The 144,179-nt window shown below is 44.2% G+C and overlaps 2 long non-coding RNA genes and 1 other non-coding gene across 3 annotated transcripts; 1 reads left to right on the top strand and 2 right to left on the bottom strand.

Moving 5' to 3' along the window:
• Positions 1-3,372: 3,372 nt before the first annotated feature.
• Positions 3,373-3,468, top strand: trnai-uau (transfer RNA isoleucine (anticodon UAU)). Its single transcript has 2 exons — positions 3,373-3,410; positions 3,433-3,468. It is a non-coding gene; the product is annotated as a tRNA-Ile (tRNA).
• A 69,050-nt stretch (positions 3,469-72,518) lies between these two features.
• Positions 72,519-77,143, bottom strand: LOC137315157 (uncharacterized). The gene is made up of 3 exons (XR_010961330.1): positions 77,065-77,143; positions 76,603-76,688; positions 72,519-72,760 (listed from the first exon to the last, which is right to left on the bottom strand). It is a non-coding gene; the product is annotated as an uncharacterized lncRNA (long non-coding RNA).
• A 5,816-nt stretch (positions 77,144-82,959) lies between these two features.
• On the bottom strand, positions 82,960-142,065 carry LOC137315163 (uncharacterized). Its single transcript, XR_010961340.1, has 3 exons — positions 141,873-142,065; positions 133,275-133,370; positions 82,960-84,005 (listed from the first exon to the last, which is right to left on the bottom strand). It is a non-coding gene; the product is annotated as an uncharacterized lncRNA (long non-coding RNA).
• Positions 142,066-144,179: the final 2,114 nt, after the last annotated feature.

Genomic DNA, 144,179 nt, shown 5'->3' with positions numbered 1-144,179 from the left:
GACATTCAGCCACCGATCTTCGGGTAAACATTCTCCAAGGCGGCCTTGGAGACACACGACAACGCAAAATCGTCGAGCAGAAATTGATAGCCAAGTTCCGCACCCATGAGGACGGCCTCAACCGGGATCTTGGGTTCATGTCACGCTACACGTAACCCCACCAGCGGGAAAAAAAGTTATCTGTTTTTAATACAACTGGACATTCTCTCTTCTCTCTCTCTGCCTTTCGGGTCTCATTCTCTTCTTGTCTGTGTAATTTGACCCTTGTGTATTCAGTACACTGGGACATACTGTTTTCCGTGGCTAACCTGCCTGAACACCAACGACACCTTTGAATCCCAGCTTAATATAAGATATGCGATTTGAGAACCTCTCATTCACTCACTCCCCTGACGAAAGAGATAATCTCCGACAGCTTGTGATTTTCAAATAAAACTGTTGGACGATAACCTGGTGTTGTAAGATTCCTTTCATTTTTCCACCCCAGTCCATCACCGGCATCTCCACATCATCATTCAACTAGTTCCTCGCTGATCTGTACCTCAGCTCCATTTTCCCGTCTTTTCTCCACACCCTCTGATAACCTGAACCAACAAAAATCTCTCGATCTCAGTCCTGATATTTTCATTTCATGGAGTCACCACAGCCTTTTCGGGGAGAGAGTTCTAGATTTCACGGAAAAGCAGTGCCCGTGACAAAAGCTGCTCTCGATCTACAAACCGCCTCCTCGATGTACCCGGTTTACTGGACGGGCAGAGAAATTGAGGAGCAGCAGATCCTTACAATTGTTGCGCTCAGCTCTAACACTAAACAGCAACTCCCCAATGTTAGAGAAAGAGATTTCATTCGACATTCTAAGTCCCTTGTATTTGAAATGTGCTGTTGAGAATACAGCACGTGCAGACAAAGGGACAGGCAGAAATGCAGATTTGGCAAATAACAACGCAAAATAGATCCTCACAAATTAAACACATCGTGAAATGAAATGGGGAAAATGATAAACAGTAACGATAATAATGAAAATAACGATAATAATCCTCATCATCATCATATTGGAATTAATCCAGAAGGAGAATTAATTATGGGGAATGTCCGTGGAACGAGTTATATCATAGGTCAGAGCGCAGTAGATCAGCATCACCTCAAGATTTCGGCCACCTCGATGCACCGATAGCTTCCAAAAGCCGTTTTATTTCCTTCTTTCTGAATCCAAACAGTGTGAATTAAGTGACCGGTACAAAATGTCCTGCCCGTGCACCCAGATCGACAATGTTGAAATCGCACAGTCAGGAAGACAAGGAATGTATGTATTTACCTCAAGTCTTTTCTGGGACAGTTAGAAATGGTCGGATGTAAAACAGTTCCGACCCATGTAGAACACGTTATCAACCAGTGTGAAAACCGACCAGAGCAGGACTGGAACCTGCAATCTTGTGATGACATCACGATAAAGAGCGAAATCAGGTGCTTTTTTTATTAGACCACGATCACCAAATGATCCAAAACCCGGAACAGTGTTCATTAAAGCCTTTACTTCATTCTGTCTCTTGCTTTCACTTTGTGGATGTTGGTCATTTAATTGATTATCTGTTCTTTTACCAAGTTGGCCCTTCAGCTTCAGAAATCGAAATAAATCTTTCAGAAAACTGACAACTGAACTCCCGCTCGGTCTCCGAGAAATTTACAATCAAAATAAATTATGTTCAAATAATTGATCGAAATGATTAGCCGCCAAACCGAACCTCTTCCACACTCATTCCGTAAAATAGAGAGAGGAAAAGACAAATTGGTGAACTGAAAATCTATACTGAGAGCAACACAGAGCAGAGAGAGCGAACATAATTTACTGCGGGCCCCGACGGGCCGAATGGTCTCTTCCTGTTCTGTAAAATACGAACATTCTCCAATTCCACTGGGCGTGATTACTATTTTCTGATTTTCATTTGGTATTAAATATGAACGCAGTGTATTTGTGAGAGTGTGTGAGTGTGGTGGGGGTGCCGGAACCTCGGGGTAATGGGTTCGATTCAGATCTGGCGCTCAGTGTTAATATGTGTATTCTCACTGTTTATTAGTTAAATCGCGGGTTTCTTGCTATGCACTCAACACATGCCCTGTAAAGTGTGTTTAATTTCTGCAGGGAATATTTTGCAAAATTGGTAATATTCAACTCGCGGGAATTTAATAAAATGGGAAATAATTATTTTTGCCAAAATGAGAGGGCACGGAATTGGAGCGAGCCATTTGACTTGGGTTGAACATTAGTTGGGATGTAGGAGGCAGAGAGTGGGGATAAAGTTTAGGTATTCTGATTGGCGGGATGTGACAGTGATGTTCCCCAGAGTTCTGTTCTGGGGCTTCAACTCTCCACCATATTTATTAATGACTGCGATGAAGGAATACAGGGTTGGATATCCAAGTTTGCAGATGTGACTAAGTGAGAACGGACAGTAAGTGAAAAGGGGAGCAGGAAGTTGCAAAGGCGCATAGACAGATTAAGAGAATGGACAAAACTATGGCAAATAGAGTTCAAAGTGGGCAAGTGTGAGGTCATCAACTTTGGACACGTAAATCGGCGAATTTTCTGAATGGTTAGATGCGAGGGATTGTAGAGGAGCACAGAGATTTGGGAGTGCAAGCACATAAATCATTGAAAGGCAGGTAGAGAAAGCAATTGAAAAGTCTCAACTCTTGTAACCAGAGGCTTCCTCTCACTCTTCCACATTATCACTGTTGCAAGCCGCCCACCCACAACTCATAGGTCACACACACTGGCAGCTATTTAACCATGACAGGCACATCACTCAGCCACACATCCCGCTTTCTTGCAGGTGAAGGTGGTGCATATCAGGAGGCAGCAAGTAGCAGTGATACTTAGCCCGTCGATCTTGTTGCACCATTAAATGAGATCATGGCGGAGCTGTGACCTCACTCCATGTACCCGGCTTCGCCCCATATCCCTTAATACCCTTGTTTCACAGAAATCTTTCAATCTCAGAATTAGCATTCACAAGTGTGCTACCATCAACTTCCATCTGCAGAAGAGCGTTCCAAAACGTCTCCCACCCTTTGCGAATAGAAGCCGAGGTGAAGTGAAAACAACACACATGGAGAAAAGATGTTGTGCAGATCGAAGCTGAATATGAATTTATCGCAATTCACGCGATGTCATGAATGCAGAATGAAAATGCTGCTACATTGGGCGTTAATCGAACACTTGCTTCGTGTGTGGCAGGAAAGAATTCGATTTCCAAAACACCAATGCCCAAGTGGCAGGTGGCGGCATGTGTCCACTTGGAAACCTGCCTGAAAGAATATGCAGTCTTACAGGCCGAAAATGAGTGTGTTTGATGAGACTACTAAACCAACGCGGCTCCAGTGGCGCAATCGGTTAGCGCGCGGTACTTATATAACAGTATTCAGGCTCAAGAAATGCCGAGGTTGTGAGTTCGAGCCTCACCTGGAGCAGTTTAACCTTTTGCTTCTAACATTTCCACCGGAGTTCAAGGGACAGCTGGTCTGTTCCCTGAAGCATCTCCTTCTTCGTGTTCTCATGTGGGCACTGGAACATCAGGGTGAACTCTATGACATATCACAAGTGTTGTCAGCAGCTAAATGTGTTTACAACGCGCAAGACGCCTCATGCCACCAGCTGTTTGACCTGGCCGTCCTAACAAATGCACTTGTTTATGCCCCAGTATAACTATCGGGGACTTTCCAGACTCTGAGGACTTCACCGAGGACTGCGAGTGCATACGGTGCCTTGGAGAACCACAGGCTCAATTACCAGCCGTCGACTTCAGGGGTCCCCGACGGGCAGACGCACGTGAGCTTGTGATTGATTGTTTGTCTGTTACAGTACTTGTATGTTATAAGTGTTACAATAAAGTAGTACCTTTTACTTTCGCCTGTGTACTATATTGTTTCAGATCCAGAACCTGTATTTAAAACAAAACACTACACAATACGACAGTGTAACCCTGCGATAAAACAATACACAGATTCGAGATAGAATTTACAGAAACGGGCCATTCGCCCCAACTGGTCTCTGCTGGTGTTTATGCTCCACACAATATTCCTCCAACTCCATCTCATCTAAAACTATCAGCATATCTTTCTGTTCCTTTCTCTCTCGTGTACTTATCTAGCGTCCCCTTACATATTTCTAAGATATTCTCCTCAACTACTCCATGTAGCAGTAAGTTCCACATTCTCACTACTGTCTGAGTAAAGATGTTTCTCCTGAATTCCTTATTGAAGGTATGAGTGATTATTTTCTACTGATCACCCGAAAATTTCGGCTCCCCGTAAGTTGAATCATCTTCTCTATCCCCACCTATCAAACCACGACATAATTGTAAAGACCTCGACCAGGTCACCTCTTAGTCTTCTCTCTTCTAGAGTAAAATGTCCCACACTGTTCAGTCTTTCCTGATATGTATAACCTCTTAGAATTGTTATGATCCTCGTGAATATTTTATTTTCGTTCTCCAGTGCTTCTATATCCGTTTCCGTAATATGGACACCAGAACAGTGCAGGCCTAAAACGTCATCATTAAGAGCGGTTCGTCAATCCAGATCAAAGGGAATTCAGGATTGAGAAAGTCGGGGTGGACCGGCGCCACTCGCTTAACAGGAAGTGTCGGGGCGGCAGTTGCCTTTCATGGACATCAGCTTGGATTTTTGTTTCACCCACAGCGTCATTATTATGGAGCCCTCATCTGAAATATAAATCGGGGGAACACAGCATCATTATTATGGAGCCATGATATGAAGTATAAATCTGGGGGAACACAGCATCATTATTATGGGGCCGTGATCTGAAATATAACTCTGGGGGAACCCAGCATCATTATTATTGAGCCCTGATCTGAAATATAACTCTGGGGGAACACAGCATCATGATTATGGAGACCTGATCTGATATATAACTCCTGGGGAACACAGCATCATTATTATGGAGCCCTGATCTGAAATATAACTCCTGGGGAACACAGCATCATTCTTATGGAGCCCTGATCCGAAATATATCTCTGGGGGAACACAGCATCATTATTATGGAGCCCTGATCTGAAATATAACTCTGGAGGAACACAGCATCATTATTTGGAGCCCTGATCTGAAATATTACTCTAGGGGAACACAGCATCATTATTATGGAGGCCTGATCTGAAATCTAACTGTGGGGGAACACAGCATCATTATTATGGAGGCCTGATCTGAAATATAACTCCAGTGGAACACAGCATCATTATTATGGAGTCGTGATCTGAAATAGAACTCTAGTGGAACACAGCATCATTATTATAGAGTCGTGATCTGAAATATAACTCTTAGAGAACTCAAGCCCAGAACCTTTCAAATGTCGTTACAGTCTTGAACTAAAAGTCCAATGTGCTGTCCGTCGCGCCACAGAGCCCAATATATTTTACCTCTTCTTTCACTCTGTTCTTGTGAATCTGATGTTGGGCAAACTTTTGGAAATATCTAAATTCTCCCTATTCCATTTTATTAAACACTTTCGTTCATATATTTCACACCAAGCTTGTTGTTGTAGTTAGGAGCAGGAGTAATATGTCAGGAGAAATCAGCTTTTGCTGGAGGTAAATATAAATCACCACTGAGCAGGAAATGCTCATTTGGTAAATATCATTCACAAATCATCCTAAAAAATGGAGCACAATGTGGAAAGAAATTCGGGAAATAATTATAGTCGTCAAAATAATATTCGAGCTACACTCGCCTTGCATTAAACAAGAGAGGAATTAATTGCGGGGAATATTTGTGCAATGAGTTACTTCACCAGACGGTTGCTTTTATTACTCGTAGAGAAACACCAACAATTATGAGGAGATGCACAGACTGAATATCTGGGGCTCAATTCCATTGGATTCTCAACAGTCAGTATAATAATTTACAATTATTGATAAGGAAACCCGCAATCTTATTATTTAGCAGTGAGGACACAGATATTAAAAACGAGTGGCCCGACTGCTTCGGACTCATTCCCAAGAAATGACCGGACCAGAGGGGTTTAGAATTTCGCAAAACGGAGACTGGACATAGCAGAGTGTCCCAGACTCTGATCTGAGAATTGGACCTTCACTTGGTGTAAAATGGGTCACTCACTGAAAGAAATAAACCAGCATCAGCCCCGAAAAATCAACGAGTTCCGATATTAAGTGACGGCCCCGATAACCATTCAATTCTCAGACAGAGGCTGTTTTGGGTTTGACAAACTGTGAAACAGAGAAGGGTGGGATGATATAAAGTATTGTAAATTATCTATTTTAGTTTCAGATTTACAGTTTCTCTTCAATTGTTACTGACAGGAGCGGCTGTAACGGAGCTGACTGGCTGAGTAACAAGCTGCGATCAGTCATTGGCCTGTGCTCCAAACCAACTCGTTGGACCTGCTCATTTCAGCTCACTTCATTCTCAGCTACCGGGAAAATTACTGAAAGAGAAGTTGTGAATAACAGCTGGAAAAAACAATGGTCTCCACATTGGTGGTCTGAGCTCTCCAACGTACAGCAGTTAAGGGACTCGGTGAGTTTGATGTTCAGAGACAACACAGCACAGTTTCAGTCGTGCAAGCTCCATCCACTTATATTCATAGAATCACAGAAAGGTAACAGCACGGAAGGAGGCCATTCGGCCCATCGAGTCTGCGCCAGCTCTATTCAAGAGCAATCAAGCTCGTCTCACTCCTCCGCCCTATCCCCGTAACCCTGCAAATTCTTTCCCTTCAAGTACGTATCCAGTTCCCTTTTGAAGGCCATGATTGAATCTGCCTCCCACACTCCCTCGGGCAGTGCATTCCAGATCCGAACCACTCTCTGTGCAAAAAAGATTTTCCTCATGTCACCATTGGTTCTTTTGCCAATCACCTTGAACCTATCTCCTCTGGTCCTTGACCCTTCCGCCAATGGGAACAGCTTCTCTCAATCTGCTCTGTCTGGACCCGTCATGATTTTGAAGAAGGTGGATGATTTTGAAGAATGACTTGTTAGAAGGATTATAGGGGAGAGTAGAATGTTTTTCAGTGGGTGGTGGGGATCTGGAATCACTGCCTGGAAGGTTGGAAGAGGCAGAAATCCTCATCGCGTTTAAAAATTACGTGGATATCCACTTGAACTGCCTTAACTTATAAGGCGAGAAACCAAATGCTGGAAAGTGTGATAAGGCTGGACAGCCCTTATTTCGGCCGGCACAGACACGATGGGCCGAATGGCCTCCTTTTGTGCGTTAAATTTCTATCATTTCTATGATTCTATTTTGTTTCTTTTTCATGTGTTCCCGACACCAACTGTGTTAACTGATCGTTTACTTGAACGACAGAGTTTTCTGTCGCACTCACAGCTCAGCGAAGGGCGGTTTTCAAAATTAAAGCCGCAACTATAATGTTAAATATAGATAATGCCAAGAAATTAGTTTTATTTCTGTTCTTCCCCAGATAAATGTGTTATTTAGCGAGTGATCAGAAGACCGTTGATTTGTCTTTCTCACACCCTGCAATCTTGTGTTTGTGCAGAGTGTGATATTTGATGTCCCCTCTTCCCATTATATTGTGGGCAGAGTTTGTTATTCAGACTCAGAGGGTGATATTTGAAGTCCGCTCTTCCCATTATATTGTGCGCAGATTTTGTTCTTCAGACTCAGAGGGTGATATTTGAAGTCCGCTCTTCCCATTATATTGCGGGCAGGGTATTTTCTAAATGGTAAAAAGTTAAAAGCAGTGGCTGTCCAAAGGGACTTCGAGGTTGAGGGACAGAGATCATTGAAGTGTCATGAACAGGTGCAGAAAATAATCAAGAAGGCAAATGGAATTCTGGCCTTTATATCTCGAGGACTGGAGTACAAGGGGGCAGACGTTATGCTGCAGCTATTCAAAACCCTGGTTAGACCGCACCAGGAGTGCTGTGAGCAGTTCTGGGCACCGGACCTTCAGAAGGACATATTGGCCTTGGAGGGAGTGCAGCGTAGGTTTACTAGAATGATACCCGGACTTCAAGGATCAATTTACGAGGAGAGATTACACAAATTGGGGTTGTATTCTCTGGAGTTTCGAAGGTTGAGTGGTGGTCTGATCGAACTTTATAAGATTTTAATGGGAACAGATAGGGTGGATAGAGAGAAACTATTTCAGCTGGCTGGGGATTTTACGAGTCGGGGACACAGTGTAAAAATCAGAGGCAGACCTTTCAGGAGCGAGATGAGAAAAACATTCTACACAAAAGGGTAGTAAGAGTTTGGAACTCTCTTCCGCAAACGGCAATTGATATTAGCTGAATTGCTAAATTTAAATCTGAGACAGATAGATTTTTGGCAACCAAAGGTATTAAGGGATTTTTTTTAAATTCATTGATGAGATGTGGGCGTCGCTGGTGAGGCCAGCATTTATTGCCCATCCCTAATTGCCCATGAGAAGGTGGTGGTGAGCCGCCGTCTTGAACCGCTGCAGTCCGTGTGGTGACGGTTCTCCCACAGTGTTGTTCGGAAGGGAGTACCAGGATTTTGACCCAGTGACGATGAAGGAATGAAGATATATTTCCAAGTCGGGATGGTATGTGACTTGATGTGGAACGTGCAGGTGGTGTTGTTCCCATGTGCCTGCTGCTCTTGTCCTTCTAGGTGGTAGAGGTCGCGGGTTTGGGAGGTGCTGTCGAAGAAGCCTTGGCGAGTTGCTGCAGTGCATCCTGTGGATGGTACACACTGCAGCCACAGTGCGCCGGTGGTGATGGGAGTGAATGTTTAGGGTGGTGGATGGGGTGCCAATCAAGCGGGCTGCTTTGTCTTGGATGGTGTCGAGCTTCTTGAGTGTTGTTGGAGCTGCACTCATCCAAGCAAGTGGAAAGTATTCCATCACACTCCTGACTTGTGCCTTGTAGATGGTGGAAAGGCTTTGGGGTGTCAGGAGGTGAGTCACTCGCCGCAGAATACCCAGCCTCTGACCTGCTCTCGCAGCCATAATATGTATAAGGCTGGTCCAGTTAAGTTTCCGGTCAATGGTGATCCCCAGGATGTTGATGGTGGGGGATTAGGCGATGGTAATGCCGTTGAATGTCAAGCGGAGGTGGTTAGACTCTCTCTTGTTGGAGATGGTCATTGCCTGGCACTTACCTGGCGCGAATGTTACTTGCCACTTCAGAGCCGAAGCCTGGATGTTGTCCAGGTCTTGCTGCATGCTGGCTCGGACTGCTTCATTATTTGAGGGGTTGCGAATGGAACTGAAAACTGTGCAATCATCAGCGAACATCCCCATTTCTGACCTTATGATGGAGGGAAAGTCATTGATGAAGCAACTAAAGATGGTTGGGCCGAGGACACTGCCCTGAGGAACTCCTGCAGCAATGTCCTGGGGCTGAGATGATTGGCCTCCAACAACCACTACCATCTTCCTTTGTGCTTGGTATGACTCCAGCCACTGGAGAGTTTTCCCCCTGATTCCCATTGACCTCAATTTTACTCGGGCTCCTTGGTCCCACACTCGGTCAACTGCTGCCTTGATGTCAAGGGCAGTGACTCTCACCTCACATCTGGAATTCAGCTCTTTTGTCCATGTTTGGACCAAGGATGTAATGAGGTCTGTAATGGCATCATTACCCTGTTTACAGGTATTGTCTCATCATCAGCATCATGACACTGTTAAAAGAGAATCTCACCATCAGCATCATGACCCTATTTTTTTAAAAAGTCTGACCATTAGCATCATTGCCCACTTTAAAAAGCATCATGACCATGTTTAAAGAGAGATTCTCTCCATCTTCATTATGACACTGTTTAAAAGGAGCCTCACCATGAACATCACGACCCTTTTTAAAGAGTGTCTCACCATCAACATCATGGCAGTGTTTATAGAGAGTCTCACTATCTGCCTCATCGCCCTGTTCAGATTGAGTCTCACTATTAGCATGATGGACTGTTTCAAGAGCGTGTTTCACCATCAACATCATGACCCTGCTTAATGAGCGTATCTCTCCATCAACATCACGGACAGGTATAAAGAGAAAGTGGTACATATCGGTACCTACGACATAGGTAAAAAGAGGAACCAGGTCTTGCAAGCACAATATAAGGAAATAGGAAATAAGTTAAAAAGCAGGACCTCACGGGTAATTATCTCAGGATTACTCCCAGTGACACGTGCTCGTGTGTATCGGAGTGGGAGAATGGGCCAGATGAATGCGTGGCTGCAGGGTTGGTGCAGGAGGGAGGAATTTAAATTCCTGAGGAATTGAGACCGATTCTTGGGAAGGTGGGACCTGTACAAGCCGGATAGATTGCTTTTCAACAGATCCGGGGCTCATATCCTCGCAGGGTATTGCTACTGCTGTTGGCGAGGGTTTTAACTGGAGTGGCAGGGAGATGGGAACTTGAGCGGGGAATCATAATAGAGTAAAGTTGAAAGCAACAAGGGAGAGGAGGATCAAGAGAAATTTACAACACAATCAGTACAAATGGTTGTTCAAGAACAAGTGAAAGGGAAAAGCGTAGAGCAGCAGAAAGAAAATGTACTTTTGGCACTACAGATCAAGTAAAAACTAGAAGGTGTAAAGCGATTAATCCAGCATCATAGCTAAAGGTCAGGCTGGGGTGTGTGGCCCAACTAAGAGTTCGATATACAAATACACGGAGTAGAAGGAATAAATTAAATGAACTACAGGTACAAATTCAAATTGGAGGTATGATATGATATGATAGCTATTACGGAGACATGGTTGCAGGAGGTGACGAAAGTAGTGGTCAGGGGAATGTCAGTGGATGTTATTTATATGGACTTCCAGAAGGCATTTGATACGGTCCCACATAAGAGACTGTTAGATAAGATACAAGCCCATGGAATCGAGGGGAAAGTACGGATTGGTTAGGAAGTTGGCTGAGCGAAAGGAGACAGAGAGTGGGGATAATGGGAAGGTACTCACATTGGCAGGATATAACTAGTGGAGTCCCGCAGGGATCTGTCCTGTGGCCTCAATTATTCACAATATTTCTTAACGACTTAGATGAAGGCATAGAAAGTCTCATATCGAAGTTTGCCGATGACACAAAGATTGGTGGCATTGTAAGCAGTATAGAAGAAAACATAAAATTACAAAGCGATATTGATAGATTAGGTGAATGGGCAAAATTGTGGCAAATGGAATTCAATGTAGACAAATGTGAGGTTATCCACTTTGGATCAAAAAAGGATAGAACAGGCTACTTTATAAATGTTAAAAGTTAAAAACAGTGGATGTCCAAAGGGAGTTCGGGGTTCAGGAACATAGATCATTGAAGTGTCATGAACAGGTGCAGAAAATAATCAAGAAGGCAAATTGAATGTTTGCCTTTATATCTAGAGGACTAGAGTACAAGGGGGCAGAAGTTATGCTGCAGCTATACAAAACCCTGGTTAAACCGCACCTGGAGTATTGTGATCAGTTCTGGCCACCGCACCTTCGGAAGGACATATTGGCCTTGGAGGGAGTACAGCGTAGGTTTACTAGAATGATACCCGGACTTCAAGGGTTAAGTTACGAGGAGAGATTACACAAATTGGGGTTGTATTCTCTAGAGTTTCGAAGGTTAAGTGGTGATCTGATCGAAGTTTATAAGATATTAAGGGTACAGATAGGGTGGATAGAGAGAAACTATTCCCGCTGGTTGGGGATTTTAGGAGTAGGGGGCACAGTCTAAAAATCAGAGGCATACCTTTCAGGAGCGAGATTAGAAAACATTTCTACACACAAAGGGTTGTAGAAGTTTGGACTCCCTTCTGCAAACGGCAATTGATACTCGCTCAATTGCTAAATTTAAATCTGAGATCGATAGTTTTTTGGCAACCAAAGTTATTAAGGCATATGGGCCAAAGGCAGGTATATGGAGTTAGATCACAGATCAGCCATGATCTTATCAAATGGTGGAGCAGGCACGATGGGCTGAATGGCCTACTCCTGTTCCTATGTTCCTATGAATGGTCAGGATTGGGAACTAAATGTACCGGGTTATAAGTTTTACTGGAGAGACAGGGAAAATGGAAGAGGTTTAGGAGTATCCTTATTAATCAGAGATGAAATCACTTCAATGATAAAGGATGATATAACGAGAGGTAAGCACCAAATAGGGACCTTATGGGTTGAATTGAGAAATAGGAAATGATCTCAGGCTATGGTGCGAGTTGTGTATACGACTGCTGGCAGTAGCTCTGAAGTGCTAGATTGTATAAATCCAGAGATCAGAAATGCGTGTAACAAAGGCATAGTGGTCTTAATGGTAAAAGCAGACAAGCAACTATCAGAAAGGTAGTGAATTTCTTGATTGTGTCCAGGATAGTTTTCTACAGCAGTATGTCCGAGAGGCAACAAGGGGGCAAACCATCCTGGATTTAATAATGACGAATGAACCAGATTTAGTTAACAGCTTAACTGTGCTTGAACATCGATCCAATAGCGATCATAACATGATCGAGTTCAAGTTGTGTTTGAAAGAGAAATAAATGAATCAGCTGCTAAGATTCTAGACTGGGTAAGGCAGACTTCAATGGGATGAGACAGAGACTGTCCACAGTAAACTGGGCAAATCTGTTAATGGGTAAAACGACTGACGATCAGTGGGAAATGTTTAAAGAAACATTTAATGTGATACAGAACCGGTTTCTACCTCTGAGGGGCAAGAACTGCACTTGCCAAAAAAACAGCCATGGACAACTGAAGAGGAAAGGGACAGTATAAGACATAAGGAAAGGACATAAAAAAGCAAAAAATGGTACAGATCCTGGCGAATGGGAAAGATATAAAGTTCAACAAAGGGTCACAAAACAGATAGTAAGAGGTGCAACAAGGGCGTATGAAAATATACTTGCAAGGGATATCAAAACCAATACGAAGAACGTTTATAGTTACATTAGGCAAAAGAGGGTGGTCAGGAGCAGTGTTGGCCACCTAAAAACTGAACGTGGTGGATATTGTCATTGACAATGGGGAAACGGCGGAAATGTTGAATAATTACTTTGCGTCAGTATTTACAGTTGAAAAATAGATGCCAGAAATCCCAAGAAAACTAATATTGAATCAATACAATTAACACAAGTAAAACTACAGTAATGTAAAAAATAATAACATAAAAGAGTGACAAATCCCGAGGACGAGATGATTTTCATCCCAGGGTTTTAAAGTGAGCACATTGCAGATGCCCCAAATATAATCTTTCAAAGTTCACTAGTTTCAGGAAACGTCTCCGCAGATTCGAAAATTGCATCTGTTACTCCGCCTTTTAAGAAAGGAGAGAGAGGGAAACCAACGAATTATAGATCAGTTAGCCTAACATCTGTTTTGGGGAAATTTCTTGAGTCTATAATTAAGGATAGGGTGACTGAACACCTCGAGAATTTTCAGTTAATCAGGGAGAGCCAGCATGGATTTGTGAAAGGTAGGTCGTGCCTGACATACTTGATTGTTTTTTTTTGAAGAGGTGACTGAAGTCGTGGACAGGGGAATGTCAATGGATGTTATTTATATGGACTTCCAGACGTCATTTGATAAAGTCCCACGTAAGAGACTGTTAGCTCAGATAGAAGCGGATGGAATCGAGGGAAAAGTACGGGCTTGGTTAGGAAGTTGGCCGAGCGAAAGGCGACAGAGAGTCGGGATAATGGGTAGTTTCTCACATTGGCAGGATGTGACTCGTGGAGTCCCGCAGGGATCTGTCTTGGGGCCTCAATTATTCACAATATTTATTAACGACTTAGATGAAGGCATCGAAAGTCTTATATCTAAGTTTGCTGATGACACAAAGATTGGTGGCATTGAAAGCAGTGTAGATGAAAACATAAAATTACAAAGGGATATTGATAGATTAGGTGAATGGGCAAAACTGTGGCAAATGGAATTCAATGTCGGCAAATGTGAGGTCATCCACTTTAGACCAAAATAGGATAGGACAGGTACTTTCTGAATGGTAAAAAAGTTAAAAACAGTGGATGTCCGAAGGGACTTAGGGGTTCAGGTAAATATATCATTGAAGTGTCATGAACAGGTGCAGAAAATAATCAATAAGGCGAGTGGAATGCTGGCCTTAATATCGAGAGGACTAAAATACAAGGGTGCAGAAGTTCTGCTGCACCTATCCAAAACCTTGTTTCGATCGAACCTGGAGTACTGTGAGCAGTTCTGGGCACCGCCCCTTGGGAAGACATATTGGCCTTGGAGGGAGTGCAGCGTTGGTTTACTGGAATGATCGCCTGAATTCAAGAGTTAAGTTACGAGGAGAGATTACACACATTGGGGTTGTATTCTCTCGAGTTTGGAAAGATAAGGGTTGATCTGATCGAAGTTTATAAGATATGAAGGGGAACAGAAAGGGTGGAGAGAGACAAATTATTTCCGGTGTTAGGCGATTCTCGGACAAGGGGGCATCGTCTACTAATTAGAGCCAGACCTTTCAGGAGTGAGATTGGGAAACACTTCTACACAAAAAGGGTGGTAGAAGTTTGGAATTCTCTTCTGCAAACGGCAATTGGTGCTAGCTCAATTGCTAATTTGAAATTTGAGATAGATAGCTTTTTGCCAACCAACGGCATTAAAGGATATGGGCCAAAGGCAGGTATATGGAGTTGGATCACAGATCATCCATGATTTTATCAAATAGCGGAGCGGGCTTGAGGGGCTGAATGGCCTACTCCTGTACCTATGTTCCTATGTTGCTATGTTCACAATAAGCATCGTAGCTCTGTTAAAAGAGAAAATCTTACCATCAGCATTATTACCCTGTTTAAAGAGAGTGTCGCACCATTAGCATCTTAGTCCTGTTTAAAGATAGTCTCGCCATCAGCATCCTAACACTGTTTAAAGAGCGTTTCTCACCATCAACATCATGCCCAGCTATAAAGAGAGAGTCTCACCATCAGCATCATGACCCTGTTTATAGAGAGTTTCACCATCAGCATCAGGATCCTGTTTCTCGAGAGTCTCACCATTAGCATCATGGCCCTGTTTATCGAGAGTCCCACCATTTACATCAGGACCCTGTTTAAAGGGAGTGTCTCACCATCAGCATCAGGGCCCTGTTTAAAGAGGGTGTCTCATCATCAACATCATGGCCAGGGAAAAAAGAGCGAGTCTCACCATTAGCACCGTGAACCCCTTTAAAGAGCGAGTCTCACCATTCGCATCATGACCTTGTTTAAAGAGAGTCGAACCATCAACATCGTGAACCTGTTTAAAGAGGGTGTCTCATCATCAGCAATCTGACGCTGTTTATGGAGATTATCACCATCAGCATCATGACCCTGTTTAAAAAGAGTCTCAAAATCAACATAATAACCCTGTTTAAAGAGAGTATCACCATCAACATCGTAACCCTGTTTATAGAAAGTATCACCATCAGCATCATGGCCCTGTTTATAGAGAGTCTGACCATTAGCATCATGACCCTGTTTAAAGACAGTCTCACCATCAGCACATGAACCTCTTTATAGAGAGTTTCACCATGAGCATCATGACTCTATTGAAAGTGAGAATCTCACCACCAGAATCATGACCATGTTTCAGGAGAGAGTCTCACCACCAGAAACATGACCATATTTAAGGAGAGAGTCTCACCATCAGCATCACGACCCTTTTTAAAGAGAGAGTCTCAGCAGAAACATCATGGTTTTGCTTAGAGAGAGAGTCTCAACATCAGAATCATGACCCGGTTTAAAGAGAGTCTCACCATCAGCATCATGACCCGGTTTAAAGAGAGTCTCACCATCAACATCGTGACCCGGTTTAAAGAGAGTCTCATCATCAGCATCTTGACCCGGTTTAAAGAGAGAGTCTCACCATCAGCATCATGACCCTGTTTAAAGAGTGTCTCGCCATCAGCATCATGGCCCTGTTTATAGAGAGTCTCACCATCAGCATCATGGCCATGTATAAAGAGCGTTTCAGCATCAGCATCATGTCCCTGTTTATAGAGAGTCTCACCGTAAGCATCATGACCCTGTTTATAGAGAGTCTCACCATCTGCATCATGTCCCTGTTTATGGAGAGTCTCACCATCACTATCATGACCCTGTTTATAGAGAGTCTCACCGTAAGCATCATGACCCTGTTTATAGAGAGTCTCACCATCAGCATCATGACCCTGTTTATAGAGAGTCTCACCATCAGCACCATGACACTGTTTAAAGACAGTCTCACCATCAGCACGTGAACCGCTTTATAGAGAGTATCACCATGAGCATCATGACTCTGTTTGAAGTGAGAATCTCATCACCAGAATCATGACCATGTTTAAAGAGAGAGATTCACCACCAGAAACATGACAATATTTAAGGAGAGATTCTCACCATCAGCATCACGACCCTTTTTAAAAAGAGAGTCTCAGCAGCAACATAATGGCTTTGCTTAAAGAGAGAGTCTCAACATCAGAATCATGACCCTATTTAAAGAGAAAATCTCACCACCAGAATCATGACCCTGATTAAAGAAAGAATCTCACCATTGGAATCATGGCCGTGTTTTAAGAGAGAGTCTCAGCAGCAACATCATGACCCTGTTTAAAGAGAGTGTCTCAACATCAGCATCATTGCCCTGTTTAAAGAACGTGTGTCACGATCAACATCATGGTCAGGCATAAAGAGAGATTCTCACCATTTGCACCGTGACCCATTTTAAAGAGCGAGTCTCACCGTCAGCATCATGGCCAGATGTAATGAGAGAGATTCTCACCACCAGAGTCATGACCCTGTTTAAAGAACGTGTCTCCCCATCAGCACATGACACTGTTTATAGAGAGCCTCACCATCTACATCATGACCTTGATGGAAGAGAATCTCACCATCAGCATCATGACATTGTTTATAGAGAGTCTCACCATCAGCATAATGTCCCTGTTTATAGAGCGTTTCTCACCATCAACATCATGGCCAGCTATAAGGAGAGAGTCTCACCACCAGTATCATGACCCTGTTTAAAGAGAGAGTCTCATCATCAGCATCATGACCCTGTTGAAAGACAGTCTCAACAGCAACATCATGACCCTGTTTCTCGAGATTCTCACCATCAGCATCACGACACTGTTCAAAGAGAGAGTTTCACTATCTGCATCATAACCTTGTTTAAAGAGCGTGCCTCACCATCAACATCATGGCCAGGTATAAAGAGAGAGTCTCACCATCAGTCTCATGAACCTGCTTAAAGAGAGAGGATCAACATCAGCATCATAATCCTGTTTAAAGAGAATCTCACCATTAGCACCGTGACCAGGTTTAAAGAGCGAGTCACACCATTAACATTAAGACCATGTTTAAAGAGAGAGTCCCACCATCAGCATCATGACCCTATTTGTACAGAGTCTCACCATCAAGAACATGACTCTGCTTATAGAGAGTCTCACCATTAGCATCATGGCCTTGTTTAAAGAGAGAGTCTCACCATTAGCATCATGGCCCTGTTTAAAGAGCGATTCTCACCATTTGCATCATGGCCCTTTTTAAGGAGAGAGTCTCACCAGCAACATCACGACCCTATTTATAGAGAGTCTCACCATGAGCAACATGGCCCGCTTTAAAGAGCGAGCCACACCATCAATATCATGACCATATTTAAATAGAGAATCTCACCACCAGAATCATGACCCTGTTGAAAGGGAGAGTCTCACCATCAACATCATGACCCTGTTTAAATAGATTCTCACCATCGCCATCATGACCCTGTTGAAAGATAGAGTTTCACCATCAGCATCATGATTATATTTGAAGAGAGAGTCTCACCACCAGAATCATGACCCTCTTTAAAGAACGTGTCTCACCATCAACACCATGACCCTGTTTATAGAGAGTCTCACAATCAGCATCATGAACCTGTTTGAAGAGATTCTCACCATTAGCACAGTGACCCTGTTTAAAGAGCGAATCACAACGCCAGATCCCATTTCCCAAAGGTCTTATAATTGAGGGTCCAATGCAAGTGTGAGCCTTTAACTATTCAAAACATCTTTTAAAATATAGTCGCATCATCAGAACATATTTGTAAAAAGGGAGTTTCATGGCTGTTTCAAAATAATTACAAACAAAGTAATGTTTGAGAATTCCCTTTCACCATTGGCCCTGGGTTCAGTGCAGCCCAGAGAGCGAGTCGATGTGAAAGTGTGTTAGATTCTGGGCTTTGTACCCTGAAAGACAGATTGAAATCTAATCCAGGATATGGGCAGGTGTTCCGTGTATTGTGCGTGACTTTTCACCTTTTCACGTCTGTTCTTTGTGTTCAAATCTTGCCGCAAGGCGGGCTAATTGCTCTGAATAATGTCAGCAATCACCGAAAGGAGGATAAATGGAGAATTTAACACAACCCAGCTACCGAAACCATCACCAACTCAACCTATCAACAACCCGAACATCCATCACCCCAAACAACTCCTCCCACCATCACCTCCAATAACCCCTCACACCAACACCTCCAACCACCCCTCACACCATCACCTCCAACCACCCCTCACACCATCACCTCCAACCACCCCTCACACCATCACCTCCAACCACCCCTCACACCATCACCTCCAACCACCCCTCCCACCATCACCTCCAACCACCCCTCACACCATCACCTCCAACCACCCCTCACACCATCACCTCCAACCACCCCTCACACCATCACCTCCAACCACCCCTCACACCATCACCTCCAACCACCCCTCACACCATCACCTCCAACCACCCCTCCCACCATCACCTCCAACCACCCCTCCCACCATCACCTCCAACCACCCCTCACACCATCACCTCCAACCACCCCTCACACCATCACCTCCAACCACCCCTCACACCATCACCTCCAACCACCCCTCACACCATCACCTCCAACCACCCCTCACACCATCACCTCCAACCACCCCTCACACCATCACCTCCAACCACCCCTCCCACCATCACCTCCAACCACCCCTCACACCATCACCTCCAACCACCCCTCACACCATCACCTCCAACCACCCCTCCCACCATCACCGCCAACCACCACTCCCATCAAAAACCCCCACCCCCACCATCACCCCTTCCACCATCACACCCAACCACCCCTCCCACCATCACACCCTCCCACCATCACCCCAAACCACCCATCCCACAATCACCACCTCCCACCATTAACCCAACCACCCCTCTCACCTTCAACCCCAACGACCCATCCCACCATCAACCACTCCCACCATCAGCCCCAACCACCTCTCCCACCATCACCCACTCCCACCATCACCCCCAACCACCCCTCCCAACATCACTCCCTCTCACCATCACCCCCAACCACCCCACCCACCATCACTCCCTCCCACCAACACCTCCACCCCCACCAACATCCCCACTCACCACCACTCCCACCACAATCCAACCCACCTCCCCTCATACCATGACACGCTCCATCCCCACACTCCCCAACACACATACACAGACATGCACACGGAAAGCCCTGTCTGTAACATTAAAACCTGATCGGCCATGAACAGGGCTCGTGAGGCCAGCAGAATTTCCAGTGATCCTCGTATCCAAACATATTGGGACGTTTCCAGCGCCTCATACTTTCAAAAGGGCGCTTTATTTCGCACTCAATGTCTTCTGTCCCTGACCTGGGTGCACAGAATGGGACAGTATCGAGCGAGTCTTATACTCAAATTCAGTTAGCATATGCCTGACTTACAAATGCTTAACATGAGAGTGTGGAGCTTTGCTCTGCATGTGAAGTGTGTGGTGCAAACATTTATTAATACATTTTGTCACAGCAGAATTATAATAGTGACTGAGGAGTGTGTGACGAACTGGTTATGTGTTCATACTGCAATACCCGAACACTGATTTCTACTTTATCAACAGACGCATTGTAAGTGAATAGAGTGAGGAGGAGAGATAAACAGGAGAGATCTCTGTAAAAAAAACAACGCCCTTGGTAACTTAAATCAATAAATTCCCTTGTTTGTGGGTACACTTCATCACTAGAACGTGGATTAAAACCTCTTTGAAATGGTAAGATGATATCAGACTCTTACGTCACATCAGTGCTGGACAAATTTCTGTTTCACGGTTAGTCGCCATCCCAATAGTTCCTAAAAATGAGATTAGGAGTTATTGGTGGTTTCAGTTTTTTGGTCAGAAGAAAGAAAAGCAGAAAACAAAGGTTGGGCTGAAATGAGCAAACAGAACCTGTTTGTTCAAGGAGTGTGATTAATGGAGCTCTCCATGGCCCCAGCTTGTCTCTGCGGAGGGATTCCCTCCCTTATGAATCAGGGTTGCATTCAATATGTAACCTCACAGTATAAATTGGAGCACCGTTTCTATCACAAACAAGAATCATTGATGAACAACAAAATTAGGTGTCGCGATTGAGGAGCAGATATGGAGGTTCTATTCGCACTTTGGGATATAGAGATGATTTACTATCCCATTCTCGCTGCTATTGGTGTTCCTGGGAACTCATTCTATCCAACTATTTATTCTGTAAACTTGTTAACTGTATTATTCTCGTGATTTTATCCAGCTATTATTTATAATTCATGTATTCCTATTGTGTGTTTGAGAATCCACCGTGATCCCTTGATGCTATTGGTGCACAGTCGGCCATTCACAGGTCTCTGTTGAATGAATAATAGATTCTCAGTCCTCCCTATCAGCTCTGTATGATCCGGTTTTATTAAGTGTCCGTTTAGTCCCCACCACGAGCAATGTTACTGATGAATCTTTGAACAGGACAGCGTGCAATCTGCTGGCTGCACTGAACACGGGTGGAACACTGGTCACGTGGTCTATGTGTTCACCTGATTTATTTTCGTTTCCACAGGAGGGTAAATTCTGTCGAATTGCAGAGACCAGTCCTGACAGACAGATCACAGTTTACTCAGAAAGTTTGGACATTTTTCACTGTCAATTAGGTTTCCAGTCAGCTATTTCCCTCTCACACCCCCGCTCTGTGCAACTCTCTGCTTATTGATGGCGGGGCGATGATTGCAAGTGTAATTTATGTTCTAATGAAATGTATATTCAGTTATCTTTCAAAGGATTTATTTTTAATCACAGTTTTGAGAAAACAACACGAGCCCACTTCGTTCTGACCAATGGTTCTGTCAGCAAGCCCGAGCCCGACTTTCTACAATCTCCAGCTGTCCCTCGTTGGATATTATCCAGTTGACGAGCTGCAATAATTCTTGTGTCCAGTGGAAACATTTATGGTTTCCAGTAAGATGTGAAAGGCGCCACATTAGCAGTTTAAGAATCGTGTGAAACTCCTTATGATACAATCATCTTTCCGCCCTGAAGTTCTCAGCTCGGTTCCTGACCCCTGGGTCCCCTCCAGTACATTCTGGGGAATCACAGCCAAGGATGTTCCAGTCCACAATGGAACATCTGACATCGCTGTCGCTGTGGAGGACTCTGCTCACATTCTGCTGCTCATGTCCCTCTCCTTCCCCATTGTGCACTTCCAGTGGCCTGTTGGGACGAAGAGCCCATTTCAGCTGTTCAAATAATTGTTTCCAGTGTTATGAATATTAATTTTATTGTTCTATTAGTATGTTTAATGTTATTATTATTATTATTATTATTATTATTATTATTGCTATGATGTTTCAGTTTCTTTCCTCTCCTGAAAGCGCTGCCTCTTCCCACGGTCACATTCTAAAGCCATGACTGACCTCTGGTAACTTCGGCAAAACCTCTTTCTGGTGTGAGCCTGGCAGTGTAAGTCTGAAGACCATCGGACTGTGGAGACTGACAGCCGCGTCCAATCCTGTCCGTAACTCGCCTCCAGGCACTGGAGCCTTTCAGCTTGTACCTCTGTACAGTGATCACAAGAACAAACAGAGACACCTCTTCCCGAAATCTGTGGGCAAGGGAAGTGGATATTTCGGCCAAACCTGCTGCCATAGCCGCACTACCTGAGTTAGACTAACTCACCAAACGTTTCTGGTCTTTATAGATCGATGAAACAGTGATCAGTCAGTCCAGTCAGAGTGGTGGAGGGAAGCTCCCGTTCATTATCCTTCATTCCATTATTTACTCTTAACATCTATTTATTTCTTTGCGAATTAATCAATGATTATTTCTATTTTAATCGCTGACTCTGACCAAAACAAAGCGCCCCCGGTCCAGTGATAGAAGAAGAAAAAAACCATTACCTGTAGAGTGAGGAGAAGAAGTTTCTGAATGATCCAGTGATCAGAGGAAAACCCCCATCACCTGCAGACTGAGGAGAAGGAGCTTCTCACTGACCCAATGATCAGAGGAAACCCCCCATCACCTGTAGAGTGATGAGAAGGAGCTTCTCACTGACCCAATGATCAGAGGAAACCCCCATCACCATTCTTCTTTTTCATTTAGTTAACTTCGTGACGATTGTGATCCTATCTCGGGGAAAGTACGGTCTCTCCAAATGTGTCACTCGCTACCTGGTGGCCATGGCAGCGGCGGATCTACTGGTCATTATCACCGATCTTATATTGAGGCAGATTCCAATTTCTTATTGGTCCCAGTTTCGATTCGTGCGGTCCATCCCCGTGTGTAATATCCACGCCGTCCTGCTTTATGCAGCTACAGACTGTTCTGTCTGGTTCACCGTCACTTTTACCTTTGATCGATTTGTGGCCATTTGTTGCCAGAAGCTGAAAATTACGTATTGCACCGAGAAAACGGCGGCTGTGGTTATAGGAACTGTGACTGTGCTGAGCTGTTTAAAGGATACGTTCTGGTACTTTATGTATTCGAGTGGCTGCATGCTTGGCAATGAACCCTGGTTCTGTGCTGTCACACCCAGTGTTATGGCTTCACGGATTTGGGCTGTTGTTGAAGCCCTTCATTATATTTTAACCCCGGGGGTCCCATTTGTTCTTATTCTGTTGCTCAATGCTTTAACCGTCCGACACATTTTAGTGGTCAGCAAAGCTCGCAGGAGACTTCGTGTTCACAGCGGTTGGGAGAGTCCAAGTGACCCAGAGATGAAGAGCAGAAGGAAATCCATTATTTTACTGTTTGTTATCTCGGGGAATTTCATACTGTTATGGGGATTTTTCATGGTGTATTCTATATGGAACCGAATGCATTATTTGGGCTTTTATTCAGTATATTTACATGAATTTATACAAGAATTGGGATTCATGTTCCAGCTCCTGAGTTGCTGCACGAACACCTGTATTTATGCTGTGACCCAGACTAAATTCAGAGAGCAGTTGAAGAATGCGGTGAAATTTCCCTTTGTTCTAATTGTTAAATTCATTAAATGATATGGAGATCTGAAATCTTTCCAACAGTCCTGTTCGCAAAAGGTTATCAATAAGGTTCTTCAACATTAAGGGTTCCACAACATTCAAACATTAAACATGTGAACATTATCACATTCAATGTGACATGAAAGGATTCACTGAATTATTACACATACAATGGATGGAGTATATTTGGATTTTCAAAACGCATTCGGTAAGAAGCCACAGAAGAGGTTGTTACACAAGATATAGACTCATGGGCTTGAGGTAATATATTAGCATGGATCGAGATTTGGTGAACGAACAGAAAACAGAGAGTAGGAATAAACGGGTCATTTTCAGGTTGGCAGACTGTTACTATTATCGGTGCTTGGGCTTCTGCTGTCTACAATATATATCAATGACTTAGATGAAGGGATCGAGTGCAATGTATCCATGTTTGCTGACGATCCAAAGCTGGGTGGTTAAGTAAGCTGTGAGGCGGATGCAAAAGGGCTGGGAAGAGATATGGACAGGTTAAGATGGGGCAAGAAGGTGGCAGATGAAGTAAAATGTGGTGAAATGAGAAATTATCCACTTTGGTACGAAGAATAGAAAAACAGAACATTGTTTTAAAAGGTGAGAGACTGAGAAATGTTGGTAGTCAAAGGGATTTTTGAGTGTCCTTGTATACGAATCACAGAAAGTTAACATGCAGGTACAGCAAGCAATTAGGAAGGCAAATAATGTGTTAGCCTGTATTGCAACGTGGTTGGAGTACAAGAGTAATGAGGTCTTGCTTCATTTTTATCGGGTTCTGGTGAGACCTCACCTGGACTACTGTGTACAGTTTAGGTCTGCTAACCTAAGGATGGATACATTTGCTTAGAGGGGGTGCAACGAAGGTCCACCAGATTGATTCCTGGGAAGAGAGGGTTGTCCTTTGAGGAGAGATTGAATAGAAATGGCCTATACTCTCTGGAATGTGGAAGAATGAGAGGTGATCTCAATGAAATGTATAACATTCTTAGAGGGCTTGCCAGGGTAAATGCTTAGAGGCCGTTCCCCCTGGCTGAAGAGTTTAGAACTCGGGGACATAGATTCAAGATAACGGGTCGGCCATTTTGGGACAAAATGAAGAAACATTTCTTCACTCATAGGGTTGTGAATCTTTGGAATTATTTACTTCCATAGGGGTACGGATGCCCAGTCGTTGAGTATATTCGAGGCTTAGATAGATAGATCTTGGACACTAAGGGAATCAAGGGATATGGGGATCTGTCGGGAAAGTGGAGTTGAGGTCGAAGATCAGCCAGGATCTAATTGAATTGTGGAGCAGGCTTGAGAGAGGCCATATGACCTACTCCTGCTCCTACTTCTGATGTTCTTATGTTCTCATGTCACACCACGTAAACATACACTTAAAAGGCAATACATACAACCACACCTGATGATGGTTGTTTGGGGATCCAAACGTATTACCGTTCTGGGCTCAGTATCTTGGGCCTTTACGAATGAAAACAATCATTACAAACTGGCAACTTTTATATATTTCTCTCTCTATATGTATATGAAATCCACACCATTCTGCATTATAAAATTATATAAAAGTTCAAATACCATTGACAATACCGGATTCTTTACTCTTAGTCTGGTTCAGCAAAAACTGAAAGCGAATACACTTGAAAGTTTTAACACAATTTATTAGCTGCAGCTGACCCTATCTATAGAATTGATTTCAACTCTTGACAGAGTCTGGTCAATCTCATAGAACAGGCAATTTACACAGTCAAAGTTCACACAATTATACATTTTCAGAGTGGGGAGGGACATGAGTAGCAAGGGGTTAAAACCAATCATAAGCTGAGTCTGGGCAAGCCATACTAACTGACATAATGACCGACCACTCACAGGTGATACCTGTTCATACGTAGGTCACAGGAAAGGGAGTCTCACTTGTCTCAGGCCTGGGATGTTTTTCGACCTTGTCCGAAATAAGGATCCATTCATTAGGTAGCTGCAAAACAACACTCCCTGCACCTGCTTACCCCAGAATTCAGCTTATCATATCGCTTTGCTTGATTCATAATAAAGCATACATTTTCATACAGGAAATTAATAACATAAACGAATGATCAAGGATAAACTCATTTGAAAAGCTCATTGTTCTAATTCTAGCTAGCAAAATGGGACACTTATATTAACCCTTGGTTTACCATACTGCCATTTTGTTATGGAGGCATCTTATTGAGCTAGTGAAAGCTTACTACATATGCATTTCATTATAGGGGCACCTCGTGGGTATTCTCATTCCCCCCTTTTATCATTTATGATAACTAATCTTTGCTCAATCAACAGTTCTGATTGGTCAAGGCTCTATACTCGGATTTGGTTGATGGCTATCTTGCAGACAATGTTGATGCTAAGAACGGTTATGGCAAAAATGAGTATTGCTGCAATTAGGATAACCAATCCATGCACGAGATACGCTCCCCATGAGGTACCGAAAAGCCAGTCTAACCAACCCTCCCTTGGGGTTTGGCGTAATTTCTTTACTTCGTCCCGTATGTGCTTAGACAGATTAGTTATGTTTTCTGAGTTATCTGGTATGTAGGTGCAGCACTCTGATCCAATCAGCGCACATGTTCCCCCTTTTTCGGCCAACAGATAGTCTAGAGCCATGCGATTTTGCAAGGCCACTGTACGCATGGCTATCATTTCGGCGTTAATGTCCTGCAGTGCGTCTGCTGTTTCATTAGCTACCTGTTCTAAGACGGAAGCGATAAGCCGAATTTCCTTGATTGTCCTGCCAACCCCATACCCAGGGAACAAAATAGCGAAGTATCGTTCTGTCTCTGTGATTTCCCTTTTGAGTCGATAATGGCGATGATCTGCTAGGGAGCGCAAGTGATGGATGTATGGGACCACATATCCCAAAAAGCAGGACCCAGTCCATTTCTGAGGCAACCATGGGTATGCCTTATGGCCGCATATGAAATACGTACCATTATAGGCTGTCAGATTGGAGGGCAATTCCGTGAATGGGGGCACCCCGTCTGGTCGCAGAGGTTGTTCCCCCCCCCCCCCCCCCGGAGTCTGTGCTGCAATACTGACCCATTTCCGCAGCCGGTCCATTGGATGGTACTGGGGCTGGCACATTGATGTATTGAGTACATCTGCTCCATCCCATTACCTGTCCACCCGTGGTGTTTTTAGAGAGGCATATTACCCCCTGAGGCCTTGACGTGTTGGCGAGCATCAGGAATGGGGGCTTATAGGTACGATTGTAATTGGGTTGGTACCACCCCTTAAATTTGATCCCAACTTGGTGTGGTTGGTGTATTTTCTCCATTGCTCCCCCACTGGAACTGGCACTGTTAAATCGTATGCTCGTACACAGCCATTATCTCTAATGCCGTTCCCGTCAGTTTCATTCCGATTTATCACCCATTCTGCCATTTCTGGGGAAGTTAGGGGAATCGGCCTTAGAGGGATACCTCCCTTGGAATGGGTAGGGATATGGGCGCACACCCAGCAGGAGGACATGTTTAAGCTTTGGGCATAGAGATGAGACATACAGAGAAAAGTATTTAAATACAGTCCCCGAGACACCCGAGTCACAGAGCGCCTGATCCCTCCTTTAGAGCATGGATCTGGGGCTGGGAATTCACTTTCGTTTTGGCGGCAAACAAAATCAAATTTGCATTTAGTCCGGTAACATGGTAAGTGACTGTTCCTTTGTTGTGCTCCCAATATCAGCGTGCGGTAGGGCTGCCGCAAGAGCCCGGTAGAGGCGTCCACCTGAGTGACGTTCCATATTCCGAATCCATCTGGGTCGTTGCATCGAAGTACGTCTCCTGAGCATAGGTGGTATATGCGTTCAGGCTGGTCGCGCTGACAGGTATCCTGTTTGTTCACTCCCAGGGTGAAGCAGAGTAGAATAGAGGAGATCCGTAGTAAGGCTTTCATGGCTGGTCACGGCACCTGTATAGGAAAGATTTCTTGAAAGAAAAGAGAAGTTAGCATTTTAAATTTAAAACGTGGGACTGATAGTTTTACAGTGGTGGAGGTGAACCCAAGCTCTCTCCCCTCCACTTTCACAGCGGTAGGGGTGGTGAGTAAGACTTGATAGGGCCCCTCCCAACGAGGTTCCAGTCCTTTCCTTGTCCAATTCCTGATTAACACATACATTCCAGGTTCGATTTTAGATGGACTGGCTATAGGAGGAAGTTCGATGTAGGCAGCTCGTACCCGAGAGTGAAGTCTTCTCAATGCCTTAGTTAATGACAAAATATAGTTAGTCATTTCTGTTGTCATGTGGTGAAAATGGACAGTCTTCGTAACGTTTTGATTCCACGGTGTCTTGAGGGGTCTACCGTATATAATTTCAGCAGGACTTAACCGCATTGCCCCAGCCGGGGTAGTACGTATCTGAAATAAGGCTATAGGAAGAAGTTTGAGCCAAGTAGTACCAGTCTCAGCCTACAGCTTGGCCAGTTTATTTTTCAAAGTCTGGTTAGCACGCTCAACCAACCCAGCGGCCTGTGGCCTGTAGGCACAATGTAGCTGTTGTTTGATGCCCATCTGTGTGCAGAATTCTTTATTCACCTGGCCTACAAAATGAGGGCCGTTATCTGAACTCAATTGATTTGGGATTCCGTATCTAGGAATGATCTCTTTCATCAGAACTTTTACAACAGTTGAGGCTTTATTATCCGTTGTCGGATAGGCCTCTATCCATTTACTAAATACATCAACAATAACTAGAACATATTTATAAACCTGACATCTTTGCAGCTCAATGTAGTCCATTTGGAGGGTCTCAAAGGGACCTTCAGGTAAAGGGGTTTTTCCCTTTTCGCAAGACACTGCCTTTCCAGGGTTGTGTTTCTGACAAATAAGGCAACGACTGCTGATGCCCTGGGCTAGGGCTTGCAAGCTAGGATGCCACCAAGTGGCCAGCAGTGTATCGCTAGCAGCTTTGGCCCCACAATGAGTTGCAAAATGTACACATTCAATAACCCATACTGCTAATTCATCCGACATACAAGTCTGCCCCGCAGGGGTAAGCCACAATTTAGACACACAGTCATAAGTACAACCAAGTTGTTCCCACAATTTCTTGTCACAGCCAGGAGCGTCCTCCTGTAATTTAATGACGTCTTGGATGGTTGGCATTGGTTTTTCAGAGGGAGACTTGCTCTTGTTTGAGCTTTTAGTCTGACTCATCATTCTAGGGACAACCACCCTCTGTGTCTGGGACGCTTCCTTTGCTTCCCGATCAGCATATCTATTCCCTAAATCTACTGAGGTCTGTCCTGTCGTGTGGGCGGAGCATTTCATAACCGAGATCTGTCTTGGTAGCATAAGGGCTTGTAATAAATCTGAGACTAACTTCTGATGGGAAATCTGCGTACCTGCAGAAGTCAGAAATCCCCTGTTTTTCCATAACTGTCCAAAATCGTGAACTACCCCGAAAACGTATCTCGAATCTGTACAGATGTTCACTCTCAAGTTTTTTCCTAAAATGCAGGCTCTTATTAATGCAAACAGTTCCGCTTGTTGGGCAGAATATGGAAATTCAAAAGCAGCAGATTCAATAGTTTCACGGTATTGATTCACGATTGCATATCCCGAAAGTTTCTCCCCAAAGGAACCAATAGAGGCACTCCCATCTGCACACATAGTTAGGTCTGGATCCTTTATTGGGACATCAGTCAGATCGTCCCTGACAGAGGTGTCTTCCTTAATTAAAGATAAACAATCGTGTCCTGGGTCAGTTTGTTCAAAGGGTGGTTCTGTGAGAAAACATGCTGGGTTGATGGTAGTACAATGTTTAAATTGCAGCTTAGGATTATTCAGCAGATATATCTCATAATTATTTTGTCGGGCCATGGTAAGATGTTGAGTCTGCAGCTGTCCTAATAATGCAGTTACCGAGTGTGAACTGTATACAGTGATGTCCTGTTGTAACGTCAGATTAGCAGCCGACTGCAGGCTATTGTAAATGGCCGTTAAAATCTGAGTACAAACTGGATGTCCCAGTGCTACCGGGTCTAACTTTGAAGAGTAGTACGCTACCGGTCTATGTTTGTCTCCATGTTTTTGAGTCAGAACAGCAGTCGAGCAATCAGTGAGGATAGTACAGTACAACTGAAAGGGTCTGTCGTACAGGGGTCTCCCCAATGCGGGTGCTTGTGACAAAGCTTCCTTTAATCTCTTGAATGCCTCTAAAGCTTAGGAATCTAGTTGAAATTCGCCCTCTTTGTTGGTATATGGCGTTAATAATTTAGTGTCCAAGGCAATATTAGGGATCCACTGTCTGCAATAGTTTACCATTCCCATCCACTGCCGTACCTCCTTTGCAGTGTGAGGTACAGGGAATTGACAGATTGGTTCAATCCTGCTTCTTTCTAAGCCTCGCTCAGTTGCTGAGAGCAAGACGCCAAGAAACTTAACCCTCTGTTGGGCCACCAGTACTTTCGACTGCGATACTATGTACCCTAGCGAGGATAAGTGATTTAGCAGTTGGGCAGTGTCTTCCCGGTTACTCTGCTCATCAGGGCTGGCTATCAACAGATCGTCCACATACTGGACTAGTGCAGACCCTTGTTTTAAAGTCAATGTCTGTAATTGCTCCTGTAGGCATCTAGAAAACAACGTTGGGGAGTTAACGAAGCCTTGTGGCAGTCGGGTCCACGTATATTGCTGTCCCTTGTAAGTGAAGGCAAAAAGATACTGGCTAGATGGGTCTAGCGGCAAGGCGAAAAAGGCATGTTGGAGATCAACTACTGCAAAGATTTTAGCTGCTGCCGGGACTTGAGCCAGAATATGGGCCGGATTGGGTACAAGTGCGTGTAGCGATTGTACAATAGCATTAATAGATCGTAAGTCCTGTACTAATCTGTACTGGTCTGGTTTCCCTGGCTTCGGAACTGCAAGAATGGGCGTGTTACACGGGGACTGACATTTAATCAAAATCCCTTGCTTTAACAACCCAGCGATCAGTTTGTCAATGCTTGGTATTGCCTGTTGCTTTCGTGGATATTGTCGAATAGAGGGTAATGCAACATTGTCCTGCAGGGCCACATGAATAGGAGTCATCTTAACGCATCCTACTTGTGTGGGGTCCTCTGCCCACACTTGCGGATTGATATATTCTGGTTTTTCTTTGCCCACATGGTGGTGCAATTGTGCCCTGTTAATCTTTGGTGTCTGATAAAACAGAATAGTCCGGCCATTTGACAGGATCTGCTTCTGCCGGTTATTTGGATCAGCTTGTTCGACTGCCCGATTTACCATGGGTCCTAGATTCCTCGCATGGTGCGGGTAATTCACCTCCCGGGTGATATGTGGGGCTCCTTTTATTTCAAAGTATCCTGGATCCCATCCCATTGTTTTTGCAGCACGTCGAGCGATGTAACCTATAATAGGTGCTTCCTTCCACAACTCTGAGGGGATCTCAACATACTCTGCTCTCCCTTCTGGTCCTGTAACCATAGCTCGACGGATAACTTCCCATTCCGTTCCTACAGAGCTTCGGTAAAAGTCCTCCAATTCCTTATTCTTCCCACTCATATCGTAAGCCAAGGTTACATGAAGGGGACCCTCATCCTTAAAATCTAGAGACCACCATTGTGGGGTGATAGAAACATAACACTGCCTTTTGGGGGCCCATGGTTTCACAGTCAGTCCTTTGTCCCCGCACTCAATGCTCAGGCGAAATGTACAGAGCAAGTCTCTAGCCATGAGGTTACAGTCCAGTCCATTTGTGATTATAAATTGGTGTTTTATTGAGTCATTTTGCAAAATATACTTCCACTGGTTTAGATATCGGGTATTGGTTTACTTGTCCCTGGAAATCAGACAGACTCTGTCTTTGCCCGGACTCAGGGAGATTGAGCTCCGATCGGACAGATGACATAGTTGCTCCGGTGTCTACTAAGAATGTATGTGGGTTTCCTTCGATCATTAATGACAGAACGGGCTCCTGTTCTGACTGGATCCCGTTCACCACAAGGTTAGCTAGTCAATACTGGGGAAAGGGATTATTTTGGGAAAAGTCCGTATATCTTCCTCGTCCTTGACTCCCTTGCCAACCTCCTCTTCGCTGCCCCTGCATCTGTTCCCCTCTTTGTTGTCTACGGGAGGGACATTCCTTGCTCCAGTGGCCCCGCTGACCACAATTGAAACAGCCATCTGACCCTGTCTGTCTCCCTCCTCCTCTTCTCGGTTCAGAATTACGTCTCGGGGGAACATAGGGTGGGCCATAATTAGGGGCGGTTGGTCCGTTAGGATGTGTAACATATCCATTCCCTTCCCTGTCCACCCATCCTGGGGCACAAGACTGAGGCTCCATCTGATATCCTGTTATGAGTTTTGGCTCTTCCTTTTTCATCACATACTCAGTCTTGACCCTAACTTGGGCTTGACCTTCCTGGTGCTTATTATTCGTCCAGTAGTATTTTACTGCCCTATTCATCTGGGTGGGAGTATTCTCTGACCAGTTCATATTATTAGTCTTAATTGCTTGAGCAACCTGACTCGGTAGGCAGTTCAATAGCATAGCGCAGTACTGTGGTGAGTCCTTTTTGTCACGGTATGCTACATCCCCTGACTGATTCTGGTATATTTCAGAGAATCTTTCCAAATATTCTTCTGCTCCCTCTCCCTTTTTAGGCTTGGTGTCTAAGATCTTGGTTATGTCAACTGTTTTTTGTAGAATAGCACTAAGGGCAGCAAAAAGACGCTGCTGGCGGTGTTCATCATTTGCTACCTGTTCCACCAGTGCGGCATGATTCTGATAGGTGAACTTTGCTAGGAATTTAGTATGTTCAGCAGGGGTTAAAACTTGCTGTATTAGCGACCATAAGTCCCTTGATTCGGCATTATAGACGGAAATGGTAGTCCGAAGAAAGTCCACGAATGAGGTAGGTGCTTGTTTTCTATCCGGTATCCCGGTTAGAATGGCCATTATTTCGTGGGGTCTCCATGGACAGTACACATTTATCGTTTGGGGGTTGTCAGCGTCTCCGGCGTTAGCCGCGACATAGGCGAGATTCGGCACCTGTCTCATTGGTAACTGACGAGGGGTCGGTTCATATCTAACTAGTGTCTCAGTATTACGTCTTGAGTCTAGTGATATCAAGTCGTCACCCGGCTCTCCAGTGTCTGTGTCTCGAAGTCCCTGACTGTCCAGTCTCAGCTGCTGTCCGGAACTAGGTGGGTTGGCTGAGGGTTTAAAAATTGGAGCCAACAAGCCCTTAGTTTGACTTCTGGTACGGGAGGAGACTGGGGAAACAATTTGAGGCGTTATGACAGCGGTTTGAACAACCGGTCTCGGAGCTGCTGAGGGATAGAGGCTACTGTATGCGGGAGGAGCACTAGGACCCTGGGGAGTTACATGGGACCTGAAGTTCCATTCATCGAATTCATCGTCTTCCCCGGTCAAAGCCATGCCAACCATTGGATGACGTAATCCACTCCTATCAAGTGTTTTAGACTCGACCGAAGTCTTTTCAGACTCCCGTTCTGCATGAGCACATTCTTTTTCTAGGAGTTCTGCAGACTTAACTATTCCTCCTTCAGTGAGTCCTATTCCTAACTTTAACGCGTTATCTTGCCAGCTGGCTAATACTGACGCTCCTCTCAATTCTTGACAGTGCTGTTTCCATAAAGCAATTAACCCTTTGGCTGGTTTACCTCCGTTATTTTTCCAAATTAGTTCCTCAGCCTTCGTGACGGCATCTAGGTTTTTACTGCCCCCCAATGGCCATTCCTCATTGCCCAGTCTTTTATTCAGCCCCCCTGACAACTGTCTTAATTGTTTTACCTTGTCTGGATATTTTACACACAAAATTTGTAACGGACTTCCCGGTTCCGTAGTGACATCCAAACAATTACCCATCTTATCCTGTTTTGTTACCCTTAGTCGACCAGTTAACACAACTGTATTGGTCGCTACCCAGTCAAGTCAACTAGTTAACACTACCGTATGTCGCCACCCAGTTACTTACTGGATTTAATGATGGTCCTGACTGCTTGTGCCTCACAATCCTAAGTGCCCTTTGTGCCTACACCCACTTCAGGGTCCTGACCTTCGCCTGGAGGATCTCCTCTCTTAACAACCAGTCTAAGGCGGGGTGTGTGACAGGCACTTCCTTCTGTAGTCGATCAGCACAAGCAATCAGTTCCTGTTTGTATCCAATGCCCAAGGATTCAAAGTACTGGTTTATACCCAATCACCAGAGACTTGAAACCTAACCCTCAGTGATATTGATCACTGACCCACCGTGTTCAAAGGTCCTGTTTATATCCAATCACCAGGAACTCGAACCGAGTGATATTTTGATCACTAACGCACCGTATTCGCACTTCCTGTTTATTTTCAATGACCAGGAACGCGAACTGGACTCAGTGATGTTTGTTGATCACTGACCTACCGCTTCAGAGTTTCGGTTTATACTCAATGACCCGGAACTCAAAGCCTGACCTAGTGGTATGTTGATTACCACTCCCTCAGTACGCCGACTGAACCTTAGTGATATTAATCACTAACCTATATTCGTGTATTCGCCAGACTAAGTACTAGGCTGAATCTCGTAAGGACGCCACGCAAGAGTTAGCGATGGGACGATTCGTCGTCAGACGTGACAGATTTAGGAAAGCCGGAGTGGTAAAGAAGTGTTTACTCACCCGGGGCGCCCTCTCCTTCGTCTGTGTCCAAGACAATTCGTCTCTTACGCCGCGAACTCTCGGCGATCGACCGTTGAGATCCCGGACCCGAGCCCCCAAATGACGAGACCGGATTCTTTACTCTTAGTCTGTTTCAGCAAAAACTGAAAGCGAATACACTTGAAAGTTTTAACACAATTTTATTAGCTGCAGCTGACCCATCTATAGAATTGATTTCAACTCTTGACAGAGTCTGGTCAATCTCATAGAACAGGCAAATTACATAGTCACAGTTCACACAGTTATACATTTTCAGAGTGGGGAGGGACATGAGTAGCAAGGGGTTAAAACCAATCATAAGCTGAGTCTGGTCAAGCCATACTAACTGACGTAATGACCGACCACTCACAGGTGATACCTGTTCGTGCGTAGGTCAAAGGAAAGGGAGTCTTGCTTTTCTCAGGCCTGGGATGTTTTTCGACCTTTTCTGAAATAAGGATCCATTCATTAGGTAGCTGCAAAACAACACTCCCTACACCTCCTTACCCCAGAATTCAGCTTTATCATTTCTCTTTGCTTGATTGATCATAAAGCATACATTTTCATACAGAAAATTAATAACATAAACGAATGATCAAAGAAAAGCTAATTGAAAAGCTCATTGTTCTAATTCTAGCTAGCAAAATGGGCCACTTATATTAACCCTTGGTTTACCATACTGCCATTTTGTTCTGGTGGCATCTTATTGAGCTACTGAAAGCTTACTACATATGCATTTCATTAGAGGGGCATCTCGTAGGTATTCTCATATATATATTGTGAATAGCTGAGGCCCAAGCACTGATCCCTGCTGTGCCCCACTAGTCACTGCCTGTCACCAAGAAAAAGACCCATTTTTTCCTACTCTCTGTTCCCTGAATGTTGACCAATTTTCAATCCATGCCAGTATATTACCACCAATCCCATGTGCTTTGAATTTTCCACATGGGACTTTGTCAAAGGCCTTCTGAAAATCCAAATAACCCACGTCCACTGGTTCTCCCTTATCTATTCTACCAGTTACATTCTCAAAAAACTCCAGTAGCTTTGTCAAACATGATTTCCCTTTCATTAATCCATGTTGACTTTGCCTAATTCCGTTGATAGTATCGAAGTGTCCTGTTATCGCAACCTTTATATTAGACTCTCGCATTTTCCCTACTATTGATGCTAGGCTAACCGGTCTGTAGTTCCCTATTTTCTCTCTCCCTCCATTTTTAAATAATGGGATTAGATTTGCCACCCTCCATTCTGCAGGAGCTGTTCCATACTGTATAGAGTGTTGGAAGGTGACAACTAATGCATCCACTCTTACCATGGCTACCTCTATTAGTACTCTGGGATGTAGATTATCAGGACCTGGGGATTTATCGGCTTTAAGTACCATTAATTTCTCCAGCACTATTTTTTTCACTAATACTAATTTCATTCAATTCCTCCTTCTCACTCGTCTCTTGGTTCACTAGCATTTCTGGGAAGTTATTTGTGTCCTCTTCCGTCAAGACAGAACTAAAGTATTTGTTTAATTGCTCTCCAATTCCCTTGTTCCCAATCATAAATTCTCCCGTTTCTGACTGTAAGGGACCTACATTTGTCTTCACTAATCTTTTCCTTTTTACATACTTGAAGAAGCTTTTACAGTCCACTTTTATGTTCCTTGCAAGTTTACTCTCATACTCGATTTCTCCCCTCAATCAATCTTTTGGTCCTTTTTTGCTGAATGCTAAACTGCTCCCAATCCTCAGTCTTGCTACTTTTTCTGGCAACTTTATATCCTCTTTGGCTACAATACTATCCTTCATTTCTTTTGTTATCCATGATTGGGCCGCATTTCCTTTTGTGTTTTTGTGCCAGAACGGAATGTATAATTATTACAATGCATGCATTTGTTCCTTAAATGTTAGCCATTGTCTATCAACTGCCATGCCTTTTAATGAAGCTTCCCAATCTATCATAGCCAACTCACTCCTCATACCTTCGTTGTTTCCTTTGCTTAGATTTAGGACCCTAATTTCGGATTGGACTACTTCACTTTCCGTCTTAATGAAGAATCCTATCAAGTTATTTTCACTCTTGCCTAAAGGACCCTGCACAACAAGGTTATTAATTAACCCCTTCTCATTGCACAATACCCAATCTAGGATGGCCTGTTCCCTTGTTGGCTCCTTAGTGTCCATGTCTAAAAAAAAAATCTCGTACATACTCCAGGAATTCATCCTCCACAATATTATTGCTAATTTGGTTTGGCCAGTCTGTATGCAGCTTAATGTCATCCATGATTACTGTAGTAGCTTTGTTACACGCATCTCTAATTTCCTGTTTGTTCCCATCCTTTATATTACCACTATTGTTTGAAGGCCTATAGACAACCCGAACAGTGTTTTCAGCCTCTTGTTGCTTCTTAACTTCACCCAAACTGATTCTACATCTTGATTTTCTGAGCCAATGTCCTTTCTCACTATTGTTCTGTTTTCATCCTTTACTAACAACGCCACCCCACATCCTTTTCCTTTTTGCCTGTCCTGCCTAAATATCGAATACCTTTGCATAGGGGATAGGAAATGCAGCAGGGTGTTAACTGAAAGTTAAAAATGCCCACGTTAACAATATACTATTACAGTGATATCACGACCTCATATTACGAAGTCAGACTAGCTTTGAAATAAGTTAATTCATGTTTTAAATTGAGGATATTCAGGCACGTCCTACTACTGTATTGTAACTAAATCCGTGTTGTGTACTTTATTAATATCGGGAACTAGAAATCAGAGGCAGTGAGGTCCAATAATATCATTGCGAGTTGGAAAGCTAAAGATAATAATCTTGGAAAAGAATATGCAAAAAAAAATTGCCGGATTGTCACAAAGATCCAATTGGTTCATCATTTCCCTTCAGAGATCGGAACCTGCTTCCGGGTCGACGTCGGGTTATCAAAACGCAGCTCTCAGGTGTCTCGCCAGGAGTGTGCACTTCGACACACGATTCATTGAAGAACTAAACATACTAACGCAACTGGAAGACGTTTATGTCTCTAAAAATATGAGTTTAGAATGTTTCGAAGAATCTAGGGCTGTGGCCCTACTTGTGTGACTGCTTTACATTAGGGAGCATGAATAGGAATATGGCAGGTGTGGAGACCCTTTGACTGCGCATCCTTCTCAACTTGCCCTGTCACCTTCAAAGATTTGTGTACGTGCACCCCAGGTCTCTCTGTTCCTGCACCACCTTTAAAAGTGAACCATTTGTATCAAGTCATACACCATCCGGACTTGGAAATATATCGCAGTTCCTTTATCGTCGCTGGGTCAAAATCCTTGAACTCCCTTCCTAACAGCACTGTGGGAGAACCTTCACCACACGGACTGCAGCGGTTCAAGAAGGCGGCTCACAAACACCTTCTCAAGGGCAATTAGGGATGGGCAATAATGCTGGCCTTGTCAGCGATGCCCACATCCCATGAACGAATACATATATATATATATATATATAACCTATTCTCATTCTTCCTACCAAACTACACCCCCTCACATTTCTCCGCGTTAGATTTCATCTGCCATGTGTCTGCCCATTTGACCCGTTTATCTATGTCCTCCTGAAGTCTGTTACTATCCTCCTCACTGTTTATTACATTTCCGAGTTTTGTGTCATCTGCAAACTTTGAAATTATACCCTCTATACCCAAGTGCAGGTCATCAATATATATCAAAAACTGCAGTGGTCATATTACCGACCCCTGGGGAACACCACTATATATTTCGCTGCAGTCTGAAAAACAATATTTCACCACTACTCTTTGCTTTCTGTCCCTTAGCCAATTTCTTATTCAAGCTGCCACTGCCCGTTTAATCCAATGGATTTAATTTTGCAAAAGGTCTATGAAGTGGCACTTTATCAAATGCCTTTTGAACGTTCATATACACAACATTAACTGTACTAACTTCCTCAACCCTGTCCATTACTTCAGCAAAGAACTTCATCAATTTAGTAAAACACGATTTTCCTTTAACTAATCCATGCTGGCTGTGATTTATTCGCCCATGCTTTTTCCAAATGAAAATTAAATTTGTCTCCAATTATTCTCTCTGAATCTTTCCCCACTACCGAAGTTATACTGACTGGTCTGTAGTTGCCAGGTTTATCCCTCTTCCATTTTTTGAACAGGGGTGTAACATTTGTAATCCCCCAGTCCTCCGGCACCGCCTCCATATCTGAGGAAGATTGGAAGATTGTGGCCGGAGCCTCCGCAATTTCAACCCTTACTTCCCTCAACCAATTAGAATGCATCCCCTCTGGACCGGGTAACTTTTCTACTTTGAGCGCTGCCAACCTTTTAAGTACCTCCTCATTATCTATTTTTATCCTTTCAAATTGCTCTACTACCTCCGCCTGTACTGTGACATTGGCAGCATCCTCTTCTTTGGTGAGGACAGATGCAAATTCCTCATTTAGTACTTCAGCCATGCCTTCGGACTCCACAAGAAGATCTCGTTTTCCCTAATCGGCCCCACCCTTCCTTTGACTATCCTTTTACTATTTACATGTTTAGAATAGACTTTTGGGTTCCACTTTATGTTACCCGGTAATCTATTCTCATACATATTCTTTGCCCGTCTTATTTCCTTTTTCAGTTCTTCTCTGTACTTCCTGTATTCAGCTTGATTCTCCACTGTATTATGAGCCTAACATTTATCATCAGCCTCCTTTTTATGTTTCTTTTTAGTCGCTATATCCTTAATCATCTATTTCTAGCTTTCGATGCTTCCCCATTCCCCCTCGTGGGAAAGTGTCTCGTCCCCTTTCAACTCGCTGAAATGAGCCCTCCTCCAGTTGAGTATTTTCACATTTGATGTTCGTTGGCATTTTACATAAGTACCTCTTGATATTATGATCACTGTTTCCCAAATCCTCCCCCACTGAAACATGGTCCATTTGCGCCAATTCCTTCCCCAGTACTAGATCCATCACTGCTTCCTTCCTCATTGGATTGGAAACATACTGGTCAAAAAGTTCTCTTGTACAGATTTCAGAAATTCATCCCCCTCTTTTCCCTTTACACTGTTACTTTCGCAGACGAAACTGGGATAATTAAAGACCCCCATTATCACTACTCTATATTTCTTGCACCTTTCTGCAACTTGCCTGCAGATTTGTTCCTCTATCTCCTTCCCACTATTTTTTGGCCGACAGTATACACCCAGGATCGTAATATCTTCTCTTTTTTCCTCAATACTAACCAAATAGTTTCTGTCTTTGAACCCTCTGCTATATCACCCTTTCCAGTTCAGTAACAATATCACTGATCAACCCTGCCCCCTCACCCTCTCTCCTAGTCTTCCTTCCCTACCTGTCCTGAATACCTTGTAGCCAGAAATATTAAGTTGGTATGTAGGAGCCAGGCCTCCAAATTGCAACTATTTCATAATCCCACGTGTTAATTTGCGTCTGCAGCTTACGAACTGAATTTACCACGCTCCGTGCATTTATGCACATGCACTCAAAACTCATCTTAGTCTGCCTCACGTTACCCCCTGTATGCTCCCTCCTATTTCTGAACTGCTCTTTATGCTAATGCTGTTTGTTTTTCCCAGTCCTCTATGCACCTTGTTTCTCCTCTCTAATTCTTTATCCTTGTGCCCCTCCTCCTGCCAATTTAGTTTAAATCCTCATCCACAGCACCAGTTAAACACTTCACGAGGACATAGGTCCGATACCCATCAGCACGTGGCATTGGCAGTAATCGAGGGATTATCACATTTGAGGTCCCGCTCTTTAACTTCCTCCCTCGCTCCTGAAACTCTGTGTGCAGGAACTCAAACCCTTTCCTTCCCATATCATTGATTGCAACATGGACCACGACTTCTGGCTGTTCCCCTTCCCAGACGCATAATCTTCTGCAACCTCTCCATGACATCCTTTACCCTGGGACCGGGGAGACAGCACTCTGCAGGACTCATGTCGGCGGTTGCAGAAACGCCTGACTATCCCACTGACTATCAATCACCGATCATCTGTGTGCATTTCTATACATGGCTGTGCCCCCCCACCCCACCACTGTGTAGTCCTTTGCCCCACGGTGCCGTGGATGTGCTCTAGATTGGATTCCCCTAGTTCGCGTCACCATCACTGGTATTCAGCACTGAAACCGGTCCGTGAGCGCCACACTCCAGGAGGATTCCTCAACTGCCTGCCTCTTCCTACCCTGTCGGATGGCCACCCACTTACTATCCTCCTGAACTCTCTGTAGCTGTGGGGTGACCACATCGGGAAACGTGCGATCCAGGAAATTCCAAGCCTCCCGCATGCCCCGCAGTGACACCAGCAACACAAAGCTCGAACTTGAGCACTCGAGAGAAAAGTGCCATGATATTACGCAGAGGCATGAGGAGAAAAGACGCAGGTAGAATCATAGAATCATAGAAAGAATCAAAGAAATGTTACAGCATCGAAGGAGGACACTCAGCCCATCGTGTCTGTGCTGGCTCATTGAAAGAGCGATCCAATTAGCCCCACTCTCCTCCCCTTAGCCCATAACCCTGCAAATTCATCTTATCCAATTCCATATTGAAAGTAACTATTGAATCTGCTTCCACCACCTTTCAGGCAGTGAATTCCAGATCATAACAACATGGATAGGAAGTTGGGTAAAGGCCAGAAAACAGAGAGTGGTGTTGGAACTATTGCACTTCTCAATATCAGGAAATGAGTAACAGGACATCAAATATTCTCCTCTTATCCCGGAGAGATGAAGGACTCCACACACTGTGTGTTTGACGCAAAGCTGATTTATTTGACCGATATCATAATATTAAACTCTAGCCCAGTTATTGGGGTTCTTAACATCCGCAGATCCATAGCCCAACTGCCAGAATGCACATGATTCAATCTTGAATGTGATTGACAGCAACAATAAAAGCAGAATCCAACCCCTGCAGTCACATGTCAACTGGCTGTGCAGAGACGTGGGATGAATGAATGAATTTCTTCCCACACACGGAGCAGGTGAACGGCCTCTCCCCAGTTTTACCTCTCTTGTGTTTTACTAGGTGGGATGACTGAGTGAATCTCTTCTCATACATGGAGCAGGTAAACAGCCTCTCCCCAGTGTGACTGCGTTGATGATGAGTTTCCAGCTCACATGGTGAATTGAATCCATTCCCGCAGACCCCACATTTCCACGGCTTCTCCGTGGTCCGGCTGTCCCTGTAATTCTACAGGTCGGACAATCGGTTGAAGCCTCGTCCACACACAGAACACGTGTACGGCTTCTCCCCGCTGTGAATGGTGTGATGATTTTTCCGGCTCTGTAACTGGTTGAAGCTCTTCCCACAGTCAGTGCACTGGAACACTCTCACTCGGGTTTTTGTCTCTGTGCTTTTCTAGTCACACTGATGTTTGAAACATTTTCCCACAGACAGAACAGAGAAACATTTGTTCTTCCACATTCAAAGGCCGATGATATTCAGGTCCTGATGAATCGAGTGACTCTGTCAGAGCTTGATGTGATGTTTGGTTTAAGTTTCCCGTCTGCAAATCCTCCCCTTCTAATACCCTGTCATCACTGTAAATACAGGATAGGAATTCAGAACACAGAATTCTAGTTTCTATGGAACATGTTTCCTCTCTTGTTCCCCCAAAGCTGTAAATCCCCGTCCCACACACTCTCCCTCCTCCCTGTGCTGAAATCCAAACCTATCGCACCATCTCCAACATTCCTCTCCTCCACTCCCAGTTCTGTCCCTCGCTCTACTCTGGTTGGGTTCAGTTCTACACCCACTGTGTGCAGAGTGAGAATACAATAAATGTGTGACTGATTTTCTCTCCAGGTTACTGGGAAGCAGAAGCCCCGCCCACTCTTTGTTCCTGGTTACTGGGACCCTTATGCCCTGCCTAATATTTGTTCCTGGTCACTGGAACTCTGAAACCCTGCTTACTATTTGTTCCTGGTCACTGGGACCCTGAAGCCCTGCCTACTATTTGTTCCTGGTTCCTGGGACTCTGAAACCCTGCCCACTATTTGTTCCTAGTCACTGGGACCCTGAAACCCTGCCTACTATTTGTTCCTGGTCACTGGGGCCCTGAAACCCTGCCTAATATTTGTTCCTGGTCACTGGGACTCTGAAACCCTGCCCACTATTTGTCCCTGGTCACTGGGACTCCGAAACCCTGCCCACTATTTGTTCCTAGTCACTGGGACCCTGAAACCCTGCCTACTATTTGTTCCTGGTCACTGGGACAGTGAAACCCTGCCCACTATTTGTTCCTAGTCACTGGAACCCTGCAACCCTGCCACCATTTGTTCCTGGTCACTGTGACATTGAAACCCTGCCTAATATGTGTTCCTGGTCACTGGGACCCTGAAACCCTGCCTACTATTTGTTCCTGGTCACTGGGGCATTGAAACCCTGCCCACTATTTGTTCCCAGTCACTGGAACCCTGAAACCCTGCCACTATTTGTTCCTGGTCACTGGGACATTGAAACCCTGCCCGCTATTTGTTCCTAGTCACTGGGACCCTGAAACCCTGCGACTATTTATTCCTCGTCACTGAGACCCTGAAACCCTTCCCACTATTTGCGCCAGGTCATTGGGACCCTGAAACCCTGCCTACTATTTGTTCCTGCACACTGGGACACTGAAACTCTGCCCACAATTTGCTCCCGGTCACTGGGACCCTGAAGCCCTGCCTAATATGTGTTCCTGGTCACTGGGACTCTGAAACTCTGCCCACAATTTGTTCCTGGTCACTGGGACTCTGAAACCCTGCCTACTATTTGTTCCTGTTCACTGCGACACTGAAACCCTGCCCACTATTTGTTCCTGGTCACTGGGACACTGAAACCCTGCCCACTATTTGCTGCTGGTCACTGGGACACTGAAAAACTGCCCACTATTTGATCCTAGCCACTGGAACCCTGAAGCCCCGCACACTATTTGTTTCCACTCACTGGGACGCTGAAGCCCCGCCCATTCTGTGTTCCTGGTTACTGGGGCGCTGAAGCCTCGCATACTCTTTGTTTTATTTTTATTCGTTCATGGGATGTGGGCGTCACTGGCAAGACCAGCATTTATTTCCCATCCCTAATTGCCCTTGAGAAGGTGGTGGTGAGCCGCCTTGTTGAACCGCTGCAGTCCGTGTGGTGACGGTTCTCCCACAGTGCTGTTAGGAAGGGAGTTCCAGGATTTTGACCCCGCGACGTTGAAGGAACGGCGATAAATTTCCAAGTCGGGAGGGTGTGTGACTCGGAGAGGAACGTGCAGGTGGTGTTGTTCCCATGTGCCTTATGCCCTCGTCCTTCTAGGTGGTAGAGGTCGTGGGTTTGAGAGGTGCTGTCGAAGAAGCCTTGGCGAATTGCTGCAGTGCATCCTGTGGATGGTACACACTGCAGCCACGGTGCGCTGATGGTGAAGGGAGTGAATGTTTAGGGTGGTGGATGGGTTGCCAATCAAGCGGGCTGCTTTGTCCTGGATGGTGTCGAGCTTCTTGAGTGTTGTTGGAGCTGCACTCATCCAGGCAAGAGGAGAGTATTCCATCACACTCCTGACTTGTGCCTTGTAGATGGTGGAAAGGCTTTGGAGACTCTGGAGGTGAGTCACTTGCCGCAGAATACCCAGCCTCTGACCTGCTCTTGTAGCCACAGTATTTATATGGCTGGTGCAGTTAAGTTTCTGTTCAATGATAACCCGAGTATGCTGATGGTAGGGGATTCGGTGATGGTAGTGCTGTTGAATGTCAAGGGGAGGTGGTTAGACTCTCTCTTGTTGGAGATGGTCATTGCCTGGCACTTGTCTGGCGCGAATGTTTCTTGCCACTTATGAGCCCAAGCCTGGATGTTGTCCAGTTCTTGCTGCATGCGGACACGGTCTGCTTCATTATGTCAGGGGCTGCAAAAGGAACTGAACATTGTGCAATCATCAGCGACCATCCCCATTTCTGACCGTATGATGCAGGGAAGGTCATTGATGAAGCAACTGTGGGAGAACCTTCAGCACATGGACTGCAGCAGTTGACGAAGGCGGATCACCCCCTTCTCAAGGCAATTGGGGATGGGCAATAAATGCTGGCCTTGCCAGTGACGCCCACATCTCATGAACGAATAAAAACATGCTAAAGATGGTTGGGCCTAGGATACTGCTTTCAGGAACTCCTGCAGCCATGTCCTGGGGCTGAGATGATTGACCTCCAACAACCACCACTATCTCCATTTGTGCTAGGTATGACTCCAATCACTGGAGAGTTCTCCCCCGATTCCTATTGATTTCAATTTTACTCGGGTTCCTTTGTGCCACATTCAGTCAAATGCTGCCTTGATGTCAAGGGCAGTCACTCTCACTTCACCTTCCCGGTCACTGGAACCATGAAGCCCCGACCAGGCTTTGTTGCTTCTCACTGGGACCCGGAACCCCAGCCCATAATTTGTTCCTGGTCACTGCGACCCTAAAGCCTCACCCACTCTTTGCTCCTGGCCACTCGGATCCTGAAGCCACGACCAGGCTTTGTTCCTGGTTAGTGGGACACTGAAGCCTCCCAACTCTTCGTTCCTGTTTTCTAGGACTCTTAAGCCCCGACCACGCTTTGCTTCTGATCACTGAAATCCGGAAGCCTCGCCCAAACTTTACTCCTGGTCACTGAGACCCTGAATCCGCGCCCACTCTTTGTTCCTGTAGCAAGTGGGCCGCACATGCGCCGTGCTGGTCGCTGAACCCATCCCAACATCCTCTTCCAATATGGCGGCTGGTTATCTAGTAAGCCGGTGCCATCACTGGGGAGAGATCATCGCAGATGCCGCCCTCTGGACACGCACGGGTTCCGAGCGCTCTGGGTCCTCAGACCCACAGTTGTGATTCCGAAGAGTGTGTCTCCACCCCTCGGGGTTTGCATTGATCCCTGACCCTCGCTCTCTATCTCCACCCCTCGGGGTTTGCATTGATCCTCGACCCTCGCTCTCTATCTCCACCCCTCGTGGATTGCATTGATCCCTGACCCTCGCTCTCTATCTCCACCCCTCGGGGTTTGCATTGATCCCCGACCCTCGCTCTCTATCTCCACCTCTCGGGGTTTGCATTGAGCCCCGACCCTCGCTCATTATCTCCACCTCTCGGGGTTTGCATTGATCCCCGACCCTCGCTCACTCTCTCCACCTCTCGGGGTTTGCATTGATCCCTGACCCTCGCTCTCTATCTCCCCCCCCCCCCCCGGGGTGTGCAATGATCCCCGGCCCTCGCTCTCTATCTCCACCCCCCCGGGGTGTGCAATGATCCCCTACCCTCGCTCTCTGTCTCCACCACCGTGGTTTGTATCAATCCCCGGCCCTAGCTCTCAATCTCCACCCCCTTGGTTTGTATCGATCCCCGGCCCTCGCACTCTATCTCCCCCCACCCCCGCCCCACCCCATCGTGGTTTGTATCGATCCCCGGTCCTCGATCTCTGTCTGCACCCCCTTACAACATTGCACCTGGCAACAAACTTATACTGAGCCTGAGAGCTGGGTTCCACTGGTATGAATAGGCCGTTTTCTAGCTCCCGGGTATTCTGGGTACGAGCACCCGCCATTGAGATCCCGAATTCCTGATTGAAATGTACTGTTGGGAGAAGCGGGTTTTCAGCGCCGAGTGAAGAGGCGACACTAAACATTTCTGCTGATTGTTTGCAGTGTTTTCTGTTTTTATTTAACAGTAAACAGTAAATGGAGTCCCGGAGCCGACCCGCCGCTCTGTCCTCTTTCAGAAACCTGACACCCAGAGCGACCCGCCGCTCTGTCCCCTTTCCGAAACCTGACACCCAGAGCGACCCGCCGCTCTGTCCCCTTTCAGAAACCTGACACCCAGAGCGATCCGCCGCTCGGTCCCCTATCAGAAACCTGACACCCAGAGTGACCCGCCGCTCGGTCCCCTTTCAGAAACCTGACACCCATAGTGACCCGCCGCCCTGTCCCATATCAGAAACCTGAGACCCGGAGTGACCCGCCGCCCTGTCCCCTTTCAGAAACCTGAGACCAGGAGTGACCCGCCGCCCTGTCCCCTTTCAGAAACCTGAGACCCGGAGTGACCCGCCGACCTTTCCCCTTTCAGAAACCTGAGACCCGGAGCGACCCGCCGCTCTTTCCCCGACAAGAAACCTGAGACCCGGAGCGACCCGCCGCTCTTTCCCCTATCAGAAAACCTGAGACCCGGAGTGACCCGCCGCCTGAGCCCTTTATTTCAATTGGAAAATTGAAAGTTCGATTGTTACCGATTCTGTTGCTTGGCCGGAGTTCTGTTCTGGGGCCTCAGTTCCACCCACCGACGCCCCCTCCCACGCTCCAATCAAACTTGGCGGGTGTAGATGATTGACATTATTTCATTACCAATAGTAAGCGCGGAGATGGACTGGAGTCCGATAGTCTGTTCATGGTCCACTCACAGTAGGGAGGGGGCGGGATTCTGCTGACCAGTGCGATGGATCCAAACCCAGTGTCTCTTTGTCTGAAAGACGAAAGGAGACGGGCCGGGGATGTTTATTCATTTACCTTTAAATAAATGATTATTTTTCAAAATATTAATTATTAAATATTAAACATTTCTGCTGATTGTTTGCAGAGTTTTCTGTTTTTATTTAACAGTAAACAGTAAATGGAGTCCCGGACACTGTTACCTTTCCCGCTCACCTCCAGCTGTACGCCCACTGATACTCTGCACGTCGAACACCTCCTGGGATCACTTCCTATCCCATACTGTCCCGAAGGCGGACATTGAATGTCGATGCTTCAAGCTGTCTCCACCTGGTCTGCAACTCAATTTCTTCCCACCACAGGACTCAGACATCCACCTTGGACTCTCTCAGACTGTCTCCTTCCTTTTCTTAAATTTCCGACCAGGCTATAAGTTCGGTTGCAAATTGAAATCAATGAACTTGCCCTCTCTCCTCGCAAATCACTGGCCTCCTGTCCTCCATTAACCTCTCGCTCCATATAAAATCCATATTCACGGCAACATGCTTGACCTTGTCATCTTATGTGTCATCTCTATTCCCATTGTCTCGATCACAGATAAGCCATCTCCACTACTTCCTTGTATACCTCATGACCCATCGTCATAACTCAATTCTTCCCATATTCTGTCCAATCCCCCGAGAATGCACTCTGTGTTCTCTGATACGCTTGATAAATCAGGGCTTTATTTAACTGTGTTGACGATATTCGCTAAAGTGTAAACTTCATCCAAGCACAGTTGGTAAAATGACCAAAAACTACAGGTTGTAGTCAATCTTTTACAAGAAACAAGAAATGATAGTACAAAAAAAAACTGGTAGCATATATCCCAGTGACAATAATTCCACAGGTTGCTCTTTAATTGGTTCTTTTACCTTTAAAGGTCGAAGTGACTCATTGCTGCGAGGATTACAATTGGAGACAAATGTCGCCCTCCGCTGGTGGACACTGCACGGTGCAGTGGTTCCAGTAAGGTGGAAATGTCGCCGTCCGCTGGTGGACACTGCACGGTGCAGTGATTCTGTTTAAAGCGGAAACAATTGTTACAATTAAAGAACAATTACCAGTCATCTTTAAACTCGAATCTTAATCCTGCCGTTTCAGTGAAACAGATCACGGTTTTGCTCCAATCTCTGATTTGAGAACACGTTCGCAGCATTCACCGTTGTTCTTCCCGGCTTTGAACACAGGTGGAAAGGAGTCTTCTTTTCCCTGTCCATGAGCTCTGAACCACGGAAGAGAGCAGCTCGGACACATTTCTTAGACGCATCAAGATTGACCCCCAAGGCGACTTTGCTGTCAGTAAAGAGAGACAAGAAAGACGAAAATCCCGTTTGCCCCTCTCAGTGTGGCCCTCAAGGACTGTGTCCAGGGTAAAGTTCTGTTCCCACCGTAAAATCCTGCCCCCGGATCGTCCTTTCTGAGCTCCAGTTAGGTGATGCTGAACACTCAGGTGGGAAATACCAAAATCTACAACAACGTTTTTAAAACAATGCTGATTTACTTTACATTTATCCAGAATATTAAACCCCAGCCCAGTTAGATCGGTAAGTAACATAATCAGAAACAAGCTTCATCTATCAGAATGAACATGGTTCAGCCCTCGAGGTGATTTCAGCAATAACAGCAGAATCCAACCCCTGCAGTCATAAGTGAACTCGCTGGTGCTTCAGTAGTTTGGATGAATTAGTGATTCCTTCCCACACATGGAGCAGACGAACGGTCTATCCTCAGTGCGAACTGGCTGGTGTTTCAGCAGTTTGGATGAATTGGTGAATTCCTTCCCACACATGGAGCGGATTAACGGTCTATCCTCAGTTTGAACACGCTGGTGAGTAAGCAGATGGGATGACAGAGTGAATCCTTTTCAACACATGGAACATGTGAACGATCTCCCCCAGTGAGACTGCGTCGATGAGTTTCCAGCTGGGACTGGTCATTGAATCCCTTCCCACAGGCCCACAGTTCCACGGTTTCTCCATGGTGCGGGTGTCCATGTGTCTCTCCAGGTTGGACGATCAGCTGAAGTCTCGCTCACGCACAGAACACGTGCACGGTTTCACCCCGCTGTGAATGGTGCGATGTTTTTTCAGGCTCTGTGACTGGTTCAATCTCTTCCCCCAGTCAGTGCACTGGAACACTCTCACTCGGGTGTGTGTGTCTCGGTGCTTTTCCAGTCACACTGATGTTTGAAATCTCTTCCCACAAACAGACCAGACAAACAATTCACCTTCCACATTCAAAGGCCGCTAATATTCAGGTCCTGATGAATGGAGAGACTCTGTCAGAGCTTGAGGTGATGTTTCGTTTGAGTTTCCCGTCTTCAAATCCTCCCCTTCTAATACCCTGCAAATGGAGTTTACAAACGTCATCACTGTAAATAGAGGATAAAAATTCAGAACAGAAAATTCTAGTATCGATGGAACATTCTTTCCTCTCCTTTTCCCCCAAAGCTGTAAATCCCCGTCTCACACACACCTCCCTCTCTCTGTGCACATTGTTTGAATTTTTTTTTTACTCGTTCACGGGATGTGGGCGTCGCTGGCGAGGCCGGCATTTATTACCCATCCCTAATTGCCCTTGAGAAGGTGGTGGTGAGCCTCCTTCTTGAACCGCTGCAGTCCGTGTGGTGACGGTTCTCCCACAGTGCTGCTAGGAAGGGAGTTCCAGGATTTTGACCCAGCGACAATGAAGGAACGGCGATATATTTCCAAGTCAGGATGGTGTGTGACTTGGAGGGGAACGTGCAGGTGGTGTTGTCCCCATCTGCCTGCTGCTCTTGTCCTTCTAGCTGGTAGAGGTCGCGGGTTTTGGAGGTGCTGTCGAAGAAGCCTTGGCGAGTTCATCACTTGGTCACTTATTTTTTCTTTCCAACTCTCCAAATATTTTTTCGTCCTCCCCTTAAAGTGCAAACTCAGACTATGGTTCAGTTCCACAGTCACTGGTTGCCACCAGTTTGCTGCCCAGGTGTCTGAGCTTTGAGTTTGAGTTTGTGGAGTTCACTGATGGTGTTCTCACCCGGTACCGGGGTCACTGGATCGCCATCGAGAGCAGGAGCCCTGGTGGATTTTACACCTGACATACCCCAGCGGCACTCAGTCTAGTTGTATTGTTCCAACTGGTATCAAATAACTCAGCACAGAATATGGATTAAACGCGGGTCATTCCAGGTCTGTACATGAGACTTGTGAAAACCTATAAACAAATCTGTCTTCTGTCACTGCAAAAATTCTGAAATGTTTCCAAATGAAACAAGGGAGTTAAACGGATCTTTAAGAAAAATCAGAGTTTTTGGAGGCACTGAGATCTCAAAATTCGAGCTCTCTCCCCATAAACTGCATCCATCAAACCCCATCCCATTCGCTTCCCATATCCCAAAATGAAGAAGTTTGAAGCCATTTCACCGAATACAGAAGGCGCCGACTGCTGACACGAAACATGTTACCACACATCACAGGCCGGTCGGTAACAGAGCACGCACATCAACCGCCCCCGCCCACAACAGAGCCCATCAACCGCCCCCACCCACAACAGAGCCCATCAACGACCCCCCCACAACAGAGCCCATCAACGACCCCCCCCCCCCCAACAACAGAGCCCGCCCAGCAAGACCACCTCCCACCACAACAGAGTCCGCCTATCAACAACACCCCCACCACAACATAGCCCACTCCCCCCCCCCGACAACAAAACCCGCCCATCAATATCCCCTCCCCCACAACAGAGCCCACACCCCGTCCCCACTACAGATGCTGCCCTTCCCCCCATAACAGAGCTCGGCTGTATTCCCCCTCAGAAATGAGCCCGCAAATGCTCCCCACACACACAGAGCCCGCCCTTCCTCCCACCTCACAATAAAGCTCGGCAATAATCCCACTCACAACAGAGCAAACCGATCCTCCCTGTACATTACAGAGCCCACCTGATCCTCCCTGCCCATCACAGAGCCCACCTGAGCCACCCCGCCTATTACATAGCCCACCTGATCCTCCCCGCCCATCACAGAGCCCACCTGATCCTCCCCGCCAATCACAGAGCCCACCTGATACTCCCCGCCCATCACACAGCCCACCTGATCCTCCCCGCCCATCACAGAGCCCACCTGATACTCCCCGCCCATCACAGAGCCCACCAGACACTCCCCGCCCATCACTGAGACCACCTGATCCTCCCTGCCTATTACAGAGCCCACCTGATCCTCCCCGCCCATCACAGAGCCCAACTGATCCTCCCCGCCCATCACAGAGCCCACCTGATCCTCCCCGCCCATCACGGAGCCCACCTGATCCTCCCCGCCCATCACAGAGACCACCTGATCCTCCCCGCCTATTACAGAGCCCAACTGATCCTCCCCGCCCATCACAGAGACCACCTGATCCTCCCCGCCCATCACAGAGACCACCTGATCCTCCCCGCCTATTACAGAGCCCACCTGATCCTCCCCGCCTATTACAGAGCCCACCTGATCCTCCCCGCCCATCACAGAGACCACCTGATTCTCGCCGCCTATTACAGAGACCACCTGATCCTCCGCGCCCATCACAGAGCCCACCTGATCCTCCCCGCCCATCACAGAGACCTCCTGATCCTCCCTGCCTATTACAGAGCCCACCTGATCCTCGCCGCCTATTACAGAGCCCACCTGATCCTCCCTGCCTATTACAGAACCCACATGATCCCCCCGCCCATCAGAGAGCCCACCTGATCCTCCCCGCCCATTACAGAGCCCACACGATCCTCCATGCCCATCACAGAGCCCACCAGACCCTCCCCGCCCATTACAGAGACCATCTGATCCTCCCCGCCTATTACAGAACCCATCTGATCCTCCCAACCCATTACAGTGCCCGCCAAATCCCCCTTGTCATTTAGTGAGCCTACCTGATCCTTGCTGTCCATTACCGAGCCCATCTGATCCTCCCGCCCATTACAGAGGCTATCTGATCCTCCCTGTCCATTACAGAGCCCATGTAATCCTACCCCTCCCACATTGCAGACGACAGCACATCCTCTCTGCACATTACAGCGCACCAGACACAACTATCCACCCCCGACCCACAGCAGATCCTATTTGATACTCCCTGTCCATTACAGAGCCCTCCTGATGTCTCTCTCCATTACAAAGCCCACCCAACCTCTCTGACCATTACAAAGCCCGTCTCAGGCTGGATTACCCAATCGACACTGACTGTATCTGTACTGACGTTGACCCAAACTCCTCATGGTTTCACGAAATAGCCCTTCGCCAGCGTCCTGTCCCACTAATTGTATCTGTACTGACGTTTACCCAAACTCCTCATGGTGTCATTCAATAGCCCTTCGCCAGCGTCCTGTCCCACTAATATTATCTGTACTGTCGTTCATTCGGAAATGCGAAGTTATACAAAGACTTACCGAGAATCCGTCTCGAATGGCCGCTAAAATAACCACAATCCCTTGTGTTTCAGGAACCCCCTTTTTAATTCATTCATTGGACGTGGGCGTCGCTGGCACGGCCAGCATTTATTGCAGGGGGAGTGGAGGGGAAGATGAATTTGTTGGTGACATCACGCTGGGGATTGTGGAAATGGCGGACGATGATACCTTGAATGTGGTGGCTGGTGAGGTGAAAGGTGAGGACAAGGGGGACCCGATAGTGCTTCTGGGAGGGAGGGGAAGAGGTGAGGACAGAATGCAGGAAATGGGACAGACACGGTCGAGGGACCTGTCAACAACAATGGAGGGGAATCCTCAGTTGACAAAAAATAGTAATATCGGAAACATTGGAAGCTCCCTGTGATTCCACAGTGTCCCACCGACCCCATATTGTTCCAGTGATCCCACAGTGTCCCTGTGGTGCGACAATGCCCACAGTGATGCCACGATGATCAAAAAATGACCCCACAGTGACCCAGTGATCCCAAGGTGCTCCCAGTGATCGCACAGTTAACCAGATACAGCTCACGTGAGCCCCATTGAGAGCCACCTCCGGTGAATGCCTCGGTCATTCCCCTCTGGAGAGAAAGCCTCTTGTCTAAAGATTCGTCCTCCCAAATTTTAGCTTTCCACGTCTTCATGTTACAGCATTTAAACAAAAAAATCCTCTGGAGAGAGTTAGAATGAGAGAAAGGAATTGATTAAAATCAAAGCAAGGGTTTAAAAAGGCACAGCAAGAGCCCAGATCGAACTCACACTCACTCACTCACGCACTCATTCCGTTACACAGGCAATCTCTCAGCAAACACCATTGACAAACGAAATCCCCATTTACAAAGCAGAGAATCTAAAGAGGAGAGAGAAAAGTTGGGAATGGGGAGAAAGAGAAATACATTCAGTACAGACTGAAGAGCACATGTTGCTTCTCTCCACAATTGAAGTTTGCAGGTTTTTTTTTCTCCTGCTTTGCCACTCACTCACAAACTCCCCCTTAAACGTGCCGGTCTGTCTGTCTGTCCTTGTTAGCGTTTGCTGCAGAATCCAAACGGTCCCTGTGTTCGTTTTCCCTTCTGTTCCTGGAGCAGGGAATAAAACGCCTGTAGTTTGTGGTCAACTTCCAATTTGTGGCTTTTTCCAATTAGCCAACGTGTTAAAACAAATTCTAGACATTCAGAGGTGCCAAAACAATAAATCGTTTTTAAAAATCGAATCCACAGCAAGATCCCTCACTTAGTTTCAGGCTCAGTCTCTCACTAACATTAATTTACACAGAAACAAAGCCCAGTTTATAAGGCAGATGGATCTAAAGTGTGAAAGATTGGGAAATGACCTTGATAGACAAAAACAACCTGTATTTATATATTATAACAACTAATACAAAAAGCCCCCATTCGGACTGTGGGGAAAGAGCAGAGGAGGAAACAGGACTAATTGGATTGTCCTTTAAAGGAGCCAGCACAGGCAAAATCGACCGAATGACCTCCTCCTGTGCCGTACCTATGATGATATTGTGAACAACAGCTTCACTGCCCTGAACTGGAAACAAAATGGCCCGCTGCACGGAGGTAATTTATTGAGGGACAAGTGGCCATGTTAAAAAAAGTGTTATCATGAAGTTTAAACAAAATAGCCGCCCTGAATATGAAACAAAATGGCCGCCAGTGAGGCAGCCGTCTTCCTGATGGGTGAAGCGGCCACCTAACTGAGGGACAAGGCGGATGCTTGTTGTGTTGAGAGACACGGAGAAGGTTCATTTGCTGCTCCTGTTAAATCACAGTTCCACTCTAGTTAAAGATACAAACTGAGTGAGACTGGAACTAGTTGCTGTTAAACATAAGTGCAGTCGTGCAGTGAGGGAATTAAACAAGAAAGGGTGAATTTCTGCAAAGAAAATGTACATTTAACATTTGGTTATTTGAACATAATGCTTACGGAGAAGGAGAGACCAGACATTCAGAGGAAAGGTCAAATTACTCATTTTATGTAAAGAATGTCGTTGTAGCTTTTATTGAATCAATCAGATTAAAGTTGGACTCAATCTAAATATAGCTCTGATCTGGGATTTAGTTTATTTCTCCAAAGTTCATATTTTTCTTTAAGCTGAAACAATAACAATATTTGTAAAGTAACAGAGCAGGAGAGTGCTGCGGGGTCCTGTCTAGTTTATCAAAACTGTAGAAGGGTTAAGAGTACATTGTGATTTATTACAGAATCCAATAACTTATTGGGGGAGTTTCACATGGTACAAATGTAGGTATAAAAAAAGGTGCAAAATGATTTTAGACTTCAATTTGCAAAAGGTTTAATTTTACATTTAACTTAATGAGCTATGTTGCCGAAAGAAACTTCAGGCATAAACCTTGGCTTTATGAAGAAAACAATCATTTATTATTGTTAGTAATACACTAGTAAAAATGACATTAGAATTTATCAACATCTTGGGTTTAAGACCGATTGAGAATTGCTTTAGCAACAATAAAAAAACACATCCTGAATCCCCCAAATCCATAACCGTTTGGAAATCAAATGTGCACCTTAAACTAACCCCATAACGAAAGTGATATGCTCATGGTTGGCTCAAGCTTGCTGGGAAGGTTGCAGATATTTTTTGATTGATACGGTAGTTGTGTAGCGTGCATTTCTCATGTTGTCAGGTCACCTGCTTCACAGGCAATCTGTAAACCTGCATCGAGGCACCAAGCTGTGTGTTAGTGAGGAAAATGAACAGTTCAGCTGAGGTGGTGCTGCCAGGAAGCGAAATGTGAGGATGGGACAGTCGTGGTGGATCTGTGTCTCTCCCCACTCAACTTCTGTGCAGCTTATAAAATCCGTTTGAATACAGAACCACGCCTCTGGGACGGTGACTTGTCAACAATACGTTCTTACAAATGCAACCCACGATTGATTGACACCAAATTTGTTTTCTCTCAATGTCCACAACTTAACGAAATTAAGTCCGCAGGTGTTCAAACGACCTCTACCCCCCCCCCCCCCCCCCCCGGAATCGTTCTTGTTGACATGGTGATCTATCCTCCGCTGTGTGATCTTCTTTTACAATGTGTCATTAACAATCCGATTAACAGTCCTTCCACCTTTTAAAAGTCCTTTACCTTCAGACGTGCTGAAGCCGATTTAATATCAGGCTTTCGTTTATCGGAAGAATGTTTGCCTCAGAGAGCAGCTGCGAATCTCCCACAGAAAATAATGGTCAGGGTCAGGTAAATAAGACTGAGTGATTTTATTGTGCAGCCTCCAGGTATCACCTTTCGAACTGTCAAAATTAAATCCACAAAAATGTAACCCCAGAACAGACATGAACTGTCTGGCCTGCTTCATCTGTTGCTGTTCTGCTAGTCAGCACCCTCACACTCCAGGCTGATCATACAGTTTATTTGGCTATTTAATGGTTTCTGCCTCTACCTTGCTGTCACGTTTTATCTTTGTTCATGTTTCTACGTGCCTGTCCTCTGTGTATATCGTTTATCCCTGTTTATCTCCTGTGTGTTTTTCAATCTTGTTTTTTACACTTCTACTTTAATTTCTGTCTCTCTGGTGCTGTTTGTATCTCTATCTTTTTCTTCCTGTTATTCTTGGCTTTTTTCTATGCGCCTCTCTCTCTGTCTGCATGACGCTGCCTATCTTCTCTCTTTGCCTTCTCTGTCTTTTTTTCACATCAGCTTCCCTGCCCCTTTCCCTCGTTGTCTCTCCCTCTCTCTGACTTCATCCGTCTTTTTATCTTTCCACCTCTCTCTCCGTATCCTTCTCTCTCTTTTTATTCCCTCTGTCTATCTCGCTCTTTGTTTCTCTCTGTGTATCTACTTTTCCGTTTTCCTTTTCTCTACCTCGTTCTTCCTTCTCCCTTTTTTCATCCGTCTTTATTTCATTCTGTTTATGTCCCACTCTCTCCAGCTCTGTTTCTGTCTACTTATTTCTTTCTGTTGCGAGTTGACTTCCCGATCTCTTCTTTTCATCTGGTTCTGTATTTCATTCCATTTCTTTCAATCTCGGTTTGAATTGTCGTATTTCTCCTCCTCTCTTCTGTTTTCTATTTTCTCCTTGCTTTCTAGTCCTCTTTCTTTCTCTCTCTTATTGTCTTACTTCATGTCTGACCCTCTCCTCCTCTGCCTCTCTATCAGTCTCTGGTTATTTTGAATTGATTTCTTCTGTCTATTTATCTCTCCGATTCTAGCACGTTGTAATTCCTCGTCAGTGTATCTTTCTCTGGTTCCATTCATGAGTGCGTTCTCTCTCTCTCTGACACATATATATATATATAATATATCTCCGCTTTTTTTCTTCCCTTATTTTTCTCTCTTGTCTTCATAAATCTCCTTATTTTTCTCCATCTCTGCCCCTCTTTGATTCGATCTCACTCACACTGTCTTAATCTGTCTTAATTTTCTTTGTATTTTGATCATTATATTTCTTTTGTCGTTGTGTTCTCTCTCCGTGTCTTTCTATTTTAATTTTTGTCTCTCTCCATATCACTTCTTTTCTCTGGCCCACGTGCTGCCTTCCCTCTGTTTCTTCACTTCATGCTTTTTCCTTTCTGTGTTTATTTCTGACTATCGTTGTTTGTTTCTCCGGCAATATCTCTCTCTGTCTTTATGTCTTTCTAGTGGCCTCTCATGTTTTTTTTTCTGTCTTTATCTTTCTCCTCCTTAGTCACTGATTATTATTATGCATTTTCATTCTCTTCCTTTCTGTCTCTCTCTTCCCTATTCTCTCTCCCTCTATCTCTATATCTGTTTCTGACTTTGACTCTCCCATTCTCTCACTTTCACTTTCTGCCTGCCTGTTTTATTATGTCCCCTTGTGTAACTGTGTCTCCTCCTTTCCATGCCTCCCTCTCTTCCTTTCTTTCTCTTCCGCTCTCTCTCTCTCTCATACACACACACAGGCACACACACACACACACACACACACACACACTCCAGAAGCAGCAGTGAATATCCTACAGGGGTAGTTCTATACAATTCAATTACATGATAATTGAAACAGAATTCAGGAGAACATGGACAGACTGGTGAAATGGGCAGACATGTGGCCGATTAAATTTAATGCAGAGAAGTGTGAAGTGACGCATTTTGGTAGGAAGAATGGGGAGAGGCAATATAAAACAAATGGTACAATTTTAAAAGTTTTGTAGGTACAGAATACTAAGGGTTTAGGTACACACAACTTTGAAGGCGGCAGGACAGATTGATAAGTCTCATTAAAAAGCATTGGCTTTATAAATAGAGACATAGAGTATAAAAACAAGGAATTTATGCTAAACTTTCATCAATCACCCGATATGCCTCATTCTGGGCACCACACTTTAGGAAAGACGTCAGGTTCTTCAAGGGGCTGCAGGAGATACTTACAAGAATGGTACTAGGCATGAGGAACTGCTTTTATGTGGAGAAAGTGGAGACGCTGGGATTGTTCTCCGCAGAGCAGGGAACGTTAGGGATAGATTGAATGGAGCTGTTCAATATTCTGAGGGATTTTGATGGAATAAATAGGGAGAAACTGTTTCCATTGGTACGAGAGGCGGTTATCAATTTTCACAGATTTAAGATAATAGGCAAAAAAACCAAGGGGAGATGAGGAGGCTTTATTCTACGCAGCGAGTTGTTAGGATCTGGAAAGAACTGCTTGAAAGGGTGGTGGAAGCAGGTTCAATAGTAAATTTAAAAAGGGAATTGGATACATACTCGAATGGGAGAAAATTGCAGGGATATGGGAATAGAGTAGGGGTGTGGGACTAATTGGATATGTCTTTCAAATAGCCGGCACCGGCACGATGGGCCAAATGGCCTCCTTCTGCGCTGTAAGATTCTATGATTCCATTTATGTGATCACTACGGGAGGAATGTTCGACGGCCGGAGATCAAGAAAGTTCATTCCCATAAGTCAGGTGAGAAATGTTGGTCGGGATAAATTTAAACCCATAATTATAGAGAGGGAATTACATATAGGGGGATTATAAAATGATTATATTTTGAAGCATTATACGGCACCTGCAACTGACCATTTCACTAGTGGTCTCCATACCCAACGCTCTGGTTCTCTCTCTCTCCTTCTCATGCTCTGTTTTACTCTCTCGGCTTACCTCTTTCTCTGCCACCGCTCCCACTATCTCTCTGTTTCTTGGTCTTTCTCTCTCTCCCTCTCAGTCTGGCTCTCTTTTTCCCTGTTTTCTCTTTTTTTTTGGTTATGGTGTGTTCATGTGCAGTAAACCAAAAAAAAAATAAGCGTCAAATTATAATTTTATAATATCGGTCCTGTTTTCTCTTCTTGTTTCACTCTGTCTTTCTTTCTCTCTGGATGTGTGTCTCTCTCTTTTTTCACTCTCTGTCCCTCTGTCTCTCTGCCTCTCCCTCTCTCTCTATCTCCGTCTCTCCCTCTACCCCCGTCTCTCTCTCTATCTATCACTCTCTTTCTCTCTATGCCTCTGCAACTGTCTCTCTTTCTGTCTCGCGATCCCTCAGTCTCTCGAGTCTCTCTCGCTTTCTCCCTGTCACTCCCTGTCTCTCTCTCCCCCTGTCTCTCTGTGTCTCGATTCGTCTCTCTCTCTCTCTGTTTCTCTCTTTCCCTCTGTATATCTGTCTCTCTCACTTTCTCCCTCTCCCTCTCTCTGTCTCTCTATATCACCACTTACGTGGAGTGCACCGATTCCGATCAGGCCCACCGCAGCTACTTTGATTGCCAGATTTGCCCATTTTGCAGGGCGGTCATTTAGGATAAGTACATTTGAGCTGTTTAATGCTGCCATTTTGATCAACAATTCAAATGTTGTCTGCGAAGCAAATCCTGCCTCAATATATCAGATAATCAATAAAATATAACATCAGAATCCGATTTAAGATCATTTCATGGCTCTGTGCTGCTAATTTAAAATGTACTTTCCGTCCCCTGGGAAGTGTGGAGGATGGAGTATGAAATGGGATTCAGTTCTCCTGCTTGAAACCCTTCAGCTCTTTCTGTGATCTCACTAATTTAACAATTAGATTGAGTGGGTATTTTACCGCGTTCTTCAGCTCCTCTCTGAATTTAGTCTGGGTCAGGACATAAATACACGTGTCTGTGCAGGAACTGAGAAGCTGCAGCATAACTGATGTGTGTTCTGTGATATAAACAGGGTCAGTGTAGGAGTAATAATACCGAATGTCTGTTACTCGCAGATGAATGTAAAATGCAACCCGTGGCAACCATAACACAATAAAACTGCCCGATATACTGAAGAGCAAAATGATCGATTTCTTTCGGTTCTCCATCTCTGGATCCTTGTGAATCTCTCCATTGCTCCGGCTGCGGAATCCCCCGCGGACTCGACTGGAGATTAAAATACGTCTGACTGTCAGAGCATTGAGCAGCAAAATCAGACAGAACGGAAGGAAAGGAGTTAAAGTGAGGTGAAACATGTCAAATGCGGCCCATGCAGGGGAAGTAAGGTAGCTCAGTTTAAGCATGCAACCCCGGGGAACATTATGCATTATAATTCCAGGTTCATATGTAAAGTACCAAGGGAGACTCTCTAAACAGCCCAGCACACTCACTGTTCCCAGAACCACAGCCGCCGTTTTCTCAGTGCAATATTTAATTTTCAGCTTCTCATAACAAATGGCCACAAATCGATCAAAGGTGAAAGCGACTGTTAACCAAACAGAAACAACCCCGGTTGCATAACTCAAGAAAATAATAAAACTACATACGGGAGTAATGAACAGGAATGAACCTCGGAAATAAATCGTACCAATCCACCTCAATATCACACCAGCTGTAACGACCAGGAGATCGGCCACTGCCATTGCCAACAGATAGCGACTGATACATTTGGAGAGACCGCACTTTCCTCGGGACAGAATCACAATCGCCACCAAGTTAACTGTAAGAGAGAGAGAAAAGAAAGCGGGGAAATTACTGATCAGACTTGGAGCCAAAGCAGCAGTTTGGGAGGATCTGGGGTGAAATTTCCCGCTTTCTTGCTGCATCGAACGGTGGAAACTAGTTCATTGAATTGGGCAGCGTTTCCGGGCAGAGAAATGAATTGGGAAATCGATACAGAAAGTGAACAAAGTGAGCACCGTGTCCACTGGAAGGGCCGAGTGAGGGCTCAGTGTCGGTGGTGAAGGAAGAAGGGGTTTTACCGAGTAGGAATAGAGCGCATTAAAGCCGGATTTGGCCTCTAGACGGACGCGAAATGGAGCGAATGTCGGGAAGATGAGGGGACAGGAAGATATGCGGCTGGTTTGTTGCTCTGGGTTAAGACAGCCGATAGGGACTGGCAGTAAACGGGAAAGGCAGCTGGAGACCGAGCCAGTGAGTGAGATTGGGAAGCAGATAAGGAAAATAACATGTCGGAGCTGGAGGGGAGTCAGGAGCAGATGGTTTGGGAATGTTGATCAACTGAAGCAACTGATGAGGAGACAGATGATTCAATTGCAGTGAGAGGAGAGGCTGGGATTCACAGGGAGAGACTGCAGCAGAGCGTTAGAGGAAATCTAATCTTTAAGTCCCAATAACACAATCCAACTCGGAGAGTTAACAGTTCATTTCTGTGGTTATTGGTGTCAGGGAACATGTGTTGGGTAAAAAAATGTGTTAATTAACATTACTTTGTACATTCAATTAAAATTAAATTTAAAAGTATGAATTAAATCGACCTTGTTTTTATTGAATCCTTCCGAGCTTTAAAACTGCAGTATCCGAATAATCCAATGCGATGACGAAATTTCAGATTCTATTCTTTAAGTAAATTTTAATTATGTTCAGGGATTTGTTGGGAAACAAGGAACATTCACGAAAACGGAGTGAGGACCTGACAGTGATATAAACATGAGGAGCGAGTCCTAGAATCAAAACTCGCCCAAACTGACAACATCATAATAACACCTTCAAGTTACACTCTCTATGTTTAAATGTACTAGAAGTTTCAACAGTTCATTCTGATAAATTATTCACACCACAGCCACTCGCTTTCCCTCTCAGTCGCCCTCTCTATCACTCACTCTACTCTCCTTCTCAACTTCATTTTCATATCCGATTAAATCCTATCATCCTGCCCCTGCATTCTGCTCACCATCCACTTGTTGCACCGATCCTATTCTCAGTGTCAGTTTGTTAAATAGTGATGCCTCTGTTGAACAGTTTAATGTTCCGACAGATCATTCAAGTCTCCACCTGTTCACCTACACTGTTCACTTCATCTACAAATCATGGAAAAGACAGAATCAAATGCCTCTTCCAGACAGATTTCACAATAATTGAGATTCCTTCTCCTGTAATTATAAAGTAAAGTGTTAGATGGTGGGATTGTTCAATTAACAAAATGCCAACATCATACTTATAATCTACAGATAAAAAGAAGGGCTCTTGATTGCAACTGATACAGTGCAAACTGATACAACATAACCTCAAAACTTTTCATTTTACAGTGAAGTCCAGTGACAGTCCGTGAATTTATCCACAGTGAAGCGGAGGAGGAGATGTGAAAGTGTCAGCAGCAAACTCAGTTCAGTAACCAGACATCTGAAGCGGCGTCAGATACTCACATAATGAAATAATACTTCATAACAGTGATAACCAATAAATACAATGTTATCCCAGTTTAACTGAAGCATATTATTGGGGAGGGAGGATATTGCACTGCCTCCATGTAACACTGAGACGCTGAGCTGTCTCATAATCAATCACTGAAAACATAGTAATGAAAAAATATTCCAGGACAGGATAGTTCCACAGCATTAAACTGTTAACAACTTCTGATGGTCTGATACCAGTTCTTTGCCCAGACACCTGATTCCAATACATTCAGTGGAGAATAACCCAGTCACAATGGTAGGGTTGGATTCAAAAAGGTCACTAAGGATATAATGTAACTATTACAAGACCGAACGTTTAGAATCTATGGACATACCATTACACAACATTCAGTACAGACAATTATCCAGTAACAACGCCACGGCTGGACATACAAAGGTCAATACAGATATAATGACACTCCTACACTACTGAAAGTGCAGAGATTTAACACATTCCTTCATTCAGTGGATAGAACAGTACAGGCGACTGTGTAAAACATGCAGGGAGAAAATAAATTGCTAAGTACAGCAGCAGAGTCATCAATTTACACCATTAACAGCTGAGGTAAACGGCTTACCCGGAACTCCGAAGGCTGCAAGAACAGGATAATAAATACGTTCTATCTGTTGGATTACTGGATATCCCATTTCTGTGAGAAGCACTGACTTCTGTTGGTCTGGACACCACAACTCGGGCGGGCAATCTGAGCTGATCCATTCCAACAAGCCCTGATATAAACAGGGATTAATTCTCCAATGACAAGGTTATACTCTGATGACTGCCATCATTTACAGTCTATTGAACAAACACATTACAGAGGCAGCTATGACTCCGATGTAATAATGTGGTGCATATAACACAAACATCTCAAAGTTCAGGACATTAAATTAATCAGACCTCTCTCAGGAATAAAGTTAACAGCTGTAATCACACAGGACTGATCCAACAATAATGAGCGGCTTCATTTACAGTTTTCCTCTAATTGTATTGACTATGTTCACTCCTGGCGATTCATTTATAATTTATAGAGATTTTTCTGCAGTGTGCACTGAATCCAGGGACATAAACAGACCCGTTTCAGTCTGTACCTGAAGTTTCCCAGTCAAAATATGAATTTGAGTCTCTGATACGAGGACAGTTAAAGGGCAGGTTGAGGATTGCAGCGTAGAAATGACCGTGGGTGATATCAGGGGACAGACACTGAACGTGTTAAAGGGCAGTTTGAGGATTGCACCCAAGTAATGACTGTGGGTGATATTAGGGGAAGGACACTGAACGTGTTAAAGGGCAGGTTGAGGATTGCAGCCTAGAAATGACTGTGGGTGATATCAGGGGACGGACACTGAACGTGTTAAAGGGCAGGTTGAGGATTGCAGCCTTGAAATGACTGTGGGTGATATCAGGGGACGGACACTGAACGTGTTAAAGGGCAGATTGAGGATTGCAGTCCAGTAATGAGTGTGGATGATATCAGGGGACAGACACTGAACGTGTTAAAGGGCAGATTGAGGATTGCAGTCTAGAAATGAGTGTGGATGATATCAGGGGAAGGACACTGAACGTGTTAAAGGGCAAGTTGAGGATTGCAGCCTAGAAATGACTGTGGTTGATATTCGGGGACGGACACGAAACGTGTTGAAGGGCAGGTTGAGGATTGCAGCCTAGAAATGACTGTGGGTGATATTAGGGGACGGACACTGAACGTGTTAAAGGGCAAGTTGAGGATTGCACCCTAGAAATGTCTGTGGGTGATATTAGGGGACGGACACTGAACGTGTTAAAGGGCAGGTTGAGGATTGCAGCCTAGAAATGTCTGTGGGTGATATCAGGGGACGGACACTGAACGTGTTAAAGGGCAAGTTGAGGATTGCACCCTAGAAATGACTGTGGGTGATATTAGGGGACGGACACTGAACGTGTTAAAGGGCAGGTTGCGGATTGAACCCTAGAAATGACTGTGGGTGATATTAGGGGATGGACACTGAACGTGTTAAAGGGCAGGTTTGGGATTGCACCCTAGAAATGAATGTGGGTGATATTTGGGGACGGACACTGAACGTTCCCCATTGACATTCCTCTCTTCGCTATTTTACTGCAAATGTTTACCTTTTTATTTTACATTGGTTAACGGCTCCAGTAAAATTGTCGCCAAGGAACACGGAGCTGAGCTCAGGACCCGATTTAACCTTCATCACAAAGACCCTGTGATTCCCTCAGCCGCCTCCATTCCTCCCTCGTCCCATTGCCACCGATCCCTCATCAATGTCTCTCTCCCTCCAGGCTCCATTCATCCAATGCACTCCTGGCCGGCCACTCAACCTCCACCATCTAACCACCACCAAGTCCTGCTTGATCTCACTAACCTTCACTGTTTCCAAGTTCATTACCACTCAAATTTAACATTCGCTTACATCCCTCCATTGCCCACATTGCCCCATCTCCACATCTACAGCAAACCGACCCGTGACCTCTTCATTCAAATTAAGAATACGGTAGCAGAGTGGTTATATTAATGGATTAATAATCCGGAATCATGAGTTCAAATCTCATCGTAACAGCTGGGGAATTTAAATTGAATTAGTTAAATAAAATCTAGAATTAAAAAACATCGAGTATCATTAATGATGGCTCTGAAACTACCATGAAACTACTCTTAATCATCCTCTGAAGTGGCCTAGCAAGACACTCAGTTGTACAATCTCGCTCCACAAAGTCACAATAAGCAAAAAACCGGACGTACCACCCGGCAAGGAGCCACTAAGCACAGGGCATGGAAAAGGCAAACCAAACCCAATCGCCTCCTCACTAATATCTGGGGACTTGTGCCAACATTGGGTAGAGCTATCACACAGACTAGTCAAGCAACAGCCTGACATAGCCATACTCATAGAATCATACCTGACAGCCAACGTCCCAGACCCTTCCATCACTATCCCTTGGTATGTCCTGTCCCGCCGGCAAGACAGGCCGACCAGAGGTGGCGGTAAAGTGATGTACTGTGAGGAGGGAGTGGCCCTGGGAGTTCTCAACATTGACTCCAGACCCCATGAAATCTAATGGCATCAGGTTAAACATGGGCAAGGAAACCTCCTGGTGATTACCACCTACCGCCCTCCATCAGCTCATGAATCAGTCCTTCTCCATGTTGAACAGCACCAGAAGACAGCGGCGAGGATAGCAAGGGCACGAAGTTTACACTGAATGGGGAACTTGAATGTCCACGACTGACCGAGCTGGCCAAGCCCTGAAGGACTTAGCTGCCAGACTGGACCTGCGGCAGGTGGTGAGTGAACCAACACGAGGCTAAAACCGACTTGACCTCGTCCTCACCAATCTACCGGTCGTAGATGCATCTGTCTATCACAGTATTGGTAGGCGTGACCATCGCACAGTCGGAGACGAAATCCTGTCTTCACACTGAGGACACCATCCAAAGTGTTGTGTGGCACTACCACCGTGCTAAATGGGATTGATTGAGAACAGATCCAGCAGCTCAAAACTGGGCATCCATGAGGCCCGGTGGGCCATCAGCAGCAGCAGAACTGTAGTCTATCACAACCTGCAACCTCAAGGCCCTGCATATGCCTCATTCAACCATTACCAACAAGCCAGGGCTTCAACCCTGGTTCAATGAGGACTGTAGAAGAGCCTGCCAGGAGCAGCACCAGGCGTACCTAAAAACGAGGTGCTAACCTGGTGAAGCTCCAACACATGACGACATGCATGCTAAACAGCGGAAGCAACATGCTATAGACAGAGCTAAGCGATTCCACAACCAACGGATCAGATCAAAGCTCTGCAGTCCTGCCACATCCAGTCGTGAATGGTGGTGGACAATTAAACAACTAACGGGAGGAGGAGGCTCTGCAAACATCCCCATCCTCAATGATGGCGAAGTCCAGCACGTGAGTGCAAAAGACAAGGCTGAAGCGTTTGCAACCATATTCAGCCAGAAGTGCCGAGTGGATGATCCATCTCAGCCTCCTCCCGATATCCCCACCATCACGGAAGCCAGTCTTCGGCCAATTCGATTCACTCCACGTGATATCAAGAAACGGCTGAGTGCACTGGATACAGCAAAGGCTATGGGCCCTGACAACATCCCAGCTGTAGTGCTGAAGACTTGTGCTCCAGAACTAGCTGCGCCTGTAGCCAAGCTGTTCCAATACAGCTACAACACTGGCATCTACCCGACAATGTGGAAAATTGCCCAGGTATGTCCTGTCCACAAAAAGCAGGACAAATCCAATCCGGCCAATTACCGCCCCATCAGTCTCCTCTCAATCATCAGCAAAGTAATGGAAGTTGTCATCGACAGTGCCATCAAGCGGCACTTACTCACCAATAACATGCTCACCGATGCTCAGTTTGGGTTCTGCCAGGACCACTCGGCTCCAGACCTCATTACAGCCTTGGTCCAAACATGGACAAAAGAGCTGAATTCCAGAGGTGAGGTGAGAGTGACTGCCCTTGACATCAAGGCAGCATTTGACCGAGTGTGGCACCAAGGAGCCCTAGTAAAATTGAAGTCAATGGGAATCAGGGGGAAAACTCTCCAGTGGCTGGAGTCAGACCTAGCACAAAGGAAGATGGTAGTGGTTGTTGGAGGCCAACCATCTCAGTCCCAGGACATTGCTGCAGGAGTTCCTCAGGGCAGTGTCCTAGGCCCAACCATCTTCAGCTGCTTCATCAATGACCTTCCCTCCATCATAAGGTCAGAAATGGGGATGTTCGCTGATGACTGCACAGTGTTCAGTTCCATTCGCAACCCCTCAAATAATGAAGCAGTCCGAGCCCGCATGCAGCAAGACCTGGACAACATCCAGGCTTGGGCTCATAAGTGGCAAGTAACATTCGCGCCAGATAAGTGCCAGGCAATGACCATCTCCAACAAGAGAGAGTCTAACCAACTCCCCTTGACATTCAACGGCATTACCATCGCCGAGTCCCCCACCATCAACATCCTGGGGGTCACCATTGACCAGAAACTTAACTGGACCAGCCATATAAATACTGTGGCTCCGAGAGCAGGTCAGAGGCTCGGTATTCTGCGGCGAGTGACTCACCTCCTGACTCCCCAAAGCCTTTCCACCATCTACAAGGCACAAGTCAGGAGTGTGATGGAATACTCTCCACTTGCCTGGATGAGTGCAGCTCTCACAGCACTCAAGAAGCTCGACACCATCCAAGATAAAGCAGCCCGCTTGATTGGCACCCCATCCACCACCCTAAACATTCACTCCCTTCACCACCGGCGCACTGTGGCTGCAGTGTGGACCATCCACAGGATGCACTGCAGCAACTCGCCAAGGCTTCTTCGACAGCACCTCCGAAACCCGCGACCTCTACCACCTGGAAGGACAAGAGCAGCAGGCACATGGGAACAACACCACCTGCAGGTTCCCCTCCAAGTCACACACCATCCCGACTTGGAAATATATCGCCGTCCCTTCATCGTCGCTGGGTCAAAATCCTGGAACTCCCTTCCGAACAGCACTGTGGGAGAACCGTCACCACACGGACTGCAGCGGTTCAAGAAGGCGGCTCACCACGACCTTCTCGAGGGCAATTAGGGATGGGCAATAAATGCTGGCCTCGCCAGCGACGCCACATCCCGTGAACGAATTAAAAAAATGAATCCCACTCTCACAGACTGTACTGGAGACTGTTGGATACAGAATGAATATCACACTCACACACAGTGCCAAAGACTGACAGACAGGGAATTAATGCCACACTCACATACAGTCTGACATCTACTGGCCATAAGTGAGAACTGTAAAGAAGTGGAATAAATTCACATTATCTGTCGTTGTTCTCGATTCAGGACAATGTGCAATGTGAGGAAATAGTTTCTCTCTGTAATTTCTACTTTCATTTTTTCATATTTTGTCAGTGAAAAATTAGACAATTGATTCACAATAAAGTTTCTGTTTTGCTCATTCGAAAGTTGCCCCATTATATTTCACTCTACATTGCACAATATTTCTGTCTGATTTCTCAGGACACGATTTATATTAATTCAAATAAACCGAACTGAAACACAAATAAAAACTGAGCGCAAAGTTTCAACGGCGACCGTCAAAAGTGAAAGTGATAAAATGTAAAAAAAAATAAAACCGAAAATGCTGGAAAGACTCAGCAGGTCCGGCAGCATCTGTGGAGAAGGGAAGCTCGGGTTAACGGTTCAGGACTGTGACCCTTCTACAGATCAGAAAGGTTAATCCGACATAATTTAAATAAGGAACGGGAATCAGGAGAGGGAAAAACTTCAGAAAATCAATTAATTTCACTGAATCCGGGCAATTGTGTCCCGTATCTACCGTACAAATAATAATACAAAGGAACAGAGTTAAATTCAACATTATGGGCGAAATAAATGAATTTTAAATGTATTTTTATATTAATTAGACCCGTTTGTGTTTTGGAAACACTATCCCTCTGAACATCATCAAATTCGGTTCCAGTCTTGGTGTTTCTGAATTCAGCGTGCTGGGATTGAAACCTGTTTGGAATTAATTGCTTGGAAGGCAGCTATACTCACCATTATAGCGCCTTATTTCACCAGGAGGGAGAAATACAGTGTTTCTTTGGAGTTTCGGATTGAATTGCTCCCTTTGGGTTTCTGGCACTTTAATCATAGACAATAAATAGTTCCCAAACATCAGCCCCTGAACAGACACAACAAGCTGGTGGGATTTCTCATTCATTGATATTAAATAAGAGGATGGCAAAAGAGAATAGGAAGAGGTTAGGAAGAAATCACAAAAACAATTAGTGAATCAAACAGGAACCACGAAATCAAATTATCAAAGAATATAAAAATAAATAGTAAATTATTCCACAGACACAAAAATAACAAAAGGAAAATCAGAATATCATGAGGGCCACTAAGGGATGCACATGAAAAACGTCAGCGAAATGGCAGAAACATTGAATTATTACTTTGCCTCAGTATTTACCCGGGAGATTAACAGGGTGAACATGATTTTAGAGGAAGAGGTCAATAAGGATATCAAGACATTAAAGTTAGAAAGGGTGGTTAAACTGGTCCAGATAGATTGCACCCGTGCATATTAAATGAAGCAAAGGAAGAGATAGCAGAGGCACTGTTACATCTTTAGAAAAACATCATCACAAAAAGGAATAGTGCCAGAGGACTGGATGACAGTTAATGTGATTCTTATATTTTAAAACAGGAGATCGAACAAGTCCAGGGAACTATAAACCAGTTAACTGAAGGTCGGTGGGAGGAATAATCATGGAATATTTTACTCAATGATGCAATAGAAAAACATCTCGAAACCGAAAATATAATATAAACAGTTTGACAGAAGGTTTGACAGTTTAAATTTCAGTTCAAAATAACTTATTTGCTTTTCAATTCTATTCCTCTGGAAATAAACCCCAGTGCTTTGTTTGCTTTTTATGGCCTTATCATCCTGTGTTGCTACTTTTAATTTGTCAATCTGTACCCCTAAAATCCCTTTGCTCTTTTACCCCATTTAGACTATTATTTTCCGAGCAGTATGTCGCCTCCTTACTCCCCCTAGCAAATTGCACCACCTCACACCTTTCTATATGGAAATTCAATGGCCATTTACACCGCCTTTCAGCACCTTATTAAAGTCTTCTTGTATTTTGTCGAAGTCTTCCTCAGTATAGAAAATACTCCAAAATTAATTGCAAGAACTTAACACAGCATTACAACTCATGTTTGGTCCAACAAAATGTACTTGCAGCTCGTCTCCATTCCCAGTTTTTCTCAATCCCACCCGTGCAATATAATGTGAAGAATTAGTTTCTGTTCTGTCCCTCTCTCATCTTCAAACTTCAATGTCCCGGGGTTTGGGGAGATCTACTGGCCGGAAGCAGAACTGCAACAGTTCGGAACAAATTGCTGAAAGCGGACAGTGTGCGGTGTGAGCGTGTTTGTGATTGGTGGCAGATACTGAATCTCATTGGATATTTGAAGAAACCAATCAGAGAGTTACAGTTAATAATTATTCTGACCTCACTCCCAATGACCCAATCACAATCATTGCCCTCCCCCATCCCTCATTACCATAGGTCTGTGGGACTGTCTATTTAATCCGAGCTCGGAGCGGATTGGGTCATTTCTGGGTCTGAAATTGAGTGGGGAAATGCCGGAGGACAAGAAAGCAGCTCCCAAGAAGGGCGCCAAGAAAACCTTGAGTAAAGCACCAGGCAAAGGCGGCAAGAAGCGGAGAAAGTCGAGGAAGGAGAGTTACGGCATCTACATCTACAAAGTGATGAAGCAGGTTCACCCGGACACCGGCATCTCCTCCAAGGCCATGGGCATCATGAACTCCTTTGTGAGCGATATTTTCGAGCGCATCGCGGGTGAGGCTTCCCGCCTGGCCCATTACAACAAGCGGGCGACTATCAGCTCCCGGGAGATGCAGACCGCCGTGCGCCTGCTGCTGCCCGGGGAACTGGCCAAGCACGCCGTGTCGGAAGGGACAAAGGCGGTGACCAAATACACCAGCTCCAAGTAAAACTCCACAAACAACTGAAAAAAAAATAAACACAAAGGCTCTTTTAAGAGCCACCCACAGTCTCTCTGAAGACGCTGTACCGACACCTCTGTATGGAATCATTTTACTGTAGATAGTTTGATACTAACTGTCTCTATAACGGCAATTGATATTAGCTCAATTGCTCAATTTAAATCTGAGATAGATACCAAAGGTATTAAGGGATATGGGACAAAGGCAGGTATATGGAGTTAGATCACTGATCAGCCATTATCTTATCAAATGGCGGAGCAGGAAAGAGGGGCTGAATGGCCAACTCCTGTTAATATGTTCTTGTGCTTTTGTAATTTCTCTTGAAATCTGGAAGATTCTCGTATTCACTGCCCGCTATAATCTGTGTGTCGCTTTTTTATTTCGTCCCAATAACCAAAACGTGTCCCTGATCCTCTCATTCCCGCTCATATTCCACCCCTTCCCCCGCATCTGCCCCGTCAGAGCCGTTTTAAGGCGGGGGATTGGACTTCAGTCATTTCTTTCTCCTTTCCACTTTTGTTTGTTCATTATTCGGGAATCTCACTTTCAGAACCGCAATCCTTTGTAAAGCAGCAATCCCGAAAGGGTGTTCACACCGAGTACAGAATAGTCTAAAGGCTCTCTCACTGATCCACTTCTTACGCCAGGAGTCTCGGCTCCGGTTTCGATCCCGCAGCAGCTCCTGTGAACAGGGATCAATCCACAATCTGGGGTTTGTTACTTTTACAAAGATTGAGCTGGAATCTTTCCCGTTACAAAATGGGACTTTATTCCCGCCCGATTGAAAGCGAACGGTGAATGAAGCCGGATTGTAAAAGATTCTGGAAATTGTGACGGGAAATGTGGAATAACAGAGTAAAAGGAGAGAGATTTTTCAATATTTGTCTGTACGCGACATTATTTACTAAATCCGCTTCTTTTGTTGGAAATATATTGGCGGCCTTTTCAAATTTCAAAAACATTTCAGTTCGGGATTTTCGGGCCCTTTTCTCATTGCTGGCTACTAATTGGTGAATAAAGCAGCTCTCTGATTGGTTCAATAAACAGCCCAATGAGATTGAGAGCAGGTGGACCAATCACAAGTGCCTCCACTGTACTCCTCCAGAAGGTATAAGAAGGGCGGGTTCGGGAGGATTTCTTCATTCTTTGTGAAAGTGTTTGTGAGATTGGGGAAATGTCTGGAAGAGGAAAAACCGGCGGTAAAGCTCGGGCCAAGGCCAAGTCTCGCTCATCCCGGGCCGGACTGCAGTTCCCCGTGGGCCGTGTTCACAGGCACCTGCGAAAGGGGAACTACGCTGAACGTGTGGGTGCCGGAGCCCCGGTCTATCTGGCTGCTGTGCTCGAGTATCTGACGGCTGAAATCCTCGAGCTGGCCGGCAACGCCGGCCGGGACAACAAGAAGACCCGCATCATCCCCAGACACCTGCAGCTGGCCATCCGCAACGACGAGGAGCTCAACAAGCTCCTGGGACGAGTGACCATCGCTCAGGGCGGGGTGCTGCCTAATATCCAGGCCGTGCTGCTGCCGAAGAAAACCAGCCATGTGAGCACCAAGAGCAAGTAAAGCGGCCAAGACTTAACCTGATAACCCAAAGGCTCTTTTCAGAGCCACCCACTGTATCTATGAAAGGGCTGGTTACTTTCTGAAGAGAGTCAGGAATCAATTTAATAAGGACTTGATTCCGATTCGAGAACTAACAATAACTTGTTAAATACAAATGATCCAGATCGGTCTGTTGAAGTTTTCGCTTCCGGACAGCAGATGTCGCTAATCTCCAATAGAGTGAAATTTGCAGTTTGTCTGGTGAATGAGACAAAATATCAGAATTGTCATTAAACTGGACGGGTGGGATACAGAAATATCAGGGACGTTTGATCATCGGAATCAAGAGGCATTCTGTTGTGTTCCACCCAATATTATTTACAGTCTCATCCTCCGACAACACTTGCTCGGTCTGTATTATTTTACCCAGATTTGTACAACAGAAGCTGACTGATGTGTTGATTAATGTGTCAGCGATTACTGAATCAGTGAATGATATTTGTCTGTTATTTGATGTGAGCGAGGGAATTATTCTGTTCCTGTCTCAGTTACGACTTCTTGCCGCCTTTGGCTGGTGCTTTACTGAAGGATTTCTTGGCGCCCTTCTTGGGAGCCGCTTTCTTGTCATCAGGCATTTTCAAACTCAATTTCTGACCCAGAAATGATCCAAATCCGTTCCGAGCTCGGATGAAATAGGCAGTCCCACAACCCTATTCTAATGAGGGATGGAGGAAGGCAATGATTGTGATTGGACGGATGGGAGTGATGCCACGTTACATAGAAACATCGAAAACAGGAGCAAGAGTGGGCCATTCGGCCCTTCGGGTCTGCTCCGCCATTCAAAATGATCATTGCTGATCGTTTAACTCAGTTCCCTGTTCCCGCTGTTTCCCCATATCCCTTGATCCCTTTAGCATTTAGATATATATCTATCTCCTTCTTGAATTCATCTAATGACTTGGCCTCCACTGCATTCTGTGGTAGAGAATTCCACAGGTTCATCACCCTCCGAGTGAGGACATTTCTCCTCATCTCGGTTCTAAATCCTGAGACTGTGACCCCTGGTTATGGATTCCCCAGCCATTGGGAATATCCTCCCTACATTTAGTCTGTCTCGTCCTGTTAGATTTTTATATGTTTCGATGAGATCACCTTTCATTCTTCGAAACTCGAGTGAATATTGGCCGAGTCAACCCAATCTCTCCTCATACGTCAGATATGCCATCCCAGGAATCAGTCTGGTGAACCTTCGTTGCACTCCCTCCATGTCAAGGACATCCTTCCTCAGATAAGGAGACCAAAACTGCACACAATTCTCCAGACGTGGTCTCACCAAGGCCCTGTATAACAGCAGTAATGTCAGGAATCTTACAACACCAGGTCATAGTCCAACAGTTTTATTTGAAAATCACAAGCTTTCGGAGGCTTTCTCCTTCTTCTGGTGAGTAAAAGTTCCAGACAGAAACTTTCCTCACATTGCACATTTTCCTGTTTCTGGAACCACGACAGAAAATGTGAATTTATTCCACTCTTTTACAGTTCCCGATTACGTCCAGTAGAGGTCAGTCTCTGGTACTGTATATGAGAGTGGGGTTTATTCTGTATTCTGTCAGTCTCCGGTACTGTATATGAGAGTGGGGTTTATTCTGTATTCTGTCAGTCTCCGGTACCCTACATGAGAGTGGGGTTTATTCTGTATTCTGTCAGTCTCCGGTACCGTATATGAGTGTGGGATTCATTCTGTATTTGTCAGTCTCCTGTGCTGTGTGTGAATGTGGGATTCATTCTGTATCTGTCAGTCTCTGGTACTGTGTGTGAGTGTGGGATTCATTCTGCATCTGTCAGTCTCTGGTACTGTGTGTGAATGTGGGATTCATTCTGTATCCTCAGTCTCTGGTACTGTGTGTGAGTGTGGGATTCATCCTGTGCCTGTCAGTCACTGGTCCAGTATATGAGTGTGGGGATTATTCTCTGTCAGTCTCTGGTCCAGTATATGAGTGTGGGGATTATTCTCTGTCAGTCTCTGGTCCAGTATATGAGTGTGGGGATTATTCTGTATCTGTCAGTCTCTGATACTGTAAGCAGGTGTGGGTTTTATTCTGTATCTGTCTGTCTCCGATACTGTACATGAGTTTGCGGTTTATTCTGTATTTGTCAGTCTCTGATACTGTATATGAATGAGGGGTTTATTCTGTATCTGTCAGTCTCTGGTACTGTGTGTGAGTGAGGGAATCATTCTGTTCCTGTCAGTCTCGGTTACAATATGCGAGTGTGGGGTTTATTCTGTATCTGTCAGTCTCTGCTACTGTGTGTGAGTGAGGGAATCATTCTGTATCTGTCAGTCTCTGGTACTGTGTGTGAGTGTGGGATTAATTCTGTATCTGTAGTCTCTGGTACTGTCTGTGTATGTGGGGGATACATTCTGTATCTGCCATTCTCTGCTACTTTATCTCAGTGTGGTATTCATTCTGTAATTCAGTCTCTGAGACAATGTGCAAGTCTGGATTCACTCTGTATTCTTATTTCAGTTTAAATTATTGTATTTGAAACTATATCTTTAATACTTTAAAGTATATACAGTTTTTTGTCGAGTGTTTAATTTGTAAATATTGATACAGTTATGGATTTTCTTTTATCAAACAATGTGTGTGAGTTTTGGAGTAGTGTTACATCTTAATCTCTGAACTCTATTGTGAATGATAATGTACCTTTCAATCTGTTCACGGTGAAATTACTGGACTGGTATGTAATGTGTAGCTCAGTCTATAATAATGGAATTAATTCTCTATCTCAGTCTGACACTGTGTGAGATTTTTGGACTGGAATGTAATATGTAGCTCAGCCTGCACTAATAGAATTGATACTGTATCTATTAGTCTTATACTGTATGAGATTGTTGGACTGGTGTGTAACATGTAGCTCAGTGCATGCTAATGGAATTGATGTTGTATCTTTGAGTCTGATGTGGTATGACATTGTTGGACTGCTATATAATGTTTGCCTCAGTCTGCACTAATGGAATTGATACATTATCTTTCAATATGACACTATAAGATTTTTGGACTGGCATGTTATGTGTAACTCAGTCTGCAGTAATGTGACTGTGAGATTCATTCTGTATCTGTCTGACTGTGGTACTTTGTGATTCATTCTGTTCCTGTCAGTTCCTGGCACTGTGTGTGAATTTGGGATTCATTCCATATCTGTCAGTCTCTGATGCTGTATGCGAGTGAGACATTCATTCCATTTACATCAATCTCTGATACTGTATGCGTGATATAAATTCTGGATCTGTCAGTCTCTGATACAGTATGTGAGTGTGGGATTTGTTCTGTATCTATCAATCACTGGTACATTGTGTGAGTGTGAGATTCATTCTATATGTCAGTCTCAGGCACTGGATCTGGGTATGAGATTCATTCTTTATCTGTATCAAATTTGTATCTGTTTACAGTATGGCATTCAAAACTGTATCTTTAATATCTAAATAATTTTTCCCAGTATTTAAGTGGTAGATAATCATATCCTTTAAAATGTGATGCTGTAGGTTATAATCAGAGAACGAGTGCATTTTTGGGCTACTATTAAATCTGCTTCGATGTGAAAACAATTGTGATTTAGTGCATCTTCCAAACAGATATGGTGACATTTTTGAACTTGTATATAATGTGGAGCTCAGTCTGCATGAATGGAATTGATACTGTATCTTTCAATCTGACACTGAGATTTTTGGACTGGTACGTAATTTGTAACTCAGCCTGCACTAATGTCGGTGACTGAGATTCATTTTTTATCTCTCAGTCCCTGATACTGTGTGGGATTCATTCTGTGTCTGTCAGTTGCCAGTACTGTATGTGGGTGTTGACTTCATTTTAAACATACAGTTTCTCACACTGTATGTTAGTGTGGGATTGAATTAGTAATCTGGTACTCTTAATGATTGTGAGATTCATTCTGCATTTCCAATCTCTGGTACTGTGTGTGAGTGTGGGATTCATTCTGTATCTGTCAGTCTCTGGTACTGTGTGTGAGTGTGGGATTCATTCTGTATCTGTCAGTTTCTGGTACTGTGTGTGAGTGTGAGATTCATTCAGTATCTGTCAGTCTCTGGTACTGTGTGTGAGTGTGGGATTCATACTTTACCTCTCAGTCTCTCGTGCTTTATGAGAGTGTGGGATGAACTCGGTGTCTGTCAGTCCTTGGTACTGGATGCCTGTGTGGGATTCATTCTGTATCTATCATCTCTGGGACCATACTTGAGTGTGGGATTCATTCTGTATCTATCATCTCTGGAACCATACTTGAGTGTGGGATTCATTCTGTGTCCGTATATAATTATTCTCTCAGATTACATTATGGTGTTCAATACTGCAGCTTTCATACCTTAATGTTTGAATCGTGTTTCTCATTATTTAATTGGAGAATATGGATACACTTTAGGATTTGATGCTGGATGTTTAATCAAATAATTTGTGTGCTTTTTGGACTACGATTAAGTCTGTATATCTATGAGTAATATTGTGAATGATAATGTACCTTTCAAACTGATATGGTGATATTTTTCAATTGGTATATAATGTGTAGATCAGTCTGCACTAAAGGAATTGATACTGCATCATTAAATTTTATTTTATAATATTTTTGGACTCCTGTGTAATGTGTATCTCAGTCTGTACTAATAGAATTGATACTGTATCATTAAATCTCACACTATGAGTATATTATAAACTGGTATCTAATTTGTTTCTCAGGTTACACTGTCACAGCATTTCTCAATCTGATACTGTCCATGAGTTTTGGAATTGCAATTTGTATCTTATGATCCGCTATTCGAATGGATACTGCATGTATTAAACTCACTTGTGTGAGAGAGTTCTGGGCTTGTATTTAATTGTAATCTCGGGGTATCTGGTATTTAATTCACGGATAATGTTGCCCTTTTGTTGAATTGACAACCTGAAAGTGTGACTTTGAACTGGAATTTTTGGATCTTCCTGTCAGCGGGACTGAGTTCGGGGGAAATGGAAACAGCGTCTGCCTCACCTGCTCTGTTTGATGGTTGGATTGAAAATGTGTCTCTGGAACCTGGGATCAGTGTGGGACTGACTACTTCTGCTGTCTGAGACTGTGGACCTGATGACCTGTCTGTGTGTCTGTGCTCTGTGAGTGATAATATACCTACTGTGTGGGAGAAGGAGCTGGCTGCACTCTTCCTTTGCCTTGGGTGGAGGAAACTTCACATTCATTCTGGATCCTTCAAGTGTTTGCCTGTAGAAAGAAACGTATCTCTTGTAACTCAAGAACAGGTGAGGTAAAAAATACAAAAGTGATCAGTTTAATATCTCTGTCAATAATTATTTTGAATATCCACAAATGAAAACCAGTGATACAAACAGAGTCAGTGTCTGACTCCACTGCAGTCCTGCAGCACTCAGCTTCTGAATACCAGGTGTGTTGGGCGATTTTAAAACAATTCAGTGATATCCAGACACAACCCAAGCCCTGCACTGATCCATGAATGGGACTACCCGATGGGGCAGGGACCTTTGTACAGGTCAGGTTTCTAATCCCCTCTCCCAGGGGACTAACCGTTCAACTGAAAGCAAACAGCCGCTGTTTAAAATGTCTCCTTCACACTTCTCACCTGATGCCTGCAATCGATGCTCTTTGTATAACTCCCCACATCCTCACTGTCCGGCTCTGTTTCCACTCTTCACTGTCCAATAACAATAAACAGGGGGAGACTGGAACTAAACCAGGACCATTCACTCCTGGTTTGGGGAGAGAAAGCAGCAATTAATTTAATAGCAGCTTCTTCCCATTCTCTCTCCCTTCCCCTGGACACACCCTGTCCACACACAGCCCGAGAATGACCTCTCCCTTACCCCCTCTCACTCCATGTTCCGGGACCAGTTCCTGATCCACTCCGCCTCTTACAAACATCCCCCGGACTCCCCCTGCCCTTCCCCCGGACTCAATGCCGATCTCTGAGCCCATCTGCGGACACGGTCCCGGAGCGATGAGCTGCTGTAACGAGGCTGCTCTTTGCTCCCTTCCCCCGGGGGCCGTGATCTCTCCATTCCCGCCTGTTTTAAACCATCTTCTTCCGCTCACTGAGGGAATGGCGCCCACAGGCCGAGCTGGGGGAGGGCAGCGCGCATGCGCTCTTCTGCTCACCACCAACCAGCGCTGGGGGCGGGGGTGAGTCACGCATGCGCAGATATCTGGTTTAATTCCCAATCCTGAAATCGATGGAAACTTTCCCCAATTGGAATTTTTCCGAGTCTTAGCAAAGGAAGTGGGTCTGGGGGAAAGGTCAGAGGGAATGGGGTCCACAGGCAGTGCAGGAACAGGCACCAGAATGGGGAACAGATGGGATTCCACCAGTGCCTGACGCTGGAATCCAGACTGACTTTCCAATCTCCAACTATGAAACTAGATGTTTCCATCCCTGCTGTTTCTCTCGGGATCTTTTAATGGTAAGTAGTCTTTCAGAGATAAAGAAGGCGGCTGTGGAATGAGCCAATGGGTTCTGTTCATTCTTGGCTCCTTTACTGATAAAACTGACGCTTGAGGAAGAAACTGAAGGGAGGATTTCTCAAAACCAATCCTACAGAAACATTGGAGGAAAGTCGGAGTCCGTGTGTTTTCTGGGACCGTGTCGGTTTAATATCTGACAGCAACAGTCCCAGATTAATATGATCAGAGTGAAACTCGCGCTTATTTAGTTTAGTACCGAACGACCTTGAGCTGCAAAACCGAATATAGTACAACAGGCAACAGAGGATTCAATGTGGCCCATTGTTTTTGTCGCGCTCTGCACTGTCCCTGAGTGTGGGATTAATAATGTGTCTGCCTCTGGTACAATATCAGTGAGAGATTAGATTGCACCTTCTGTCTCTCCAATGAGATCTTTCTGGAAAAAAAACGGAACTTTACAGGTCAGTCTGCAATTGATATTGTGACACTGTGTCTCTCCGCGCTCTCTCACCGTGTCGGTCGCCCTCTCTCTCCCTCTGGTGCAGTATATGAAGGTTGGATACTGCTATTGAGCGTGATATGAACACACTGATCTGAAGAGTAAGACTGACAGTCTCTCTCTCTCTGGTACGGATATGAAGGTGGGATACTGTCTGATATAAAACAGAGAGAATGAGATGTCGGGGCCAGGCCTCATTGTAACTGGGGATGTGTTCGGATCCAGTCCCAGTTCATGGTGATAATGTTTTTCACAGATTCAGGGTGAGAGTCTCTGTGAGAGCGTAACACTCGCGGAGAAACTCGGCGTCATAACTAAAACCCCAACACATGAGATTCTCCAAATATTTGTAAGGTATTTGTAAACTGCTGAACCAGTCTGGGAGGGGATGCGTGGGGAGATAGAACAGGGGGGCAGACTGAAATGGAGGAGCCGAGTTGACTGTTCTTGAATGGACTGTGTTTAGGCAGGAATGGTACTGACTTTTCATTGTAACGGGGCTTATTTGAAAGCTCCGGGTTTCTGGGAATCTTTGAATATGAAGCCCGAGTCTGTAAGGGTTTGTGCGGAGCGTTGTGTTTCGGTTCAATTATCGTTAGAAATCGGCGGTCGGGGATAACTGGAGGTGGAGCTGGAAGATTAGAGTCTGCCATCTGTCCTGTCTGTCACTCTGTCTCCTCCCCTCCCGCTTTCTCTGTTTAATCCCCCATATGGAACCGAAGCGGGTCGGTGGACTGTAAACACGGTTTGCTTGTTAACAGGACGAAAGGCGAGTAATGCTTCTGATCTCCTGGGCACCAGGCCGTTCACTGTTATTTGTTTCTGTACAGAGTTACATTTCACTGATTCCCCTATGAGTTTGATGCGTTATGTAAATAATCTAACAAAATAGAGCAGAAACGGAGCGAAGCGCTGAATCCCGCAGATATAGAAAGGTTAGTCGAGCAGTTCTGGTGATGTTTTACGAGCCCAGCATGGCAAGTAGTTTCAATAATGCAAGAAATCTGGTGATGTGTGGACTGGGGGCCATAACTTACCGTTTAAAGTACCGGAATGTGGTCGGTGCCCCGACTCCAGTCCCATTAATAACTCATCTCGCCTGCAACGAGAAAAAAGCAGCTCAAAGCAACACTGGTAGCATGATATCAGCGTCTCCCTTCAGACAGTAACCAGCCCTTTCACAGATACACTGGGTGGCTCTGAAAAGAGCCTTAACATCGAGTTACATCGAAACTACGGCACAGAAAGAGGCCATTCGGCCCAACTGGTCTGTTCCGGCATTTATGCTCCACACGAAGCTCCTCCTTCCCTACTTCATCTAACCCGATCAGAATACCCTTCGATTCCTTTCTTCCTCATGTGTTTCTCTAGCTTCCCCTCAATTGCACCTGTGCTATTTGTCTGAACTACTCCTTGCGGTAACGTTTTCCACATTCTAACCACTTTCTGGGTAAAGCAGTTTTTCCCGAATTCCCTATTGGATTTATTAGCGAAAATTTTATCATTATTACCTTTAGTTTTGGACTCCCGACAAATGGAAACATTTTCTCTATGTCTACCCCATGAAACCCCACTGTAAGGCCTCTATCAGGTCACCCCTCAGCCTTCTCTATTCTAATGAAAACACCCCCAATCTGTTCAGCATTTCCTAATAAGAATATCCTCTCATTTCTCGTATCATGAGAATCTTTTTTGCACCTTCTAAGTCCTTTCTATAATTGCAGACCAGAACTGTGCACAACACTCCAAGTATGGTCTAACCAAGGTCCCATACAAGTTCAACATAACTTTATTGCTTTTCAATTCTATCAATCTGGAAATGAATCCTAGTGTTTGATTTGCCATTTTGTGACCTTATCAAGCTGCGTCGCTACTTTCAGTAATTTGTATATCTGTACCACTAGATCCCTTTGCTCTTCTATCCCGATTAGACTCTTACTATTCAAGCAGTATGTGACCTCCTTATTCTTCATTCTGCAAGTTTATTCATATCCTCTTGCATTTTGATGCATTCTTCCTTTTTATTAACCACATCCGCCAATTTGGTGTCGTCCACAAACTTAGAAATTGTACTTCCGATTCTCGAGTCCCGAATTGTTAATGTAAATTGTGAACAACAGTGGTCTCAACACCGATCCCTGTGGAACTCCACTTCCCACCTTTTGCCAGTCTGAGTAACTACCCTTAACCTCTATTTTCAGTTTTCTGTTTTGTTGCCAGCTTGCAAACCATTCTGCCACCTGTCCCCTGACTCCACGTGCTGTAAACTTAAGCCATGAGTCTGAAGTGTGGTACCTTATCGAAGGCCTTCGGAAAATCCAAATATATCACATCTACGACATGAACCATGGGTCTCTCAGAGTGTTTACACTGCTCCCTCACCCTAACTGATATTCTATCTTTCAACTGCTGTAATATTGCCCTTTAGTAATATTTCTACTCCTCCTCCTTTCCCTATTTCCCTGTCCTTTCTTATGGACTTGAATATTAAGCTGCCATTTGTGTCCAGCTGGTATTCAGGTCTCCGTGATGATTTAATGTAATTATTTAACTTTACTCAATGGCTGATGTGAGCTGCGGCACAATGTGCGTACAGCTGATAAAGTATTGCAGGTATCGACCATCTCTTCAGTCCGATATGAGGTGAAGAATTACTGGCTTTTGTGTAATTTCCATTGATTGGGGGTTGGCGACATCTACTGGACGGAAACGGGAACTGCAACAGAGCGAGAAAGGATCCGTCAGAAAGCAGTTTAAATGATTGTAAACAATTTTACAACACCAAGTTACAGTCCAGCAATTTTATTTTAAATTCACAAGCTTTCGGAGGCTACCTCCTTCCTCAGGTGAACGATGTGGAAATCCAGACATAGTTTAAATGAGGAACAGAATCCAACAGCCTGCAGTGCCTGTTCAGGGTCTGATGTTTCGGAACTATTTAATTATTTTTGCTAGTCAGCGATGGTGGTATAGTGATGAGCATAAACCCGGGTTCGATTCCCGGACATCGCAATTCAGTGTTTGTACTAATTTGCTTCCTTCAGAAACTCGAAGTTGACAAACGAATTTGTTTCAATTCAGCTGAGGGTTGTTTCCAAAACATAAGCAGGCGTGATATTAATGCAATCTTTTCAACGTTCATTTATTTTCCTTGTAGAAGGAATAGACGACAATATACTGGAAATACTAAGTTACCGAGGGTGCAATGAGAGTGAGGAACGCAAATGTTTTGTTAGTCTTTATTACAAGGCGTTGGAATATAAGAGGAAGGAGGTCTTGCTGCAATTTTACCATCAGGAGATATTGTGTAAAATTGGCGTATATTCGACGGAGTTTAAAAGAATTAGAGGTGATCGCATTGAAACATATACATTTCTTAGACGACTTGACAGGGTAGATACTGAGAAGCTGATTTCCCTGGCTGGAGAGTCACGAACTCGAGCTCATGGTCTCAAGATAAGGTGTCGGCCATTCAGGGAAAATTTCTTCACTCAAAGGATTAGGAATCTTTGGAATTCTCTTCCCCAGAGGGCTGTGGACGCTCAATCGTTCAATATATTCAAAGCGGAGATCGATAGATTTTTGAAATCTGGAGGAATCATGGATATGGGGATCGGGCGGGAAAGTGGAGTTGAGGTCCAAGATCCCCCAAGATCTGATTGAATGGCGGAGCCGGCTCGAGGGGCCGTATGGCCTACTCCTGCTCCTATTTGTTATGTTCTTATGCAGAGAGCCTTATATCCAAGTATGCTGACGACAAGAAGTTAGGTGGCACAGTAAACAGTATAGATGGGAACAGAAAGTTTCCAAGGGACATTGATAGATTAAGTGAGTGGGCAAAACAGTGGCAGATGGAGTTCAACGTGGGAAAGTTTGAGGTCATCCACTTTGAACCTTAAAAAGATAGATCAGTGTTTTTACTAATTAAGAAGAAGCTAAGAACTGTGGGGGAGGAGAGAGATTTAGCGGTCCAAGTACAGAATTCACAACAAATATACGGTAACATGGAGATTAAATTTTGATCTTTATCTCAAGGGAACTGGAATATAAAGGAGTGGAAGTTTTGTCACAGTTTTCCAGAGCTCTGGTTAGACCTCATTTCAAGTACTGTGTTCAGTTCTGGGCACCGCACTCTCTATAATGGCTTGGAATGAGAAGGGTTTTTTTCTCTTTGTGATTCTATGCAATGGGAGAGATTAGGAAAGGTTTTGGTCTTTTAGGATTTTTTCCAGTGGGAGTGAATGAGAAGGGCTTTTGTCCATTGGGATTCTGTCTGCGTGCTCTTGCGTTTACTGACCAGACGTGTATGTTGACAAATTGCTTTGTGTTTAACTTTGTGCACCCTCGTTTGAACCCTAAAAAGAAAAGCATAGATGTAATGGAACATGGAAAGGAAATTCGTCAGATATCAGGTTATCAGCGGAACTTATAGGGCAGGTAACTGCTCGCCAGAGAATGCTGAGCCCGATTGGCAATATCAGCTCACTGCCATTAAATTGGTACGGTCACAATCCAAACCCAGGAAAATCAAATGAACCATAACTGGACATCAAATAGGAAAAAGGCAAACATTTATTTCATAAAGAGATGACCTGGATTGTAGGTGCCGGTGACCAGTGTGTTAATCGGCGGGAGGTAGAGGAGATCCCGGGATTGTAGGTGCCGGTGATCAGTGTGTTAATGGGGCGGGAGGTAGAGGAGATCCCGGGACTGCAGGTGCCGGTGATCAGTGTGTTAATGGGGCGGGAGGTAGAGGAGATCACAGGACTGTAGGTGCTGGTGACCAGTGTGTTAATGGGGCGGGAGGTAGAGGAACTTAAGATGTGCACCTGTGCTCAGCACAATGTTACAGCCAAAAGGCACATTGCAAAGGTGAAATTGTCAGACTGTGGATGTTACAAATAAACTCGAAAGACCCGTCCCTGGAGGGGCTCGAATCACCAACAACATTTTTAATTCATGGCCCAACGCGCTGATCGATTGCGTCACAGAGACAATTGATCAACTCCGTCACTGAACATTTGCAGAGCTCTGGGAAAAGAACAGGGGAATAGAATGGGATTAATTGGATCGCTTTTTCAAAGAGGCGGCACAGGTCCGATGGGCCAAATGACCTCTGCCTGTGCTGTACCTTCTCTGATAGTTAAGATATAATTCATTGTATGTGAATCGATTGGGGTCGGGCTGTGGCGTTCCATAAATGTAATTGCGGTGTTTTTTGGGTCGGTTTTTTAATGTATTTTCGTTGCATCACTTCAGGCACTGTTAGAAATGGTCGGGTGTGAAATAGTTTCAGGACCTGGAAGACACGTTTTCACTCAGTGTGTAAAACAACTGCAACAGGACTCGAACCTACAATCTACTAATACATCAAACAGAAGTCAGACGCCTTATCCATTAAACCACGCGATCACATATAACCAGTGGTCAGCAAATAATCTTAGATCCGGAGCAGTGAATAAACACTCCGATTCTATCTCTCTCTTCCTTTCACTTTGTTGATGTTGTTTATTTATTGCCTTCTCTCTTCATTTCGGAAGTTGCCACTTCAGCTTCCGAATTATCAGTTAACTGATAAATGAACTCCTGCTGTTTCTCCGAGAAATCTACAATCAGAATAAACAATGTTCAGATCATTCATTTAAATGTTTTGCCGCCAAACCGAACCCCTTTCACAGTCCGCCCGGAAAATAGAAAGTGAAGGAATAAAATAAAAGCCAAATTGGTCACATTAAACTCCACACTTAAAACAGCACAGAGCTCAAAGATTGAACGTCATTTACCGAGTGGCCTCTCCCTGTCCTGTAAAATACGAACATTTTCTAATTCTGCTGGGTGAGATTGTTATTTTCTGACTTTCATTTTATGTTAAATATAAAATAAAGGCGGACGTTGTCCCGTACCTTCGGCTAACAGGTGCGATACAGATCTGGCGCTCAGTGCGAATATTTGCACTCTCGCCGTTTAATAAATAAATGGCGGGTTTCTTGCGCTTTTCTCGACACGTGCCCTGTATTATGTGTATAATTGCGGCAGAGAATGTATCGCGCGTTTAGATATATTAAATTTGTCGGGAATTAATAAAATTGGGAAAAAAATCTCAGCAATCATTAAAATAATACAAACCCCTCCAATATTATCGAGTCTCCAGCAGAGAAACAGGCCATTCGGCGTTTATGCTCCAAACGAACCTATTCCCCCCCAACTTTTTCTAACCCTATCAGCATATCCTTCTATTCCTTTCTCCCTGATGTGCTTATCGAGCTTCCTCTGAAATGCATCTATGCTATTTGCCTCAATTACTGCTTGTGGCAGCGCGTTCCACATTCTTAACACTCTTTGGGTAAAGAATTTACTCCTGAATTCCCCATTGGATTTATTAGTGACTATCTTATATTGATGACCTCTAGTTATGGACTCGACCACAATGGGAAACATTTTCTCCACGTCTACCCCACCAAAATCTTTCATTACCTTAAAGATTAGATCACCCCTCAGCCTTCTCTTTTCTAGAGAAAAGAGGCTCAGCCTGTTTAGTCTTTCCTGATTATTATATACCCTCAGTCCTGGGATCATTCTTGAAACTTTTTTGCACACTCTCCATTGCCTCTACACCATTTAATAATATTTAGACCAGAACTGTGCACAGTACTCCAAGTGTGGTCTAACCAAGGTTACATACAAATTTAACATAACTTCTCTGATTTACAATTCTATCCCTCTAGAAATGAAACCCAATGCTTGGTTTGCTTTTTTATCGCCCTATTAACCTGTGTCGCTACTTTCAGTAATTTGTGTATCTGAATCCATAGACCCCCTTTGCTCCAGTGCTCCATTTAGACTCTTATTTTCCAAGCAATATGTGGCCTCAATAATCTACCCATCAAAATGCATCACCTCACACTTATCTATATTAAAATTAATTTGCCAATTACACACCATTCAGTAAGATTATTGATGACTTCTTTCATTTTGACACAGGCTTCCTTTCTATAAACTACACCTCCCAATTTTGTGTCATCCACAAGTTTGGAAATTGTACTTCCGATTCCCGACTCCAAATCGTTAATGTAAATTGACGGATCAAAGACTCAAGTTGCTGTTCACAACGTGAACACTTAGACGACTCGGTCACACTGGAGATCACAACCAACTGAGGGGAACTCATAGAATCATAGAATAATAGAAAGGTTACAGCACGGAAGGAGACCATTCGACCCATGGACTCCACGCCAGCTCCGTGCAAGTGCAATCCAGCTAGTCCCATTCCCCCGCCCTATCCCCTTAGCCCTGCTTTTTTTATTTTCAAGTAATTACCCAGTTCCATTTTGAAGGCCATGATTGAATCTGCCTCCACCACCCCATCGGGCAGTGCATTCCAGATCCTAAACACTCGATGTAAAAAAGATTTTCCTCATTTCACCTTTGGTTCTTTTGCCAATCAGCTGAAATCTGTGTCCTCTGGTTCTTGACCCTTCCGCCAATGGGATCAGTTTATCTCTATTTACTCTGTCTCGGCCCTTCATGATTTTGAATACCTTGATCAAATCTCCACACAATCGTCTCTGTTTCAGGGAGAACAACCCAGGCTTCTCCAGTCTATCCACGTAACTAAAGTCCCGAATCCATGGAATCATTCTACTAAAACTCTCTTGCACCCTATCTAAGGCCTTCACGTCTTTCCTAAAGTGCAATACCCAGAACTGGACAAAATATTCCAGTTGTGGCAAAATCAGTGTTTTATAAATGTTCACCATGACTTCCATGCTTTTGTACTCTATGCCATTATTTATAAAGCCCAGGATACCATATGCTTTTTTAAACCGCTTTCTGAATCTGCCCTGCCACCTTCAACGATTTGTGCATCCAAACCCCCAGATCTCTCTGTTCCTGGACCCTTTTAGAGTTGTGCCCTCGAGTTTATTTTGCCTGTCCTCGTTCTTCCTACCGAAATGTATCACTTCTCATTTTTCTGGGTTTAATTTCATCTGCCACGTGTTTCCACGCCACCAGCCTGTCTATATCCCCTTGAAGTCTATCACTATCCTCCTCATTGTGTGCTACCCTTCCAAGTTTTGTGTCATCTGCAAATATTGATATTGTGCCCTGTACACCCAAGTCCAAGTCATTCATATATATCAAGAAAAGCAGTGGTGCCAGCACTGACCCCTGAGGAACACCACTGTACAGCACCCTGCAGTCCGCAAAACAACCTGATAGAAGTATTTAAGATTAATGACGGGTTTGATAGGGTGGACGTAGAAAAGATGTTTCCATTTGCGGGTGAGAGCAGAACCAGGGGTCGTGAACATATATTCGTCACTAATAAATCGAATAGTGAATTCAGGAGAAACTTCTTCACCCAGAGAGTGGTGAGAATTAGAAAGGAGCAGTTGAGGAAACTCACAGAGATGCATATAAGGGGACGTTCGATAAACACATGAGGGAGGAAGAACATAAGAATATTAGAAATAGGAGCAGGAGTAGGCCATGTGGAACCTCGAGCCTGCTCCGCCATTCAATAAGATTATGGCTGATCTTCGACCACAACTCCACTTTCCCGCCTGATCCCCATGTCCATTGATTCCCCTCGAGTCCAAAATTCTATCAATCTCAGGCTCAATATAGACATTGACTCAGCAACTACAGCCCTCTGGGGTAGAGAATTCCAAAGATTCAAAACCCTCTGAGTGAAGAAATTCCTCCTCATCTCAGTCTTGAATGGCCGACCCCTTATCCTGAAACAATGCCCCCTAGTTCTAGACTCTCCAGCCAGGGGGAATAGTCTCTCAGCATCTACCCGATCAAGAATCGTCCGAATCTTGTATGTTTCAATGAGCTCACCTCTCATTCTTCTAGCCTCCAGAAAGTATAGGCCCATTCTACTTAATCGGTGGAAGTGTTGATGTTGGTCAGCCCTGTCATTACAAAACTCCTTCTGTTCACCTCAGAAGGTTCTGTCTCTCGCTTGAGTCCGGGTTCCACAGGAAATTGTTTCACGGGTCAGTTCTGAGTGTTGCCAATATTCCGTGGGGGTTATCAGCTGCCTCAAATCTTGAATTCCCTCCCTAAACCTCTCTGCCTATCTCTCCTCCATGAAGACGCTCCTTAAAACCAACTACTCCCCAGATCACCCAACCCTACCTACTAACCTTCTCACCATATCCCTCAATCCCTACCGACACATCTTCCCCCCATATCCCCCAATCTCACCTACCCACCTTCACCCCATAATCCTTCAATCCCACTGACACAGCCATCACTCGCATCTACGCTCCCTGACCATATCCTTCACTCCGACTTACCCATCCTCCCTCCATATCCCTCACTCCCACTTATCAATCCGCTTGCTCTATACCATCGCCCCATCTGCCCACCCTCTCCCTATAACGCTCACTCCCACCTACCCACCTTCTGAGGAGTTCAGAAGATTCTCTTCCCATTAAGAAGATTTTTGAGACTCAGAATCACTCTCAGGTGTATTCCAGTTTCTCGAGGGGTATAAAGAGCTGTTCGGAACATTTTGTTCCTGACACTCAACCTTTCCCTCAAACTCTGACTCCAGTCTCACAGAACATGGTTGACTCTTAACTGCCCTCTGAAATACGACCGTGGCATCAGACAGGTGCACCCAGCCCAGTCGGGCCTGCAACGTCCTCCGTAAGGTAGCACTCTCGGCTCTGAGTCAGAGAGTCGTGGGCTCGAGACGCATACACTCCAGAGACTCGAGACCCAGAACGCAAGCTGAGACTTCCCGGTGCCAGTACTGAGGGAGTACTGCACTATCGGAGGGTCAGCACTGAGAGAAATCTGCATTGTCGGAAGGTCAGTACTGTGGGAGTGCTGCTCTTTTGGTGGGTCAGTACTGAGGGAGCGCTGCACTGTCGGAGGGTCAGGACTGAGGGAATGCTGCACGGTCGGATGGGCAATACTGAAGGAGTGCTGCACTTTCGGAGGGTCAGTACTGAGGGAGCGCTGCACTGTCGTACGGTCGGTACTTGGGGATGGTTCCACTGTCGGAGGGGCAGTACTGAGGGAGTGCTGCACGTTCGGAGGGTTAGTACTGAATGAGTGCTGCACTGTCGGAGGGTCAGTACTGAGGGAGGGCTGCAAGGTCAGAGGGTCAGTACTGAAGGATTGCTGCACTTTCGGAGGATCAGTACTGAGGGAGCGCTGCAAGGTCAGAGGGCAGTACTGAAGGAGCGCTGCACTGTCTGAAGTGCCGACATTTGGATGAGATGTTAAACCGAGGCTGCGTCTGCTTTCTCTGGTGAACATATTGGAAGGTGAGCAGGGGAGCTCTCCCCCGTGTCCTGGGGCCTAAAATTAACCAACCAACATCACTAAAAAAAGATTATCTGGTCATTGATCTCATTGCTGTTTGCGGGATCTTTCTGTGCGCAAATTGGCTGCCGCATTTCCTACATTCCAACAGTAACTGCACTTCAAAAATACATCATTGTCTGTGAAGAGATTTGGGACGTTCTGAGTTTGTAAAATGGCGCAATTGAAATGCAACTTCTTTCTTCTTCTTTACCCTCAAACACCAGTCAACATCTGCAATCCTCTATCTCCAGTGAGTATCTGCAACCCACTATATCCAGTCAACATCTGCACTCCTCGATCTCCAGTCAGCATCTTCAACCCTCCATCTCCAGTTAATATCTGCACCCCTCTATCTCCGGTCAACATCTGCACCCCTCTATCTCCGGTCAACATCAGCACCCCCTAGCTCCAGTCAATATCTGCACCCCTCTATCTCCGGTCAACATCTGCACCCCCTAGCTCCAGTCAATATCTGCACCCCTCTATCTCCGGTCAACATCTGCACCCCCTAGCTCCAGTCAGCATCTTCAGCCATCTATCTCCAGTAAAAATCTGCGCCCTTCATCTCCAGTCAGCATCTTCAACCATCTATCTCCGATCAACATCTGCACCCCTCTATCTCCAGTCAATATCTGCACCCCTCTATCTCCGGTCAACATCTTCAACCCTCTATCTCCAGTCAACATCTGTTTCTCTCTATCTCCAGTCAGCATCTGCACCCCTCTCTCAACAATCCACATTCGTTTCAGGTCAAACATGGACAAAGAAAGCTCCTTCTGATTACCACCTTCCGCCCTCCCTTAGCTGATGAATCAGTCCCCCTCCATGTTGAACAACACTTGGATGAAGCACTGAGGGTAGTGAGGACACACAATATACTCTGGATGGCCGAGCCCTGAAAGAGACAGAAAACAGACTGGACTTCTTGCACGTTTTAGAGAACCAACAAGAGGGAATAAACGACTTCATCTCATCCTCACCAAAACCCCCGACGAAGACTCCCGAAAGCCTCTTCACCAACTACAAGGCAGAAGTCCGGAATGTGAACTTACCTGGTTGGGTACAGCTCCAGCAACGCTCAAGGAGCTCGACACAATCCAGGACAAAGCAGCCCGCTCGGTCGGCAGCCCTTCCACCACCTTAAACATCGATTCCCTCCATCAAAGGCGTGTTAATTCAGTACCTCACGCTCTTGATATGCACATGAAGTGCCATAACCTACAAGGCTACGGACCAAGTGCTGGGAAGTGGGATTAGGCTCGATTGCGCTTTTTGGATCGACAGACACAATAGGCCGAATGGCCTCCTTCTGTGTCGTAATTTATCTGTATTTTCTATATTTCTATGTTATCTCTCTCTTACACTCTGACATACCGTGCAGTATTAATTCAGTGTCTCTCCCGTCCTGGAATATCCTGCAGTATTAATTCACTCTCTATCTCTCACACCTTGGAATGTCCTGCAGTATTAATTCAGGTCTCTCTCTCTCGCACATGCCCTGCAATAACCTGCAGTATTAAATCAGTGTCTCCCTCACACACCCTGGAATATCCTGCAGTATTAATTCAGTGAAACTCTCTCGCACACCCCCTGGATTATCCTGCAGTATTAATTCAGTGCGTCTCTCGCACATCCTGGAATATCCTGCATTATTAATTCAGTGTCTCTCTCTCGCACACCATGGGATATCCTGCCGCATTAATTCAGCGTCTCTCGCTCTCTCACATACCCTGAAATATCTTGCAGTATCAATTCAGTATCTCTTTCTCACATACCCTGAACTATCCTGTAGTATTAATTCAGTGTTTCTCTCACACCCACAACCCGGAATATCCAGAAGTATTAATTCGATATCTATCCCACAAACACACCCTGTAATATCCGAGAGTATTAATTCAGTGTTTCTGTCACACACCCTGGATTATCCTGCAGTATTAATTCACTGTCTCTCTATCGCACAAACTGGGATATTCTGCAGTATTAATTCAATGTCTCTCTCGCGCACACACTGGAATATCCTGCAGTTTTAATTCAGTCTCTCTCTTACACAACCTGGAATGTCCTGCAATATTAATTCAGTCTCTCTCACACACACCCGCTGTCATCATACAGTGTTACTTCAGTGTCGCTCCCTCGCACACACCCTAGAATGTCCGGAAGTATTCATTCAGTGTCTTTGTCGCGCATACACCCTGGAATATCCTGCAGTATTAATTCAGTGCCTCTCCCTCGCACACATCCTGGAATAACGTGCAGTATTGATTCAGTGTGTCTATATCGCACACCCTGGAATATCCTGCAGTTTTAATGCAGTCTCTCTCTGTCGCACACATCCCGGAATAACTTCCAGTATTAATTCAGTGTTTCTCTATCACACACCATGGAATATCCAGCAGTATTAATTCAGTTTTTCTCTCCCGCACACACCCTGGAATATCCTGCCGTATTAATTCAGTGTCTCTCTCTCGCAAGCCATGGAATGTCCTGCAGTATTAATTCAGTTTCACTTTCACACACTCTGGATTATCTTGCAGTTTAAATGTTGTGTCTCTCTCTCGCACAGCTTGGATTATCCTGCAATATTAATTCACTGTTTATCTCGCATAACCTGGAGTATCCTGTAGTATTAAGTCAGATCTCTCTCTCTCCCTCTCTCTCTCTCTCTCTCTCTCTATCTCTCTATTTCTCTCTCTGTCTCTTTCGCACGTGCCCTGCAATATGCTACAGTATTAATTCATTGTTTCTCTCACATTCCCTGGAATATCCTGCAGTATTGATTCAGTTTCTCTCTCACACACCTGAAATATCCTGCATTAGTAGTTCAGTGCCTCTCTCACACACACACTGTGGAATATCCTGCAGTGTTAATTCAGTGTCCCTCTCACACAACCTGGAATATCCTGCAGTATTAATTCAGTGAATCTCTCTCGCAAACGCACTGGAATTTCCTGCAGTATTAACTCAGTCTCCCTCTCTCTCTCTCGCACATGCCCTGCAATATCCCGCAGTATTAATTGAGTGTCGCTCACACACACCATGGAATATCCTGCAGTATTAATTCAGTGTGACTCTCTCACACACCCTGGAATGTCCTGCAGTATTAATTCAGTGTGTCGCTCTCACACACCTGGAATATCCTGCATTAGTAGTTCAGTGCCTCTCTCACACACACACCCTGGAATATCCTGCAATTTTACTTCAGTATCTCTCTTACACACACACACACACACACACACTGGAATATCCTGCAGTGTTAATTCAGAGTCTCTCACACACACACCGGAATATCCTGCAGTATTAATTCAATGAATCTCTCTCGCACACGCACTGGAATTTCCTTCAGTATTAACTCAGTCTCTCTCATTCTCTCGCAAATGCGCTGCAATATCCTGCAGTATTAATTCAGTCTCTCTCTCACACACCCTGGAATATCGTGCAGTATTAATCCAGCCTCTCTATCGCTCGCATATCCTGCAATATCCTTTAGTATTAATTCAATTTGTCTCTCTCACATACCCTGGGATACACTGCAGTATTAATTCGATGTGACTCTCTCACACAACCTGGAATATCCTGCAGTATCAATTCAGTGTCTCTCTCACACACCCTGGAACATCCTGCAGTATTATTTCAGTAAATGTCTCTCGTACACCCCCAGGATTATCCTACAGTATTAACTCAGTGTCGCTCTCTCGCACATACCCTGGAATATCCAGCAGTATTAATTCAGTGTCTCTGCCGCACACCCTGGAATATCCTACCGTATTAATTCAGTCTCTCTCTCTCTCTCTCTCTCTCTCGCAGATGCCATGCATTATCGGACAGTATTAGTTCAGTGTCTCTCTCTCTTTCACATTCCCTGGAATATTCTGCAGTATTGCTTCAGTTTCTCTCTCACACACCCTGAAATATCCTGCATTAGTAGTTCAGTGCCTCTCTCACACACACACTGTGGAATATCCTGCAGTGTTAATTCAGTGTCCCTCTCACACAACCTGGAATATCCTGCAGTATTAATTCAGTGAATCTCTCTCGCAAACGCACTGGAATTTCCTGCAGTATTAACTCAGTCTCCCTCTCTCTCTCGCACATGCCCTGCAATATCCTGCAGTATTAATTGAGTGTCGCTCTCCTGCTCACCCTGGAATATCCTGCACTATCGAATCAATATTTCTCTCTCTTGCACCCACCCTGGAATATCCTGCAGTATTGATTCAGTGCATCTCTCTCACATATCCTGGAATATTACTTTCGTGTCTCTCTCTCGCAAACCATGGATTATCCTGCAATTTTAATTCAACGTCTATTACGCACACTCTGGAATATCCTGCAGTATTAATTCAGATCTCAATCTCTCTCTCTGGCACATGCCCAGTAATATCCTGCAGTATTAATTCAGTGTGTCTCTCGCACATCCTGGAATATCCTACAGTATGAATTCAGATCTCGCTCTCACTCTCGCACATGGCCTGCAAGATCCTACCGTATTAATTCAGTCTCTCTCTCTCACACACAGACCCTGGAATATCCTGCATTATTAATTCAATGAATCTCTTTCGCACACCCATGGATTATCCAGCAGTATTAGCTCAGTGTCGCTCTCTCGCACACACCCTGGAATATCCAGCAGTATGAATTCGGTGTGTCGCTCACACACCCTGGAATATCCTGTAGTGTTAATTTACTGACTCTCTATCCCTCTCGCACATGCCCTGAACTATCCTACAGTATTAGTTCACTGTCTCTGTCACTCACACCCTGGAATGTCCAGCAGTACTACTTCAGTGTTTCTCTCAAACACACTCCCTGGAATATCCTGCAGTATTAATCCAGTGTTTCTCTCTCTTGCCCTGGAATATCCTGCAGTATTAATTCAGTTTCTGTCTCACACATCCTGCTGTATTGATTCAGTTCCTCTTTCGCACACCCTGGAATAACCTGCAGTATTAATTCAGCTTCTCTCTCTTACTCTCTTTCACATTCCCTGCAATATCCTGCAGAATTAGTTCAGTTTCTCTCATTCGAACACCCTGGAATATCCTGCAGTATTAATTCAGTGTCTCTCTCTCGCACGCCTTGAAATATCCTGCAGTTTTATTTAGTGTCTCTTGCATATTCTGGAATATCCTGCAGCATTAATTCAGTGTCTCTCTCTCGCACACACCCTGTAATATACTGCATCATTGATTCAGTGTGACTCTCTCACATACCCTGGAATATCCGGCAGTATTAATTCAGTGTCTCTCTCACATACACTGGAATATCCTGCAATATTAATTTAGAGCGGAGGTCCGTCTCTCGCACATGCCCTGCAATATCCTACAGTATTTATTCAGTGGCTCTATCTCTCACACCCCGAAATATCCTGCAGTATTAATTCAGTGTCTCTCTCTCACATACCCTGGAATGTTCTGCAGTATTGATTCTGTGTCCCTCTCACACAACCTGGAATATCATGCAGTATTAATTCAGTGTCTATCTCCGGCACACCCTGGAATATCCTGCAGTATTAATTCAGTGTCTCTCTCCGGCACAATATGGAATATTCTTCAGTATTAATACAGTGTCTCTCTCACACACCCTGCAATATCCTACGGTATTAATTCGATTTTTCTCTCTCTCGCACACCCTCTGCAATATCCTACGGTATTAGTTCAGTGTCTCGCTAACACGCCATGGAATATCCTGTGGTATTAACTCAAAGTCCGTCTCTCGCACGAACCCTGGAATGTCCAGCAGTATTAATTCAGTGTCTCTCCCGCACATCCTGGAATATCCTGCAGTATTCATTCAGTCTCTCTCTCTCTCTCTCTCGCACATACCCTGCAATATCCAACAGTATTACTTCATTGTCTGTCTCTAGCATCCTGGAATATCCCTGAGTATTAGTTCAATGTCTCTTCCGTCCACCCTGGAAGGTCCTGCAGTATTAATTCAGTGCCTCGCTCTCACACACACCCTGGAATATCCTGCAGTATTAATTCAGTGAATCTCTCTCGCACACCCCCTGGATTATCCTGCAATATTAATTCAGTGCTTCTCACGCACACCCTGGATTATCCTGCAGTTTTAATTCACTGTCTATCTCGCACACCCTAGAATATCCTGCAGTATTAATTCAGTGTCTCTCTCTCTCTCTCGCACATGCCCTGGAATATCATACAGCATTAGTTCAACGTCTCTCTCCCTCTCACCCTGGAATATCCTGCAGTATTGATTCAGTGTCTCTCTCACGGACCCTGGAATGTCCAGCATTAATAGTTCTTTATCTTTCTCACACACACACGCTGGAATATCCTGCAGTATTAATTCAGTGTTTCACTCTCACATACCCTGGAATACCCTGCAGTAGTAATTCAGAGTCTCTATCTCTCCCACACACCCTGGAATATCCTGCAGTAGAAACTCAGTGTGTCTCTCTCGCACACACCCTGGAATACCCTGCAGTAGTAATTCAGAGTCACTCTCTCTCCCACACACCCTGAAATATCCTGCAGTAGAAATTCAGTGTCTCCCTCTCGCACACACCATGGAATATCGTGCAGTATTAATTCAGTGTCTCCCTCTCGCACACACCCTGGAATATCCTGCAGTATTGATACAGTGTGTTTCTCTCACAAGCCCTGGAATATCGTGCAGTATTAATTCAGTGTCTCCCTCTCGCACACACCATGGAATATCGTGCAGTATTAATTCAGTGTCTCTCTCTCGCACACACCCTGGAATATCGTGCAGTATTAATTCAGTGTCTCTCTCTCGCACACACCCTGGAATATCGTGCAGTATTAATTCAGTGTCTCCCTCTCGCACACACCCTGGAATATCGTGCAGTATTAATTCAGTGTCTCTCTCTCGCACACACCCTGGAATATCGTGCAGTATTAATTCAGTGTCTCTCTCTCGCACACACCCTGGAATATCGTGCAGTATTAATTCAGTGTCTCTCTCTCGCACACACCCTGGAATATCCTGCAGTATTGATACAGTGTGTTTCTCTCACAAGCCCTGGAATATCCAACAGCATCAATTCAGTGTATCTCCCGCGCACACAATGTAATACCCTGCAGTGTTAATTCATTGTCTCTCTATCGCACACACCCTGCAATATCTCGCAGTATTAATTCAGTGTGTCTCTTTCATACCCGTGAGTTTCATGCCGTATTTATTCAGTTTCGCTTTCTCTCAAAGGTATGTGATGTCAGTCCAGGATTATTCTGGGTCTGTGTCTGTTAAAAAGGGTGTTGTTGTCAGTCCCGGATCATTCTGGATCTGTGTCTGTTTGAAAGGGTGTTGTTGTCAGTCCCGGATCATTCTGGGTCTGTGTCTATTTGAAAGGGTGTTGTTGTCAGTCCCGGATCATTCTGTGTCTGTTTAAAAGCGATGTGCTGACAGTCTCGAATCATTCTGTGTCTGTTAAAAGGGATGTGCTGTCAGTCTCGGATCATTCTGTGTCTGTTTAACCTTGGAAGTGAAATCAGACTGCGAAATATTAAACAGCAAGTGGAGCGAGATGGAGCGAGGGGTTCGGTTTCATGTGGAGAGAATAGTGCGGTTGGAGTTGATGGGTTAAAAGCCATGTTCGTCTACCTGGCACATCCTGTCACCTGAACTCACGTGTTAAGCCTTTTATGTGGGCCCAAGCTCACAACCTTGTTATCTGAAAGATCGAGAACTGCCAACTTAGTCCACCTGCCAACTAATCAGCAGTAATAGAGAAGGGAAATAACATTTCTCAGGATATTATCAGACAGCGGTCAGTCCCCGTGTGTGTGATGATGAAATGCAGCAAACTCTCTGTGCCAGAACTGATAAAAGCGCTTCTCTCGGTAGTTGGTGTCCTGGTTCTAACTCAGTCCATCACTGCCCGAGAGGGGCTCGGCGCAAGAGACATCAGTCTAGTTGGCATATTAAAGTGCACGGAGAGCGGGCAGTAAGGAGGGGTCTGATTTAGAGCTCATGTGGATGCAATACTTGGGGTGGAGTTAAGGGTTAAATGTCCTGCTTGTGTTCCTGGCACATCCTGTCAGATGAGCTCATGTTTTAAAACCTGAAGTGGGACCAAAAACACAACCTTGTGATCTGAAAGATAGAGAACTGCCAACTAAGGCAAGCTGCCAACTGATCCACCATCACACAGAAGGGAAATTCCTTTCCCTGGATATTTTCAGAGAGTCACTCCCCATATACGTGATTATAAATACAGCAAACTCTCTGAGTCTAGATACAGAACGCGAGTACTCCTGCCGACTGATCCTGACGCTGAGGAACTCAGCGGAAGATGATGAAAGTTCTGTTCTTGGCATTTGTAGTCCTGGTGCTGACTCAGTCCATCACTGCTCAATCTTGTGATGGTTACAATGGTTTCGGAGGTAAATTTCTCCGATCTCAGCACCAAGTGTTCAGACAGTTTCATTGTGTTTAAACTATTTTATTCTCTGACTGAATCTCACTGTTCGATTGGTTAAATGATCACGATTGTAAAATTTTAAGAATGACTGAAGAATTTAATCTGAACCAGTTCAACAGGTAAATCCCCCGATTGTTTAGTCGGTACCTGAGCGGGGAGTGGGAATGGTGGGTGTTGTGTGAGGATCCAAACAGACCAGGAATTAAAGCACAAATTACTGGCCAGTGCCGAGTCACCGGATCTCAACCGGGGCATTGACCTGTTTGGGAGACTGTAATTGGCCTCGGTACCCAGGTACTGTGGAGTGGGAATCTCACAGCTCCTGCTCCCGATCAGTGCTGCCTGCTACAAAGGGTGAGAATGTGGACGGGATCTGGAACTATTTCAGCCCCTTTCCCCCACACTCACTGCTCATACCCACAGACAAAGAATGGTGAATTGGGAGTGATACTGGAGGCGTCTGAGGAACCGATCCCCAGACATGAGTCAGATTTTCATAACATGAGGGGAGGGGATTGGATCAAAAGGGTTTCAAAATAGGTTTTTAAATACTAATAATTCTGCAGCCTTCATAGAGATCAGGATATGAGGACACTAAATAAGTGGACGAGTCAAGGGGTGAAACTATCAATTTTCAGGAGCCGGGTGTCAGTTTGCCTCAGTTGGGAGTTGAGTGAACAAGTTATGGGCTGATGTTCCACTCCAGTACATACAGCCCAGCACTGGGGGAGTGCAGCACTGTTGGAGGTGTCATCTTTTGAATGAATCGTTAAACGGAGACCCTGTCTACCTGTTCATGGGGCAGGAAACACTTGGTGACATTATTTGAAGAGCTGGGAGTTCTCCTGGTTTCTTGGACCAACATCACTCTCTCAACTAACATCACCAGAAACTCCCCACACTGTCAAATCTCATTTGCTGTTTGTGGGACTTTGCTGTGAGCAATTTGGTTACAAAACAGTGTCGGTACTTCAGAAATAATCCTTTGTCTGTGAAACTCTTTGGGCCCTTGTGTTAACGGGAAAGGCGCCATGGAATTGTTAGATCTTTCTTTTCTTTGTCTCTAGTCTCAGAAAGCGCGAACGGTGGGCTCAATTCTGTGGAAAAAACTATTGGGCTGCCCTTGAGAACAAAGAGTGAGTCTCTGCAGGTCGGGGAGGTTTAATGAAGTACAAATGAGCTGAGGTTCATGTGTGGTCCAGAGTGAGTCCCAGTAACACGGACAGACTCAGCTTCATGTTTTCTCATCGTTCTCCTTCCCTCTGTGTCCAGAACGGTCAATTAATTAACTCTTCATTTTGGATTTTAGGTCACGTCGACACCTGCAGCTTGTTTGGAGCAATGTGTCGTGAAGGCCCCTGTAACACAAACGGGGAGACACTGCCGATATTCTGCGGCGTTGGGTTCCAATGCTGTGGACCGAACGAGTGAAAGATCCAGTGATGGATTCTCACCAGCCCGAGCTCTCCAAGTTCTCACTGAATGAAACCTTCGTTCACGGGGAGCTGGCTCTGTTTGATTGTGTAGGTCCCACAACCCCTGACCCTGTATTACTGCTGTCTGAATAATGGGCTTTACTCAGAAATAAATCTCACTGCATTGATCACAGCTTCATATCCGTGTCTTGTTTCTCTTTAGGATCATTGTGTCCGAGGATGGGGTGTTCAGTGGTTTTATGAGGCTGGGGGAAGATGTGGGAATAGGAGGTAATGGGAAGCGGAGACCAGAGCAGGGAATTTCTGAAAGTGCCTCATAACACATTTAGAAAGTTACTGAGATAAGACAGGTGGCCCAAAGTGTCAGCACTCTGACCATTCAAGGTTCAAGATATCTCACTTGAACGGGTTTTTTCAGGCAGATTGGAAGGAGACACACATTGCATCAGGCCCATCAGATTGCTTGATCGGACATTGAAGCGGGAGCTTTACTCTGAATCTAACCCGTGCTGTACCTGCCATGGGAATGTTTGATGGGACAGTGTAGAGGGATCTTTATTTTTTATCCAATTCGTGCTGTTCCTGCCGTGGGAGTATTTGATGGGGACAGTGTAAAGGGAGCTTTACTCTCTATCTGACCTGGAAGAGTTTGATGTGTTAATGCAGGGGGCGATTGACCAGAGACCCATGTGTCGCTGGCAGTCTAACTCGATGCTTCTGTATGAACCTGCTCTGACATCAGCAACTGTCTCAAAATCAATACTTACTGAACAAAATGTTATGGGTTCAAAATCTGTGATTATAACCCAACAATGCTCTTAATATAGAAGAATAAAAATATCAGAAATATTTAACTGTGTAAGAAAGCAGGGATGAAATATGTTCCACCTTCTGTCTCTCTCTCTCCCTGCCTCTGCCAAATCCCTCGGTCTCGTTTTCTCTCACTTTTTCCCTCTTTGACTTATTTTATTTCTCTCTATACTTCATCTATCTCTGCCTCTGATTCTTTATCTCTGGCCCTGTCACTCACTGCCTCATTCTCTCTCTTCCATTCACCTTTACGGGGACTCTCTTTTCTTTCTCTCAATCCCTCTCTCTCGACCTCTCGCTAATTTCACTCTGCCTCGTCTCTCTTACACTTCCTGCCTTCCTCTCTTATCTATCTCACGTTCCCTCTTCTTGCCTCAACGGACCGTGTGGCCTAATAGGTAAGGCGTCTGACGTCGGGGTGAATTATAATACGATCAGACGATTGTTGGTTCGAATCCTACCGCGGTGATTTTACTGTGTACAGTTCTGGTCACCCTATTATAGAAAGGATATTATTAAACTCGAAAGAGTGCAGAATAGATTTACGAGGATGCTACCGGGACTTGATGGTTTGACATTTGGGAGAGGTTGGATCGACTGAGACTTTTTTCCCTGGAGAGTCGGAGGTTGAGGGGTGATCTTATCGAAGTCGATAAAATAATGAGGGGCATAGATAAGGTCGATAGTCAAAATCGTTTCCCAACGGTAGGGGAGTCTATAACGAGGGGGCATAGATTTAAGGTGAGAGGGGAGAGATACAAAAGGGTCCAGAGGGGCAATTTTTTCACTCAAAGGGTGGTGAGTGTCTGGAACGAGCTGCCAGAGGCAGTAGTAGAGGCAGGTACAATTTTGTCCTTTAAAAAGCATTTGGACAGTTACATGGGTAAGATGGGTAGAGAGGGATATGGGCCAAGTGCAGGCAATTGGGACCAGCTTAGTGGTATAAACTGGGCGACATGGACATGTTGGGCCGAAGGGCCTGTTTCCATGTTGTAAACTTTTATGATTCTATGATTCTATGCCTCGCTCTCATTCCCCCTCACTCCATCTGTGTCATCCCTCTTTCTTCTCTCTGCCTCATTGTTTCTCGCCACTTCTGTCGATTTCCTGTCTCTCTCTCCTCTTTCTATCTCTGCCTCATTCTCTTCCTTTCCATCTCTGCTGCTATATCTTCCCTCCCTCCTTTCTATCTCTCTGCCTCATTCTCTCTCTCCTAACCTCTCTTCTCTCTCTCGCTCTCTCTAAGTCTCTCTCTCTCTTATTTCCACCTGTCACTGTTTCCTATCTGTCTGTCATTTACTTACTTTCTCTCTCTGTCCGTGTCTTCGTTGTAAGTTAAGATCCCTGATGTAACAGGACTATCCCAACACAAGCAATTTCACACTGAACCCAGCCTGTACTCTGAACACATTGCATGAGCTGATCACATCTTCTGCACCCTTAGTTCGCAAATGAGCTGCTCAGGATGTGCAAGGCCCACCAGTGGCCTGGAGTCCTGGAAGACTTTGCCATTGCTCGAGAGGGAAGCCTGCTTTTGGTTCTAAGTTGTGCCGCACCACGGCCCCCACTTCTCACCCAGCCTCGATTCCTGAACTCATTTTATTACCTTCCATCTTTAAGTGACATATACACAATCTTCTTTATCCAGGAATTATCCATGCCTCTGTTTTGCTTCTCTCTCTAAATCTTCTGGACCTTGTTTTTCCTTATTTTTGACAGTCCGTCTCTGTAACTGAATCTGTTTGTTCATTTTCAAATTTGATCTGCAATTTTTGAACAGCTGGCAAGCAATACCTGCTATTCTGCCAAGCGTATTTCCACAAACAGAGATGAATCTAGGGAGCAGGAATTAACCTTGTGAACCTTCGTTTCACCTCCTCTCAGGCAACTTTGTCTTTCCTTAGGTAAGGAGACCAAAACTGTACACAGTACTCCAGGTGTGATCTCACCAGTGCCGTGTATAATTGCAGCAAATCTTCCTTCCTTTTTTAACCCAACCCCCTTGCAATAAAGGCTAACATGCCATTTGCCTTCCTAATTGATTGTCGTACCTGCATGCTAACTTTCTATGATTCATCTACAAGGACACCAAAAACCCTTTTAAATCCCTATATAAGCACACGAGGGAGAAATTAATAGAAGGGGATGCTGATAGGGTGAGATGAAGTAGGGTGGAGGAGAGATAGAACAGGAGTTAAAGTTCAAAATTGGGTTAAGGCCAATTTTACTAAGCTGAGAAGTGATTGAGCAAAAGTGGAATGGAAACAGCTACTTGAAGGTAAATCAGTGTCAGAGCAGTCGGAGCCATTAAAAGGGGAGATTCAAGGGTTTCAGAGTAAACGTGTTGCCACAAAGATAAAGCGTGGGACTGTCAACTCTTGAGCCTCCTGGATGAGAAGAAGCATCCAGGGTAAGATAAAGCAAAAAAGAGAAGCTTATGACAGACACCAAGAGCTCAATACTGCAGAAAGCCAGGTGGAGTATAGAAAGTAAAATTAAATTAAATAGGTGAAATTAAAAAGGAAATTAGGAAAGCAAAATAAAATACTGGCAATTAAAATTAGGTAAAACCGAAAAATATTTTTTGAATACATAAACAGCAAGAGGATAACGAAAGAAACGGTACGGGCTATTCGATAACCGATGTGTGGAGGTGGAAAATGTGGGTATGGTTCTTAATGAATACTTTGCTTCTGTCTTCACAAAGGAGAGGAATGATGCAGGAATTGAAGATAAGGAGGAGGATTGTGAAATATTGGATGGGATAAATATAGTGATAGAGCAAATATTAAGGAGATCAGCATCTTTTATATTAGATAAAACACTAGGCCCGTATGAAATGTATCCCAGGCTGTTAAGATAAACAAGGAAGGCAATAGCGGAGGTTCTGACCATCATTTTCCAACCCTCCCTAGCTACAGGTGTGTGCCGGAGGATTGGAGGACTGCTAACGTTGTACCATTGTTTAAAAAGGGAGAAAGAGATAGATAGAGTAATATATCCAGTCAGTCTTACCTCGGTGGTGGGCAAATTATTTGAATTGATTCTGAGGGATAAGGTAAACCGTCATTCAGAAAGGCACGGATTAATCAAGAACAGTCAGCATGGATTTGTTAAGGGAGGTTCGTGCCTGACTAACTTGACTGAATTTTTTGAGCAGGTAACAAGGAGGGTCAATGAGGGTAACGCGTTTGATCTCGTGTGCATGGATTTTAGCAAGGCTTTTGACCAGGTCCCACATGGCAGACTGGTCAAAAAGTACAAGCCCATGTGATGCAAGGGAGAGTGATTGATTGGATCCAAAATTGGCTCAGTCGCAGGAAGTAAAGGGTAATTGTCGACGGGTGTTTTTGCGACCGGAAGGCTGTTTTCAGTGGGGTTCCACAAGGCTCAATACCAGGACCGTTGCTTTTTGTGGTATCTATTAATGGTTTGGACTTGAATGTGAGGGGCTTGATCAAGGAGTTTACATGTGATACAAAAATTGGCCGTGTACTTGTCAGTGAGGAGGAATGCTGTGGACTGGAGGAAGATATTAATGGACTGGTCAGGTGGGCAGAAAAGTGGAGAATCGAATTCCATCCAGAGAAGTTTGAGAACATAAGAACATAAGAACATAAGAAATTGGAGCAGGAGTAGGCCAATCGGCCCCTCGAGCCTGCTCCGCCATTCAATAAGATCATGGCTGATCTGATCCCAACCACAAATCTAAAGAACACAAGAAGTAGGAGCAGGACCCGGCCACACAGCCCCTGGGCCCTCTCCGCCACCCACAGGGCATTGACCGATCCGAACTCAGCTTCATGTCCAATTTCCTGTCCGCTCCCCATAACCCCTAATTCCCTTTACTTCTAGAAAACTGTCTATTTCTGTTTTAAATTTATCTAATGATGTAGCTTCCACAGCTTCCTGGGGCAGCAAATTCCACAGACCTACTACCCTCTGAGTGAAGAAGGTTCTCCTCATCTCAGTTTTGAAAGACCAGCCCCTTATTCTAAGATTATGCCCCCGAGTTCTAGTTTCACCCATCTTTGGGAACATCCTTACTGCATCCACCCGATCAAGCCCCTTCACAATCTTATATGTTTCAATAAGATCGCCTCTCATTCTTCTGAACTCCAATGAGTAGAGTCCCAATCGACTCAACCTCTCCTCATATGTCCGCCCCCTCATCCCCGGGATTAACCGAGTGAACCTTCTTTGTACTGCCTCGAGAGCAAGTATGTCTTTTCTTAAGTATGGAGACCAAAACTGTATGCAGTATTCCAGGTGCGGTCTCACCAATACCCTATATAACTGCAGCAATACCTCCCTGTTTTTATATTCTATCCCCCTAGCAATAAAAGCCAACATTCCGTTGGCTTTCTTGATCACCTGCTGCACCTGCATACCAACTTTTTGATTTTCTTGCACTAGGACCCCCAGATCCCTTTGTACTGCAGTACTTTCCAGTCTCTCGCCATTAAGAAAATAACTTGCTCTCTGATTTTTCCTGCCAAAGTGCATAACCTCACATTTTCCAATATTATATTGCATCTGCCAAATCTCCGCCCACTCACCCAGCCTGTCTATATCCCCTTGCAGGTTTTTTATGTCCTCCTCACTCTCTACTTTCCCTCCCATCTTTGTATCATCTGCAAATTTTGATATGTTGCACTCGGTCCCCTCCTCCAAATCGTTAATATAGATTGTAAAGAGTTGGGGACCCAGCACCGACCCCTGTGGAACACCACTGGTTACTGGTTGCCAGTCCGAAAATGAACCATTTATCCCAACTCTCTGCTTCCTGTTCGATAACCAATCCTCCACCCATGCCAGAATGTTACCCCCAATCCCGTGATTTTTTATCTTAAGTAATAATCTTTTATGTGGCACCTTGTCGAATGCCTTCTGGAAGTCTAAATACACTACGTCCACTGGTTCCCCTTTATCCACCCTGTACGTTATATCCTCAACGAACTCAAGCAAATTTGTCAGACATGACTTTCCCTTCATAAAGCCATGCTGACTTTGTCCTATTAAATTATGCTTATCTAAATGTTCCGTTACTGTCTCCTTAATAATAGACTCCAAAATTTTACCCACCACAGATGTTAAACTAACTGGCCTATAATTTCCAGCCTTCTGCCTACTACCCTTTTTAAATAACGGTGTTACATTAGCAGTTTTCCAATCTGCCGGGACCTCTCCTGAGTCCCTGCAGATCATGCATTTGGGAAAGGCAAACAAGGCAAGGGAATGAACAATAAATGGGAGGATATTGAGAGGTGTAGGGAAACAAAGGGACCTTGGAGTGCGTATCCACACATCCCTGAAGGGAGCAGGACAGGTAGATAAGGTGCTTAAAAAGGCATATGGAATACATTCCTTTATTAGCCGAGGCATAGAATATAAGAGCAGGGTGGTTATACTAGAACTGTATAAATCATTGGTTAGGCCACAGCTTGAGTACTGCATACAGTTCTGGTCTCACATTAAAGGAAAGATGTGATTGCACTCCAGAGGGTACAGAGGAGATTTACGAGGACATTGCAAGGGCTGGAGAATTTTAGCTATGAGAAAAGATTGGCTAGGTTGGGTTGTTTTCTTTGGAACAAAGGAGGCTGACGGGAGATTTAATTGAGGTATATAATATAATGATGGGACTGGATAGAGTGGATAGAGATTACCTGTTTCTCCTAGCAGAGATATCAGTGCCAGGGGACATAAATTTAAAGTAATTGGTAGAAGGACTATAGGGAAGTTGAGGACAAAAGATTTCACCTAGAGGGTGGGTGGGGGTCTGGAACTCACTGCCTGAAAGGGTGGTAGAGGCAGAAACTCTCAACTCATTTAAAAAGCTCTTGGATGAGCACTTGAAGTGCCGCAACCTACAGGGCTACGGACCAAGTGCTGTAAAGTGGGATTAAGCTGGATAGCTCTTTATCGGCTGGTGCGGACGCAGTGGGCCGAATGACCTCCTTCTGTGCTTTAACTTTCTATGATTCTATGCCTTTATGTTTGTGTATGTGTATGTCTGTGTATGTGCCTTGATGTATGTGTATGTGCCTCTATGTGCGTATGTGTGTGTATGTGCCTTTATGTGTGTGTATTTGCCTGAATGAGTATGTAAGAGTATTTGTGCGTGTGTGCCTTTCTGTTTGTGTATATCTATGTGTGTATGTTGCTTTATGTGTGTGTATGTGTATATATGTGTGTATGTTCTCGTATGTGTGTGTATGTGCCTTTATTTGTGTGAGTGTGCCTGTATGTGTGTGTGTGTATGTATGTATGTGCCTTTATATATGAATGTTATGTTTGTTTTGTGCCCTTATGTGTGTGTCTGTGCCTTTATATGTATGTATATGCATGTATATGTGTGTGTGTGCCTGTATGGATGTGTATTTGCATGTGCGTGTGTATGTGTGTGTGTATCTGCGACTTTATGTGTGAGGATGTGCCTTTATGTGAATGTATGTGCCTATATGTGTTTGTATGTGTGTGCATGTGACTGTATATGTTTGTGTATGATGAAAGTGTTGCTCTCGGTAATCATGCTGCTGACTGCCCGAGTGGGGCGGGTGGAAGAGAGACCAGACTAGTTGAGATATTAAAGGTCAGATTTCGCGCTGCATCAATATCAGAGATGTTTCAGGCCTATGTTATACAATGTTACAGAGTTTAGAGATGTTTCAGGCCTATGTTATACAATGTTACAGAGTTTAGAGATGTTTCAGGCCTAAGTTATATAATGTTACAGAGATTGGAGATGTTTCAGGCCTGTGCTACACGTTGTTGCAGAGATAACAAATGTTTCAGCCCTACGTTATTCATTGTTGCAGAGTACAGATGTTTCATGCCTATGTTATACATTGTTGCAGAGATTACTCATGTTTCAGCCCTACGTTATTCATTGTTGCAGAGAGTACAGATGTTTCATGCCTATGTTGTATATCTTCATAAATTACGACCCTCCAGCAGTTCCTTTGATAGGCAGCTGCAGAGGATTTGTTTCCCGGGAACGCAAACGTTGCAAAGTAAACTGAAATTTCCAACAGCTCATCTAGGAAGTGGTCGATTAGCTCAGTTGCTTAGGGCACTGAAAAAGTATTTTTATGTTGGTGCTGTCAGTCCCGGATCATTCTGTGTCTGTTTAAAATGGGTGTGCTATCAGTCCCGGATCATTCTGTGTCTGTTTAAAATAGGTGTGCTATCAGTCCCGGATCATTCTGTGTCTGTTTAAAATGGGTGTGCAGTCAGTCCCGGATCATTCTGTGTCTGTTTAAAATGGGTGTGCTGTCAGTCCCGGATCATTCTGTGTCTGTTTAAACGGGGTGTGCTGTCAGTCCCGGATCATTCTGTGTCTGTTTAAAAGATGTGTGCTATCAGTCCCAGATCATTCTGTGTCTGTTTAAAAAGGGCTGTGCTGTCAGTCCCAGATCATTCTGTGTATGTTTAAAATGGGTGTGCTGTCAGTCCCTGATCATTCTGTGTCTGTTTAAAAGATGTGTGCTATCAGTCCCAGATCATTCTGTGTCTGTTTAAAAAGGGGTGTGTTGTCAGTCTCAGATCATTCTGTGTCTGTTTAAAAGGGATGTGCTGTCAGTCCCAGATCATTCTGTGTCTGTTTAAAAGGGATGTGCTGTCAGTCCCGAATCATTCTGTGTCTGTTTAAAAAGGATGTGCTGTCAGTCCCTGATCATTCTGTGTCTGTTTAAAATGGGTGTGCTGTCAGTTCCAGATCAGAGAATCAAGTTGCTGTTCAGAGCCTGAACCCGTAGACGGCTCGATCACACTGGAGATCACAACCAACTGAGGTGAACTGGGGCATGAAATGCATTCAATTAATGAAGCAAATACTTCAAACAGGGAGTATTGACCCCACACAGAGATATGGAGATCAGAGGAGCCTGTAGCTAGGGCAAAGCAGTTATGAAGGGAGATTTTAATTTTCACCAAGACTGGGACATAAGGACAATATATTTCTAGAGTGCATCTCGGACAGTTTTCTGAAACAATTTCAAAGAACTGAGAGGTTACACATGTCAGGAAAGAGAGAACAAGCTGGGGCTCTTTTCTCTAGAATAGAGAAGACTGAGGAGTGACGTGATAGAGGTCTTTAAGATTAATGATATGCTTGATAGGGTAGACGTAGATAAGATGTTTCCACTTGCCGGGAGACCAGAACTCAGGGTCATTGTTATAGGATATTCATTAATAAATCGAATTGAATCGAATGATGAATGCAGGAGAAATTTCTTTACCCAGATGGTGCTGAGAACGTGAAACTTGCTACCACAACAAATAGTTGAGACGAATAGCAAAGATGGATTTAAGTGGAAGCGAGATAAACACATGGGTGAGTAAGATCACAAGAACATAAGAAATGGGAGCAGGATTAGGTCCATGGCCCCTCCAGCCTGCTCCGCCATTCAATCAGATTATGTCTAATCTTCTACCTCAACTCCACTTTCCTTCTCGATCCCCAAACCCCTTGATTCCCTTAGAGTACAACATTCTATCATTCCCAGCCTTGAGTATACTCAACGACTGAGCATCCACAGCTCTCTGGGGGAAAGAATTCCAAAGATTCGCAAACCTCTGAGTGAAGGAATTCCTCCTCATCTCAGTCGGAATGGCCGACCCCTGATCCGAAGACTCTTCCCCCTCGTTCTACACTCTCCAGCCAGGGAAAACAATCTCTCAGCATCTATCCTGTCAAGCCCCCTCAGATCTTATATTCTATTTTATATGTTTCAATGAGATAGGAAAGGAATAGAAGGACATGTTGATAGGGTTAGACGAAGAAGGAGGGGAGGGGGCTCGTTTGGAGCATAAACACTGGCATGGAACTGTTGGGCTGAAAGGCCTGTTTCTGGGCTGTAAAGTCAACGAAGTCCTGGAATGTTACCACACATTCGGCCCTAAATACCTGTGTTGTCTCATTGAAAGAACTGCCCAATTTAGTCCCACACTCCAGCTTTTTCCCAACAACCCTGCAAATTAGTCCTCTTCAAGGACATATCCAATTGCCTTTTGAAAGTTCCAATGGAATGTGGTTCCACCGCTCTTTCAGATCATTCTAAATTATAATAAACCTCAGTGAAAAGTGTGTCCTCATTTCCGCTCTAGATATTTTTCCAATTAGTTTATTATCACCGAGAGGAGGGTGCAGAGAGAGAGAGAGAGAGAGTAGAGGGCAAGACAAATGGGGAGAGTAGAGAGAGAGAGAGAGAGCAGAGGTAAGCGACTAGGAGAGCTAGCGAGAGAGAGAGAGAGAGAGTCGGGTGAGAAAGAGAGAGAGAGTAAAAGGAGACAGAGAAGGTAGCGGGTGATAGAGTGGAGTAATAAAGAGAGAAAGAAAGAGATTAAATGGAGACAGAGAAGGTAGAGGGAGAGAGAGTAGTGCGAGAAATAGAGAAAAAGACAGAGTAAAAGGAGGTAGAGAAGGTATAGGGAGAGATATTACAGGGCAAGAGAAATAGGGAGAGTAGAGAGAGACAGACAGAGTAGAGGTAGGGCGATTGGGAGAGAGACAGACAGACAGGCAGAGAGTAGGGTGAGAAAGAAAGAAAGAGAGAAAGTAAAAGGAGACATAGAATGTAGAGGGAGAGAGAGTGGGAGAGAGAGAGAGAAACAGTTAGGTGAGAAAGAGAGAGAGAGAGAGACTGAGAGAGGGAAGAGGGGATGAGACAGAGACAAGAGGAAGAGAAGGAGAGCACAAGAAGCTAAAGAAAAAAGAGGGGAAGATAGAGAAAGAAAAGGGGGAGAGTGAGAGAAACCGACAGAGGGACAAGAGAGAGAGAGAGAGAGAAAGTCAGAGATAGAGAAACAGGGGAGAGACAGACAGAGCGAGGGAGAGACGGAGACAGAGCGAGTGATAGAGATTGGTCAGAGAGAGGGTAGAATGACAGAGAGAGATAGAGAATCAGGATCACAGCATCACAGGGAGGTGGAATTACCGAGAATGGGGGAGGCAGTGATCTCTGTGGAAGGCCCAGGCACATCCCGGCCTCTGTTCGTTGATCTCACCCGGTGTGGGACTGACACCCACACACAGAGCATGGGAGAGTGTTGATGGAGCTTTACTCTGTATCTAACCTCTGTTGTACCTGCACTGGGAGTGTTGAAGGGACAGTGTAGAAGGAGCTTTTCTCTGCATTTAACCTGAGTTTTTCATGCCGTGGTTGACGGTTGTTTTTGCGACTGAAAGGCTGTTTCCATTCGGGTCCCGCAAGGCTCAGTAGCAGGTCTCTTGCTTTTTGTGGTATATATTATTGATTTGGCCTTGAATGTGGGAAGCTTGACCAAGAAGTTTGCAGATGATACAAACATTGGCCGTGTGGTTGATCGTGAGGAGGAACGCTGTAGACTTCCGGACGATATCAATGGACTGGTCAGGTGGGCAGAAAAGTGGCAAATGGAATTCAATGCAGAGAAGTGTGAGGATATGCATTTGGGAAAGGCAAACAAGGCAAGGGATTACACAATAAATGGGGGGGGGGGTACTGAGAGGAGGAGAGGAACCAACGGACCTTGGAATGCATGTCCACAGATCCCTGAAGGTAGCAGGGCAGGTAGATCAGATGGTTCAAAATGCATACGGGATACTTTCCTTTATTAGCCGAGGCATAGAATACAAGAACAGGGAGGTTATGCTAGAACAGCATAAAACATTGGTAAGGCCACAGCTTGAGTACTTGCTACAGTTCTGCTCACCACATTACAGTAAAGATGTGATTGCACTAGAGAGGGGACAGAAGAGATTTGCGAGGATGTTGCCAGAGCTGGAGAATTTTAGCTCTGAGCAAAGATTGAGCATGCTAGTTTTTTTTTCTTCGGAACAGATGTACAATAAAGCTCCGTCAACACTAACACAGAAATCTTCAGAGCGGGTTCTTTGTTCAGAGTGGTGTCTGTGTTCAGAGTGGGCTCTGTGTTCAGAGTGGGGTCTGTGTTCAGAGTGGGGTCTTTTTTCAGAGTGGGCTCTGTGTTCAGAGTGGGGTCTTTGTTCAGAGTGGAGTCTGCGTTCAGAGTGGGGTCTGTGTTCAGAGTGGGGTCTTTGTTCAGAGTGGGGTCTGTGTTCAGAGTGGGGACTGTGTTCAGAGTGGGGTCTCTGTTCAGAGTGGGTTCTATGTCAGAGTGGCTTCTGTGTCAGAGTGGGTTCTGTGTCAGATTGGGTTCTGTGTCAGAGTGGGTCTGTTTTCAGAGTGGGTTCGATGCTAGAGTGGGTTCTGTGTCGGAGTGGGTCTGTTTTCAGAGTGTGTTCTGTGACGGAGTGGTTTCAGTATCATGGTGGGTTATGTCTCAGAGTGGGTTCTGTGTCACAGTGGGTTCTGTGTCAGAGTGGGGTCTGTCTCAGAGTGGGTTATGTCTCAGAGTGGGATCTGTGTCAGAGCGGGGTCTGTCTCAGTGTGTGTTCTGTCTCAGAGTGGGTTCTATGTCAGAGTAGGTCTGTGTTCAGAGTGGGGACTGTGTACAGTGTCAGGTTTTGCTTGTGAATAGATCTCTCAGATTGCTTTACAAAGAATTCAAATGCGTGCAGAAGGTGAGAGAGAGAGAGAGAGTGCGGGTTAAAGAGAAAGATGGAGGAAACACCTTGGAAGAAAAAAGGTTTTGAACAGTTTTTGACGGCTCTTGATTGGCCACTCAGAGCAACTTTACCAGTTCCGGGACTAATAAGGAAATCTTTCATTACTGGCATGAAATATGTTAGACTCTGAACAACAAATAGCAATTTGACCTGAGATCGTTAAGTCTCAGTGGTGAATGTTCAGAGTGTTTCTCCTCATGTGACACAAGGTCCTGCCTCACAGTTTGTTTCGGACAGAATATTGGTTGAATTCGAAATTCAGCAAAACAGATAGCTCCGTTCCCCCTGAGCAGTCTGTGTCCACGATGAAAATATATTCTGTCGATGACGTGGCGTTGTTCCTTGGTATGCAAAGTAATGAATGCAGTTGGAGAATGACCAATATGTTTCAGTTACTGAGTCAGGCAGGTAAAATGGGAAAAATAAAACGCAGATTTAAAGAAGATTTGCAGAAAGAACAAAAGTGGAGGAGAGGAGATGTCGGAATGAAGAGGAGGGGTGAATGTAAATGACATAAGTAGTGTAGCAAAGGTGGGTGAAGCACGGGGGTTGAAGGAGAAGAGAGGAGAGAAGAACAGCATTTTCCAGATGTACAATAAAGCGACATCAACACTAACACAAGAATTTTCACAGTGGGGTCTGTGTGCAGAGTGTGGTCTGTGTCCAAGTGGGGTCTGTGTCCAGAGTGGGGTCTGTGTCCAGAGTGGGGAAAATGAACAAGATATTTTAGATACTGAGTCAGGCAAGTAAAATGGGAAAAATAAAAATGTCGATTTAAAGATGATTTGCAGAAAGAACTAAAGTGGAGAAGAGGAGTTTTGGGCAATGAAGAGGAAGGGGGAATGTAAATGACATAAGTAATGTGTTAAAGGTGAGTTGAGCCACGGTGGTGAAGGAGATGTGAGGAGAGAGGAACAGCACCGAACAGATGTACAATAAAGCTCCGTCAACACTCACATAGAAATTTTCGGAGTGGGGCCTGTGTTCAGAGTGTGGTCTCTGAACCAATACAGGACTTACAGACTCTTTACCAATTAAGGACTTATTAAGGGCATCTTTACATTAACGGCACTAAATATTTTAACTCTGCACTTTACTTTTATCTCAGGTATTGAGGTCCCGGGGGTGAATGTTCATAGTGTTCCCCTCATGTGACAAAGGGCGGTGTCTCATTGTTTGTTCTGGATACAATTTTGTGAGAATTGCGCCTTCAACAAAACATAATTCTTCCTTCACCCTCATTACTTTCTGTCCCTTATGAAAATATATTCTGTCGATGAAGTGGCTTTGATGCTCGGAATCCAAAATAAGGAATTAAGTTAAAAACTGACCAAAGTCTTATATTTATAGAGAACAGAAACTAAAATGGTAAAAATAAAAAGCAGATTTACAGCATACTTAGAGAAAGAAATGAAGTGGAGGAGAGGAAGATTCGATGACGGAGATGAGGAGAAATGTAAATGAAATATGTCATGTTACAATAGTGTGTGAAGCCATGGGGGGGTGAAGGAGAAGTGAGGGGAGAGGAACAGCATCGTCCAGATGTACAATAAAGTTTCCTGTACACGAACAAAGACATCTTCAGAATGGTGTCTGTGCTCTGAGTCGGGTCCGTGTAGAGAGTGGGGTCTGTGCTCAGAGTGGAGCCTGTATTCAGATTGGGGTCTGTGTTCAGTGAGTGGTCTGTGTTCAGTGAGTGGTCCTTATGCAGTGGTGGTTGGTATTCAGTGTCAGGCTTTGTTTGCAAATAGAGACCTCAGATCACTTTACAAAGAATTCGAATGCACGCAGAATGTGTGAGAGACTGCGGCTGAAAGAGAAAATGGAGGAAAAGCCTTTTGAAGAAATAGGTTTTCTTTTGCGTCCACATGATCGGCACCACAGAGCAACGCTGCAAATTCAGGGACTTTTGAAAATACCGGCTCTCACAGCTACATTGATAACACCGCCGACCACCCCGCTTCCTGTGGGCTCTGTGTTCACAGAGTGGGGACATTTTTCAGAGTGGGGACACTGTTCAGTGTCAGGCTTTGTTTTTAAATAGATATCGGAGATTACTATGCCAAGAATTCAACAGCGCGCAGAGTGTGAGGGAGAGACAGTGCGGGGTAAGGCGATAGGTGGAGAAAATAACATTGAAGAAACAGGTTTTAAATAGGTCTTTGACGGCACTTGAATGGCACCTTAGAACAACTTTATCAGTTCAGGGACTATTGAGGATGTCTTTCATTACTGGCACGAAATATGTTCGGGCTGAGCAAAACATAACAATTCTACCTGAGATCTGTAGGTCTCATGGGTGAGTGTTCGGAAGGTTTCTCCTCATGTGACACAAAGTCTCGTCTCACAGTTTGTTTTGGACAGAATATTGGTTGAATTCAAACTTCAACAAAACAGATACCTCCGTTGCCCCTGAGCAATCTGTGTCCCTTATGAAAACTCATTCTGTTGATGAGGTGACTTTGTTCCTTTGTATGCAAAGTAATCAATTCATTTGGAAAATGACCAAAATATTTCATTTACTGGGTCAGGCTGGTAAAATGGGGGAAATGAAAAGCAGATTTAAAAAGATTTACAGAAAGAACTAAAGTGGAGGAGAGGAGAATTCGGGGATGAAAAGGAGAGGGGAATGTCAAAGAAATATTTAATGTTCGAAAGGTGGGTGGAGCCACGGGGGTGACGGAGAAGTGAGGAGAGAGGAACAGCATCGTCCAGATGTACAATAAATCTCTGTCCACACTAACACAGGAATCTTCAGAGTGGGGTCTTTTTTCAGAGTGGGCTCTGTGTTCAGAGTGGGGTCTTTGTTCAGAGTGGGGTCTGTGTTCAGAGTGGGCTCTGTGTTCAGAGTGGGGTCTTTGTTCAGAGTGGGGTCTGTGTTCAGAGTGGGGACTGTGTTCAGAGTGGGGTCTCTGTTCAGAGTGGGTTCTGTGTCAGATTGGGTTCTGTGTCAGAGTGGGTCTGTTTTCAGAGTGGGTTCGATGCTGGAGTGGGTTCTGTGTCGGAGTGGGTCTGTTTTCAGAGTGGGTTCGATGCTAGAGTGGGTTCTGTGTCGGAGTGGGTCTGTTTTCAGAGTGTGTTCTGTGACGGAGTGGTTTCAGTATCATGGTGGGTTATGTCACAGAGTGGGTTCTGTGTCAGAGTGGGTTCTGTGTCAGAGTGGGGTCTGTCTCAGAGTGGGTTATGTCTCAGAGTGGGTTCTGTGTCAGAGTGGGATCTGTGTCAGAGCGGGGTCTGTCTCAGTGTGTGTTCTGTCTCAGAGTGGGTTCTATGTCAGAGTAGGTCTGTGTTCAGAGTGGGGACTGTGTACAGTGTCAGGTTTTGTTTGTGAATAGATCTCTCAGATTGCTTTACAAAGAATTCAAATGCGTGCAGAAGGTGAGAGAGAGAGAGAGAGTGCGGGTTAAAGAGAAAGATGGAGGAAACACCTTGGAAGAAAAAAGGTTTTGAACAGTTTTTGACGGCTCTTGATTGGCCACTCAGAGCAACTTTACCAGTTCCGGGACCAATAAGGAAATCTTTCATTACTGGCATGAAATATGTTAGGCTCTGAACAACAAATAGCAATTTGACCTGAGATCGTTAAGTCTCAGTGGTGAATGTTCAGAGTGTTTCTCCTCATGTGACACAAGGTCCTGCCTCACAGTTTGTTTCGGACAGAATATTGGTTGAATTCGAAATTCAGCAAAACAGATAGCTCCGTTCCCCCTGAGCAGTCTGTGTCCACGATGAAAATATACTCTGTGGATGACGTGGCGTTGTTCCTTGGTATGCAAAGTAATGAATGCAGTTGGAGAATGACCAATATGTTTCAGTTACTGAGTCAGGCAGGTAAAATGGGAAAAATAAAACGCAGATTTAAAGAAGATTTGCAGAAAGAACAAAAGTGGAGGAGAGGAGATGTCGGAATGAAGAGGAGGGGTGAATGTAAATGACATAAGTAGTGTAGCAAAGGTGGGTGAAGCACGGGGGTTGAAGGAGAAGAGAGGAGAGAAGAACAGCATTTTCCAGATGTACAATAAAGCGACATCAACACTAACACAAGAATTTTCACAGTGGGGTCTGTGTGCAGAGTGAGGTCTGTGTCCAGAGTGGGGTCTGTGTCCAGAGTGGGGAAAATGAACAAAATATTTTAGATACTGAGTCAGGCAAGTAAAATGGGAAAAATAAAAATGTCGATTTAAAGATGATTTGCAGAAAGAACTAAAGTGGAGAAGAGGAGTTTTGGGCAATGAAGAGGAAGGGGGAATGTAAATGACATAAGTAATGTATTAAAGGTGAGTTGAGCCACGGTGGTGAAGGAGATGTGAGGAGAGAGGAACAGCACCGAACAGATGTACAATAAAGCTCCGTCAACACTCACATAGAAATTTTCGGAGTGGGGCCTGTGTTCAGAGTGTGGTCTCTGAACCAATACAGGACTTACAGACTCTTTACCAATTAAGGACTTATTAAGGGCATCTTTACATTAACGGCACTAAATATTTTAACTCTGCACTTTACTTTTATCTCAGGTATTGAGGTCCCGGGGGTGAATGTTCATAGTGTTCCCCTCATGTGACAAAGGGCGGTGTCTCATTGTTTGTTCTGGATACAATTTTGTGAGAATTGCGCCTTCAACAAAACATAATTCTTCCTTCACCCTCATTACTTTCTGTCCCTTATGAAAATATATTCTGTCGATGAAGTGGCTTTGATGCTCGGAATCCAAAATAAGGAATTAAGTTAAAAACTGACCAAAGTCTTATATTTATAGAGAACAGAAACTAAAATGGTAAAAATAAAAAGCAGATTTACAGCATACTTAGAGAAAGAAATGAAGTGGAGGAGAGGAAGATTCGATGACGGAGATGAGGGGAAATGTAAATGAAATATGGAATGTTACAATAGTATGTGAAGCCATGGGGGGTGAAGGAGAAGTGAGGGGAGAGGAACAGCATCGTCCAGATGTACAATAAAGTTTCCTGTACACGAACAAAGACATCTTCAGAATGGTGTCTGTGCTCTGAGTCGGGTCCGTGTAGAGAGTGGGGTCTGTGCTCAGAGTGGAGCCTGTATTCAGATTGGGGTCTGTGTTCAGTGAGTGGTCTGTGTTCAGAGTCTGGTCCTTATGCAGTGGTGGTTGGTATTCAGTGTCAGGCTTTGTTTGCAAATAGAGACCTCAGATCACTTTACAAAGAATTCGAATGCACGCAGATTGTGTGAGAGAGTGCGGGTTAAAGAGAAAATGGAGGAAAAGCCTTTTGAAGAAATAGGTTTTCTTTTGCGTCCACATGATCGGCACCACAGAGCAACGCTGCAAATTCAGGGACTTTTAAACATACCGGCTCTCACAGCTACATTGATAACACCGCCGACCACCCCGCTTCCTGTGGGCTCTGTGTTCACAGAGTGGGGACATTTTTCAGAGTGGGGACACTGTTCAGTGTCAGGCTTTGTTTTTAAATAGATATCGGAGATTACTATGCCAAGAATTCAACAGCGCGCAGAGTGTGAGGGAGATACAGTGCGGGGTAAGGCGATAGGTGGAGAAAATAACATTTAAGAAACAGGTTTTAAATAGGTTTTTGACGGCACTTGAATGGCACCTTAGAACAACTTTATCAGTTCAGGGACTATTGAGGATGTCTTTAATTACTGGCACGAAATATGTTCGGGTGTGAGCAAAACATAACAATCCTACCTGAGATCTGTAGATCTCATGGGTGAGTGTTCGGAATGTTTCTCCTCATGTGACACAAAGTCTCGTCTCACAGTTTGTTTTGGACAGAATATTGGTTGAATTCAAACTTCAACAAAACAGATACCTCCGTTGCCCCTGAGCAATCTGTGTCCCTTATGAAAACTCATTCTGTTGATGAGGTGACTTTGTTCCTTTGTATGCAAAGTAATCAATTCATTTGGAAAATGACCAAAATATTTCATTTACTGGGTCAGGCTGGTAAAATGGGGGAAATGAAAAGCAGATTTTAAAAGATTTACTGAAAGAACTAAAGTGGAGGAGAGGAGAATTCGGGGATGAAAAGGAGAGGGGAATGTCAAAGAAATATTTAATGTTCGAAAGGTGGGTGGAGCCACGGGGGTGACGGAGAAGTGAGGAGAGAGGAACAGCATCGTCCAGATGTGCAATAAAGCTCTGTCTACACTAACACAGGAATCTTCAGAGTGGGGTCTTTGTTCATAGTGGCACCTGTGTCAGAGTGGGTCTGTTTTCAGAATGTGTTCTGTGTCAGAGTGGGTTCTGTGTCAGAGTGGCTTCTGTCTCAGAGTGGGTCTGTTTTCAGAGTGTGTTCGATGTCAGAGTGGGTTCTGTGTCAAAGTGGGTTCTGTCTCAGAGTGGATTATGTCTCAGAGTGGATTATGTCTCAGACTGTGTTCTGTGTCAGAGTGGGGTCTGTTTTCAGAGTGGCTTCTGTGTCAGAGTGGCTTCTGTCTCAGAGTGTGTTCTGTGTCAGTGTGAGTTCTGCCTAAGAGTGGGTTATGTCTCTGAGTGTGTTCTGGGTCAGAGTGGGGTCTGTCTCATAGTCGGTTATGTCTCAGAGTTTGTTCTGCGTCAGAGTGGGGTCTTTGTTCAGAGTGGGTTCTGTGTCAGCGTGGGTCTGTTTTCAGTGTGTGTTCTGTGTCAGAGTGGGTTCTGTCTCAGAATGGGTTCTATGCCAGAGTATTTCTATGTTCAGAGTGGGGACTGCGTTCACCGTGGCATATGTGTTCAGATTGGGCTCCATGCGCAGAGTGGTGTCCGTGTTCATAGTGGCGTCCGTGTTCAGTGTGGGGTTCGTGCCCAGAGTGGGGTCCGTGTCCAGAGTGGGTTCCGAGTCCATAGTGGGGGCAGTGTTCAGAGCGGGGGCAGTGTTCAGAGTGGGGGCAGTGTTCAGAGGGGGGCAGTGTTCAGAGTAGGGGCAGTGTTCAGAGTGGTGTCTCTGTTTTTGCGGGGATTGTGTTCAGAGTGGGGTCTGTGTTCAGTGTCAGGCTTTGTCTGTAAATAGATATCTCAGATTGCGAAACAAAGAATTCAACTGCGTACAGAAGTTGAGAGAGAGAGAGAGAAAGAGAGTGCGGCTGAAAGAGATAGATGGGGAAATACCTTGGAAGAAAAATGGTTTGAACCGTTTTTTGAAGGCACTTGAGTGGCACCTGAGAGCAATTTTACCATTTCCGGGAGTAATAAGGACATCTTTCATTACTGGCACGAAACATGTTAGGCTCTGGACTCCAAATAGCAATTTGACCTGAGATATTTAAGTCTCAGGGTTGAATGCTAAGAGTGTTTCTCCTCATGTGACACAAGGTCCTGCCTCACAGTTTGTTTCGGACAGAATATTGGTTGAATTCGAAATTCAACAAAACAGATATCTCCGTTGCCCCTGAGAAAACTGTGTCCCTTACGAAAACGTATTCTGTTGACGAGGTGGCTTTGTTCCTTGGTATGCAATGTAAGCAATTCAGTTGGAAAAGGACCAAACTGTTTCAGTTACTGAGTCAGGCTGGTGAAATGGAGAAAATAAAAAGCAGATTTAAAGAAGATTTGAAGAAATAACGAAAGTGGAGGAGAGGAGAATTCGGAATGAAGAGGAGGGGGAATTTAATTGACATACATAATGTTCCAAAGTTGGGTGGAGCCACGGGGGTGAAGGAGAAGTGAGGAGAGAGGTACAGCATCGTCCAGATGTACAATAAAGTTCCGTCAACATTAAAACGGGAATCTTCAGAGTGGGGTCTGTGTCCGGAGTGGGGTTTGTGTTCAAAGTGGGGTCTTTGTGCAGCGTGTTCTTTGTTTAGAGTTGTATCTTTTTTCAGAGTGGGGTCTGTGTTCAGAGTGGGGACTGTATTCAGAGTGGGGTCTGTGTTCACAGTGTGGTCTGTGTTCACAGTGGGGTGTATGTGTTCAGAGTGGGGTCCATGTTAACAGTGGGGCTAGTGTTCAGAGTGGTGTCTGTGTTCAGAGTGGGGCCTGTGTTCAGAGTGGGGTCTGTGCACAGACCCCACTCTGAACACAGGCCCCACTCTGAACACAGGCCCCAGAGTGGGGTGAATGTGTTCAGAGTGGGGTTAGTGTTCAGAGTCGGGTTTGTGTGCAGAGTTGGGTCTGTGTTCAGAGTGGGATTTGTGTTCAGAGTGAGGTCTGTGTTCAGAGTGGTGCCTGCGTTCAGAGTGGGGTCTGTGTTCAGAGTGGTGACTGTGTTCAGAGTGGGGTCTGTGTTCAGAGTGGGGTCTGTGTTCAGAGAGCTGTCTTTCTTCAGAGTTGTGTCTGTGTTCACAGTGGGGTCTGTGTTCACAGTGTGGTCTGTGTTCACAGTGGGGTGTATGTGTTCAGAGTGTGGTCCATATTAACAGTGGGGCCTGTGTTCAGAGCGGTGTCTTTGTTCAGAGTGGTGTCTTTGTTCAGAGTGGTGCCTGTGTTCAGAGTGGGGTCTGTGTTCAGAGTTCGGTCTGTGTTCAGAGTGAGGTCTGTGTTCAGAGTGGTGTCTGTGTTCAGAGTGGGGTCTGTGTTCAGAGTTCGGTCTGTGTTCAGAGTGAGGTCTGTGTTCAGAGTGGTGTCTGTGTTCAGAGTGGTGTCTGTGTTCAGAGTGGTGCCTGTGTTCAGAGTGGGGTCTGTGTTCAGAGTTCGGTCTGTGTTCAGAGTGAGGTCTGTGTTCAGAGTGGTGTCTGTGTTCAGAGTGGGGTCTGTGTTCAGAGTTCGGTCTGTGTTCAGAGTGAGGTCTGTGTTCAGAGTTCGGTCTGTGTTCAGAGTTCGGTCTGTGTTCAGAGTGGTGTCTGTGTTCAGAGTGGTGTCTGTGTTCAGAGTGGGGTCTTTGTTCAGAGTGGTGTCTTTGTTCAGAGTGGTGTCTTTGTTCAGAGTGGTGCCTGTGTTCAGAGTGGTGTCTTTGTTCAGAGTGGCGCCTGTGTTCAGAGTGGGGTCTGTGTTCAGAGTTCGGTCTGTGTTCAGAGTGAGGTCTGTGTTCAGAGTGGTGTCTGTGTTGAGAGTGGTGTCTGTGTTCAGAGTGGTGTCTTTGTTCAGAGTGGTGCCTGTGTTCAGAGTGGGGTCTGTGTTCAGAGTTCGGTCTGTGTTCAGAGTGAGGTCTGTGTTCAGAGTGGGGTCTGTGTTCCGAGTTGAGCCTGTGTTCAGAGATGGGCCTGTGTACCGACTTTGGTCTGTGTTCAGAGTGGAGTCTGTGTTCTGAGTGGAGTCTCTGTTCCGTGTGTGATCTGTGTTCACTGTCAGTTTTTGTTTATCAATCAACAACTCAGAATAATTTATAAAGGATTCAACTGCCTGCATACTATGTGAGAGAGTGCAGCTTGAAGCGATAGATGGAGGCAAAGCTCTCTGAACAAATTGGTGTGCAAGCAGCTTTTGAAGGCACTTGCAGACACCTTACAGCCTCTTTACCAATTCAGCATATATTAAGGACACCTTTACATTAATGGCACTGAAGAGTTCAAGGCCTGAAGTCCGCACAGTAATATTATCTCGGGTATTTAGTTCCCAGGGGTGAATGTTCACAGTGTTCCCCTCCTGTGACACAGGGCAGTGTCTCAAAGATTGTTCTCGATACAATTTTGTCAGAATTACGCCTTTTACTGAACAGAATTCCTCCCTCCCCCTGAGCAAGCTTTGTCCCGTATGGAAATATATTCTGTCGATGAGGTGGCTTTGTTGCAAGGAATCCAAAGTAAGGAATTAAGTTGAAAACTGACCAAAGTATTATATTTACAGAGAAAAGCAATTAAAATTGAGAAAATTAAAAGCAGGTTTACCACATACTTAGAGAAAGAAGTAAAGAGGAGGAGAGGAAGTATCAATGAACAAGACGAGGGGCAAATGTAAATGAAATATGTAATGAAACAAAGATGGGTCGAGCCAAGGGGTGGTGCGGGGTGAAGGAGAGGAACAGCACCGTCCAGATTTTCACTAAAGTATCCTGTACACTAACAAAGACATCTTCAGAATGGAATCTGTGTTAAGAGAGGGGCCTCTATTCACAGTATGGCCCTTATGCAGTGGTGGTCAGTATTCAGTGTCAGACTTTGTTTACAAATAGATACCTCAGATTACTTGACAAAGAATTCGACTGCACGCAGAACGTGGGAGAGTTTGCGGGTTAAAGAGAAAATGCAGGAAAAGCGTTTTGAAGAAATAGGTTTTCATTTGCTTGTACGTGAGCGGCACCACAGAGCAACGCTGCCAATTCAGGGACTTATAAAGAACACCGGCTCTCACAGCTACCTTGATTACACCGTCTCCCACCCCGCTTCCTGTGGGCTTTGTGTTCCCAGAGTGGGGATGGTTTTCAGAGTGGGGACAATGTTTAGTTTCGATCTGTATTCATGTGTCAGAATTTGATTTTGAATAGATATCGGGGATTGCTTTACAAAGAATTCAACAGCGCGCAGAGTGTGTGGCAGGGATAGTGCGTGTTAAGGAGATAGGTGGAGAAAATAACATGGAAGAAACTGGTTTTCAATAGGTTTTTGTCGGCACTTGAATGTATCTTAGAACAACTTTATCAGTTCAAGGTCTATTGAGGATGTCTTTCATTACTGGCACGAGACATGTTCGGGTCTGAGAAAAACACATAAATTCTAACTGAGATCTGTAGGTCTCAGGGGTGAATGTTCAGAGTGTTTCTCCTCATGTGACACAAGGTCCTGCCTCACAGTTTCGGACAGAATATTGATTGAATTCGAAATTCAACAAGACAGATAGCTCCGTTCCCCCTGAGCAATCTCTGTCCCGCATGAAAATATATTCTGTCGATGACGTGGCTTTGTTCCTTGGTATGCAATTTAAAGAATTCAGTTAGAAATTGACCAAAATGTTACAGTTACTGAGTCAGGCAGGTAAAATGGGGAAAATAAAAAGCAGATTTAAAGAAGTTTTGCAGAAAAAATTAAAATGAAGGAGAGGAGAATTCGGAATGAAGAGGTCTGGGCAATGTCAATGACATAAGTAATGTTCCAAACGTGGGTGGAGCCACGGGGGTTGAAGGAGAAGTGGGGAGAGATGAAAGTATCGTCCAGATGTAAAATAAAGCTCTGTCGACACGAACACAGGAATCTTCAGAGTGGGGCCTGTGTTCAGACTGGGCAGTATGTATTCAGAGTGGGGTCTGTGTTCAGAGTGGGCAGTATGTATTCAGAGTGGGGCCTGTGTTCAGATTGGTGTCTTTGTTCAGAGTGGGGTCTGTGTTCCGACTTTGGTCTGTGTAGAGAGTGGTGTCTTTGTTCTGAGAGGAGTCTGTGTTCCGTGTCGGATCTGTGTTCAGTGTCAGGCTTTGTTTATAAATAGATACCTCAGACTAATTTAAAAAGGATTCGACTGCTTGCAGAATGTGAGAAAAAGTGCGGCTTGAAGAGATAGATGGAGGCAAAGCTCTTTGAAGAAATGGGTTTCAAAACAGCTTTTGAAGGCACTTGCAGACACCTTAGACCCTCTTTACAATTAAGGACATTTTAAGGGCATATTTTCATTCCTGGCACTAAATATGTTGAGGCCTGAACTCCGCACTGTAATTTTATCTCTTTATTTAGCTTCCAGGGGTGAATGTTAATAGTGTTCCCCTCCTGTGACACAGGCCCGAGTCTCATAATTTGTTGTCAACACAATTTTATGAGAATTAAGCCTTTAACTGAACAGAATTCCTACTTCCCCCTGAGCAATCTCTGTCCCGTATGGAAATATATTCTTTCCATCAAGTGGCTTTGTTGCTAGTAATCCGAAGTATGGAATTAAGTTGAAAACTGACCAAAGTGTTATGTTTATAGAGGAAAGCAACTAAAATGGGGAAAATAAAAGCAAATTTACAGCATACTTAGAGAAAGAAGTAAAGTGGAGGAGAGGAAGATTCGATGAGGAAGAGGAAGGGGAAATGTAAATGACATAACTAATGTTACAAAGATGGGTCGTGCCAAGGCGGTGGGGCGGGGTGAAGGAGAAGTGAGGGGAGAGGAACAGCATCGTCCAGATGTGCAATAAAGTTTCCTGTGCACTATCAAAACACATCTTCACTTTGGGGCCTGTGTTCAGAATATGGCCCTTATACAGTTTCGGTCTGTATTCATTGCTTGTAAATAGATATCGGAGATTGCTTTACAAAGAATGTGAGAATGTGAGGGACAGACAGTGCGGGGTAAGGAGATAGGCAGAGTAAATAAGTTTGAAGAAACAGGATTTAAATAGATTTTTGATGGCACTTGAATGGCACCTTCGAACAACGTTATCAGTTCAGGGACTATTGAGGATTTATTTTATTACTGGCACGAAATATGTTCGGGTCTGAGCAAAACATAACAATTCTACCTGAGATCTGTAGATCCCAGGGTTGAATGCTGGGAACGTTTCTCCTCGTGTGACACAAAGTCCTGTCTCACAGTTTGTTATGGACAGAATATTGGTTGAATTCGAACTTCTACAAAACAGATACCTCCGTTGCCCCTGAGCAATCTGTGTCCCTTATGAAAACGTATTCTGTTGATGACGTGGCTTTGTTCCATTATATGCAAAGCAAGCAATTAATTTGTAAAATGACCAAAATATTTCAGTTACTGGGTCAGGCTGGTAAAATGGGGAAAATAAAAAGCAGATTTAAAGAAGATTTACAGAATGAACTAAAGTGGAGGAGAGGAGAATTCGGGGATGAAAAGGAGAGGAGAATGTCAATGACATATGGAATGTTCCAAAGGTGGGTGGAGCCACGGGGGTGAAGGAGAAGTGAGGAGAGACGAACAGCATCGTCCAGGTGTACAATAAAGAGAGCAACAGCATCGTCCAGGTGTACAATAAAGCTCTGTCAACACTAACACAGAAATCTTCAGAATGGGGTCTGTGTCCAATGTGGGATCTGTGTTCAGAGTGGGGCCTGTGTTCAGAGTGGTGGCTTTTTTCAGAGTGAGGTCTGTGTTCAGCGTGGGGTCTGTGTTCAGAGTGGGGTATATGTGTTCAGAGTGGGGTATATGTGTTCAGAGTGGTGTCTGTGTTCAGAGTGTGGTATATGTGTTCAGACTGGTGTCTGTGTTCAGTGTGCTTTGTCTTTGTTCAGAGTGGTGTCTTTGTTCAGACGGGTGCCTGTGTTCAGAATGGGGTGTATGTGTTCAGAGTGGGGTGTCGGTGTTCAGAGTGAGGTCTGTATTCAAAGTGGGGCCTGTGTTCAGAGTGAGCTCTCTGTTCAGAGTGGGGCCTGAGTTCAGAGTGGGGTTTTTGTTCAGAGTGAGGTCTGTGTTCAGAGTGGTCTCTTTTTTCAGAGTGAGCTCTGTGTTCAGAGTTGGGCCTGTGTTCAGAGTGCTGTCTTTGTTCAGAGTGGGGTCTGTGTTCAGAGTGGGGTCTGTGTGCAGAGTGGGGTCTGTGTTCAGAGTGTGGTCTGTGTTGTGAGAGGATTGAGGTGTTCCGTGTGGGGTCTGTGTTCAGTGTCAGGCTTTGTATATCAATCGATAACTCAGAATAATTTATGAAGGATTCAACTGCGTGCATACTGTGTGAGAGAGTGCAGCTTAGAGAGATAGATGGAGGCAAAGCTCTCTGAACACATTGGTTTTAAAGCAGCTTTTGAAGGCACTTGCAGACACCTTACAGCCTCTTTACAATTCAGGATATATTAAGGGCATCTTTTCATTCGTGGCACTAAATATTTCAAGGCCTGAACTCCTTACAGTAATTTTATCTCGGGTATTTAGTTCCCGGGGTGAATGTTCAAAGTGTTCCCCCATGTGACACAGGGCGGTGTCTTATAGTTTGTTCTGGATATAATTTTGTGAGAATTAAGCATTTAACTAAACGGAATTCCTCCTTCCCCCTGAGCAATCTCTGCCCCGTATGAAAATATATTCTGTCGATGAGGTGGCTTTGTTCTTTGAATGCAAAGTAAGCAGTTCATTTGGAAAATGACCAAAATTGTTCGGTTACTGAGTCAGGCAGGTAAAATGGGGAAAATAAAAAAGCAGATTTAACGAAGATTTACAGAAAGAACTAAAGTGGAGGAGAGGAGAATTGGGGGATGAAGAGGAAGGAGGAATGAAAATGACATATGTAATGTTCCAAATGTGGGTGGAGCCACGGGGGTGAAGGAGAAATGACGAGAGAGGAACAGCGTCGTCCAGATGTACAATAACGTTCTTTCTATACGAACACAGAAATCTTCAGAGTGGGGTCTGTGTTCAGAGTGGGTCTGTGTTCAGAATTGTGTCTGTGTTCAGAGTGAGGTCTGTTTTCTGAGTGTGGTCTGTCTTCAGAGTGGAATCTGCGATCAGTGTGGGGTCTGTTTTCAGAATGGGGTCTGTGTTCAGTGTGGGGACTGTATTCAGAGTGGGATCTGCCTCAGAGTGTCTCTGTGTTCAGAGTGGGGAATGTGTTCGCCGTGGGGTCTGTGTTTAGTTTGGGGTCCGTGCTCAGAGTTGGGTCCGTGCTCAGAGTGGGGTTCGTGCTCATTGTGTGGTCTGTGTTCTGAGTGGTGACAGTGTTCAGAGTGGTGTGTATGTGTTCAGAGTGGTCTCTGTGTTCAGAGTGTTGTCTGTGTTCAGAGTGTTGTCTGTGTTCAGAGTGGTGTCTGTGTTCAGAGTGGTGTCCTGTGTTCAGAGTGGGGTGTATGTGTTCAGAGTGGTGTCTGTGTTCAGAGTGTGTCCTGTGTTCAGAGTGTTGTCTGTGTTCAGAGTGTTGTCTGTGTTCAGAGTGGTGTCTGTGTTCAAAGTGCGGCCTGTGTTCAGAGTGTGTCCTGTGTTCAGAGTGGTGTCTGTGTTCAGAGTGGTGTCTGTGTTCAGAGTGGTGTCCTGTGTTCAGAGTGGGGTGTATGTGTTCAGAGTGGTGTCTGTGTTCAAAGTGCGGCCTGTGTTCAGAGTGTGTCCTGTGTTCAGAGTGGTGTCTGTGTTCAGAGTGGTGTCTGTGTTCAGAGTGGGGTGTATGTGTTCAGAGTGGTGTCCTGTGTTCAGTGTTGTCTGTGTTGAGAGTGGTGTCTGTGTTCAGATTGTTTTCTTTGTTCTGAGAGGAGTCTGTGTTCAGTGTCGGATCTGTGTTCATTGTCAGGCTTTGTTTTTAAATTGATACCTCAGACTAATTTATAAAGGACTCATCTGCTTGCATAAAGTGAGAGAAAGTGCGTCTTAAAGAGAAAGATGGAGGCAAAGCTGTCTGAAGAAATTGGTTTTAAACAGCTTTTGAAGGCACTTGTTGACACGTTCGAGCCACTTTACAATTCAGGACATATGAAGGACATCTTTACATTACTGGCACTAAATATTTTTAGGCCTCATCTTCGCACAATAGTTTTATCTCAGCAATTTACGCCCCAGGATTGAATGTTCATTGTTTTCCCCTCATGTGACACAGGGCGGTGTCTTATAGTTTGTTCTGGATACAATTTTGTGAGAATTGCGCCTTGAACTAAACAGAATTCCTCCTTCCCCCTGAGCAATCTCGATATATTCTTTCGATGTTATTAGGAACCAGATTAAGGAATTAAGTTAAAAACTGACCAAAGTGTCATATTTACAGAGAAAAGCAAATAAAATGGTGGAAATAACAAGCAGATTTACAGCATACTCAGAGAAAGAAATAAAATGGAGGAGAGGAAGGTTCGATGAAGAAGAGGAGGGGGAAATCTAAAGGACATAAGTAATGATACAAAGCGGGGTGAAGCCACGGGGGATGAAGGAGAAATGAGGGGAGAGGAACAGCACCGTCCAGATGTACAAAAAAGTTCCCTGTACACTAACAAAGACATCTTCAGAATGGAGTCTGTGTTCAGAGAGGTGTCTCTGTTCAGATTATGGCCCTAATGCAGTGGTGGTCGGTATTCAGTGTGAGGCTTTGTTCATGAATAGATACCTCAGATTACTTTATGAGGAATTCGATTGCACGCAGAATGTGGGAGAGAGAGAGAGAGAGCGGGTTAAAGAGAAAATGGAGGAAAAGCCTTTTGAAGAAATAGGCTTCCTTTTGCGTGCACATGATCGGCACCACAGAGCAACGCTGCCAATTCAGGGAATTATTTAGAACACCGGCTGTGATAGCTACATTGATTACACCGTCTCCCACCCCGCTTCCTGTGTTCCCAGCGTGGGGATAGTTTTCAGAGTGGGGACAATGTTCAGTTTCGGTCTGTGCTCAGTGTCAGGCTTTGTTTGTAAATAGATATCGGAGATTACTTTGCAAAGAATTCAACATCTCGCAAAATGTGATGCAGAGGCAGTGCGTGGTAAGGAGATAGGCGGAGAAAATAATTTTGAGGGAACAGGTATTAAACAGGTTTTAAGCATGTTTTTGAAGGCACTCGAAAGGCACCTTAGAGCAACTTTATCAATTCAGGGACTATTAAGGATATCTTTCAATACTGAAGCGAAATATACACGGGTCTGAGCTCCACATAGCAACTTTATCTGAAATCTTTAGTCCCAGGGCTGAATGTTCTGTCGATGAGGTGGCTTTGTTGCTTGGGATACAAAGGAAGGAATTGAATTGGAAAATGACCAAAATGTTTAAGTTACTGGGACAGGCAGGTGAAATGGGGAAATAAAAAGCAGATTTAATGAATATTTACAGAAAGAAGTAAAGTGGAGGAGAGGAGAATTCGGGGATGAAGAGGAGAGGGGAATGTAAATGACATATGTAATGTTCAAAAGGTGGGTGGAGCCACGGGGGTGAAGGAAAAATGAGGAGAGAGGAACAGCATCGTCCAGATGTACAATAAACCTCTTTCTATACGAACAGAGAAATCTTCAGAGTCGGGTCTGTGTTCAGAGTGGGTCTGTGTTCATAATTGGGTCTGTGTTCAGAGAGGGCTTTGTGTTCGGAGTGTGGTCTGTGTTCTGAATGTGGTCTGTGTTGTGAGTGGAATCTGCGATCCGTGTGGGGTCTGTTTTCAGAATGGGGTATGTGTTCAGTGTGGAGACTTTATTCAGAGTGTGTTCTGCTTCTGAGTGTTTTTGTGTTCAGAGTGGGGTCTGTGTTCAGGGTGCGGCCCGGTTCAGAGTGCAGCCCATGTTCAGAGTGCGGCCCGTGTTCAGAGTGAGGCCCGTGTTCAGGGTCCGGCCGTGTTCAGGGTCCGGCCGTGTTCAGGGTCCGGCCCTGTTTATAAATGGGTAACTCAGAGGAGTACTCGAGAGCAAAATGCTCAATTGGTGGAGGGCGAATTTCAGGGGGATGAGAACGGTTCTGCCCGGGTAAATTGGAATCAAAGAGTGGCAGGCAAAACTGTAATTGCATAATGGGTAGCCTTTCAAGTGGAGATGAATCAGGTACAGTCTAGATACATTCCCACGAGGGGGAAAGGTAGGGAAACTAAGGCCAGATCTCCCTTGATGACGAAGAAATAGTGAGTTAAATGAAGCAGGGAAAAAAGGGGGCGTATGACAGATGTCAGGTTGATAATGCAAGTGAGAATCAGGCTGAATGTTAAAAGTTCAGAGTGGAAGTGGAAATGGAAATGAGAGGGGCAAAGAGAGAATAGACTGGCAGCTAATCCGGGACGATATTAACCGTCACTTGATCAAGTGGGGATTAATTAAGGAAAGCCAGCACGGAATTGTTAAAGGACAATCGTGTTTAACGAACTTGATTGAGTTATTTGATGAGGTAACCGAGAGGTTTGATAAGGGCAATGCGGTTGATGTTGGGTATATGGACTTCCAAAAGGCGTTTGACAAAGTGTTGCATAATAGGCTGTCATCAATGTTGAAGCCCCATGGGATTAATGGGGCAGCAGGGATTCACTAAGTGACAGCAGAAAGAGAATAATGGTGAACGATTTTTTTTTGGACTGGAGGGCTGTACAGTGGTGTTCCCCAGTGGTCGGTACTGGGACCACAGCTTTTTTGATATATGTTAATGACTTGCACTTGGGTGTGTCGGGCAGAATTTCAAAATTTGCAGATGAAACAAAACTTGGAGGTGTCGTGAACAGTGAGGAGGATAGTAATAGACTTCAAGAGGATATAGACAGCTTGGTGGACTGTGCGGACACGGGACAGTTGGAATTTAACGCAGAGAAGTGCGAAGTGATACAATTTTTTGGAAAGAACGAAGGGAGGCAGTATGAATGGAAGGGCACAATTCTAAAAGCCGTTCCAGATCAGAGAGATCTGGGGGTATATGTGCACAAATCTTTGAAGGTGGCAGGGAAGGTTGAAGATGCGTTTTAAAAAGCATACGGGCTCCTGGACTTTATAAATAGAGACACAGAGTACAAAGTATGGAAGTCATGATGTACACAGTCATGATAAAACACAGGTTCGGCCACTACTGGAGTATTGTGCCCAATTCTGGGCACGGCACTTTAGGAAAAATGCAAAGGCCTTAAAGAGGATGCAGAAGAGATTTACTAGAATGGTTCCGTACATCATGTTTCATTGTATTACTGTTCTGGGAATTTACCATCCCCTCCTCGCTGCTGTTTCTGCTTCTGGTCCGACTCGATATCCAGCTATTAATTGTATAACGCGTGTTTCACAAATTACTGTTCTTGTCATTTACCATTCCATCCCCTTCTATTGGTGTCGCTGGTAATTCTCTTTATCTCGCTATTAATTCTATAAACCATGATTCAATGTATTACTTTTCTAGTCATTTATTGTGCCCGCCTAACTGCTCTCGGTGTCACTGGAAATTCTCGATATCTAGCTATTAGTTCTACACACCATAACGCACTTTATGAACGTTCCAGTCATTTACTGTGCCCGCCTAACTGCTCTCGGTGTCCCTGGTAAGTTTTATATCCAGTTATTAATTATGGTGTTTAACTGTACGACTGTTGTTCCCGCTTCCTGTCTGCTCATCGCTGATGATGCTATTGTTGATCAGTCTCTATATCCAGCTATTAGTTTTTGAACTATCTTTCACTGTATTACTGTTCTCGTCGTTCATTGCCCCATCTTCACTTCTCCTGGAGTTCCTGATAAGCCTGCATGTGTTTATGGAATTTTACGGACGTAAGATCTAATTACGATGCTTACTGGGAAGTCTCGATATTCAGAAGGGGTTTTCTGGATGGGAGTTGGGGCGTGCAATTAAGGGAGCTCCTGTTACTTACCCATATTTATATGAGATTTCTGGAAATGAGATATAATTGCGGGGCTCTCTTGGTAATTATCTAAATCTATATCGGATTTTCATGAATTGATATGCAATTATAGAATCTCCCGTTAAGTGTTTATATCTAGACGATTTTCCGGCATAGTAAATGTAATTGCAGGAACCCCCCATAAGTCTCCATATCTAGATGGGTTTCCAGGATGGGAGATGTAATTACGGGTTCTGCTGGAAAATCCCGATAACCCCATTGGGTTTCCTGGATGGGAGATGAAATTACGGGGTATCCTGGTACATGTCTGCATCTATACGTGGCTTCCGGATTGTAAAATATAATCAGAGGGTCTCCTTGAAAGTCTTTACATGTAGGTGAAATTTCTGAGATGGAGGATATAATTACCGGTCTCCGAGTAAGTCTGTATATTAATGTGGGTTTTGCAGGATGGGAGATGGGATCACGGGGTCGCCTGCGAAGCATGCCCAGCTACACAGGGTATTCCGGGTGGGAGATGCAATTAAGGGGCCTCCTAGTAACTCTTCATATGTAAGTGGGCATTCCGGGCTTGCCAATTCAGTGTCAGTAAATACAGGATGTTCCTGAGTGAGTGTCAGTAATTGAAGGATGTTCCTGAGTGAGTGTCAGTATTTACAGGATGTTCCTGAGTGAGTGTCAGTAATTGAAGGATGTTCCTGAGTGAGTGTCAGTATTTACAGGATGTTCCTGAGTGAATGTTTGTATTTACAGGATGTTCCTGAGTGAATGTTGGTATTTACAGGATGTTCCTGAGCGAGTTTCAGTATTTAAAGGATGTTCCTGGGTGAGCGTTAGTATTTACAGGGTGTTCCAGAGTGAGTGTCAGTTTTTACACGATGTTCCTGAATGTGTCTGTATTTACCGGATGTTCCTTCGCGAGTGTCAGTTTATACACGTTGTTACTGAGTGAGTGTCAGTATTTCCAGGATGTTCCTGTGTGAGTGTCAGTATTTAAAGGAAGATTCTGCGTGAGTGTCAGTATTTCCAGGATGTAGCTGAGTGACTGTCATTATTTTCACTCCGTTCATTTAGAATTGCGTCAACTGGATCAGTTGGTAACCGTCGCACTTTGTCAAGAACTCAGTGATCGCAGTGTTCGGTCTGTGAACAACAATGGAGAAAACTAAACACATTATCGATCTTCCATCCGGGCGGCTCCATTTCCTCTAATACCAAACGGCTGACGCCTCCTGTGAGCCACGCTATCAAATACCTTCTGAAAACCCATATATACCGCATGTGTTACAATCCATTGACCTATATAGTCACGTCTCAACAAATCTGTATCGAATTAGTCTAATTAAATGTTAAATGTCTAAAATGTATCCGTTCCAGCCTTCCTCGAATCATAAAAGTTCACTAATACGAACTGAAATTACTGCTTCGAGCAGTTTGCCCACAATTGAGTGGACTAATTGGTCTCTCGTTGACGAGTTGACCCCTCCCTTCCTATTTTAACAGAGACTTTACTTGGTCTCCTTCAGTCCATCTGGATATTTTTGATAACAATTGTGTTATCAAAATTTTGCGGGTTGAAAAATTATGATCAAAGTCCCTCCAATCTCCTCACTGACTTCCTTTAACACCCTCGGGTGAGTTATCTCTGGGCCCGGTGACATATCCACCTCGGCTATTAAATTCAGATCCAAATCCTTCTCTACTGTTATCTCCAACGTTGGATCTTCAGCCTCCTCTGTTGCAACAAAATGTAACTTCCGCCAACATTTTTAGAAACTAAGGGAAATACTTTGTATCTCCCCAAATCGTCTTCCACCACAACTATTTCCCCCCAGTTTCCTCTATCTCATCTCCACTGCTTGCTGGCCTGCAAAACCCATCAACAATTGTGATATTTCCCTTCCTATTGCATAACTGAGTACATATTGATTCTACCTTCAAATAGCTCCCTGGAACTTCCTTCTGTTCTAAACCTCTCCGCCTCTCTCGTCTCCTTTAAGACGCTCCTTAAAACCTACCTCTTTGACCAAGCTATTGATCACCCATCCTCATACCTCATTATGCGACTTGGTGTCAAATTGATAATCGCTCCTCTGGAGTGCCTTGGTCATTTTACCCCGTTTAGTTGCTATATGAATGCAAATTTGTTGATGTTGTTGTTCCAGCTCTGTCATAGAAACATTTATTGATTCTGGCCTCCTCTCCCCTCAAAACGTTATAACTAGAAACATTTCACCCTGTCCTGTGAAAACCAAGGCCCTGTTGGACAGACACTACATCACATCTCTCATGATTCTGATTTTCCAAACGTGTTTTGAATGTTTTGTAGATTCACAGAAATAACACACAATCTGAACTCCAATTCATTGGAATGTTGACCCGTTATCGTTTTTCTTCGCTTTTAATATCAAGTTACTTCTTTTGTCACTACTTCAAAACCTCCTTCAATTTTCCTGCTAATAACTTTTCACTATTTCATAAATTTTCTGTTCCTGCTTCAACAGTTTTATTATTTCCACTCTCTAGTCTCAGATCGAGATATTTCACACACTCCAGTCCCATCAGGTGAAACCCTCCCACTGCTCCATGTACCCAGTCTGTCAAACCATTGTTGTTTGTCCCTTTCCTTCGTCCTGAACTCACCCGAGTGTCCCAAGAACATGAACCCTTCCCTCCTGCTCCAGCCCTGCAGTCGCACATTGACCTGCCTCATATTTTCCTCCTTAAGTGTCCCAGTGCAAAGCAATCCAGAGATCACCAAACTGTGGCCTTGTTTTTCAGTATAGAGCTTAAATCTTAATATTCCCTGTATAAACCTAGTTCTATCCGTGTTTGTACTTCCTACCATGAATATATTATGCTATTCTTTACTCCCCAGAGACGGTCCCATCTGTTCCAGAATGTTGTTCTTTATGGCACTAGGGAGGCAGCTTAACATTTGCGACATGCTCAGGGCTTCAGAAGAGTCTCCCTGTACCCCTGACTAGAAAATCTCCCAGCACTATCGCTCTCCAATTCCTGTGCCCCACCTGCCTCTCACCCCTCCACCACTCGGGCTGCCCCGCACTGCTCCCTGGTTTCACATTGTTACTCAGGAGGACCATCCTGAGTCACTCTTTCTATCCCTCTTATCGTCCCGAACACCAGGTATCTATTGGACAGTTCCAATAATGAGGTCACTCCACCTGTGACTGCACTGCCCCTCTCGATGGTCACTCACTTCCCTCCATCTACATAGTATCTGCTCGGTTTCCTCTTCCTGTGTGAGCTGCAGGTTCTTGCTCGTGATTTGGACCTTTTTTCAGGACACAATTGATATTTAAAGATTGTTCTGAACCTACCGGTGTCTATTCTCATTCTTGTTGATGATGTTGGATCTTCTCCCCTATTTGTACCTTCAGCCATGGTGGTAACAGGCGTTCCAATTTTCTGATGCTCTGTAATAAATATATTAATCGGAGGGTTAGACTGAAATATTAAAATGAGAGGGATAAAACGTCGCCTCGTTAAACGTGATACCAAACCCCTCCTCGCCCAACAGTACAACAGCTGTTAGCTCTGGAATCGAGAATTTCCCGACTGTTCGGATCAACTCTCCACATCAGGTGCGGCACAGACTGCTGCCCAGTGAAACCCAATGAGCCCCGCTGATCTCCACAACCCAGTTCAAGACGGCCGAGATTCTGCACTGGGAGCACCAATTGGTAAGATTTACTCACAGTGCAGGCCAGCACCCCGACTTATTCCTGAGGTCGTGAATATTCTGGAGGGCAAACTAGAGCGAGGTGATGAATTACCTTCACTCGGTATTACCCAGTCTGGCGCTATTGTATTTTCTTATTCACAGATTTGTTTGAATATTTTTGTTTGTTGAGTTTTGATATCAAATTCTGGTGTTTTATGAACCTGATATCTATCTACATACACAATATCGAACTGGGTGTGATTTCTCTGCTCTCTATGCGTAGTGACATTGCCCGTGTGATCATGGAGATGTGTTTTGGTTGGTGCTTCTATTTGAATATATTTATCATATCTCTCATGGTATCAGCACCTGAATAATGAGCACTGTAGGAGGTGAGGAATTTTACACCGTTCTACTAATATTAACACGAATGTATAATGTTATGAATCGTGTAACTTTAAACAGGTGCTGCACATTTATTTTTGTATTATTTTTAGGGGTCTTACAATCTCAGAAAACACCACAAATATACAAGTTGTAGATTTGACGGCTGTTTTACAATCATGATTCCACATTGTGTGTGCCTCGCTGTGTGTGCGCAAAGGCAAGAGCAACCAATCAAACTATCAGTCACACTGTGGAAATGTAAAAGAGATTAAACTCGTTCTGTAATTTCTTCAAACTATAGTTGAAGTTATTCTCTAGCTTAAATGTGCAACCTAGTTTGATACCTTGTAAGATGCAGTTATCGATTGTGTCAGTCACGCTGACACTCGTGTAATAAACGGACAACAGAAACAAAAATTACATTTACTCCTACACTAATTACATTAGTGTAATCAAACACAAGATTAACTTGTGCAGTTACTTTTCATATAAAGATTAGTGATGGAGCTTCCTCCCTTTTGGTAATGTCAGTGTTTACCATTTATCTAAAGATTAATGTTGGACCCTCCTCCCTATTGCTAATTTGTGTAGTTACTTTTCATGTAAAGATTAGTGATGGGACCTCCTCCCTATTGGTAATTTCAGTCGTTACTTTTTATATAAAGATTAGTGATGGACAATCCTGCTTGGTGGTAATTTCAATCGTTACTTTTTATATAAAGATTAGTCATGGACACTCCTGACTCGTGTTAATTTCAGTAGTTACGTTTATTTTATAAAAATCAGTGATGGCCCCTCCTCCCTTTTGGTAATTTTAGTATTTTTTTCTTTTACAAAGATTAATGATGGACCCGCCGAGCTGTTGGTAATTCCAGCAGTTACTTTATTTAAAAAGATGAGTGATGGAGCCTCCTACCTGTTGGTAATTTCAGTAGTTTCTTTTTATATTGAGATTAGTGATGGACACTCCTAATTGGTGGTAATTTCAGTAGTTATATTTTTGGCTGGAGTTTTGTAATGGGACCTCCCGCCTGTTGGTAATTTCAGTTGTTACTTTTGGTACAAAGATGAGTGATTGTTCCTCCTGCCTCGTGGTAATTTCAGTAGTTACATTATATATAAAGATTCGCGATGGACACTCCCACCTGGTGGTAATTTCAGTAGTTACTTTTCATATGAAGATAAGTGATGGACCCTCCTCTCTGTTGGAAATTTCAGTAGTTTTTTTCTTTTACCAAGATTAGTGATGGACCCCCTAGCTGTTGGAAATTCCAGTATTACTTTTTTTAAAAAGATTAGTGAAGAACCTTCCTACCTGTTGTAAATTCAGTAGTTGCTTTTTATATAAAGATTAGTGATGAACCCTCCGACCTGGTCGTAATTTCAGTGGTTACTTTCTCTATAAATATAATTGATGGACCCGCCTACCTGTTGCTAATTCCAGTAATAACTTTATTTAAAAAGATTAGTGATGGACCTTCCTCCCTTTTGTAAATTCAGTCGTTGCTTTTCATATAAAGATTTGTGGTTGACCCTCCTGCCTGTTGGTAATTTCAGTGGTTAGTTTTTATATAAAGATTAGTGATGGACCCTCCTACCTGTTGGTAATTTCAGTAATTTCTATTCTTTATAAAAAATAGAGATGGACCCTACTACCTCGTGGTGATTTCAGCAGTTACGTTTGTTATCTCAAGATGAGTGATGGACCCTCCTGCCTGTTGGTAATTTCAGTCGCTGCTTTTTATATAAAAAATAGCGTTGGACCCGACTCCCTGGTGTGAATTTAAATAGTTACTTTTGAACAAAAGATTAGTGATGGACTCTCAACCCTGATGGTAAATTCAGTACTTTCCTTTCATGTCAAGATTTCTGATGGACACTGCCACCTGGTGGTAGTTTCAGTAGTTATTTTTTCGGTGAGGATAAGGGATGGGACCTCCTGTTGGTTGGTAATTTCAGTCGTTACTTTTTTACGTAAAGGTGAGTGATGGACCCTCCGACCTGTTGGTAATTTTGGTTGTTACTTTTTATATGAAGATTAGGGATGGACCCAACTAACTGTTGGTAATTTCACCATCCAAGATAAAGCAGCCCGCTTGATTGGCACCCCATCCATCACCCTAAACATTCACTCCCTTCACCACCGTCGCACTGTGGCTGCAGTGTGTACCATCCACAGGATGCACTGCAGCAACTCGCCAAGGCTTCTTCGACAGCACCTCCCAAACCCGCGACCTCTACCACCTAGAAGGACAAGAGCAGCAGGCACATGGGTACAACACCACCTGCACGTTCCCCTCCAAGTCACACACCATCCCGACTTGGAAATATATCGCCGTTCCTTCATCGTCGCTGGGTCAAAATCCTGGAACTCCCTTCCTAACAGCACTGTGGGAGAACCGTCACCACACGGACTGCAGCGGTTCAAGAAGGCGGCTCACCACCACCTTCTCGAGGGCAATTGGGGATGGGCAATAAATGCTGGCCTTGCCAGCGACGCCCACATCCCGTGAACGAATTAAAAAAAAGTAATTACTTTTTTATACAAAGATTGGAAATGGACTCTCATACTTGTTGGTAATTTCAGTACTTTCTTTTTTTATAAACATTGGTGACGGACCCTCTTCCCTTTTGGCAATTTGAGTTGTAACTTTTTATATAAAGAGTAGTGATGACCCTTCCTACCTGCGGGTAATTTCAGTTGTCACCTTTTTATATAAAATTAGTGATGGGGCGTCCTGACCGTTGGGAATTTCAGTGCTTACTCTTTATATATAGATTAGTGATGGACCCTCTTACCTGTTGGTAATTTCAACAGTTACTTTTTTAGGTAAATATTAGTGATGTGGTCTCCTGCCTTTTGATAATTTCAGTCGTTACTTTTTATGTAAAGATTAGTGACAGGGCCTCCTGCCTTTTGGTAATTGCAGTGGTTAGTTTTTATGTAAAGATTTGTGACGGGGCCTCCTGCCTTTTGGTAATTTCAGTGGTTAGTTTTTATGTAAAGATTAGTGACGGGGCCTCCTGCCTTTTGGTAATTTCAGTGGTTACTTTTTTATATAAAGGTTAGTGATGGGACCCTCATACCTGCTGGTAATTTGACTCGTTCCTTTTTATATAAAGATTCGTGATGGTCCCTCCTGCCTGTTGGTAATTTCAGTGTTTACTTTTTATATAAAGATTAGTGATGGACACTCCTTCCTGTTGGTAATTTGAGCTGTTACTTTTTATATTAAGATTCGTGATGGACCTTTCTCCCTTTTGTAATTTCAGTGGTTTCTTTTTATATAAAGATTAATGATGAACCCCCGCCCACACCTGTGGGTAATTTCAGTCGTTACTTTTTCAAATGAAATTAGTGATGGACCCTCCTCCATGTTGGTAACTTCAGTGGTTACTTTTTACATAAAGATTAGTGATGGACCCTTCTCCCTGTAGATAATTTGTGTGGTTAATTTTCATGTAAGTATTAGTGATGGACCCTCCTAACCGTTGATCATTTCAGTAGTTACTTCTATATCAAGATTAGTGACCGACAATCCTAACTGGTGGTGATTTCAGTGGTTCATTTTTAAGGTAAAGATTAGTGATGGAACCCTCATAATTACTGGTAATTTCAGTAGTTACTTTTTGTATTATCATAAGTGATGGACCCTCCTACCTGGTGGTAATTTCAGTATTTACTTTTTATATAAAGATAAATGATGGCCCCTCCTCCCTGTTGGTAATTTGAGTTGTTACATTTTATATAAAGATTATTGACGGACCCTCCTCCCTGTTGGTAATTTCATTAGTTACTTATTTACATAAAATTAGTGATGGGGCCCACTGCCTTTTCGTGATTTCACTTGTTACTTCTTATACAAAGATTAGAGAGGACCCTCCTACCTGTTGGTAATTTCAGTAGTTTATCTTTTTTTGTAAAGATTATTGATGGACCCTCCTGCCTGTTGGTAATTTCAGTAGCTGCTTTTTATATAAAAAATAGCGTTGGACCCGACTGCCTGGTGTGAATTTAAGTAGTTACTTTTGAACAAAACATTAGTGATGGACTCTCAACCCTGATGGTAAATTCAGTAGTTTCCTTTCACGTCAAGATTTCTGATGGACACTGCCACCTGGTGGTAGTTTCAGTCGTTATTTTTTTCGGTGAGGATAAGGGATGGGACCTCATGCTTGTTGGGAATTTCAGTCGTTACGTTTTTACGTAAAGGTGAGTGATGGACCCTCCGACCTGTTGGTAATTTCAGGATTTACTTTTTTAAAATCAAGATTCGTGATGCGGCCTCCTGCCTGTTGGTAAATTCAGTAGTTTATTTTTCTTTTATAAAGATTAATGATGGACACTACTTCCTGGTAGTGATTTCAGTTGTTACTTTTTTATGTAAAGATTAATGATGGACCCTCCGACCTGTTGGTAATTTCAGTCGTTACATTTTTATAAAAATTTAGTGATGGGCCTCCTGCTTGGTGGTAATTTCAGTAGTTACTTCTTATATAAAGTTTAGTAATGGGTTCCTCCTACCTTTTGGTAATTTCAGCCGCTATATTTTTATGTAAAGATTAGTGATGGACACTCCTACCTGATGGTAATTTCAGTGGTTTTTTTTGTAAAGATTAGTGATGGACCTTCCCACCTGGTGGTAATTACAGTAGTTACTTATTATGTAAGCATAAGTGACGTACCCTCCTCCCTGTTGGTAATTTCAGCAGTTCCTTTTTTGATAACGATTTGTGATGGACCCTCCTACCTGTTGCTAATTTGAGTTGTCACTTTTTCTCTGTTAAATTAGTGATGGGCCTCATGCCTCTCGGTAATTTCAGTGGTTACTTTTTATATAAAGATTATTGATGGAACCTCCTCCCTGTTGGTAATTTGACTTGTTACTTTTTTATAAAGATTTGTGATGGACACTCCTACCTTCTGGTAATTTCAATAGTTATTTTTTTTATTAGTTAAAGATTAGTGATGGGACATCCTGCCTGTTGGTAAATTCAGCAGTTATTTTTTATGTTAAGATGAGTGATAGGACCTTCATACCCGCTGGTCATTTCAGTGGTTACTTTTTATATAACGATTAATGATGGACGTTCCTACCTGGTGGTAATTTCAGCAGTTATTTTTGAATAAAAATTTGTGATGGACCATCCTACCTGTTGGCAATTTCAGTCGATTCTTTTTTTTTAAAGATTAGTGATGGACCCTTCTTCCTGTTGATAATTTTTTTAGTTACTTTTCATGTAAAGATTAGTGATGGACCCTCCTTCGTATTGATTATTTCAGTCGTTATTTTTTATATAAAATTAGTGATGGCGCCTCCTCTCTGTTGGTAACTTCAGTAGTTACTTTTGATATAAAGATTAGTGATGCACCCTCCTACCGGGTGGTAATTTCAATAGTTAATTATTATTTCAAGATTAGTGATCGACCCTCCTCTCGGTTGGTAATTTGAGTTGTTACTTTTTATATAAAGATTAGTGATGGGGCCATCTGCCTGTTGGTAATTTCAGTAGTTATTTATTTTTGTAAGCTTTAGTGATGGACCCTCCGAACTGTACGTAATTTTAGTAGTTACTTTTCATATAAAGATTATTGCTGGACCCTCCTTCCTGTTGGTAATTTGACTTGTTACATTTTTATGAAGATGAGTGATGGACACTCCTACCTTGTGGTAATTTCAGTAGGTTTTTTTTTAGTTAAAGGTTAGTGATGGAACCTCCTACCTCCTCGAAATTTCAGTAGTTACTTTTTATATAAAGATTAATGATAGACCCTCCTCCCTGGTGGTAATTTCAGGAGTTACTTTTTATATAAAGATTAGCGATGGACCCTTCAACCCGTTGGTAATTTCAGTGGTTACTTCTTTATTTAAAATTAGTGACGGAGCATCCTACCTGTTGGTAATTTGAGTTGTAAATGTTCATGTAAAGATTTGGGATGGACCCTCCTACCTGTTAGTAATTTCAGAAGTTACTTTTTATAGAAACATTCGTGCTTGGACCCTCATACCTGCTGGTAATTTGAGTGGTTACATTTTAATATAAAATTAGTGATTTATATAAAATTTGTGATGGGTTTCCTGCCTGTTGGTAATTGCAGAGGTTACTTCTCATATAAAGATTAGTGATGCACCCTCCTCCTTGTTGGTAATTTGATTTGTAACATTTTATGTGAAGATTAGTGCTTGGACCCTCATACCTGTTAGTAATTTGGCATGTTACTTTTTGTATAAAGATTAATGATGGACCCTCCTGCCTTTTGGTAATTTCTGTATTTACTTTTTATATAAAGTTTAGTGATGGACCCCCCTCCCTGTTGGTAATTTGAGTGATTATTTTTCATATAAAGATTTGTTTTGGGCCTTCGTGCCTGTTGGTAATTTGAGTTGTTACTTTTTATATAAAGATTAGTGATGGACCCTCCTACCTGTCGGTAATTTCAGTTGTTACTTTTTATACAAAGATTAGTGATGGACCCTCCGACCTGTTTGTAATTTCAGTAGTTACCTTTCTATGTAAAGATTAGTGATTGACACTCCTACCTGTTGGTAATTTCAGTCGTTACTGTTTATATCAAGATTAGTGCTGGGGCCCTGAAAGTTTGTTGATGTTTTTCCACCTCTGTCATGGAACCATTTATTCATACTGGCGTCCTCTCTCCTCAAAATGTGATAACCAGGAACATTTCACTGTGTTCTGTGAAAACCCAGGCCCTGACTTATAGATACTAGATCACATCTCTCATGATTCTGACTTTCCAAACGTGTTTTGAATATTTTGTAGATTCACAGACATAACACACAATCTGAACTCAAATTCATTGGAATGTTGACCCTTTCACGTTTTCAATTTTTAATATCGAGTTACTTCTTCAAAACATCCTTCCGTTTTCCTGCTCATAACTTTTCACTATTTCATAAATCTTCTGTTCCTGCTGCAAAAGTTTCATTTATTCCACTCAGTGCTGTGGCCCTCCTCCCTGTTGATATTAAAAGTAACTACTCAAATTACCATGATTAACGATCAGAAACCACCCATCTGTGTGAAAGATGGTTTCCGCCCTGAACCGGTATCCCTTTAAAACATTCGTGAAGTTTGTTTCTATCTGAAGGGAACGGCCTTTCTTCAGTTGAGCCAGTTTAACAAATAACACCCTCGCTAACATATTTTAGCAAAAACAGACGTCCCTGCTCCATTCTCCTATTAATTCGAATCAAACTAATTGATTATAATTAATCAGGAATACGTTTTGTCTCCGATGTTGCTCCTATCCTGTCATTGGATCGCGTTCATTCCGACACCTCGGGTAACTATATGCTGATTTTCCAGGTGTCAGGCAGAGAGCGATAATCGGCCATTGCGAAAGAGTTAACCCTTTACTGAGCTGAACTGTGTGTTCGATCAGTCTTTGATCAGTTCAATAAAAGTGCAACCGGCACAAAACTGTTGAGTGAGTAAAAAGAGCAAGTATTACAGTTACACATCAATGCTTAAAGAGTGAGAAAGGACAGTTTCCCACCCCTGTTTACCGAATATCAAATTCTAACATGGGGAGGAGGCACCGCTGGACGAGGATGGTGCAAATCTCCAGAGTTCGTGTTCCTGCTTTCTTTCCCAGAACCGCGTTAAATTGTGTCTGGGGGAGTTTGGTGGGGACCAGGAAGGGAGAAGCCCTGAAATTCCCAGTGTAAAATAGCCGGACTTCAGTCAGTGTCTCAGCCAACAATCAGTGAATTGTTCCGTCCGCGAGGAAAAGAGAGCTCCGTACGTCGGGGAACATATCTGACCGCAGGAAATCGGCTTTACAAATGAGGAAGGGGCAGAAAAAGTTAATTAATAAAACAAATTGACACAACATGAACCTTACCTTGATCCCGCAAGGATTTTCCGTCTCTCAATGTCCGTGTAGATTTTGCCAATTATATCCTTGTTATTTCATTGTAATCAATCGAGTACAAGTTCTTTGCTTTATTTCAGCAGTTCACAACTTGGGAATTTGATCCGATCCTTGTTATGTGATACTCAGAGCACCGCCCATTGTGAAAGCTGCTGACAGACATCAGGATGGATTTCAACACAGACATTCCTCATTTGTTTCAGAAATTGTGAACAAAGTTGGTTCTAAATTTTCTTTTTCTCTTCTTGTTCCTGGGAATTTCAGTAAAATAGATACTTGTTTAGAAATAAATTGCTACATTTGCATCAGGGACATTGTTTACTTGAGTCCCATCAATTTTCTGATGTTGGCGCTTTCAACCCTGAGGCCAAGAGCTCGTGTTTCGTCAGTGAGCTGAGGAGAGGCTGTTTCTGAAAGTGAGGATATTAACCATTATACCGCCGAATTAAACTATGTCTGAGCATCAATCAGCTCAATCACTGGGGGAATGGACAGTATGGGTAAATTATGTGTTTATATATCATTAAATAAGCTGTTAAATGGACAGAGTGGCGAAATGATGGGTTTATATTTCATTAAATACAGTGTTAAATGAACAGTGTGTGTAAATGTTAGGTTTATATATCATTAAATACACTGTTAACTGGCAGTGTGGGTAAATGATCGGTTTATATATCATTAAACACACTGATAAATGGACAATGTTTGCAAATGGTGGGTTCATATATCATTAAATACACAGTGAAATTGACAGTGTTTGTAAATGGTGGGTTTATATATCATTAAATACACTGTTAAATGGACATTGTGGGTAAATGGTGGCTTTATATATCATTAGAGACACCATTAAATGGACAGTGTGAGAAAATGGTGTGTTTCTGTACCATTAAACATACTGTTAAATTGACAGTGTGGATAAATATGGGATTATATATCATTAAATACACTGTTAAATGGACAGTGTGGGTAAATAGTGGGATTTTTCACAATAAATACACATTTAAATGGACAGTGTGGGTAAATGATGGGTTTAAATATCATTAAATACACTGCTAAATGGACCGTCTGGTTAAATGGTGGGTTCATGTATCATTAAATACACTGTTAAATTGACAGTGTGTGTAAATGTTAGGTTTATCTATCATTAAATACACTGTTAAATGGCAGTGTGGGTAAATGGTGGGTTCATATATCATTAAATACACTTTTAAATGGACAGTGCGTGTATATGGTGGGTTTATATATCATCAGAGACACTAATAAATGGACAGTGTGAGAAAATGCTGTGTTTCTGTATCATTAAACATACAGTTAAATTGACAGTGTGGATAAATATGGGATTATATATCATTAAATACACTGTTAAATGGACGGTGTGGGTCAATGATGGGATTATATATCATTAAATGCACTATTAAATGGACAGTGTGGGTAAATGCTTGTATTATATCCCATTTCATGCACTGTTAAATTGACAGTTCGGGAAATGCAGGGGTTATATATCAAGAAATACACTGATAAATGCACAGTGTGGGTAATGATGGGTTTATATATCATCAAATACACTGTTAAGTGGACAGTGTGTGCAAATGGTGGGTTCATATAATATTAAATACACTGTTAAATGGACAGTAAGGGTAATTGGTGGGTTTATATCCCATTTATATCCCATTTAATGCACTGTTAAATTGACAGTTCGGTAAATGGTGGGTTCACATATCATTAAATACACTATTAAATGGACAGTGTGGGTAAATGGTGGGTTTAGATATCATTAAATACAGGATTAAATGGACAGTCTGGTTAAATGTTGGGTTCATACATCATTAAAGGCACTGTTAAATGGACAGAGTGTGTCAATGGTGGGTTCATATCTAATTAAATACACTTTTCAATGGACAGTGTTTGCAAATAGAGGTTTTATATATCATTAAATGCACTGTTAAATGGTCAATGTCCATAAATTCTGGGTTTATATAACAATAAATACAGTGTTAAATGCACAGTGTGGTGAAATGGTGAGTTCATATATCATTAAGTACACTGATAAATGGACAGTGTGGGTAAATGTCGTTTTTTTTTCATTAAATACACTGTTAAATGCACAGTGTGCGTAAATGGTCGGTTCATATATCATGAAATAAACTGTTAAATGGACAGTCTGTGTAAATGTTGGGTTCATATATTATTAAATACACTTTTAAATGGACTTTGTGTGCAAATGGTTGTTTAATATATCATTAAATACAATGTTAAATGGAAAGTGTGGTAAAATGG

Source organism: Heptranchias perlo, unplaced genomic scaffold (genome assembly GCF_035084215.1).
Source record: "Heptranchias perlo isolate sHepPer1 unplaced genomic scaffold, sHepPer1.hap1 HAP1_SCAFFOLD_54, whole genome shotgun sequence".
In the NCBI taxonomy this organism is placed as follows: Eukaryota; Metazoa; Chordata; class Chondrichthyes; order Hexanchiformes; family Hexanchidae; genus Heptranchias; species Heptranchias perlo.
Note: the sequence above shows the minus strand (reverse complement) of the source record. Positions and strands in the feature narration are given on the sequence as shown.